Here is a 144,179-nt window from a genome sequence, read left to right as displayed (position 1 = left end):
CTCATTCTCCACGGTTGTGCGGGGAGCAGGGAATGCCTCTGACATGAACTCTGGTGCTCCTCCCCCGCCCCCCGCCATCCCTCCACCCCCGATTTGATCACTTCCCCTTGGCAGCAACAAAATAATTGTGTAGTTGGGAGTCAGCACACAATATGAGACCCTGTGTTAAAGGGCCACAGCAATTAAAATGGTTGAGAACCGCTATTACAGAAACTCTTCCACACACTGCATATGCAAATCCTCTGATATTTTCCTCCAGTTCTATTACTTCTCTTTTAATTTTGGGGGCCCAATTTTAAATAGTTTTGTTTAAGGCATTGCACTTTCCATTTAGGGCACAGTGTTTATATAGTCCAATGTATCCTCTCCTTTCTCTGTGCACCAGGACTCGATTATAGCAGATCAATGTTAAAATTGTTACATGACTTGATATATTTGGGTACTTAAAATACTTTACTGTGGGAAAATGTTATATCTCAACTTGCTTTCCTTTCTTTCACTTTTAAAAAAGAGCATTTCCCAGCGAGCAGGATGTTTTTAAGCTTTGGTAGATCTGATCTGTTTCTCTTTACGGTTAGTGACATTTTTGTTCTAAAAATACTTTGCTTAGATTGCCAAGGTATTTTTTTTTTTTAACTTAAGAAAGTGTTTGGAGGCCGGGCAGTGGTGACACATGCCTTTAATCCCAGCACTCTGGAGGCAGAGGCAGATGGATCCCTGTGAGTTCAAGGCCAGCCTGGTCTACAAAGCGAGTCCAGGACAGCCAAGGCTACACAGAGAAACCCTATCTCAAAAAAACCAAAAAGAAGAAAGAAAGAAAGAAAGAAAGAAAGTGTTTGGGTTTCATAGTTTAGGTTTTATTATAGCTATGATCTACACAGAATGAGTTTTTGTGGGTGTTTTATGAGTCATGGGTCCAGATCAGAATACACTCATGTAAATACCAGCTTTAGTACTTTTTAAACTAAAACAGTTTTCTTTTCTCTTTTTCTGTCTTTCTTTCTTTTCCTTCTTTCCTTTCCTTTTTCCCTCTTTCTTTCTTTCTCTCTTGGCAGAATTTCTATCCAAGCTAGCCTTGAACTCTCTATATAAGAGATGACTCAAATACTTATTTATTTATTTATTTATCTATTTATTTATTTACGACTTTAACCTTTTGATCCTCCTGACTCCAGCTCCCAAGTTCTGGGATTACAGAGGCGTATGTTCCCAAGCCTATGTGTGTCTTGTTGTGGAGGGAACCTGGGGCTTTGTGCATTGTATGAAAGTGTTCTACTAACCGAACTGCGTTCCAGTCCCAGCTTAGCGAATTGTAATAAAATGGTTTATGTTAATGAAAACAGCACATATAACATATATACACATACATTTATTTATCAGAACCATTTGTGTATGCATGTGTGTTCTCTCCTGCTCTCTCCCATCTCCCTGAAGGAGTACTGTGATGCAAGCACTCAGGCAATGTGACTAGCTTTTTATACAGGTATGTTCTGGAACTCAGCTCGTCATCCTTGTGGAGAAAGTACTTTTACACACTTGAGCCATCTCCCTGGCCCAGAATCACTTTTAAGGGTACAAATACAATTAAAAATTGTCACGAGTACCAAACTTTGCAATTGGTAGAATTTTAGATTTTTGGGGGGGGGGGTTGTTTTTGTTTTTGTTTTTTGAGACAAGGTTTCTCTGTGTAGCCTTGGCTATCCTGGACCAGGCTGGCCTCGAACTCACAGTGACCTGCCTGCCTCTGCCTCCCAAGTGCTTGGATTAAAGGCGTGCGCCACCACGCCCGGCTGATGATTTTTCTTCCTTCTACTATATATATTCCCTCCAATGAACTTAATTTCTTCCAGTGAACATAGTTGTGAGAAAAGCTTTATTTTAAAATGTCTTCCTTTCTCTCTGTTTATAACCGAAAGTCCAAGAGGCAGGCTGTATCACAACGAGTCCAATTGCTAGGTGCTTTGACTTGATTTCAGATCTTCTGCAACTTTCTAGAACCTGTGGTAGGATCCCCCAGACCCTGGAGGTGAGATTATAGGTGGGCCTTGGGCTTCTGTTCTGTTCTCGAGTATTCCTGGGATATGCGTTGCATGTGTAGCTATAGGTCATTCAAAGTCCTAGGCAGTAGGAACAGCAAGGAGGAAATCTATCCCAGAGCAGATACTTTACATGAAAGTTGAAGGCATTAAAGGAAACAATATTGTAACTTGATACACCAGTCCTAATTTTTTTTTCTGAATTCCTGAAGCCAAGAGGCCATGAAATGCATTATAAAGACTCTTTGTTTCTTAGAAGCTTAGAATGCCACAGTGCATACATTCTGTGTTTGGTTTGGACTCTGGACAAAGGACATACCATAGAATTCTATGACTAAGGACTGCTGTACTTTCTTCATGGCACTTGGGAGCCCTTGATCTTTTCACAGTGGGCTAAACCATAATCCATTTTCTCAGGGCATTATTCCTCTTTCAGCTGTATCTTTATTTCCTAAGGAGCTAACCCGACTAATCACCTCTAATCCCCACTTACTCTGCCCAGGCCTTTGGTCCTGCCTCTCTTCCTGGACTGAGTGGCCACTGATCTCTAATAGATTTTTTATCAACATAACGTCACAGCCTCCTACCGTTTCCTCTTGAATAGTGCTTGCATCCAGAAAATGGTGTTATTACAAGACCATGTAACCTTGTGGCCAGTCAATCTATAGCTAGAAAGATATGGGGAGAGGTTAGGGGGAAAGTCATGCTAGGTGTGGTGGTTACACATCTGTAACCCTGAGTAGTCTGGAGGCTGAGGCAGGAGGATCACAGAGAGTTCAAGATTAACTTGTACTACATGAGGAAACCATGTCACAGACCAACACATAAATGGAAGATAAAAGAAAACAATAGGATTGCAATCCTGCAGAAAATCTGGCAAACCAGGACACCTTCATTCACAGAAAGATTAATTCTTTTTTCTTTTTGGTTTTTTGAGACAGGGTTTCTCTGTGTAACCCTGGCTGTCCTAGACTCACTTTGTAGACCAGGCTGGCCTCAAACTCACATTGATCCACCTGCCTCTGCCTCCCGAGTGCTGGGATTAAAGGTGTATGCCGCCACGCCCGGCTCAGAAAGGTTAATTCTTAGCGGGCTCTAATCTTGGAAAATAATGTCAAAGATGCACCCTTAAAAACACAAGGTACTCCCAATACTCTGGGAGATAGGGGCAGGCAGATCTCTATGAGTTTGAGACCGGCCTGGTCTACAAAGGGAGTCCAGGACAGCCAAGGCTACACAGAGAAACCTTGTCTTGAAGAACCAAAACAAACAGACAAACAAAAACAAAACAAGGTAGAAGACTACAGTAGCACACAAAGGTGGGGGTCATGCAGGAAGAAATTATGAAAGACTTAGCATATTCTCTTCCAGGGTATTGGATTCTATGAGGGTTGTGCCTCTAGTGGTCTACAGACTATTTTATAGCTTTAAATTCAGACAACCAATAGCAACTCATGCAATTCTAATTCATGATGTGAAGTGTATTCTGTCGAGTTGAGGGTCAATCTGCTTACCTATCCTCAACTAGCCTTACTTCCGTTTTCAATTCTTCCTGGTAATCCTGTTGTCTCCAGATACATGCGTGCATCGCTGAGCTCCCCTTCGAAGACAGCGTAACAACCTATTAGTTCCTTGGGAAAAAGTCAAAGTCTTTTGGCTCACTTTTTATTTGCAGGACAGTCATAATTCTTTAGAAATATCCTCTTGGCAGACACGTACAGAAAGTGGAAAATTAAAAGAGTATGGCAGTAGGGTCTTGCCATCAGAAATGATGATAAATGAAAGGATCCAAGTTTGAACGGATAACTTTATTAGAACTCATGGATGGCTTGGATGCCAAATTTATAGGGAAGAAGAAGCCAGATACTGGTCTTCTGGGAACCTGCTGTCTGCACAAAGTCATTCTCTGGAATTGTTTAGAACCACAATTGTTTCTAAACTCTGACTTTTCTTTCCAAGTGAAAATTTGGATGACTGCTTCTGCCTCAGTAAAAAATAAAAATAAATTGTGCAGCCTAAACACACACACACACACACACACACACACACACACACACACACACACACACACACAATAAAGCATGAAACACACTTGTTTCTATGTGATAGCTCATTGACTTTCCTGAGGCTCAACCCTGGACCATGGCATCAGTTGTTTCCTCTGTTCCTAAATGACAGAGTTCAGACCATCCCTAAGAGAAATTTCAGGTTGAAGTTGACTAAAAGCAAGAGATCCATGCTTCCTGGGGGTCTGCCCTAATGGATTACTTAGCTGCACTTCTCAGTTTCTTCCATCCTCTTGAGGTGACAGACTCACTGGGGCACAAGCTCCTTAGAGACACTTTTAAGTCTCCATACTCTCACTTTTCTTCTCCTTTTCCTCTGATGCCTAGAACAAGTCCATCAAGTGTCCCCCAAGCCTCAGGAACCATGCTGAGCACAGAAAGGAGTAAGTCATAGCACCAAGTAAGCTGGCACTCAGAGATGCAGCCCTAAGCTACTTACTCTGCTGTCTGTCCCCAGTGTCTACTGCTTCCTGTGTTCTGAATAGTGTGGGCATTTACTCAGCTGCTACACAGGGACCTGGACTTTGGACTGATGCTGGGTGTCACTCCTGAAGATTTTTTAAAAATTATTTTTATTTAATACTTTTATTTTATGACACATGTATAAAACAAACTACATACAGCAGGGAGAACCATGCGACAATCATGAGAATAGTGAGTTCTATACATGTTACATTTATAGTGACTTGGCCATCTGCATTCGTCTTGTTTAAAGTAAGTGTTTTTCCTGTCATGTTGGGTCTAAATTTCCCAATACGATTCAATATCTATCCTATGTCAACTCTAATAGCTTAACTTCTTTATCTTGATCTAAAACTATATTGTCCCCTAATCAGCTAAACTTGGTTGTAAAACTATACTATCTTGTCTTCAATGCTCCTCAGAGACTTGAGAAGGAATAAAATTTAAATTCCTGAGTGACCCAGCAGTGTGGGTTAGTAGCTTCCAAAATGTACGAATTGACTAAAGACAGTTTACTGCCTGACCAGTCACCCAATACACTTTATAACGTTGGAGCCTCATCTTCAGCTTTCTGGCCTAATATCTCTGCTGGACTTGTTCGCAGGGCAGGAGTTATTGAGGACTTGCTTACCCTGACTTGGCAGAGTGCAGCCCACTCCTGAAGATATTTAGTCTTTCCTAGCAATTGTGATCATTTGGCTTGTTCGTGTTGCTTACAAACCCAGCCTATTAAAATAGATAACAGGCCTGCAACCCATCTCCTCTAGTCCTGTATCCAATGTTAAGGCTCCCTACCAGCTCACCCAGACCTTCATCAGGAAGTGGTCATTTCCTTTACATCTCTGAAGGGCCATCTCACCAAGAAGGTATCAAATGATGTGACTATCAGTGACATAAATGACCCACTGGGACAAGATATGGCCAAGAGTTCTCAAATAGAACACCAGAGGCTCAGCACAATCTCTCTCTCCCCCTTCTTCTTCCTCCTCCTCTTCTTCTTCTTTTCTGAAATATTCAGAGTGTGTGTGTGTGTGTGTGTGTGTGTGTGTGTGTGTGTGTGTGTGTGTGTGTGTGTTGGTGCATGAGGGTGTGCACATTCCAGAGCACATATGAAGAGGTCAGAAGAAATATGTCTGGCTTTCACATGGTTCCAGAGATGCAAACTCAGGCTGTGAGGCTTGTGTTGCAAGCACTGTGGCAACTCCCTGTCTTCACTCAGATTTTCCATTGCTTATTTAACTAGCTCCAGGCACATTCGGATGTTGCAGTTTTATTTAGGCTTGTCTCTTCTGTCGCCACCATAACTTCTCCTCTGCAAAAATCCCACAACAATCAGAGGAATGTTTTCTTAGCATCTGGGTCTATCTGTGCTTTCTCTCTGCTGTAATGCGCTAGTAATGACTGGATAGTTTGGAGGGAGAGAAAGTTTACTTAGGTCATGGCTTCTTTGGTTCAGAGCTGCAGGGTGGGAAAAGGAAATGGGCAAGTGGGTGTGTGAGAAGCAACAAACACAAGAGGTGGCCTTGGGTCCTACTTTGCCTTCTATTACTGAGATAAATGCCATGGCTAAAAATAACTAAGGATGGGAAAGTGTTTATTTCATTTTATAACTCCCAGTCCATGGCTGAGGAAGTCAGGACAGGAACTCAAAGCAGGAACCTGGAGGCCGGAACTGAAACAGAGACCATGGAGGAACCCTGTGTTCTGGCTCAGCCTGTTTTCTTATATAATCCAGGCCCACTTGTCCAAGGATGGCAACCATTCACAGTGGGCTAGCCCCTCCCACAATCATCCAAGACAAGCCACTACAGTCTTACCAACAGGCCAATTGGATGGAGACATTGTCTCCGCTGAAGTTCCTTCTTCCCAGATGACCCTGACTCATGTCACAGTGACAAAAACTAACCAGAACGCCTTGGTTTCTAATCGCTCATCCTTGCAGCAGATAATCTAGTCCTACAAGAGCTGAGTCCATTCATCCATCAGGGCAGTGGCTCCGCCACACACTCTTCTCTCTTATATTTGCTGCAACATAGATCAAATTCAAGGAAGGACAAAGCATATTCAGGCAAGAGCATGAAAGGAAGATGAAGACGTGACACCTGGAATATTCCCACATGTTCTCTAAAAGGCATGCATATCTGTCTTCCCCATTGGCCTGTCTTTCTCCCTCGTTACTCCCACTGTGTCTGTAACCCCAACTCCCTGGAGTCCAAGAAGTTGACTTATCAGCAAAAGCTTCTACTCCTTTGTCCTTGGGCCCCAGAATAAAGCCTTTCTTTCCTCTAACACCTGTCTCTCAGACACTGGCCTTTCCAAAATAGGATGAGCTTCTAGGCTTTCATTCCAATAACATTTCAGACTGTTTGAGTGTGGCAATTCTAGTGAATGGAGAGTCATGCCTTACTGGGCTTAATTTTTTAATTAATAATGCTGAATGTTTCTTCATAGGCTTGCTGGCATAGGGCTATTTTCATATTTTCCTGTTATTTTGTCAATTAAAAATCAAGCCGGTTTACCAAATTTTAAGTCTTCTTTTTTTTTTTTAATGTAAGTCTCATGTTAGTTATATAAATATCACGTATACAGTACCCCTTCTTTGGTTGCTTATTATTTTACTCATTTTTGAGACAAGGACTCACTGTGTAGCTGAGGCTGTTCTCACACTTTCAACCTTTGTGCCTCAGCTTCTGGAGAGTTGGGCTTGCTGGTGTCTGCCACCATGCCAGCCTTATCTTTTCACATCATTAGTAGTATCTTTTGAAGTGTACCGTATTTTAATTTTGGTGACATTCAAATTATTGATTTTTCTTTTAGGGTTCATGATTTTTATATCCTAAGAAAGCTTTGTGGACACCAAATACTGCAGAGTATTTCTCCTATATTTTCTTCTAGGAGTTTTGTAACAATTTGTGTTTTAGAGTTTGTGGGGATAACTTATCATTCAGTTGTGTCACAAAAAATGATGTCTTTTGATGTATTATGTAGTTACAGTATTATTATTAAATTATTATTATTATTATTATTATTATTATTATTATTATTATTATTACTATTATGGTGTGGATGTGTGTATGAGAGAAGGCATGTGCATACCATACTGTGTGTGTGCATTTAGAACAGCTTTTAGGAGTCCATTTTCTCCTTCCCTCTGTGGGTTCTAAGGATTGAACTCAGGCTGCCTGACCTGTGCAGAAATCGCCGTACCCACTGAGCCAGCTTTCCCAGCCCGGTTGTTGTTCTTATATGGAGACTCAAAGATACTTTTAAAAGTATGTATTAGTACGGAATGCCTCCATAGCATCTTATGACTTAAAAGTTCTTTCTCCTGTACTTTTAATTGCCTATGTTTTCATTGTGAAATGTTCCATGCCTTCCATAAGTTAGAGCCAAGTTCTCTAGAGCTGCACACCTACTGTTAGCATGAACAGGCTCATCTGCTGGATGCATGGGTCATCTTGTTTCACAGCCTGTGTGGACACGTTTCCCTATAGGCTTTGCACACTCTCACCCTGGGACTTCCCTTCACTGTCAGTCCTCGCAATCTCTACTTTTCTCTTGCAGTGTATTCCTTGGTATTTAGATCTCTCATCTTCTACTTTATTTTGATTAAATACTTCTTCTTGCAGCAGACACAGATGAGTTTTCCTAGTGGAGAGAACATGTAAGTTGCATGTCAATAATTCTGGTCCCTATAAGTTAAAATTTCTGATTGCAAATTGATAAATTGGCACTCTGGCTCATATATTAGACCCTGGATATATATAAGTTTGGTTTCTTTTAGGTGATACATTCGATCACGGCACATCTAAAAACTCATCCTTTAGAACTCAAGAAATTGTGAGACATCCATCACTTTGGAAGCTTTCCAGGTGGAAAGATGGCAACACTGGAAACGAACCAAACCTGTATCTTAAACATCAACAGATGATGTTTTGCTCATAAGACCCCAGGTAATCGAAAGAAGGATTGAGACCTGACTCAGAAGGAATCGAGAAGGGAGTAGCGAAGCTTTCCTCTTAACAAGGCTGTTCTATATTTGCTAATGGCTTACTCAACCCGGCATATTTCCTCTTAGGGGGTTAAGATGTAAGGCAGACCGAGAAGCACCCAGATGCTGAAGAATGCAGACAGAGGGGAAAAAAACCAATCTGAAAGCCATGGGCTATAGAAGGCACGTGTAGTCAGAAATCTGAGCAAATTGAAGTAACAGGGTACCTGAGTTGTGTAACATCCTGACCGTGAGCCATGTTTCTGCTCTAAATAATTTCATTTTTAGAGATAATCTGCGTGGGCCCATGGGCCTCAAGTCTTGAAAGAGTAATTAATTAGAATAGGTATTTCACAGGTCTGCTCCCTCATTATCATGCCCATTGCATTAATCAGGTTAGGCCTTCACTGTTACCCACGCAGCTGAGGAGAAGAACAGTTAGAACCTCTGGCCCGCTCTCTTCCACCACGTAACCTTTGTGAAGCACAGATCATGTTGCTCTTTGTGTTCACAAAGGAGGCATGCGTGAGCACTGGTCATGTCACAAAGCCGTCCATCATGGGCTTGGCTTGGGAAGAGCCCCACTCTGTATGTGTATTCCTGGGCATGGAGGGAGGGAGGTGGGAATGTGGTTCAGAAGAACCAGAGAGGCCTTGCTTCACTCCTTTTGTTTGATTCACAGTGTTTGTTTGAGGCCAGTGTCTGTGCCTCAGGGTCTCCCGCCCACTGCTGACTTTAGATGCATACGGCCAGCTGTTAACTCCCTCTAGCCACAGAGAGATGGCTGATCGCTGCTGCATGTCTAAACAAAACCCATTAGCCTTTCCTTCCTACACGAGTGAGATTTCTTTCTCAGGACCTGCGTTGCAGTTTATCCAGCACAAGGCCTCTCCCTCTGGCCCCTCATCCTTCATACTGAGGAAGCGCAATCGCTGGAGTTCATGCGCTGTAGCTGTAATGCGATGTCACTCTGGTTTGTTTGTTTGTTTGTTTGTTCATCTCCAAAGTTCTGTTTTAGCCCAACAAGATGGCATGGTGGGTAAAACTGCTTGATCTGCTTGGTCTGATGTCCCAATTCAATCCTTGGAGTCTACCTCAACATAGAAGGAGAGAACCAGCGCCATAAAGTGATCTTCTCACCTTTAATCACCTCTCTAACCCACATAAGTTTAATTTTTAAATATATTTTTAATGGAAAAATAATTGTATGTAATTATGAAATAAAATGTGATGATGTATGGATACATTATGGGATGGCCAAATCAGGCTATCTGTTCAATCCATCACCACATTTATTCTTTCCTTGTGAAAACATTTAAACATACTTTTAGCTATTTTGAAAATTACTGCATTATTAACTTTAACCACGGTGCTTTTCTCTGACACCAGCATTCATTCTTCCTGCCTAGTCAACTTTGTACCCACTGACCAGTGTGTCCCCTCCTCAGTCCCTCTCTCCACTGGCCTTTGGTAACCAGAATTTTACTCTTTACTCAGTATATGACTGCAACTTTTGGAGATTTCGCACATAAATGAAATCATGTAATATTTATCTTTGTGCTTAGCTCAGTTCAACATAACATCATCCAGGTTTGTCTACGCCAACTCAAGTGATAGAATGTCCTATTTGTTTTGTTCATTTGTTTAAAGATGAGAGTATTCCATTCCATATTGAAACAATGTCTTTTAAAACATGCATTGATCCATCAGTGGGCACTTGGGGTCTTTCTGTACATTTGGTATTCTGAATAATGTTTGCGAATATTCAAGTCTGGAGATTCCTTTGGTTCACTTCCACCCACTCTGGGGCCACACCAAGTGCTGGGACAGCTGAATCATATAGTAATTTTACTTTTAGTGGTTTGAGTGAGGAGCTTTCATATTTCCAAGATGACTGCACTGTTTACATGATCAGCAACAGTGTGTGAATTCCCCCTTTCCACATCCTTTCCCACTTTATCATCTTTAAAAAAAAAAAAAGGAGGGGGAGGGGCTGGAGAGATGGCTCAGCAGTCAAGAGCACTGACTGCTCTTCCAAAGGATCCAGGTTCAATTCCCAGCACCCACACGGCAGCTCACCACTGTCTGTAACTCCAAGATCTGACACCTTCTCATTGACATACATGCAGGCAGAACACCAAAGCACATAAAATAAAAATAAATTATTAAAAAAAATAACCAGAATAACAAGTATACAGTGATAGTCATGGTGCTTTAAATTTGCGTGCCTGTGGTGATTATAGACATTGAGTAGTTTTTCAAATACATCGTTTCAAATACATTTGTCTGTCTTGTCTTAAGGACTGTTGCCTATATTTAAGAGGTTACTTTCTTACTGTTGAGTTCTTTGCCTATTTTAGACATCATCACATTATCTGAAATACTATTTACAAATATCCTCGCCAAACCTGTGGCTTATCATTAATTCTTTCCTTGTCAACAGAAACCTTTCAGTTGACGTAATCCTCTTAGCCTGTAGTATTAGGTTCTTGGGGTCACATCTATGGAGTATCTTCCATAATTCACAGAGATTTTCTCATACATTTTCTTCGAGTAGTCTAAATGTTGGGGGTCTTATAGTTAAGTCTTTTATTTTTTTAGCTGATTCTTGCATGAAGTGTGAGAGAAGGGTCCGTATCATTCTTCTGCATGCGAGTATCCATTTCCCAAGTGCCAACACTGAAACGATTAGCCAGTTTCTACTGTGTTTTCTTGATAGAGCTGTCAAAACCTAATTGCACACACATTTGTGGCTATAAAGTCTTCTCTCAATTGCCCTCAACAATTTCAGTCAGATCTACTCCCTCTCAGAGAGGGAGGTAACTTCATGACTTTCTCCACTTCCATTTCAGGATCCTTCCAAATCCACCCTCCACGCTGATCCACGCATGACTATTTAAATGCAACGTGAAACTGGGTAGCCTTTGGGAAGTGTGAATGCATATGCTCTATAAATGCCCTATAAATGCATATGATCTCTGGGATATTTTACTTAACAATCACAAAGTATCTGAGCACCATACATGTTGAAATGTCACACACACACACACACACACACACACACACACACACACACAGAGACCACTTTTATTTTTGTAAATATTCCAAAGAAAATGGATTTCCACAGAAGGATGTACCCCATGCCTTTAATGATTGTAGTAAGGAGTGCTGAGGATGTCTTACCTTTCTCTGGAAAAATGTAAATATACACTTAGTGGAGAGAATTCCACAATTCCTTCTTCCTCAATATCCAGCTTTGAAGATAAACCCAAGATCAGCCCTGTTTTGTTTATATTCTTATCTGCTCTACGTCTACTTCCATGGGTTTATTTGAAAGCTGACATCAAGCTATAAAACCACCTATGGATCCCTCAGTGTGAGTCCTTAAGTGCTGTCCAGTAGAACCCTGCCGTGGTGGAAGTCTTCTGTCTATCTAGTCTCTGCTATAGCCACTAGCTCTCTGTGGCTCTTGAGTGTTTGACATCCAGCCAGTATCACAAAAGAAGTAAAGTTCTTGAGATTTTCAAGCTATGGCTTAAATCCAAGATTAATTAGCCCTATGCATCCAGAGGCTATTTATTGGGCAGGACAGGTGTTTGACATAAAGACTTTTTAAAAACATAACTGGAATATAGCTCATCTAAACATGCTATATTTGTGGTTTGCTCTTGGAACACTGGCATTAATTCTTCCTGCCTGTATCACTGTACCCACTGGCCAATAGGTTCTCTTTTCAGTGCCTCCCTCCACCGGCCTCTCATAGTCACCATCCTCTGCTTCAGTGGGAACAACTTCTTAAGATCCCACATACAAATAAAATCAAGGCTTATTTATCGCCCAGCCTGGCTTAGTTCCTTAATTTCAAATATTTGATTCTAATGCTCAGAGTTTCCTAAATATAGTGTGCATCTCTTTTAAAAACTATAAATTTGACTCTAACTCCACAGATGCTATAGTCCAGTTGCTAAGTCTCTTAGGTTTTTAAATATAATTTGAGGAGATTACATTAATTTCCATTGTATATCAATGTGCGTAGCTTTTAATCATTCTAAACTATGGATATAATTTTTTATATATCAAGCATTTTTCTGAGTAAAAGCATTATATTACAATATTTGTTGGTATTAAACAGTGTTCACATTGGGAGGGGCATCCTATAGAGCCTAGGCTGGATTTTAACCCGATATGTAGTTATGACTTTGAACCCCTGACCCTCTAGCCTCCAAACACTTAAAACTAAGCTTGACTATCCTTTTTATTTTTTTTTAAACACAAATACTTTTAAAGTACTTTTCTGTCTCAATGAGACTAAGTATCTAAGATTTAACTTCAAACTCTTTCCTTTGTTTCTCCAGGCCAGCAGTTTCAGAATCTTCCTTCAGCATCTACAGCCAGGACGGCTCAACTCTTCTCACCTTGTCGATTCTTTTTTTTTTTTTAATTTATTTAAATATTTATTTATTATGTATACAAATCTCATAGATGGTTGTGAGCCAACATGTGGTTGTTGGGATTTGAACTCATGACCTTTGGAAGAGCAGTCAGTGCTCCTAACCTCTGAGCCATCTCTCCAGCCCCACCTTGTCGATTCTTGTGTCATGCTTTTTACTAAATAGGAGGCAAGATTTTATCGACGTTGTCATCAGCATAGAACACTTGTCTGCTGGGGTCCAGACTCCCTGCAGTTATTTTCTCAAGCACAACCCCTGCCCCTGATGTGGCCCCGTGACTATTGAAAACTGCAGGCATGAGATAAAGCCTAGGAGGAATGTCATCTGGGTCGAAACAAGGCCACAAGGCCAGGGAAGCGCAGAAGGAAGAACTCAGCCCAAAGAGGTCAAAGATTCTGTTTGCTCAAGCTCTGCTTGCAATGCTATCTCTAGCAGTTAGCCAAACAATATACAAACAGCAATGGGAAAATAAAGATTGCCGATTCTTTTTAAAAAATAATTTGTCTTTATTTTATGTGCATTGGTGTTTTCCTGAATGTATGTCTGTGTGAGAGTGTCAGATCTTGGAGCTACAGACAGTTGTGAGCTGCTATGTGGGTGCTGGGAATTGAACCCAGGTTCTCTGGAAGAGCAGCCAGTGCTCTTAGCCACTGGGGCATCTCTCCAGCCCCCAAATTGTTCATTTTTTAAGTTAACCCAAAGTCTTGGGTCTCTGTCTACTACTACTCTCCTTTTCAGGACTCTGAGATGCCCATGGCTGCGCTGGACTCAGCATTTGTCTGCCTACCTATTACGTATTTCTCGGCTTATCTTTTTATGAATTTGGCCAATGTATTATGTCAGGAGTTTCCTCTGTTTTGTGGAGCCCATTTACATGGATAAACAATTACTGACAAGTGTAAATAACTATGAATCGTTATCTTCATAGTATTTTAAGTACACATCATGGCCCCAGCACATCTCTCTCATTACTTGCTGCCTATTAAAATACCTCCCTGTCATTGGAATCTTCCTTTCGGGATGAATTTTGAATGTCTGGGGATACAGATATTCCTGAGGGTATTTAGTGTCATTTGTATCATGGTACTACTGTCTGTCACCCATCAGCAAAGTGGCAAAGAGAAGGAGAGAACATTGTAAGTTCTCATAACCTCCACATCTTAGCAGTCTTGGTGACTTGATCGGTACATTATAGCCTTTGCATGTGTTAATCAATTGGGCAGTTGGTAGGGGAGAAGCCTGGGTGTGGGGGAGGAGGCAGTGTCCAAGTCATCATAGTAGGAATAGGTAGGGTAGTGGGGGTGATGGTGGCGTATAGCAAGGCTCCCTGAAAAGGAAGTAGAGGAATGGCAAGAAATAATATTGAGGGCAAATCAAGCTGACTCCAGAAGCCTTAGGCTGTGGAGCTGGCTCAGTGGTTACCACGCTCGCTGCATAAGCACGAGGACCTGAGCTCGGATCTCTACCACCGGTGTAAACACTGAAGTGTGACCACTAGTACCTGTCACCGCTATGCTTGGGGGTGGAGGGTAAAGACAGGAGGGTCCCTGGAGCCCATCAACCAGCCAGTCAGTCAGTCTAGCTGAAACAGTGATGCCCAGGTTCAGTGAGAAGCCTTGTCTCAAAAACACAAGGCGAAGAAGGGACTGGAGAAGGCATCCTGACGGCCACCTCTCTGGGCTCCTTCTGTACTCTTATAGGCAAGCACATTTGCACACACATGTTCATACATGTGTAGACCACAAACATACATATGCAAAAGTTTTGTTTTACGCTGGTTCCCCAAAACAGAAAGTACGTTTAACAGAAATCACATTGGCAACAAGTTATCTCTTTTGGATTTGTTACAGGAAATTATACAACACTGTATCTTAGCATTTACTGGTTCCTCTTTCCCTCAAATTTGTCCCACACATATTAAAGTAAAATTATTCATAAAACCACATTTACTGCAGATCTAGGACACAGGCAAGCACAAGCTGTGAAATGGAGCAGAGATTAAGAAATGGTATTTCTTCCATATCAGCTGTGGGGTGGAGGCTGACTGAGGCTGGCTCTCTCGCCCCTGCCTTTTCCATCTCTCTTCCATTTTTATCCTCATGGTTTCCAGCAGCTTCTTTCTCTTTTCTCTTCTTCAAAATGGCAGCAACATTTTTGTCTCCACCAACATTTATGCCTGAACCCATTCTTAGCAAAGACATCTTTTTTTTTTTAAGATTTATTTATTATTTATACAGTATTCTGCCCACATGTGTGTCTGCCCACCACAAGAAGGCACCAGATCTCATTACAGGTGGTTATGAGCCACCATGTGGTTGCTGGGAATTGAACTTACGACCTCTGGAAGAGCAGGCGGCGCTCTTAACTACTGAGCCATCTCTCCAGCCCAGCAAAGACATCTTTACTGGAGGCTTCTTTGTATGCCGAGCATCACTCAGGGAGGCGGAGGCAGGTGGATTTCTCTGAGTTTGAGGCCAGCCTGGTCTACAAAGTGGCCAACTTTTTGTAAATGGGATGGGAGAGCAGAACTATGTGAATGGATAAAACTATTGGGCTTCTATTTATGTGGCCAACAAATAATACCTGTCCACAGCACTATCACCACACTGTGTTCCTAGAGAGAGGCAGTTGTGTGTGTGCACGCTGGCCTATGCATACATGTGGAAGTCAGAGACTAACACTCGGGAACTGGTTCTTGCCTTTCCCCCTATAAGGCAGGATAGCCCCTTAGTACTGCCACACTGTGTACTCCAGGCTTGCTGGCCCTGGGGCTTCCGAGTGAGTCTCTTTATTCTGCCTCCCTTATTGCTACATGAGTCCTGGGACTACGGATGTCCACCACCACATCTGATTGCTCACATTAGTTCCCCGGATGGAACTCAGGTAGCTGGGCTTAGATGACAAGCGTGTTGACCCCCTGAGCACTCTCCCCACCCTCCAGCTAGTATTTCTAAAGGAAAGAAGGAATTTCAGTCTCACGAGGCTGAGCTGGAATCTGAGTTTGAGGCTATTCCCAGAGCAGATTAGCTTGTTTACTGCCTCTGAGACCCAGTGCACTCACCTGCATGATAGAAATATGAGTACCAGGCACACTGGGTTATGGGAAGCTGTACACGAGACAGCACCAGGAATAGAGAAAATACGTAACAGAAATTGATTCCTGACCCAGCCCTTCCCTCCACATTTCCTCTCCATGATCATTAGTTTGGGGTTCTCTGTACCATTGAAGTAACAGAGGAATGTTCTGTGACACAGTGAAAAGAGGAGTGACACTTTGGAGCCAGGGAAAATTTTCTGGAGTGAACCGACCCTCAAGTGCATGCATACCTCCCCAGGCCCCATCAAACTGGCCTTCCTGTGGTTCAATTTCAAATACACTTCCCAGAGGAGTTGAACTACCAAAGTTTGCCTGGATTCGAACTGGCGAGGTAGGACTTTCTTGCTTTTCAATGTTTAAATAATACTGAATAGAATTGTCCAAGATAGTGTGCTGCTCAGAAATGGCTATGCTTTCTTGCATTGGTTATTTTAGAGTAATCCATAGGTGTGGGTGTTTTTTAATAAGTCCAAAAGTAAATGCTGAGCAAAGGCCTTTGAGATTTTGAAGCTTTCTTGAAAATAGATTGATTTGTATTGTAACAGGAGACAGAAGCCACACTAGGTACTTATCAGAGAGAATTTAATCAAAGGCAAATAACCAGGTAACTGAGGGATGAAAAACAAAGACAAAGAACACAAAGGTATAATGTGGGTAGGTACTGCCGGAAGCAGCCGTCGTGACAGGGACTGGAGAAGCAGAGGGCGGTGGCTGAAAACCTGGGTCTTAGATAACTAGAGGAGGTTCCTCTACAACAGGGATGTATCAGCTAGGCAGGGAATGTGGCTCAGTGGTGGAGCATGTGCCTAGGATGTGCAGAAACAGGTTTCAGTCTCCAGAACTGGCAAAAGAGAGGGCTGCTGGGATGGGATGTGGCTGGAACCGTTGCCTCTGGGTTGGAATAAGGAGCCCAGTGGGCCAGGGACTGAGGACCAAAGCCTACTGGCTCCTTAGTAGATCTCAGGCTAAAAGTATGATGAAGCTGGTTTTGTAAACACTGGAAAGACTGCAGATTGGAATCAGCTGCCAGCATGGAACAGCATCACCGATCTGGAAGGACCTCACACTGTGCTAACAGAAGCTGTGTCATCACACAGCCTTCTTCCTCTGCCAGCCTGGTGGCACAGCTGGTGTTTGGACAGTACCCAGGGCCAGGATTGCGTAACTGAATAAAGAAGGGCCACAGAGATACAAGAATTGAACAGAAAACCCTTTCAATTAAAATAAACCTCTATGTTCAAAGACAAGGTGGGTTGAATGGTGAATATTTTTCACCCTTTCTTCCCACTAGGAAAAATTTCCACAGTGTAATGAGAAAGGTGGCTCAGTGTTTTCTCCCCACCTTGCCAAGCTGCCAGCGCCTCTAAGATGTCAGTGGCTTCAAGACATATGTATTTCATGTGGCGATAAACTGTCCATTTTTATGCTAGCTGCCTAAGAATAGTTTTTTACTTTGCCTCATTATGCTATTACATACTCCCCATAACTTCATTTAAAATTTTTTTTCCCTAGTGCTGGAGATTGAACCCAAAGCCTTGCAAATACTGAGCAAACACTCTGACGCTGAGCTGAACCTCCAGTCCCAGGAAGAGAATACTTAATCATCACTCAAACTCAAGTAGGAAAAAGCTCATTAATGAATAGTTCTTAGTTGTTTCACCTTTTGCAAAAACTTCCCTCTTGAAATACAAATACCGAAGGACAAAAATAAAGATGTGAGATTCTTACATTTGCATGGACTTTACTGTTATTTAAAGCTCACCAGGAGGTGGCGTCATGAGGAACACCATGGGTGCTATTTAATCTTCTCTGTGGGTCCTTAGGGTGAGCCCCATCTTTATCTTCATAATACATTCAGGAAAGCGAGTATTGGTAAAGATGTTTACCCAAGGTTACACGGCCAAGTAGCAGAGCTAAGCCCAGAAACCAGATCTTCTGAGAAATACATCTGGAGAGGTTGCCTGGCCATTTACATCTTCTCTGCAATCCATTCCACACGCTGCTTGCATGAGTACAAGCTCAAGGCATGGGCCAAGCATGGGCCCAGGTTACTCGAATTATCATTTGATCCTGCATGCCAAGCCAAAGCTAACTTTCAAGATCAGACTTATGTAACTTTCATGGAACCCGAATGCATGTCCTTTCCTGCCTTGTGTTGCTGAGATGTAACCTTAAAATGAACAAATCCCCTTCAACTTGAAATATTATTTTTCTTGTACGCCTTCCATTATTCACACTCTTTGTAAACAATCCTTGCTTTAAACATCCAAAATCCCTGAACTCTACTTCTAGAGAATACCCCTGATAGTCTGAAAATGTCCTCCCTGCTGGAGCTCAGTACCTCTCACCATTGCTGACGGTGCAAGAGAGCTGTAAATGGTGTAGCCCACCAGCTCTGGCCACTTGAAAAGCCAAGGGCGCTCACCTGGGGCTAATCCTGGAGTCTAGAGGGTAAACTTCTCTCTCTCTCATCTACTCCCTCCCCAATGTGTTCAACAGAAACAACATGATATTTTATCCTCTTTAACAACAGCTGACGTTCTTAGTGGAGACAACTCATAGCACAGGCAGCGAGGGGCACACACAAACTCAAGAGCAGTGAGTGCAAGCCCTAATCCGTTATCGATGCTGACATTCGTTTTTGGAGCCACTATGAGGTAACCTTTGATTTGCTCCTTTATGGATGAGAAACCAGAGGCCCTGGTGGTGTCACAGCTAGCTAGCTGCCGCCAGAACCACTTGAGGAAAGATTCTGTTGACTCCTGTTTCAATATCCCACTACCTCCTGGCAAAATGAAATCATGTGCTTCAACCTTTACCTGTTCAGTGTGTATTTAGCCAGAACCTTTTCTGTGCTGGGGTTTTGGAGAACATGGTGAACAGAACAGTGTGGGTACCTGAAGTCGTGGTTAGAGGAATTTAAACTCAGAACGTGGCAGCTCTGGCAAGAGATCGCATCCAAAGACCTTTTAGGTCTGTGTGATCCAGCTGGATTACAGACATGCCGTTAATACCAGGACACAGAGGCAAGCAGATCTGAGCTCAAGGCTAGCCTGGTATAGAGCAAGTTTCAGGTAAAGAAAAGCTTAGGTCCAGGCGTGGTGGTACATGCCCTTAATCCTAGCACTCAGGAGACAAGGACTACAGATCTCGGAGTTCCAGTCAGTGCTGTTCAGGCAGTTCGGTTGAGTCAGTATGTTAGGAGGCAGAACAGTGGAGCTGAGTTCACGGCAGTTCAGTTCGTTCTGGAATTCAGAGGCAGTTTTTACAGCGAGAGTTTTACAGGCAGAGGTTGAAAAGAGAACAAACTAGACAGAGATGAAGACAGAATGAGCCAGAGAATGAGAAGGAGCCAGAAGATTAGACCAGATTGCTTGAGTTAGTTCGAGGCTAAGCAGAGCTATTTAGTGAGAAACTGAAAGAAGCCAGATTGAAATGGTCAGGTTGGAGAGGCGTTTGAGTCAAAACAGCTGATTTGAACCAGGCAGTCAGAGTTCAGAAAGAACTAGAAAGGATAAACTTATTCAGCAGTAAGTCTCAGGGGATGAAAACATCCTAGGCCTAGGTTTGATCGTGCAGAAGTTAGAAGCTTCCAGAACTAGGCATATGTTAGCAGACAAAGACAGCAAGCCGCAGAGACTATTTCCTCAGGAGAATAAAAGACACTTTAACACCCCTGTTCTTCCTTTGGCACATACTTTTGTACCCTCCTTCTTAGTTTCTTCTTTCTGGTCAGCACTGCTTAGTTCTTGAACTCTCTCAGTGAATTTGGCTTCCTGTTTGGCCCCTTTGTGTATAATTTGTCCTCACTGCTGCCATTAGGTTTGGCAAAATACAAAACTCTGTGGTAAATTTTTATGATAGCCTTATACCAAAATGTTATTTATTGCTTATCTGAAACTCAGATTTAACAGGGCATCCTATATTTTATTTAGTAATTCTTTTAAAAAAAGCATTTTATTAATTACTTTTTAAAAAATAGAAGATTGCTTTGTTGCAGTTCAGCACAACATCGAACTCATTATGTAGTCAAAGGGGCTCAATTTTTATGGTGATTCTCCTGCCCTTAGCTTCCTGGGCTGCTGCAAAGGCAAACACTATGAACCTCAACCTTAATTTATCTACTCTTGCTCTGACTCTCTCTCTCTCTCTCTCTTCTCTCTCTCTCTCTCTCTCTCTCTCTCTCTCTCTCTCTCCTCTCTCTCTCTCTGTCTCTCTGTCTCTGTCTCTGTCTCTCTCTCTCTTCTCTCTCTTTCTCTCTCTCTCTCTCTCTCTCTCTCTCTCTCTCTCTCTCTCTCTCTCTCCTCTCTCTCTCTCTGTCTCTCTGTCTCTGTCTCTGTCTCTCTCTCTCTTCTCTCTCTTTCTCTCTCTCTCTCTCTCTCTCTCTCTCTCTCTCTCTCTCTCTCTCTCTCTCTCTCAACATTGGTGCGCTTCATGATCCCCATCTGCTTAGGTCCTTTCAGTTTTAACCTGAAGGATGCTCACATTCTCTGGGGCGGGGGGGGGGGGGGGTCAACCAGAGGTGAAGTGTCTCTGGCTGAGGCTGTAGGTGGACAAGGTCCAGGTCAACTCAGTGAGTGCTGTCTTACATCTCCTTTCATTGGTGGTCCCTGTGCACTTGTTACATCTGTCAAACTGCAGGTTCCCAGGACACAGGGACATGGTCCTGTCCTTTTCAGTCACTCAAAGTGCAGTGCCCAGCATGGCTGCAGCCTGAACTGAGCTTAAGCAGGTCCTTGGGAGAGGTTCTGTGTTGGGGGTGACAGAGACATGCGGCTGCTTTTCATCCTGCTCATGAGAAATCACTTGTGAACTTTCTAGCATTTTGTGTTTGTGTTGGGTGCTTTGATGTGAGTGTATTCATTTTGTGTGTCTTCCCTAATAGAGAGTAGCTACGTCCTTTATGAAGTCTTCCCTGACACTGGCCCTTAACTAAGGTGCCTAAGTGAACAGTCCTCTTTGAAACCCTGTGGCCCCCGCAGGCAAAGTTTCACATGTCCCACCAGACAGAGGTCTAGGGAAGTTATAGGAAAATCAATGGGACCAAGCTTCAAAATTCCCCGATATCAGATATATGCTTCATTAATGGAGGAAATATAACTGTTAGTCCTGCTGACACAGCTGCTTGTTGGCCATGTTCAGTCCTAAACAAGACACTCCCATTCTCTCTGCCACAGACAGAATTCTGCCTAAAAATGGGCAAACTTGGATACAGACAGAGTCGATGGCCAAAATTTGCCAAGACAGGGTAAGCAAGTCCTCAAATAGTTCCTGCCTCACAAATACGTCTGTCAGATATATTGGGCCAGAAGGCTGAAGATGATGGTCCAACATTGTAGAGAGTTTTGGGTGACTGTTCAGGCAGCAAATTGTATGTCATTTTTTCATTTTGGAAGCTGCTAACCTGAACTTCCTGTCTACTCAGGTAATTAATTTTATTCCTTCTCAAGTCTCTGATGGGGTTGAAGACCAGAGAGTTTAGTTTTATAATTAAGCTTAGTTGCTTAGGGGTTAAGATGTTTTTAGGTTTAGATAGAAGTTTTAAGTTGATAAAAATGAGATGATAGATATGGATTTACACCCAGAATTTTAAATTCACCAAGATAAGAAAGATGGGTTTTAGCCAGAACATGGAAACAGCCTAAGTGTCCCTCAGTAGAAGAATGGACTAAGAAACTGTGGTACATTTACACCATGGAATACTACTCAGCTATTAAAAACAAGGAATTCCAAAAATTTGTGGACAAATGGATTGAACTAGAAATTATCATAATGAGTGAGTTCACCCAGAAGCAAAAAGAGACAAACAATATATACTCACTTATATTGAGACACTAGTCCAAGGGATACGTACCATGAAAAACTTTACTTACCAGGAAAGTGGGTCAGAGGAGAGGACATCCTATTGAAACTTTAGGTGAGAGTAACATGGAAGAATGGGGAAATAGTAGGATCCACAGGGTCCTGGAAACCTACAAGAAGAACTTTATGACAGGCGGATCTGGGTCCTGGGGACCTCCTCAAACTAAGGCACCAGCCAAGGAGAATATAGGCAGTAAACTTCTAACCCCTACCCAGACCTAGCCGATGAACAGGATATTCTCCACCACTGAGTGGAGAGTGAGATCTGACTCTCACACGAACTCTGGTGCCCCTTTTCTGACCATGTCCCCTGGATGGGGAGGCCTGGCGGCACTCAGAGGAGGGATAGCAAGTGACCAAGAAGAAACTCGATACTCTAAGAGCATATATAGGGGGAGGAGGTCTCCCTCAATCACAGACATAGGGGAGGGGAGAGGGGGGAAGTGGGAGGGAGGGAGGAATAGGAGGATACAAAGGAAGGGCTAACAATTAAGATATAATATGAATAAATTAATTAAAAAATGAAAAAAGAGAAAGATGGTTTTTTTCCAAGTTTGCCAAATACAAGTAGCCAAAACATTATGAATATAACGTTTATATAATTCCTGATTGTTTCATGGTAGGTAGTTTATTGTATATAGGTGTCATAACATACCTTTATATGTAAAAAAGAAAAATAATAAAAAAATTTAAAAAGCTATAAGATATATGCAGAGGACCTGCTGCAGACCCGTGTGGGGCCCTGTGCTTGCTGCTTCAGTCCCTGTGAGCACACATGGCCTTGCTCAGTTGACTCGGGGCCTCGTTCTCTTGACGCCCTCTGTCCCCTTTCATTTTTACAATCTTTCTGTCTCCTCTTTCATGGGATTTCCTGAACTCCGAAGGGAGGGATTTGCTAGACATAGTCACTTAGAGAAAGCTAGTCTCTCTCTCTCTCTCTCTCTCTCTCTCTCTCTCTCTCTCTCTCTCTCTCTCTCTCTCTCTTTCTCTCTCCCTCCCTCCCTCCCTCCCTCCCTCCCTCCCTCCCTCTCTCTCTGCATAGAGTCTGGATGTTGGTCTCTGCATCTGTTCCCAAGTGCGGCTGAAGGAAGCCTCTCTTATGATGACAGGCTAAGGCCCTGATGTATGACTACAGCAGAATATCACCAGCAATCATTTTTTAATACTTCTTTTTTAGGCCAGTAGTGTTTAAATTTACCCTGGGCCCCTGGCTATCTAGTCTCTGGTTCCTGGTTACCCAAGCAGTATTGTGTATGGGTTCGTTCTTGTGTGGTGTGGGCCTTACGTTAAGTGAGACATTGGCTGCTACTCTCACAAGTTCTGTGCCACCGTTACCCTAGCATATAGTGCAGGCAGGGCTGACTGTAGACCAAGGGTTTGGTGGCTGGACTGGTGTCCATGTTTCCCTTTTGGTAGCCTGCAGAGGACCTTCCTACACCAAAGAGCCTAGTACTTACGGTGAAGGTTCCATGTAGGCACCAGATTTACTTTTCCGTGTTCAGTGAGCTCTGTGGATGTTGTCCTCAGCAATGGGGCCCTGCTGTCAGTTTTTAGTGAGCAACCCTTTGTCCTAGCATCAGCCTGGCTTGTTTGGAGATTTCCATGGGACCTCCTTGGCTAACAAGGCAATTGAATGTACCCCAGTCCCGTCACTGAAAGCCTTGCCTGGCCACAAGAGATGCCTAGTTGAGGCACCCCCATTACTAGGAACCCTGTTTAGGATCTATTCCAGGAAGCTTCTACTGCACTAGGTTTCCACACCATCGTCCAAATGCCCCCCAACTTAACCTCTCCCACTGTCATCTGCACCGTGTCCCAGTCTACTTGTAAACCCTATTCTATTTCCTCTAAGGGAGAATAGTTCTTCCCCACTTGGCCCCTCCTCCTTACCTAACCTCTCTGGGTCTGCAGATTGTAGCTTGGTTATCATTTGCTTACTGGCTAACATCCACTTACAAGTGAATACATACTGCATTTGCCTTTCTGAGTTTGTGTTGCCTCTCTCAGGATGATTTTTTTTTCCTAGTTCAATCCATTTGCCTGCAAATTTCATGATGTCATTTTTTTTTAAACAGTTAAGTAATACTTCATTGCATGAATATATCACATTTTCTTTCTCTATTCTTCTACTGAGAGACATCTAGGTTGTTTCTAGTTTCTGGCTATTTTGAATAAAGCCACAATGAACATGGTTGAGCAAGTGTCCTTTGTGATAGGATGGAGCATCCTTTGAGTATATGCCCAAAAGTGGTATAGCTGGGTCTTGAGTTAGATGGAACCACCATATTGATTTCTATAGTGGTTGTACAAGTTTGCACTACCATCAGCAAGGGAGGAGTCTTCCCCTTGTTCCACATCCTCACCAGCATGAGCTGTCACTTGTGTTATTGATCTTAACCGTTCTGATAGGTAGTAGATGGAATCTCAAAGTAGTTTCGATTTGCATTTCCTTGATGGCTAAGGATTTTAAGTTTTCTAAGAGTAATTTCAGATTCATCTGTTGAGAATCTCTGTTTAGATTCATATCCCGCTTTTAAACTAGATTATTTGTTTTTTTTTTAAATATCAGGTTTCTTGAGTTCTTTAAATATTTTGAATATTAGTTATCTATTGGATAAAGATTGGTAAAGATATTTTCCCATTCTGTAAGCAGCCACTTTATCTGATTGACAGTGTACTTTGCCATATAGAAGCATTTTAGTTTCATGAAGTCCCATTTATTTATTTTTTTACATAAATTTAAATGCACTTTATTTCTGGACAACCTACATGATATTTTTCCTAATAAAAACAATGCCTCCACTCCGAATAAATTATGGTCAAAATAAAAGCTCAAGATGACATGAGTCCCATTTGTCCTGAGTCCTGGTGCTGTTTGGATGGTAAGCAGCAGCCAGTTGCGACAGGTGCGAGGTCCAATTTGTTAACATTTTCCATCTCTAAGCCATCCTTAAAACAATGAATGACGTCACACCATCTCCACAGTAGTCCAGGAGAGCATCCGTACCATCTGGATTCATGTTTTCAACAAGGAAAAACTGGTCCTTACTGAAATTAGCAAGGATGTGCTTAATTCACTCTGCTGCCCCAGTCATAAAAAAGGTTTACTCTTTGTGGTTTCTGTTCCTCAAGTTTGCCTTTGGGTGACTTCATGTAATCTTCGAGTACTTTTTGTTGGCCTTTCTTTTGTGAAGCTGGTTTCTCGTAAGTGATGGTTCATGACAATATCAACCTTGGTGACTGCCGTGCCTTGGGTACCTTCGCCCTCCCCTCCTTCAACGGAAGCTTTTCCATCTAGAGAGTCAACGATGTTACCTGCTGCTCTACTGACCATCTTGCCTTCTGCCTCCAAGATCTTGTAGACATTGGAGAACAGCTCGTCATGGCTGATAAGGTCCCTGTAGATGATGATGGTGGCAGCTGGGGACAGTGGCACTAGCGTGACTGCATGGAGTGAGCGCATTGCAGCTCAGGGGGAGAGGGGAAAAGCGAGGCGCCATTTATTAATTGTTGATCTTAGTGCCTGCACTATTGGTGTTCTTTCTGTTCAAAAAGTTTCCTTCTGTGACAATGCATTCAAGGCTATCCTCCATTTTCTCTTCTCTCAGGTTCAGTCTTATCTGGTTTATTTTGAGGTCTTTGATCCACTTGGATTTGAGTTTTGTGCAGGGTGATAAATATGGCTCTACTTGCAGTCTTCTACATGCAGACATCCAGTTAGACCAGCACCATTGGGTGAAGATGCTATCATCTGTTCACTGTGTATTTCTATCTTCTTTATTAAAAAAAAAAACCCAGCTGTCCATATATGTTTGGATTCGTGTCTGGGTTTTTATTTTTATTCCATTTATCAATATGGGGTGTTTTTTTTTTTTGGTTTTGTTTTTTTGAGACAAGCTTTCCCTGTGTGGCTTTGGTGGTCCTAGACTTGTGTTGTAGACCAGGCTGGCCTCGAACTCACAGTGATCCGCCTGCCTCTGCCTCCCAAGTCTTGGGATTAAAGGAAAGCGCCACCACGTCTGGCCATATGTTTTGTTTTTTTTTTTATGCCAAACATCATATGGTTTGTATTACTATAGCTCTATAGTACATCTTTAAACCAGGGATGGTAATATCTTCAGCAATTCTTTTATTATTCAGGATTGTTTTAGCTATCCTGGTTTGTTGTTGTTTGTTTGTTTGTTTTCCATATGAAACTGAGAATTTCCTTTCAAGGTCTGTGAGGAATTGTGTTGGAATTTTTATGGGGATTGCACTGAGATCACTTTTAATAGAATGGCCATTTAAACTGTTAATCCTACGAATCCATAAACATGGGGGATCTTTCTGTTTTCTGATATATTCTTCATTTTCTTTCTTCAGAGACTTGAAGGTTTTATCATGCACATGTCTTTCACTGACTTGGTTAGAGTTACTCAAGATATTTTGTATTATTTGAGGCTATTGTGAAAGGTGCTGTTTCCCTGATTTCTTTCTCAACCCATTTGTCATTTGTATACAGGAGAGCTACTGACATTTTTTAAAAAAGGTTAATATTGTATCTAGCCACTTTGATGAAAGTATTTATCAGCTGTAGGAGTTCCCTGATAGAATTTTTGAGGTCACTTATGTATACAATCATATCATCTGCGAATAGTGATACTTTGACTTCTTAGTGGAATTGCTTTGAGTTTCTCTTCATTTAATTTGACATTGGCTATAGGCTTGTTGTAAATTGCCTTTATTAAGTTTAGGTATGTTTCTTGTATCCTTAATCTCTCTGGAATTTTTTATCATGAAGTAGTGTTGGATTTTGTCAAAGGCCTTTTCTGTAGCCAATGAGATGATTATATGTTTGGTTTTTCTTTCAGTTTGTTTACATGGTGGATTACATTTACTGATTTTTATATATTGAGTCATCCTTCTTATTTCTCTGGAATGAAGACTATTTGACCTTGGTGGATGATATTTTTTTTAAATATTTTTTATTGAAAAATAAAATCATTCACATTACATCTCAATTGCTGTCCCATCCCATGCTGTCCCCTCCCCTTGAATATGATGCTAGGGTATCAAGTTTCTTCTTGGTAGTCTGCTATCCTTCCTCCAAGTGCCATCAGCCCTCCCCATCAAAGGGACATGGCCAAATAAGGGGCACCAGAGTTTGTGTGGAAGTCAGTCCCCAGTTTCCACTTAACTGTGGAGAATACTCACAGGTCTGGGTAGGGGTTTGATGATGACTGCACATATTGTCCTTGGTTGGTGCCATAGATCGAGCAGAACCCCTGCGTCCAGATCTGCCCATCATAGTGTTCTTCTTGTAGGTTTCTAGGATCCTCTGGATCCATCCATTTCCCTATCTCCTATATTTCTCTTACCTTAGGATGTCCTCACCACTATCCCATTTTCCTGGTAAGTGAAGACTTTCATGAGGCATGCCCCTTGGCCTAGTGTCCAGATATAAGTGAGTATATACTATTTGAGTCTCTCTGCTTCTGGGTTAGCTCACTCATTATGATTATTTCTAGTTCAATCCATTTGTCCACAAATTTCGGGAATTCCTTGTTTTTTATAGCTGAGTAGTATTCCATAGTATAAATGTACCACAGTTTCTTTATCCATTCTTCTACTGAGGGACACTTAGGCTGTTTCCATGTTGTGGCTATTATGAATAAGGGTGCTATGAACATGGTTGAACATATGTCCCTATTGTATGCTGGAGTATCTTCTGGGTATATTCTAAGGAGTGGAATATCTGGGTCTTGAGGAAGCCCTATTCGTAGTTTTCTGAGATAGCACCAGACAGATTTCCAAAGTGGTTGCACTAGACTGCATTCCCACCAGCAATGAAGGAGTGTTCCTCTTTCTCCACATCCTCGCCAGCATGTGGTGTTGCTTGAATTTTTGATCTTGGCCATTCTGATAGGAGTAAGATGGAATCTCAGAGTTGTTTTGATTTGCATTTCTCTGATGACTAAAGATGTTAAGCATTTCTTTAAGTGTTTCTCAGCCATTTGATATTCCTCTGTTGAGAATTCTCTGTTTAGTTCTGAGCCCCATTTCTCAATTGGATTATTTGGTTTGGTGGTGTTTAATTTCCACCAAATTGGTTTGGTGGTTGAGTTCTTTATATACTTTGGATATTAGACCTTTATCAGATGTAGGGCTGGTGAAGATCTTTACCCAGTCTGTAGGCTGTCGCTTTGTGGTGGATGATATTTTTAATGTGTTCTTGGATTCAATTTGCAAGTATTTTATTGAGTACTTTTGCACCTCTGGTCATAAGGGAAATTGGTTTATAATTATTTTTCTTTGTTAAGTCTTTATGTGGCTGGGGTATCAAGTTAACTATGGCCTCATACAATGATTTTGGCAATGTTCCTTATGTTTCTATTTTGTGGAATATTTGAGACGTATTCGTGTTAACTCATCTTTTAAAGTCTGGTAGAATTCTGCACTTAACACATCTGGCTCTGGGATTTTTTTGGTTGAAAGACTTTTAATGACTGCTTCTATTTCATTAGGGATCATAGGTCTATTTAATTATCTGATCTTTATTTAACTTTGGTAAGTGGTATTTATTGAGAAAAATACCAATTTCTTTTAGGTTTTTCCAATTTGGTGGGGTACAGGTTTTTAAAGCTCTATTTATAATTCTTGGGATTTCCTTGGTGTTTGCTGTTATGTCCTCCTTTTCATTTCTGATTTTGCTAATTTGGATATCCTCTCCATCTTTTATTTAGTTTGGATAAGAGTTTTGTCCATCTTGTTGATTTTCTCAAAGAACCAACCCTGTGTTTCATTGATTATTTGTATTATTCACTTTTTTCTTTTTTATTGATTTTAGCCCTGAGCTTGATTATTTCTTGCCATTTACTCCTCTTGGATGTGGTTGCTTCTTTTTATTCTAGAACTTTCAGGTGTGCTGTTAAGTTGCTAGTATGAAAGCTTCTTTTCCCCCTCTTAGCACACACACTTTGTGTTTCATAAGTTTGGGTATGCTGCATATTCATTTTCATTGAATTCTAGACAGTCTTTAATTTCTTTATTGCTGTCTTGATACATTTTTCATTCAGTAGAGAGTTGTTCAGTTTCTATGAGTTTGTAAGCTTTCTGTGGTTTCTGTTACTGTTGATGTCCAGTTTTAATCCATGGTGGTCTGACAGGATGCGAGGAGTTAATTCAATTTTCTTGTATCTGTTGAGACTTGCTTTGTATGCAAGTATGTGGTCAATTTTGAAGAAAGTTCCATGAAGAGTTGAAAAAAAGGTATATTCTTTTGTGTGGGGGTGAAATGTTCTGTAAATAACTGTTAAGTTCACTTGGCTTATAATGTCTGTTAGCTTCAGCATTTCTCTGTTTAGTCTTAGTCTGGGTGACCTGTCTATCAGTCACTATACCTACTATCAGTGTGTCTCATTTGTGATTTAAACTGTAGTAGTGTTACTTTTACAAAGTTTGATGCCCTTTTGTTTGGGGCATAGATGTTAAGAATTAAAATGTCATATTGGTAGATTTTTCCTTTGATAATGACTATGTGGTATCCTTCTTTATCTCTTCTGAATAGATTTAGTTTGAAGTCTACTGTATTCAATATTAAAATTACTACACCAGCTTGCTTCTTAGGTCCATTTTAAAAACATATATCTTTCCTAACCTTTACCCTGAGGCAATGTCTATCCTTGATGTTGAGGTGTGTTTCTTGTATGCAGCAGAAGGATGGATCCTGTTTTTGTATCCATTCTGTTAGTCTGTGTCTTTTTATTAGGGAATCGAGACCGTTGGTATTGAGAGATATCAATGAGCAACGGTTATTGATTCCTGTTAGTCTGTTGTTATTGTTGTTGTGTGGTTCTCTTCTTTTGACTTTGCTCATCTGATATTATTTATTTACTGTGTTTTTTTGTAGGTTGGAGTTTTTCTTCTATCATCTTCTGTAGGGCTGGAGTTGTAGATCGATTTAAGTTTGACTCTACCATGGAATATCTTATTTTCTTTGTCTATGGCTATTGAAAGTTTTGTTAGGTATAGTAATCTGAGTTGGCATCTGTGGTCTCTTAGAGTTTGCAGCACATTTGTTCATGCCCTTCTGGCTTTTATAGTCCCCATTGAAAAGTCAGGTGTAATTCTAATAAGTGTGCCTTTATATGTGACTTGGACTTTTTCTCTTGCAGCTTTCTAAATTTTTTCTTTGTTCTTCATGTTTAGTGTTTTATTCTGTGGCAAGGTGAATTTCTTTTCTAGTCCAATCTATTTGGAGTTCTCTATGTTTCTTGTACCTTTATAGGCATCTCATTTTATAGGTTAGAATTTTCTTCTATGATTTTTTTTGGGGGGAGACATTTTCTGGGCTTTGTGAGCTGGATTTCTTCTCCTCACTTTATACTGATTATTCTTATGTTTAGTCTTTTCATAGTGTTCCAGATTTCATGGATGTTTTGTTCATAAGTTTTTTGGATTTAACATTTTCTTTGCCTGACATACCTATATTTTCTATCATATCTTTAACGTCTGAGATTTTGTCTTCCATTTCTTGAATTCTGTTGATGAAACCTGCTGCTGTGGTTCCTATTGGAATTCCTACATTTTTCATTTCCAGAATTCCCTCAGTTTATGTTTTCTTTATTGATTCCATTTCCACTTTCAGGTTTTGAACAGTGTTGTTTCTTTCAAGTGTTTGTTCTTGTTTTCTTGGATTTATTCATTCCCTCTAATTTTTTGTTTGTGTTTTCCTAAATTTCTTTAAGAGATTTATTCATTTCCTCTTTAAGGGCCTCTACTATATTCATATAGTTGGTTTTAAGTCTTTGTGTGTGTGTGTGCTTTAGTTATGTTAGAATAGTAAGGCCTGCAGTGGTAGGGTAGCTGGGCTCTAGTGGAGACACACTGCTCTGGCTGTTATTGCGTCTTTAGCTGGTATTTTGGCATCTGAGTCTTAGGTGATTATATGTCTAGGTGCTGATGTCTGGATTTGTCTTTGCTAGGTGGGTATTTTGTTCCTTGGCTTCTATTTCCTCTCTGGATTTTCAGAGAGTGTGATGGCTGTGTGTTGTCTGTTTTCCTGGCCTGCTCAGCACGTGTGTTCATGAGAATTCCTGCTGGTGTTAGAGACTAATACTGAGATGAATTGGGGGGGGGGAGGATTGGAGAAGAAGGTGTTCATGATCCTCTGGGAATGGGGTCAGAGAGGAAAGGGAGACACAGCAGCTTTCCTTCTGCAAAGCTGGGAATGAGACTGGGGGTTTGAGGGTTGAATCTTAGGAGCAGTAGGAGAGGGTGAGTCTGCCTTCAGCCTACTTGTTGCCCATTGGAAGAGCAGCCCTTAGGTTAGTAGGGGGTGCTTGCAGGAGCTGGAGTCTTGGACAAAGCAATACGTGGAGGGAGGAAGGTTAGAAGGGGAAGATCTGTGCAACGCACAGGAGATGGGAGTGCAGGTACGGAAGGCAGGCTGCAGCTGGTGGTGTTCAGTTGCAATGCTGGGGAGAGGGCTGAGGGATTAGGCCTTGGGGAGCAGAGAGAGAGGAGAATGTCTGCAGGAAGCTTCCCTGGTTTTCTTGGTTAGCAAGTAACTGCCTGAGCTGCACCCTGTTTTTATCTCAGTTTCCTTCATCATCATCTTCCTCCTCCAAGTTTATTAAAATATTTTACTAAGGGGCCCTGTGGGAAGCACTGAGACAACACTGCAGGGGAAGAGAGTAAGTAGGTGGTGGAAGATGGAAGAGGAAGAGAAGCCCAGTTGTTTGTGCGCCTAGAAGAGAAGTGGAACTGGAAATGGGAAGGCGGCTGCTGGTTTTGCTCCTTGGGAAAAGGTGAATTTAACTGTCGCTCAATAGAGCCGGTAACAAACACAAATGCCCATGCGCCTTTGCCTTCTCCCTTTGAGAAAGCCGACCACTGCGTGAGTGCCATGACTCCCAGAGCTGCATCCTAGCCCTGGGAGAAGAGCAGGACCTGCAGAGTGGAGACCCACAACTTACTCGACATATCCTTGTGGGAAGGATTGTAAGCTTTGTCACAGGTGAAAGCAGTCTTGGTGGGCTTTGCCCTTGGACACACCATGGATACCCCCTGAGATTAACCTTGAGATAGACTGGGTGGAGCCATCTTGGGCCTGGAATTCAGGAAGCAGACTGGGGGACTCCACCTGGACTATTGTGTTTTTAATCGACTCTTGATGGGAGGAGGAGACTGGCCCTTGTACATGAGAGACAGACAGACAGAGAGGGGCAGCAGGTTTAGACTGAGCTCGAGTGCAGGATCAGCGAACAGGCCAGACTAGCGCACAGGCCAGAGGCACCTAGGGACCCGTCCCGTGGAACGGATACCGGAAGGTTCACTCTTGTTTCCCTTTAACTTTTTTTCCCTCTTGTGTAAGCTAGTTGGGTGGTATAATAAAGTTTAATTGTTAAGAAACAGAGCCAACATATCCTCTTGGGTTTACTCCTCCTCCTCGGCCTATTTGCTAATCTCTCTAGTTGGTTGTAGGAGTGGTTCAACCATGAGACCGGACAACTCTATGCTAAATTACAGGGTGTTTTTGTTGCTGTGCTTAACTTTGGCCAGGAATTCCTTTCCTTTGAAATCTTTGAGCTGATCCATCCTACATTTCAAAAGATATTATTGCTGACACAGTGTCTGTGGGTGCCACTATGAAGTACAAGTATGTGATGGAGAGATGGGAAAGAAAGAGAAGTGGGCTGGTTTGAGCATCTTGAAGAGAGGCAGAACTAAAGACACAAGGGTGGTGAAGAACAACCTGATGTGAGTAGCCCGTGCTGCCACCTGAGGCCATGGTGAGGTCCTGGCCTGTGCTGCTGGTGATAGCCATTTCTGAGTACATGCCTGCAGCAGCAGGGGTCTGTGTGGATGTCCCTGTCCCCTGTTCGCAATGGCCATGAGGATGTCCCTAGTCTGGGCTGCTGTCTGGGGCCACGTAGATGCCCAAAGTCTGAGCAGAGCTGGCCCCACATCTTGCCTTGTAAGTCTGGGAGAGCTGGCCCTGATAGTGTGGGTGCCGGAGAGCAGGTCTTGCCCCTTGCTGGCTGCAGCAGAAGTGCTGGCCCTACCCCTCACCTGGGCAAAGTGGGAGGGCTGGCTCTAGTGGTGTGAGTACAGGAAATCCGGTGGCCAGACCAGTTCAGCTACCTCCCAGGCTAAGATCTAGAACTTTGAATTAGCCCATCCCAACATCTACCCCATCTATAAACTGTTGGAGGGCATGAAGGGATTGGTCCTGCAGAACTAAAGCTGCAGGATCTCCATGGCACAGAGCAATTACAAGATATTCAAGAGTAGTCCTGGTGAGGATCCAGTATTGAAGGCACGGCAGAAGCCAGAGGCCTCAAACCACACCAACGAGTCCTTGCAGTGAACATCTGCGAGTGAAGCTGTCTGGACAAAGCGGTGTACTGTGTGACACACTGCAGCTTCCACAGCGGCACTTTTTGTCGTTTTGTTTTGTTTTTCTTGTTTTTCTTTTTTCTTTTTTCTGTTTTTTTTTTAGGGATGAGGGAGGTTGCAAGGGCAGAGGGTGGATATGGAGGGATGGGGAGATGGGTAAGATTGGTATGCATGATATCAAATTCACAAATAATCAATAAAAAATAAAACAATATTTTACTAACCCTTTATTATGTCCACATTGATACTATTTACTGCTTAACCAAGTATGCTATGATTTTATTTCCTTTGTTGATAACGACTTCTTCATAGTGGATTTCTTCTTTTCTATTACTTTTCTTTGTAGTTGTTACAATTCCTCTACATTTTACAAGCTGTAAACACATATTCCAATATTACTGTCTTACTGGTAGTTTGCTGCCTTTCCTGGGGCCCTCATGTATACTTCTGCGGCTGTTGAGTACTGCTACACAGAGAGCATCCTATTGAGTACTGCTACACAGAGCGCATCCTATTGAGTACTGCTACACAGAGAGCGTCCTATTGAGTACTGCTACACAGAGAGCGTCCTATTGAGTACTGCTACACAGAGAGCATCCTATTGAGTACTGCTACACAGAGCGCATCCTATTGAGTACTGCTACACAGAGCGCATCCTATTGAGTACTGCTACACAGAGAGCATCCTATTGAGTACTGCTACACAGAGAGCATCCTATTGAGTACTGTTACACAGAGAGCATCCTATTGAGTACTGCTACACAGAGAGCACCCGGGGAAAGCATGTTGTCTCTGTTGCCAATGCTGCATTATTGGATCATTTGTTTTCTACTTTCTTTTCAGTCTCTTATTTGGTAAAGCAAATTCAGTGTGACCTGCCAAGATAAACATTTGAAAGAACATTTGTTGATGCCACCTCCCAACCATGTGGTTAGGAAGGATAATTGTTCCACAGAACATGCCCCAATGCACTCTACATCTGATACCTCTAGGAAGTTAGATTTTTTTTTAAATGAAGCTTAAAATTTTTATCTTGCACTGTATATGACTCCTCTCTGCCACCCCCAAGCTTTTATTGTCTTTTGCTTACACAAAGTGAAATAACCTTATGATTTTTTGAATATGTCATTTTTCCTGAACAGCATCTTCAGTCTGGAGCACATTTCCTATTTCTGGGAAGCACTCTCATCTTCTTTAATAATTTTCATGTGTTTCCCCCCCCCCAGGGTTTGTGAAATTCCCATTTGATGCATATTGGACTGTCTATACTGATGCTATATTCTCATTTTCTTTTCCAGTTTTTATTTAGATTATCTTAGATTTATCTAATATATATTTTGTATCTCAGGATTCCATCCAGGACACCATAGTACATCTAGAAATCCCATCATCTGAGGTTCTTCTTTGCTTGGCCGTTTCCTGTACTTTCTTGATTGTAGTTCATCTTGACATCAGAGACGGACTGGCAAGTATTTGTAAAAACACTCTGAGATTTTCTCCTCTATCCCCATGATTCTTTGGAGGCAGATCACATAGATATAGAACCATCCCCATCACATTACAGGAAGGTGCATCTTGGGACCACACTCATAGTGTTGATGTGGACATGGGTACTCTGCCTAATGTAGCATTTGTCAGCTTTCTCTTTTTCTCTTTGTGAAGATTTATGCATATACGCCTACATGTATGTATGCAAACCATCTGCATGCAGAGCCAGCAAGGGTCAGGGAAGGTATTAGATCCCTTGGAACTGAAGTTACATTGGCTCTTAAGCTGCCTGGTGAGGCTGCTGGAATCCACATTCAGGTCCTTCGGAAGAGCAATGAGCACTCTTAGGTGCTGAGACATCTTTTCAGCTCCTTTTTTTCCCCCACTATAAAAACATTTGTTCTTTGACAATTCTTGTATTTTTACCTCTCACTTTCTCTTATCTCCTTCCCTCTTTTTTTTTTTTTTTTTAAGTCTCCCATCCAGTTCCTTTGTCCATATTCATACATTTTAGTTTGTTTTTGTAACCCTTCAACTTTAACTAGGAGAGTCTGTGTGGCCACAGGTTTGGAACTTCTGTGGGAGCCTGGTGGGATCGCCATTCAGCACACCGTTGAGGACAATGACTGACCCTTCACTTTATCCTGGAGTTCCTCCTTGGTCCACGATTGGATGCTCGCCGGCCCCATCTTGTGCAGGTCCACATCTGCTGTGAGACCAGGCTTGTAGCGGCCACCACAGCCTGAAGACAGCAGCCCCGCCTCTCCTATTTTACATTCCTTCCGCTCTCCTTTCTGCAATGTCCCTTGAGTTTTAGAGTTGCCAGACATTTCTATTGTAGAATTATTCTTTGTTCCCCCTGTATTATCTATATTGCTGTAATATAGATAGGTTGCTAAGGCAACCTGTGGAGGTTTATTTGGGCTTGCAGTTCCAGGGAGTAAGAGTCATGAGAACAGGGACAGCTTAGCAACAGGCAGAAGGCATGGAGGCTGAAACAGCAATCGAGAGCTCAGATCTTGAGTGACAAACATATAAGTGAGAGGAGGGGCAGAGACAAAGAAAGTGTGTGTGTGTGTGTGTGTATGGTGTGTGTGTGTGTGTGTGTGTGTGTGTGTGTGTATGTGTGTATGTATGGTGTGTGTGTGTGTGTGTGAGACAGAGAGAGGGAGAGTAGGATGGAGGGAGGGAGAGACAGAAATAGAGAAAGTGGGCTAGCACTGGGGTTAAAATGCTTCCTACAGCAAGGCCAAAGCTCCTAGACATCCTCCGAACAGTACCAGCAACCTGGAACCAAATGTTCAAATACATGGGCCTATAGGGGGTACTTTCTCAATCAAACCACAGCACCCCACTTTTCATGTTCTATTTTTTTGAGGGTAAAATATGTACAGAAAATACTTAGGATGCTGTATGGATAACATTTTTCTGCATGAAAGCTGTGTCTGTTTAAACCCATTTATCTGTTTACTCACCTGATGGACCATGGAGGCCGATCCTGTACAACAGCCATGTACGTCTTTTGTTCCCAGAATGTTCTGGTTTTGGCTTCTGGGATCTCTTTTCAATTGGCTCCTGTATTTCTCTGAAACAGCCATACTGTTTTGTTTAGTTTTCTTTCCCCGAGCGTCCTCATATTCTGGCTCTATATGATGCGCTAATCTATCTTGTATACTTCCTGGCACACTCCTAAATCCAGCCATTTCTCCACAGTTCCCTTCATGAAGGAATAGTACCAGACACTGATATCCATGTACTGTGTGTCCTTACTACAACTGATCTGTCATAGTTTCTAGTCCCTTAAAGCAAAGTGGGCAAGGGGATAAAATGCAGGTATACTGATCTGGCTATGTCCACAATTGCATGTATATCTACACTGAGCTAAAAATGAGTACACATTTCCAGATGGGTCACTTTTGCCCCTTCCTATGCTTTGTAAATTTCTACCCCAACACTTAAAAGTACATATGGTAGAATTTTAAATCTGTACCCGGTGGGAAACAATTCATCAACTATAGTAAAATGTGTGATCCTTTTTTTTTTTCTTTTGGTTGTATAGGCTACACTTATTTGTGAACTTTACGTCTCCTCTCCCCTCATACTCTTCAGTGCATTGTCTCACACAGCTGCAATACAGTTCTGTTATCCTATTAACATTTCCTAGTAACAATCCCTCACTAAGATCCCCTAATCTACTGATGATTTTTTTAAAAATATGTTTTTATTGAAATATAATTATTTCACTTCCCTTCCTCTCTCTCCTCCCTCTAACTCCTCCCTGCTACCTCCCTCAAACTCTGCTCATGTTCTCCTAATTCTTATGTCAATAGCTTCTTTTCATTGATAATGATTATTACATTAATACAGAAGTATATATGTATTCACAAATATACATAAATACAACTTGCTGTTTCATTTTTGTTGTTTTTGTGTATTTGGTTTCAGAGCTGATGACTCTGCTTTAGACAATAAAGGGGTTCATCCCTGGGAGAGGCTAACTCTCCCTTTTGCCCTTTAACATTTGCATACATGAAGTTTTGTTACTCATTCTATGGGGCTTTTATAGCTTTTGAAAATGTCATTGTAGCATGTTAGTATAACATAGTTGTTTCACCATCAGTATAACCCTCTCTGTTTGACCCACTTAACATTTCATCGCTCTGAATCATGACAACTGCTCAACCATTTGTTTTTTTCTGAAAATTGAATTGTCAAGTTTGTGGCTGTTTTAAATGGGTTCCTTTTATTTAGGGATGCGCGTTCAGGATTCATTCGTATCATGCCTTTGAATGGCTCTGTAGTTCGTTTCTTCATAACTCTGAAGAATTCCAACATTCCTATTAAGGATGGCTCAGGCACTTCCGTTTTTGGTGATCACGAATAAAATTTCTCTGAACACTTATGCGTGGTGTTTGTGTAAACATGCTTTCAAACAAGTGCGGGCGAATGAGGCACATACGGAGAGCACAGCTGTTGAGCTGTCTGTTGAGAACGCGTCTTTGGTAGAAACTGCCAACTAATCTTCCAACAGCAATGCGTGACTTCCCGTTGCTTCACAGCCTCACCGGCATTCAGTAATGTCAGTGAGCTGGATCAGAGACATTTTAGCAGATTTGTCCTGGCATCTGATTGTCGTTTTAGGTACATCTCTCTAAAGAGAAGTCATGCCAGCCATCTTTTCACGTGACTGCCCCTCCCGTCCACCTATAAACTTCATTAACCAGATCTTTTGAAGTGTCAGATTTGTTCACTATTGAGAGTCATTTGCACATTTTTCACTGTATATATTCATTGTCTACAATACTTTACCTAAGAATATTTTCATACACATGCATGCTGTAGAGTGAGACTATCCAGCCATACTCCTTCTCTCCTCTTGCCTTGCACCTCAGATCCGTCCCTTTTGTTTCCCAAGACAATCTAACTTCTGCTTTATCATATATACACATGATTTCATGGAGCCATAGAAGATCAAGGAAAAAAATATGTCCTACTGGAAACTGGTTTAATTCACTTAATATTATTTCCAGTTGATTCCAACTTTCTGTAAATAATGTAATTTTACTCTTCTCTAGGGATGAAAATATTCCACTGTATATATACCGCCTTTTCTTTACATCCCTTGCTGGTGGCATCTGGTATAGTTCCCTGACTTAGCTATTGTGAATAGTGCTGCAGTCAACACTGATGTTTCTCTGTAATACAGTGACTTAGAGTCTTCCAGATAATTACTTAAGAGTATTACAGCTCAGTCATATGATAATTCTGTTTTTACATCAAGGACCTCCTACTGATTTCCACAGTGGCTAGACTAATTTATATCCTCACCCGCTGACCGTAAGGGTTTCCTTGCCCTTTCTGCTCTTCAACCAAGACTACATCCACAGCACAATTAATGACTCAATCAAGGTCACTCTAACGAGTAAACTGAGTTCACTGTGAACTACTTATGGAGTGGTGGATGGCGATGAACAGCTGTGTTGGCGCCGTTTCTCTTTTAAAATTGTCTCTTGTTTTTTGGGACAGGGCTTCTCGTTGACCTGGAGCTTGCCACTTTGGCTAACCTGGCCAAAAAGCTCCAGGGATCCACTTTTGCCCACTCCTAGTCCTGGGGTAACAAACCTACAGTTAAAGCCTGCTTTTATAAGGGAGCTGGGGTTCTGAATTCTGTTCCTATGCTTGTGTGGCAAACCCTTTACTCGCTGTGCCACCTCTTAATTGTCACAGTGTATTTTACTTACAAATTCTTCAATTGCTGGGGAATATGCTGCTTCAACACACATTATATGGGGTTTTTTTTCCAACATATAATTTGTTTTTGGGGGTTTTGAGATAGGGTTTCTCTGTGTAGCCTTGGCTATCCTAGACTCGCTTTGTAGACCAGGCTGGCCTCGAACTCACACTGAGCCTCCTGCCTCTGGGATTTAAAGACGTGCCCCACTACGCCCAGCCCAACATGTAATTTGAGTAAGGCCTATGTTGAGTCTATCTGGGAAAAAGGATGAGGAAGGGAATTTTGGGCTTGGGCATAGCTACACACAGTGAATTTCAAACTGTTTATCAAACAAAGGTAGATTAAAGTAAACTAACTGCTCTAACTCCTGGGTTTGTGGACAGCAGGAGAGGAGTATGAGGCAGGAGATCAGGAGCCTCTGCAGTGAACAGCTAAGCGAGTTGCATGTGTCTCGGACAGGAAGCTGTGTGACAGGAGCATGCGCAGATCATGCTTCTCGGTCATCTAGTGGCCAAAGAGTTTCCGGTTGACTCAGTTCTAGAAACAGCCACAAATGCAAGTTACTAGGTAGCTAACTAGCGTCTCCACCATTCCTTCCAAGGCTGATTGGAAAACTGGCCCATCTGCAGCAAGCAAGCCCTTCCAGCTGGGGAAGGGCCACCATGGCGCTCTGTGTGAGTGAGTGAGCAGCACAGGCACCGATGAGATGCGACAGAGGCGCTGGGCTGATAGTTATTTTCAGTTCTTCCCGGAATGGGACCCCAATAGCAAAGGTATTAAGACCAACAACAGATGCGCCTGCGCGAAACTAAACAGCTTCTGTATAGAAAAGGACACCATCGTTCCCGTGCAGAGGCAGCCTACAGAATGAGGGAGAATCTTTATTAATTCTGTGCCCGTTTTACTTTTTTATTTTATTATTTACTTTACATCCAGATGAAAGCTTTTCCTCCTTTCTCTCCTCCCAGTCCCTCAAACCTCACCTTCCTTCCTCATCCACCCCTCCTCCCCTTCTCCTCAGAAAGAGGGAGGCCTTCCGTGGATATCAACCCACCTTGGCACACTAAGTTGCAGTGAGACCAAGTGCATCTCCTTCTAGCGAGGCTAGACAGGGCAGCCCAGTTAGGAGAAAGGGATCCAAAGGCAGGCAATGTAGTCAGAGACAGGCCTGCTCCTGCCTTAGGAGTCCCACATGAGGACCCAGCCGCACAACTGTAACCTTATAGACAGAGGGCCTGGTTCCGTCCCATGTTAGCAGTTCAGTCTCTATGGATGAGATTGGGGGGTGATGGAGGGAGAGAGTACTGGGAGAGACAACTGGATTGGAGTGGGGGCACCTTGGGATGAGCTAGAAAGATAGGACAATGGAAACTCCCAGCAATCTCTGAGGGTGACCCTAGCTGAGATTCCTAGAGATCGAGGATGTGGAGTCTGGACTGGCCATCTCCTGTAACCAGGCAAGACGTCCAATGGAGGGACTGGGACACCAACCCAGCCGCAAAACCTTAGACCCACAATTTATTCTGCCTACAAGATGTTCAGGGGTAAAAATGGAGCAGAATTTGAGAGAAGGGCCAACTAATGACTAGCCCAGCTTGAGGCCCATGCCACTGAGAGGGAGCACACCTCTGACACTATGAATGATATTCTGCTATACTTCCAGACAGGAGCCTAGCATAGCGGTCATCTGAGAGGCTCACAAAGCGAATGCTGGAAACTGATGCCGAGCCCCGCAGCCAAACATGTGGAGCTTGGAGAATCCGATGGAAGAGGGGGAGAGGGGATTGAAGGAGCCAGAGATGTCAAGGAAACCACAAAAACAGAACAGAATCAACACACTCATTTAAAATTGGATTGTTGTGGGGGGTTATGTTCAGTTTGTTGTTGTTGTTGTTGTCTTGTTTAGTTTTTTGAGTTGAGGGATATTAACCCTCTGTCACACGTGTGTCTGGTAAAGGCTCCCCCCACTCCCCAGCTCAGCAGGCTGCCTCTGTTCATGTTCCTTCTTAAGTTTCTGTAAAGCTGCACTGGGATGTTGATGGGGACAGTGTTGAACCCGAGTTGTTCTCACGGATGACCAGTTTCCCTTTCTTACAACACTCTGACCAAATTCCTGGCAAGAAGCAGCTTAAGCGAGTAAGGATTTAGCTGGGCTTAAAGTTCAGGGGGTCACGGCCTCCTGGAAGAGTCAAGACTTGGTGGCAGAGCGTGAGGAAGCTGTCTGCCTCTTATCTTGGATCTGCAGTTAGGAAGCGGACAGCAGACAGGAAGTGGGGCCCACACTGTCAAACCTCAAGACCAGGCCCCCAGTGACTCACTCACCCACTAATGGTTCCTTCTAAAATAATGCGCCCAGCACTGGGAACCAACTGTTCAGATAAATGAGCCGATGGCGACATTCACATTCGAGCCACCACTGCAGCCTTCAGGGATCTTTCACGACCAGAAGCTTCCTCTCAGATAAAATCCGACATATAACTTCTACATAGAGACCTTTAACCAGTGACCATGGCTTATCCCACCCTGAATCTAAGGCCACCTTCATACTCTAAAGAAAAAAAATGTGAAAACTGCCATGCTATGGGGGACATGCTGCACTGGTTTATATCCGAGAACGCACATGTGCTAGGACAAAGCGGGATGGATGGGAGTTGCCAGGCAACAGCAAAGAAGGGCTCTTTGTTAAAGTGTTGCTGGACAAGGGCAGAGTGAAACCAAGTGGAAGATGAAGGGTTGTACTTGAGGCGTGGGGTGCAGACTCTGCATCTCCCATGGTGGGAGCTGGCATTGTGGGGTTCATGACATCAAAGGACCCCAATACAGTGCTGTACTGAACTCCAGGACAGTTTGTCCATCCACCTACCTCTACAAAGGCCCGTCCCCTTCAGGCTGCCCCCACTCATGAGCCTATTCTTTTTTCTGGCGCACAGGCTTTGTCGTCTGACTGATTCACTGGTGAGTCCTATGCCACGCCAGCACTAGATCATGCTTTATAGAAAGTTTGCAAATTCATTTCCAAGAACTGATGAAGTAGTTGTTTTCTTCTTCAGGATTGTGATAGCATAACATGCTGAAAGGATCATTTATTTGGGAATTTCTGGGTTTTTGTAGGTACAGAACTATTTACAAGAATCCATGATTTCCTTTTTCTAGCTGTATCCAGGCCCAAAACCCTGGTAACTTCTTCCACCACCACCACCACCACCACCACCACCAGTAAGGGTTTAGGGAATATAGCTCAGTAGTAATGTGCTTGGATTCAATACCCAGTGCTATGGGGAAAAATTTGGAGAGGAATTGTCACAACTATGGATTGAAAATCTTAACTTTTTGTAACTATTACTACCTTAATACACATTTGCAACTTTTCTCATTACCAAATTTTACATCTCAGCAAATCTGGCATAGTGTTGGTGGGGTGAGCTCACTTGGCTCTCGAGACAACCAGTTGCTGCTGTGATTGTTTTAACTTGTTTTTTTTTTTTTTAAAGTTTTAAATTTACAGAAAATTTTATTCTTTTAACCTATAGCTGGTCACCCCATTAATGGCTCAGGAAACCGCAGTGATTTTATGAGAGTCAGCTGCTCAGTTCTGAGTCTTTCATCAGTTTCCCGATCCATAGCTAAATAACTTTGGACAATCTAACTAGCAAGCAGTGTGGCAGTGTTCCAGTGTTTCAAAGACAGCTGACGGAAGAGTGAAAAGAGGGGACACAGGCATTAGATATATCAATTACTGACTTCCCTTTCTTGAGACCAGTCATAAGGGGCAATTTTTGTGTTCTAGAAGGCTGGGAAAGGACAGAGGAGACAAACTGGGGCCTAAGGGGAAGAGTATCAACAAAGCTTGTCAGCTGGGCCTTCAGACTAAGACAGTCCAGATTAGGGGGGAAGAAGATAATCACCGAGGAATGAAGAACAGATAGGGCTGGTGTAAGGCATCCCCGGAAGGCCTTCAGAGATACCAGACCCCAGGACCACACATCCCTTCTGGACAGGATCCAGCTACTCTGAGGTGGCTAGGATACAGACACGCCACACAGAGGCTACCCTGTGCTCCAGTGCCCTTGATCCCTTGCATTCCATTGCCCAGATAACTACTACCTGATTGGTCCTTGAACAAGGCTTGTGAACTTCGCCAATGAGGTTCAGAACCTGTGGTCATGGACAAAACTTTTTGGTTTTGCTCCTAAGGAGAAGAGAAAGATAAAGAAACTATAGAAAACACTTCCGGAGAACTGACAGCTTCCTGCCACTGGTACCCCGTCCTCCTGCCATCTCCTTCTTGCTGCTAATCACGGCCTCATCCACAAGGTGTGCAGGTGCAAAATTCCAATCTAATTTCAGGAAACAGTTATTATCAAAAGAACGCAAAGCTGAAGGCACAGGCCTGGGTGCAGAAGGATTAATAGATAAAGTTCCCAGGAATGTCTAGGGCACCCAGGAGACAGACTTATTCTCACATAGGACAAGAACCAGGGCTACAAGAGACCAGGCAAAGGGGAAGATGAGCTTTGTGAAAAACACTGTGGCTGCTGGCAAGGCTGCCTCTTCTGGCTCTGGATTTAGGTTCTGTTGTCTCAGACACATATGCTCCTCTGTGCCCCGATCTGTATACTGAAAACAGCCCCATCCGTGTAGTTTCCAGCTAAGGTAACAGTGCTCAATCAAACAGCTCCTGACAGGAAAGCTGTGGCACACAGTCCATTTTCTATTGCTGTAATAGAATACCTAGTACTGGGCAATTTACAAAGAAAATAGGTTTATTTTGGCTCATGGTTTGGGATGCTGGGAAGTTCAAGATCAGGCAGGTGTGTGAGGCTGAGTCCTCATGTGTATTCAAAGCAAGGGGAGTTGGAGGTCTGGGGGAGGGCAAAGAGAAGAGGCAAAACATGACAGGTAGCCTTACTTTATAAAGCCTACCTCCCATTGACTAAGCTAGTCCTTGAGAGTGAGAACTCACTCACTGTTCCTGAGTGCCCAGTCTCCTTAAACCCCCTCGTAGGATCCATCTCTCAATATTACATATTGAAGAATAAAGCTTTAGCATGAGTCTTGGTGTAGAATAAGGAGAGTTAACAAAAGTGCTGGTTATAATAGGCTGGGCGAGGTTGAAAGAACCAGGCAGGAGGAGGGCCAAACACAGGGAGCGTGGTGAGTCCACAAAACACAGTTCTAGAAAGAAACTAATAGTACCCGGGGGTTAGTAGAAGCAAATGCTCAGCCAGAAGAGACCTAACAATAGTGGACTGTCACGGTTTGAATATGAACTGTCATATTCAACATGGGTTGAATATGAAGTGACCAAGTGTGTGCTTGAGCACTTGGTTGCTCAGCTGACAGTGCCATGACGGAACCCGTCGGAGGTGGAGCCTACCAAGGGAAGTACGTCACTGTGGGTTGTCTCTTGGGGATATGTTATCCCTGGCTCCTTCCCATCATGTCCCTTGCTTCTTCCTGGTCCAATGTCCATATGAGTTGTGGTTGCCTTACTCTTCCACTAGCACAGATGGACTAGAGTCCATGATGAGAAGGCAGACACGTAGAGCAGCCTTGCAATGGCTGCATGTGCTGATACAAGCTACAGAGCCATGGCTGTCCTCGCCTGTATCAGGAGATCGGAATAGGTATTTGTTGTAATAACCTGAGGTTGCTGGCTACCCCATCTCATGAACCAAAGTGCAAGGACAAGGCTGCTTGATGGGGGCAGTCCTTTAAAGTAGCCCTTGGCTATAAGGCAGTCCTGAGGAGGGTGGAGCATATACCTAGAGGGGTGCAGAGGGCACTCTACCCAAAGGCCAGAAGTCCCTGTCTCTTAGCAGCTTGCCATCTGTCTGAGGCCCAGAGATGTAGCCCTAGGCAGTGCTGGTCAGCATGGTCCCAGATGACATCTTTCCCAAAGAAAATTCCTGACGCTGTCTCAGTCTTCTTGTATCTTTTGTGCCCCGCACTTGCTCACGAAGGTGAAAGGAGCTGATAGCAGCTCTAATAGGGGCTGAGTTGGCACATGCCCAGAGAAAACAATGGCATCTTTAGAGGCTCCTTGCCTCATAGTGTCATGTCAGGGCCTCTCCTTTAAAAAAATTATTGTATTTATTATTGTAATACACATATAATATATAAATATTATATATATTCCCTCTCTCTTTTTACCCTACAGGTCCTTTGTGTATACATTATATTGTATATAGTCCAGTTTAGTGTTTTTTCTGAGTGTGCAAACAAATGGCTCTGTGTTTCCTGTACCTTCTCTTGAGTTCTTTCCTTTGTTGGTTTGTTTTGTCCAATTCTGATGTGTTGGTTTTTGCTTTTTCTTATCATGTTTTATTTTAATTATCCCTTTGAAGCCTGTTTGTTTTCTAATGAGAGACAGAAAGGGAGTGGGTCCACAAAAGGGAGGGTGTGGGGAGGCACTGGGGAGAGTAGGAGCGGAAACCATAATTAGGATATTTTATGTGAGAGAACAATCTATTTTCAATAAAAGAGAAAAATTGTGGTTTTTCCTGTACATTCATTGTCTTTTATTTTGTTCAAGAGTCAAATGATATTTGAGTAAACAGTACATTTTTAAACAAAAATTGTATCTACTCAGGACCTGTGTAAAATCTCCTTAGTTTTATGTAAACTCCAGTAGTAGTATGGTGCATGTTAGTGAAGAAAATTGTTATAACTGTCCATCAGATACCAGAGGAGACTTTCCTTAGATCTTTCAGACCCACACACCAATTCAGTCTATATTCTGAATAGGAACTTGGCCCACATGGATTAGGATGTGAGCCTTCACATGACATGGAAGAGGTGATGTGCTTTGTCCTCAACCTGGCATGACACTTCCTCAGATTTAGGCAGCCCTCAGGAGGTGTCTTCTACCCCAAGAGATAAGCTGCATCAAGGTGGCTCATGAACTAAATCCCACTGGTCAAGACACCTGCTGACCACACAGTTGCCAAAGCAGGAGCTTTCCTCGTCTGTGCTGTCCACTAAAAGCATTACTTCAGAGTACCTTCCTGCAAGGTGCTGAATTAGTGAATGAGCCACAGTAAATAAAGTAGATTTTGGTTTTGCTTGTTTATTTTAAAGACAAGCCAACAAAGTGTGAAGCCATCTTTCCAGATCTGGAGTAAAGTAAAATCTCTTTCTACAGGCCAGTTACTATCCCATAACACCCGTAACTGCTGCCTGGTTCGTTCCACTTTCAATACTAAGCAAGTGAGGAAGCTAACCTGCACACGCTCAGTTCCTGGGCTTTCATCTGTGGGCAGCCCAACAGCCCCGTCAGCACACAGCCGTTCACCCAGAGAGAACGCTTTCTAGCCTTCTCTATCTTTAGATTTTGGCACTGTCATTATTATTGCCCAACTCCCGGGATTTCCAGTGACTTCTATATTTGTTCATATTCTATTGAACTGTTCAACAAGATGCTATTTGCTGTTGCGGCCACTGAAGTTTTGAGAAGTACCTCTCTGGGACAGGCTGGCATCAAGAAACAGCAGCACATCCTCTTTGCAATTTTAATCTCTTTTTCAATGTCTTCGGATCAATTTGGGCTCCCATAACATCTGGGCACTGAGCCACTCTGATCCTTCCATCAGGTCGGTAGGCTCTAGAAGCAACAGCCGGGGCATCAACTTTTCAGCTGTAGCCTCTAGCAGTACCCAACATGGCCTTTAATCCCACTGGGCCTTACGAGTGAACATGCCCAGTCTAGCTCACAGATGAGGAAGAAAACAGAAAACGTACAGCCAGCAGTAAGAACATGCTTAAACCAAAGAACAAACTCCTCCAGGGCAGACTGACCTGGGGAGCTGATGTCTGGGGAACCTGAGGAGAGTGTAAAGCCCACATAAAAAAAAACAAAACAATCCTTTATACAAGAAGACACGGGAGTGCAGGGTGGCTGTGACCAGTGAAGAAGGTCGGGGACACTGAGAGGACCAGAAGTGATTTATGAGGGCAGGTTGGCTGAACACCAGGATGAACACAGTAGCACAGTAGACACCAGTCCTTGAGTACCGACTCTGTCAGTCTGACCTGCTTGAGTTTCATTATATTGTCCTGTGATATCGTTTACTCATGAGACATGTACAAGACACTCATCGTATGCCAAGTTCTTAGAGCGTAGCAGAGAGTGACACAGACAAAATGGCCAGTCGGCAGGGAGCTGAAACTCCAGTGGAGGAAAAGAGAGATAGAAAAAGGACACATAATATACACAAATAGTGAAATAACATCACAGCATGTCAACATGAAAGATCAGAGACAGTAAGAAAACTGGGGAAACAGAGGCATGAAGTAGTTGGCGGCAACTGTACACAAGAAGGCCTCAGATTCGGCAGCTAGAAGGAGATGAAGAGTTACTCATGGATATATCAGGCGGGAGAAGATTCCAGTTTGGGGAGGCAATTGGGCCAAAACCTCAAGGCCAGAAGGTTTGCAGCATACTTTGAGAAACAGCAGGAAGTTTGTTCTGAGCAACCGGGAGATTAGGGTAATGAAGAAAGTACAAAGGGGTAACTGGATCATGTTAGCTAGAGTTTTAAGAGTCAGTGAAAAAAAAAACAAACCCTGGCTTTTAGTGGTAGAACAACATGGAGCCAGCGCAGGCATTTAGGAAGCTCTTTGGCAGTACCCCAACGTGAGCCTGTGAGGGCCGGAGCAGAATCAAGGAGGGTGGGGAGAAACCAGAGTAGTAACGCTGGTGAGCGGTTACTGCACCTTGTCCAGCTAAGAGCAGCAGGAGGAAGTGATGGGAAGTGATGGGATTGTGGATTTATTAATTAGGAAGCTGATTTTGGAAAGCTACTTAATACCATCAAACATTGCTTAAAAGTTGTCAGGACAGAGACCATGTACAACACAAACAAAATCAACTCAAAATGAATCAAAGAACTAAAGATGGTAGCTGACCCTATGCCATTCTTAGGAGGAAGTAGGGGAAATATTCATGTCATTGTATTTGGCAGTGATTTCTTGGCAATTAACACCAAAACATCTAACAAAGGAAAAGTAGATAATAAGGACTTCAAGAGTAAAAGATGTCATCAAGAATATGAAAATGCTGGGCCTGGAAAGATGGCTCAGTGGTTAAGAGTACTGGCTGCTCTTCCATAGGGCCCGAGTTCAATTCCTTGGCAACCACATGGTGGCTCACAACCATCTATCATGAGATCTGATGCCCTTTTCTTGGGGGGGGGTAGGAAGACAGATCACTCATATACATTAAAATAAATAACTAAATATGTATTTTTTTAAATGTGAAACAGCAACCCGAAGAAAGAAGGAAATATTTACAAATTTCATCTGCCAGGCAAATAATTGCCAAAATGTAAAGATAACTCATAATTCAAAACCAACCATGTAAGTGACTCACCTGAGCAACAGGCAAAGAGCTGAATAAGCATCACTTTTTTATTAATATATATTATTAATTTATTCATATTACATTTAAATTGTTATCCTATCCCTTGTATCCTCCCATTTCTCCCTCCCTCCTGCTTTCCCCCTACTCCCCTCCCCTATGACTGTGACTGAGGGGGACCTCCTCCCCCTGTATATGCTCATAGGGTATCAAGTCTCTTCTTGGTAGCCTGCTATCCTTCCTCTGAGTGCCACCAGGCCTCCTGATCCAGGGGACATGGTCAAATACGGAGTTCGTGTGAAAGTCAGTCCTCACTCTCCACTCAACTGTGGAGAATGTCCTGTCCATTGGCTAGATCTGGGTAGGGGTTCGAAGTTTACTGCACATATTGTCCTTGGCTGGTGCCATAGTTTGCACAGGACCCCTGGACCTAGATTTCCCCATCATAATGTTCTACTTGTAGCTTTCTAGGACCCTCAGTATCCTTCTATTCCCCCATTCTCCCATGCTTCTCTCACCTAGAGAATAAGCATCAATTTAAAGAAGATATAGAAATGGGCGATAAAGCACATGAAAAGAACCTTAGTATCACAAGGCATTAAGGAATACAAGTATTATTCAAACACACAAAGATGTCTCTTCCTAGAAGAAATGGAAAAGAACAAATGACAGTAAAGACATTAGGACTCTGGAAACAAAGAAGTTTGCAAAAGAAATGTAGAAATTCTACTGTGATCTGATATTTTTTGCCAGTTTTTAGTGTTTACGTCTCAGGAGTCAGGGCAAAGCCTCCACTGTGACCTCTGGGCACTTGGATTCCCAAGTTAGATTCTCTGGAAAGGACGTTTCCTAATGGAGGTCTCTGGGGACTTTGATTCTGTTTTTGTTTTTCGGAGTCCAAAATGATGCTAAAGTTTTCCTCGGTTAACTAGTAGTGTGTTTGTCCCTTGGAGAGGCAAGGGCTCATGGCAGATGGAAATCTGAGAGGAAACGAGGGCCTCTCAAGGCACAGGACTCACTCCAACTGCTGCTCACGTGCATGTGTAAGGGCAACTCTGGACCAGGCTCGGGGATGGGGAGGCTGCAGGGGTGGGTCCCACGAGAATCTGACTTCCTCGCACCTTATCCACAGCCGCAGTTTTCCATGGTACTTCTGCTGAGGTAGAGAGAGGCCCACACTTGGTCAGCAGATTCTAAAAGTGCGACTTATCCCCCAAGAACCTTGTCCCAGATTTAGTTAAGCAAGTCAGTCCTACAGCCGGTGGCCACTCATGCTTCCGTAGCACAGTGGGGAGGAGAGCATGATGGGAGGAGATGTGAGTGAGATCAATGGACGTGATACATATGCATGGTAACATGGAGCAACGGGGAGGAGAGCATGATGGGAGGAGATGTGAGTGAGATCAATGGACGTGATACATATGCATGGTAACATGGAGCAACAGGGAGGAGAGCATGATGGGAGGAGATGTGAGTGAGATCAATGGACGTGATACATATGCATGGTAACATGGAACAACGGGGAGGAGAGCATGATGGGAAGAGATGTGAGTGAGATCAATGGACATGATACATGTGCATGGTAACATGGAACAACGGGGAGGAGAGCATGATGGGAGGAGATGTGAGTGAGATCAGTGGACGTGATACATATGCATGGTAACATGGAGCAACAGGGAGGAGAGCATGATGGGAGGAGATGTGAGTGAGATCAGTGGACGTGATACATATGCATGGTAACATGGAGCAACAGGGAGGAGAGCATGATGGGAGGAGATGTGAGTGAGATCAATGGACGTGATACATATGCATGGTAACATGGAACAACGGGGAGGAGAGCATGATGGGAGGAGATGTGAGTGAGATCAATGGACGTGATACATATGCATGGTAACATGGAACAACGGGGAGGAGAGCATGATGGGAGGAGATGTGAGTGAGATCAATGGACGTGATACATATGCATGGTAACATGGAGCAACAGGGAGGAGAGCATGATGGGAGGAGATGTGAGTGAGATCAATGGACGTGATACATATGCATGGTAACATGGAACAACGGGGAGGAGAGCATGATGGGAAGAGATGTGAGTGAGATCAGTGGACATGATACATGTGCATGGTAATATAATGGAACCCATTAACTTTACATAGTCAATATACAGTAATTGGGGGGAAAAAAAGAACCTCCTAGAACTGGAAAGCAGCATCAATAAAGGCAACCACTGCAGCAGACAGAAGCACACCAGACTCATTGTTCATAACAGGGTTCTCTGAAATTCTAATTGTCCACCTCTGTAAGAAGCCAGGGGATTGTTTATCTTGAAATGTATTAAGTGGAGCGCAAGAGTCCAGTGTGTGCCTTCAAAATACAAACCGTCCCACTGGATAGCCAACTGGCACAGGAGTGGCAATTTCTCTTGATATAATATGCCAACAAGTAAATGAGAAAGAAATAATGGCACTGGAATGTCAATGTTAATCAATATGGAATGAATTAAATATATAATGTCAAGTCTCTATGACTCTGAACAACAAACACAGTCGGCGGCACAGACTCTGTAAAGCAGTGTTCGTTCTAACGGGATTCTGACTGTTCTCAGGGACCCATTACTAACGTGTAGGAAACACAAAGGCCAGAGACCCACAACTGAGTGAAAAGGTCATGAAGAAAAGCAGCAAAGATGGGTGTGGTGGCACATGCCTGTAATCCCAGCACTCAGGGAGGCAGAGGCAGGCAGATCTCTGTGAGCCTGGTCTACAAAGCGAGTCTAGGACAGCCAAAGCTACACAGAGAAACCCTGACTCAAAAACAACAAAACAAAACAAAAATTAAGAAAGTGATTCATCTGGTTCTAGGCCTTCGTGATTCTGAGACCCTTCAATATAGTTGCTCATGTTGCACTGGCCTCCAACCATAAAATGATTTTGTTGCTACTTTATAATTGTAATTTTGCTACTGTTATGAATCATAAGTAAATGTCTGGTGTGCAAGTATCTGATGCGTGGACAGTGAGAACCGCTGCTCTGTAGGGCAGGACCGTGGCCTTCGTGAGAGGGAGCACAAGCAGAGCCCAGGCAATCTGGCTGAGGTGCACTTGAACAGACAGGTAGAGGTTAAAAGGCAGCTTGCTGGAGCAGGGGTACTGCTCAGAGGTGAAGTGTGTTCTGGGTACGAGCACAGCCCTAGGTTTGATTTCTAATGCTAAAAACACAAGATTTGCTTTGTAAGTAACTGGCCTGTTTTGTTTATCTGCCACAACCTTCTTCAGGCTTTGTATCCACGTCATTTTAATGATAATGAATTTAAAATAATCAGTAAGTGTGAAGAAGGTTATGGCAGATTTCAGTTTGTAATAATATATATATACCCTTGGGAGGTAAGGTCAAGACTCAGCTCTAGGAGAAAAGACTGAAGAGGAGGTAGACAGGGTGGATGGACCATCATGTTCCAGGAGAGATTCCAAGAGGCTAAGGGCAGCCGCAGCCCTTTGCTGGGAAATAAGCAGCCATGATGTCCAGCTCAGGCTCTAGGGACCAGAGAATAGAGGGATTCTGGGAATTGTTGAGATAAACTGACACAGACTGCAGTCTGGCTACAATATGATAAGGCTTCTGATTTCATCAGCAGCCACATCCCTGCTGCGGAAATAGTCTGGCCCATCCTTCCACAAGCTGAACCTAGGATCACTACGTTATCTAGCTGCTCGATTCTTAACGAATTGAAAACCGGTGCTCTAACAAATACGCGAGCATCCATTTCATACGCCCGGGATGGAAGGGCTCTAAATGTCGAGAGAGGATGAAAAGATAACAAACAGATGGTGGCGTGAGCGTATGTGGCCCTGGACTATTTGGTGAGGAAAGAGAAAAAGCCCGTGTGCTACAACGTGGACGAGCCTTGAAAAAAATTGCTCTTGTGGAAAAAGTAGAAATGAGGAGGTTACATTGCTGTTATGACTCTACTTGCCTGAGTTACACAGAGTAGGTAAATGCACAGAGATCGAGGAAGCAGGCTCTCAGGCGATGGCGGGGCTGTGCGCGAGGCGTGTGCTTAATGGGTTGCAGTTTCCTTTTAGGGTGATGTTTTAAGATGATGGCGCAGTAATTGCACAATAACATGAATATTCTTAATATTACTGAACACTTGGAAACAGCAAAAAGGGAGAATTTCACATCTACTATAATTAGTAAAACATTTTTTTATGAATTTTGTTTAAAAACTTAAAAATTAATCATATTCTTTCACTCATCTACTGTCTACCACGGACCTCTCTGTTCTATGACCCCTGCATATCAAAGACCAACAGTCTAACCTACAAGGTGCTCAGTCCAGTCCAGGGGATGCACACGTGGGGTGCACATGAATCCCAGAGCATGAAGCAAAAAGAAGTAAAATTTGTCTCATTTTTTTCAAAGTCACTTTCATTCTTTTTTTTTTTTTTTTTTTTTTTTTAGGTTTTATTTTAGCAGACTGGCAAAACAAGATATTAGCAAACTTAGGATCATCTTCATTTTCCAGAGTTGTATCTGAATTACTGGGACCTACACAGTACAAGCACATGAGAGATGGATACAATTGAGTGACAATTGTCAACAACCTTCAGAAACAACCAGAAGCCCAACTGGTTACTGGACCAAAAACACCACTGCTGAGACAAAAGTGAGAAGAGCATCCCTTCAGAGGCTGACCAAGTGGCTGATCATTTTGCATATGCTAATTTAATTTATATACCCTTCTTTTAAGGTGGTTCTCTACCCCCATTTTGTAGAATGAGGAAGCCAGAAGACACAGAAGTTACAGGATTGTATGAGGTCACCCAAGCTAATAAAGACAATATAGAAGTTGGCCCTTCTAGAGGTCAGCTCCTGGATCTGTGAGTTTTAACAAGTGTGTCACATTCTCTTTGGATGCTGAATCTTGAGTTCTTCTCTTTCTTTCTTTCCTTCTTTCTTTCTTTTTCTTTTTCTTTTTCTTTTTTTTGAGACAGTGTCTCACTATGTACACCTTAGCTGGCCTGGAACTCACTATGTAGATCAGGCTGGCCTTGAACTTGTCCTGCCCTGCTTACGGGGCCACCACACCTGGCTTGATTATTTTTTTTATAACAATAGAAAACAAATTAAAATATTCTCCTAAAGTTGCTGTTAGTTTCCAGACAGAAAAGGGTGACGTGTGAGGTAAAAGGTTCTGCCTCTCCCAAGGTACATGGTCTCCAGGCTGAGAAGGGTGGAACACAGACCCAAGATCCATGCCAGAAGATTTCTGGCTCAACCGGAGGGGCAGGAGAAAAGATTTCTCAGCAATAATTGTTGCTGCTCTTTTAGCTGGGCTGCCAGCACCAGACCAGGTGGCAGCAGTGAGCTTGGGACTCTGAAACCCAAGGCAGGCAGCAACAAGTGTCTGACCTGAACTGGGCGAGTTGGTGGCTGCTCCAGCAATAGCCGGTAATGGAAGCGGCTCAGAGTTCTGAAACCGAGAGACAGTAGTGGGAGCTGGGTTCAGTTCAGGCGGACAGAATGGCTAGCCACTTGCCCCCGCAGTTGGATGGGAATAGCACAAAAAAGATGGCAGAAGCACTCAGCGGTGACTCGCTGGTGATGGTGGAGGGTCACAGCAAGCAAGCAGCAATTGGCTGCCTGACCAGCAGTCAAGCATGAGGGTTCAGCAGCGAATTCTTTGGGAGCTCTTCTTTCCCAGAATAAATGACAGTCTCAGATGGTCCTTGATAAAATAGATGATGCTGGCCCATTTATTTCACATGAAACAGGGACTAATAAACCCTGGGCGGTGGGAGGGGTTTTGAGGATGAAATGTGTGTCATTGGCTGGGACTAGGATCCCGGGGATGCTGTATTCGCATGGGGAAAAGTAACAGGAGACAAGCTCATGTAACTGACCACCTGTAACCTTGAGGGACCAACTGTAACCTTGGGGCTGTGTCAGGTTCTCCTGAGTCAGGCATGGAAAGTAAGGAGAGAGCTTTGTTTCACGTTTTCTGTTCTCAGAATGAGATTTAAATAAATGTCAAGTTTAAGATTTCTGGGGTTTGCACATGCTCTAATCTTGCTAGTCCAGTGCCAATTCCCCTGGTGGAACGGTCCACGGGCCCCACATAGGTGTTTTGCACTTTCTCTGTATAAATTCCATCTACATTAGTACCCTGGCACCCAAGCCTGAGGGACTTGACTGAGAGCTGAGGACACTTCCCTTAGAACGTGCAAGATCCAGTGCTGGGGACATTGTTGTGGCAACAGTGTGGAGCAAAGCCTTGGTGACTTCATCTGACATTGGTAAGTACTTCCAGCTTTCCTTTAAAGCCTCAGGCCTAAGTCACCTCTGCTCTTTCCTCTTTGGTCTGTGACAAAAACGGTACTGCTGAGTTTGAGCAGAAACAGCCCTGGGGGTACTAGAAGCTTGGGCCCTAGCTTAAATCATAAGAATACCGCAGTAACCGTGGTCAATGTGTCTACTGTTTTCCTATTTTTCACCAACGAGTCAAATATTCTTCAAGAACCAAAACCAGGGCCAGTGAGATGGTTCAGTTGTAACAACATCATCTAGTGTTTTATATTTGGCTGTTAATTATTTTTACCCCCTGAGGTCGGCTTGCTGTCTCTTATGATAAAACTGTCATGTATCCCAAAATGACATTTGTAATCCTTGTTTCCAAACTTATCCCTGATTGGCTGGATACACACACCTGGGCGGGGCAGAAATGAGGTAGGTGTGGCCAAAGTTAGAGGGCTTTGAGGGAGAAGGCTCACGGGAGAGATGGAGAGAGGGGCCAAGGAAAAAGAAGAGCGGTGGTCATGAGATAGGTAAAGAACCACGCAGGCCGGAAGGGGTGAGCGCTGAGAGTAGCCTGGAGGGGAGGGCCTCAGATAGGAATGACTAAAGCAGAAGGCATGGAATGCGGGGCTGAGACATAGCAAGGCAGATTAGGGGGCCAACATCTGCCCGGCCCCAGGTGAAATAAGGCTTATTTAAGTACAACAGGTGTCTATGTCTTTGATTTGATATATATATAGCGGTTTAATACTAACCACCATAATAATGATGGGTTTTTAGTAATAAAAATTAATAGGCATACATTTCCTGCAACACTCAGTGGGTAAAATCACTCACTCAGCAAACCCGACGTCCTGCGTTTGGGCCCTACATCCTCGCATGGAAGTGGGGAACTGCCTCCCAAGGGGTCCTCTGACCACACAGATGCTATGGAATGTGTGCGCACGCACATTACTCTCTCTGTGTGTTTATTATCTGAATGAAAACCTTTATGAACTCTGTAGAGAATCCTAAAGAACCAAAGATTTCTTCCTTTAAATCCTTCCTTATTCCTTTGTATATACCACAAAAGTACACAGAGTGGCCTCATCTGCCTCAGGGCTCAAGATCCCTTAAATCTGAGGAGGACTACACCTTTACGTAGACTCGTCAAGAAAAGAGAGTTGGGGCCTGTGATGTGGTCAGCGGGTAGAATAGTTTGTGGTACATACAGAGCCCTGGCTGTGATCTAGAACTGGATGGGGAGATGTTGGGACAAGGAAGGCATCCAGTACACACTAGACGAATTAGCGCGTGAACTGGGAGGGACTATTGAGAAATATAGATCTACATTTGTAGTACGTATAAAGGCATGTAGAAGGGAGAGTCTGAATACCAAAGATGGCAGAGCGTGGGACTGCATCGCAGAGGACTCCGAGATGTGCAGGCGAAGGGGCAGACATTAAGGCAGCTCAAGAATGCTATTGCTTTTTTAGAATTGTTGGGCTCTAGGGAATCTGGAGTGACGCAGTAGGGCTGGGCTACTCTGAGGTCAGAGGTGAAATCTATAAGCTATTTTCCCCTCCATATAAAGCAGCTGCTCTGAAAAGGCCCAGCAATCAATTTCTTTGATTTTCTTTTTCTTTTTTAACTTTCTACACTGCTTGTCACGTTGCTGTAGGGGACACTATGTGGACGTCGCAGGACAGCGTTTGGGAGTCTGTCCTCTCCTTCCACCTTGTGGCCCCAGGATATTGAACTCATGCCCTCAGCTCTGCTGGCAAACGCTTTTGACTGCTGAACTTTCTTTCTTCTGTTTAGACCGGGTCTCGTGCATCTCAAGCTGCTCCTGAAGTAGTTACGCAGCTGAGGATGACCTTGAGCATCTCCTCCTCCTAAGGTCTGCGACTGCAGGTGTGTGCCACTTGGTCCAGTTCATCCTTCTGCAAATCAAACCTAGGGCTTTGCACACACTACGAGCTACTCTACACACTGAGTACGCACCACGCCACATATTTAAGGGACCATGAGCCCAGAAGCAGATGAGGCCACTCTATGTACTTTTGTAGTATATACAAAGGAATAAGGAAGGACTTGAAGAAATCCTCAGTTCTTTAGGATTCTCTACAGAGTTTATAAAGGGTTTCATTCAGATGATAAATACACACAGCAAATGACATGTTGAACAACTGATACAGTTACCTTAGTTCTGGGTATCACATAAATATCATTTTATTGTAGTTAGGTTTAGCAGATTGTACGCAGGTCTTCTCTTTCACCAATTGCGTGGAACGGCCTATCATAATAAAGGCTAATACTGCCCCACAGGGAACTGTTGCCAGTTTCCGCTCCCAGGTGACCCTTGCATTGTTTTCATTTTGTTCCAGGCCAGTGAGAACATTATGTTTCTTTTGGACTAAACCAGTCCAAAAGAGGTAGTTGTTGAAAACAGTTGGTACCTTCTGAACCCAATCCTGCTGTCCGCTGCTGAAAAGCCAATACCAGATGATGAACAGTTCGGGGGAAGGAAATCAAGTTTTGAAATTTGTATTTTATTTTAAATTATGTTTCTGTGTCTTTGTGCGGGTATGTGAACGTGAGTGCAGGTGCCTGTGGAGGTCAGAGGGGTCAGATTTCCTCTGGATCTGAAGTTTACGGGTGGTTTTGAACTACCTGATGAGGGTTCTGGGAACTGAGCTAGAGTCCTCTGGAAGAGCCGTACTTGCTCTTAACTGCTGAGCTATCTCTCCAGCTCAGAAATTAAATTTTATTCAAAGACTGGCCCTAAATAAACTGACCCTAGGGAACCCAAGAATGTAAAGGAGGAAAATGCCTTGGGGGGCAAGGGACATGCGATTACAGGCTGAGTCACACAAATCCAGGCTTGTAGGCATCTCTGTCATTTGGGACTCTGTGTGTGTGTGTCTGTGTGTGTGTGTGTGTGTGTGTGTGTGTGTGTGTGTGTGTGTACTTTTGGGTCTGGAGTTCAGTCGATTGTGAGCTGCCTGATCGGTTCTGGGGTCCAAATCCCAGACATCTGCAAAACCAGCAAGTACTCTGAACGCTGGCTGTCTGTCTCTCTAACTCCTTCTAGAACATCTTTGTGCTGATAATTGGTTTTCATTTCTGGAATTTTTTAAAAAAGCAAATACATTATTTCCTTGGAAGTCAAATATCATTGTACATTTAATTAAATAACATGATTAGCAAGTCCTTGGCCACATGCTAATGTCTGAAGATGCTGTATATGCTAGGTTCTATACATCTAAAGAAAAGTCACCAGCAGATAAGCTGTATGACTTATGTCTCTTTTGGACACAAACATCCAACCCACTTAAGATACAGGTCAGGGTTGGACAGTGCATAGTACACCTTTTGTCCAGGGAAAATTGTTAACTCTTTTGGTAGCCACAGATGGTAATACCACCATTAGCAAAACTAGAGGAGGATGAATAATACATTGCTCAGCTCTGTTAATCTACATTAGTAATATTGGAAATCAATGAAAAAACAAATAAAGCTAGAGAATTTCCCCCAGTTTCAGTATAAACAATGATAAACAATGAGCAACTGTAGGACGGCAGCAACAGTACACTGCAGAACTCTGGTTAACAGCAGCCACCGCCAAAAAAAATTATGTTTCCAGCAGAATTGTTCCCTCCACTGTTGGCTAAAGCCGTATCACTCACCTCCGTGGAGGAGGCTACACTGACCTTTATACAGACCACAGATCAGGCTGGCCTCAAACTCACAGAGCTCTACCTGCCTCTGCCTCCTGAGTACCTAGATTAAAAGTGTACACTGGCACACCCAGACAATCTGAAGTTATTACACAACACCTCGACTACTATAATGAGGGCCCCTTACCGAACACCAGTGTTCCAAAAAATTAAGGCCCAGAGTGATAAGAGGAGTGGAAGCCATTTTATACAATCAAGTTAAACCTTGAAGCTGAGAAGAGCATCTGGAGCATCTGTGTACCATTGGAGAAAACTGTTAAAAGAGCACAGTGGGCAAGCCCAGGGATTGTTCCCCAGAGTGCTTCTTACCTCTCTTTTAGCAAGCAATTTAGGACCTGATTTCCATAACTACGGTCGACCAAACAGGCCAATCAAAATTCTTCAATGGAACAAGGGCCCCAGACTTTAGCACAACTGACGTCATGGTGGAAGTGCCATTCGGGATGTGAAACTCAGCACCTGCCAAAAAAAATGAAAACAAAGACCTGATCCATCCAAGTCCATAGTTCTGGGAAAGTCTCTAACTGTACTAACTTTGCTTTTCGGCTCTGTAGTTCTGCTTCTGGCTAACTGTTCCTGTTAACACAAACATGTTTTTTACGGATAAAAGCTCACTCTGAAAAAAGGCTCAGGATTACATTGGGATCCTAAACACCCAGTGTAATCCACGGCCTGCAAATAAAGTCTTTCTATTGGCTTAAAGCCATATCTAACTAGTCTTCTCTGGTGAACACCCCACAACACCTGGAGTTTTGAAACTGAGAGCAAGATACTGAGTTGTTTCTTAGCTGGGAGACTGTCAAGAAGAGCTGCTAAGAGAAAGTACTCTTCAAAACAGAAAGGCATTTGACACAGCATCTCACCTCTTTCAGAAAAACATCCATTTGCAAGGGGTTTTAGTCTCAGGGCTTAATACCTCAGCAAAGGGGATTAGATAAGGTCCCAAAGAATCTACACATTCTGGGTAGCTGCCATAGGCAATAAACGGGTATTTCCATGGTTGAATTTTTAGTGCTTATTCTGATGAACTTGTTGTGTTTTTCAAGACATCAAAGTCGTGGTATCAAGAGTGGTGGGATTTTTTTTAAAAAGGCACCACTGGGGCTGGTGAGATGGTTCAACAGGGGAGGGCTCTTGGTGGCAAGCCTGACACCTGAGGTCAATCTGTTGGACCTACAAGATGGAAGGGGCGATGGCTCAGTGGCTGAGAGTACATATTGCTCTTGCAGAGGATCCAAGTTTGGTTCTCAGCATCCAAATCTGGCAGGTCACAACCACATGTAATTGTAGTTGACGGAGGGGAGGTCAGCTGCCTTGCCTCAGGTGCTTGCTGCACTTACATGCACGTGACCACACTCATGCATGTAACTAGAAACACTAAAAACTAAATCTTTTTTAAAACTTTCTACAAAACCAACAGAAGTGTTAATGCTCTTTGATCTCATCAGTGGTGTGAATCTGACAAACTGTGACTCATGATTCACATAAGCCAAGAGTAAAGTCTACAAGGTATTCAGCTTTGAGAAACTGGCTTCAATGATTCAGAGTGAGTAGCAAGGGCGAGTGAGTAATTGCCAGGCCATATTGAGACACTCTATGAAAATCAGTTCAGTTGCTTCCTGGAACACTCTTGTGGGGGTGGGTAGTCACTGTCATGCCCACCCTCCAGATGGAAGAGCAACTCAACCAGTCACCTGCCAACAAGTCACAAAGGACGTACCTTTTCTCCAGTAAATTGCCCGTCTCTGCCAGTTTATCTTGAATTACATTTGAATTTTGAATTCTGGGGAGTATACTGTATTTCTTTTTTGAAATTCCCCAGTGTTGGTAGAAATCGAGAAACTTCAATGGAGTAACTACAACATAAACAAAGCTGAGGGCTTGAACTGATACCTGAGGTTGACTGTCTCCTAATGTCCCTTGGCCCTTTCAGTTTGGCTATTCTATCGCTGTCAATGTTTGCTTTCTGGGCTGCCCCTCCTTCCTTAGACTTGGAAGAACACCCTCCAGACCACCAGTTCTTTACCAAGTGCAACTGGAAACCCTCACATGTTTGGTCAGATAATTGGTTACAAGGACTCGAAGCCCATCAGTAGTGAAAGAGTGCTGAAGAAGCCCACCAGTAGGGGAAGCATGATGTTGGAGTCTTACTTTCCTATGCACAAAATTTAACTCAAAATAGACCAGATGTATAAACTCTAAAATAATAAAATCTTTGTATTAAAACAGTAGGCGAAACACAATGAAATGGAATTTGGCAATAGTTTCTTGACTATGGCACCACACACAAGTAACACACACATACACACACAAATATAAACGAAAACAGACAAATCAGACTGCTAAACTTTAAAAATTTTGTGCATAACATAGGTACTATCAACAGAATGAGAAGAAATACTGTAACTCACAGATGTGGTAGAAGATTAATTAACACATAGTGTGACTGTCATTCTTGGTTGGCAATGTTGTTGGATCTGGGATCAATGGAGAGACATGTTTCTTAGTAGGTCTGTATTAGTTGTTTTTGTTTGTTTGTTTTGTTTTGTGGTTTTTTTCACTGTGAGATATATATATATATATATGTATATATATATAGGAGAAAACAGCTTAAAGGGGGAAGAGGTCATTTCACACTCTTTCGCCCACTCCACTTGGTCCTGTTGTTCTTGCCGGCAATGAGACAGTCCTCACGTCAGACAGAAAGCAGCAAGAGAGAGAATGTCTGCCAGACAGGGATTCTTCTGTGCTCCTAGGCTACTGGATGGAGCCAACCACACTCAGGTTGGCTCAGACCACCCTCTCTGGAAATCCCCTCAAGAACCCCCCAAAGTGCTTCACTAACTCCTCAGGCACATCTCCATCCAATCAAACCCCTGACATCACAATACTGGTGAATATACCGGATGTTTGGAGCTCTGTGCTACTTTTTAGTCCTCAAAAAAGATTACAAAGAGCAATTTAAAATGGAAGCGTTTTGTCTCAGTTTCAGCTCAACAGTGGATGCGTCTATCGTTTTGGGCCTGAGGTGAGGAGGGATATGGCTGTGGAGCATGATGCTCGCCTCATGACAACCAGGAAAGAGAGACAGAAGGAGACAGAGAGGGGCCAGGGAAAAGATGATACACTCTGGTGACCTGCTTACTCTAACCAAGCCCTAATTTCTAAATCTTCATCATTTTCCAAAGTAGTACAAACTGGCTGGGGACTTATGAACCCGAAAGGCGCCTCTAATCCTCTCATTGAAAGAGCTCAATTCAAAGGCTCTTGGATTCTCCACCTAAAAGAACTAGGAGCTTGGGAAGAAGATGGAAGCTGGCTGATGAATGGGTATAGAGTCACAGTTCAGACTCTGCAGCTCTGCAGTGTGCTTGCACACCAGGACACCTGTAGACAGCAGGAATGCTCTCTCTGCCCTGAAGAGACAGAAGAAAGAATTTTAAAAGGCTTTGTAGTTGTTGTTGTTTTGGTTTGGTTTTTGCTATAAAGAGGTAATAGGCTTGGAGAGATGGTTCAGTGGTTTAAGAGCACTGGTTGCTCTTCCAGAGGGCCCAGCTTTGCTGTATAGCACTCACATGGAGGCTCACTACTAGTCACAACTCTCGTTCCATGGATCCAACGTCCTCTTGTGGCCTCCCTAGGCACTTCCTCATGGCATGCATGTAGTACATACATACGTGCAAATGACACACCCATACACATAAATAAATGTTTTAGAATAGAAATAATAGATGTTTGAGCAAGATAGATTTTAGCATTGCACAGTATGTAATGTTTAAACATTACATTTTTTCCATAAATATGTATAATTTTAAAATTATAGTTAAAATTGTATTACTTAGCTTTTTGTTGCTGTTGTAAATTATTCCCAATGCGAACAACTTAGAAGAAAGATTTATTTTGGTATATGGTTTCAGGGGTTGCATGGTGGGAGGCGCATGGTGGAGCAGAGGCGCTCACCTCATGTCAGCCAGAAGGCAGCAGCAGAATGCCTGCACATTCTGCCTTCCTGTTTCTCCAAAGACCCCTTTAGTCCTTTCCAGGGCCTCAACCTGTTCATGGTATTGTTTTTTTCTTTGGGAAAGTTGTTCCCTCTCTTACTCAATCCTTCCTGGAAACATCTTCACAGACACACCCAGATCTGCCCTTTACTAATCTCTTGGGCATATCTTAATTCACCCAAGTTGAAAGTCAAGAAGATCCAGCACAAAAATCAATTACAATTTCAAAAAGAATGGAAAACTCTTAGCAGGAGTATCGCTTGACCGAAGTTACGTGAGGGCAGTTTAAGATGCAGCGTTCTGCGTGAGACTCCAGTCAGGGTTCGACGATACTTCAGAACTGAAGTGCTGACAGTGTCATTTACACATCTGGTACAACCATGACTCAGGGTCAAGAAAGGCCTGTGGGAACAAGGACCATGGTGGAGTTTGACTACAGCATTACTGGATCCCAGGAAAAACTTTTTGGCAAACTCCAGGGAGTCTTTGCTTATTGATCGAGAAAGATTTCATTTGCATTTATCACTTTGAGATCAATGAACAGACGAAGAGTCAAGGAATCAAGGCTGTAGCTCTGGCCCTGTCTTTAATAATTACATTCATAGATGTATTTTTATATATTCATTTTTGCTAGTAAGGTCTTTGAAGCAAAAGTTTTGACTATACTTTATTTCAAAATATAGAATTTAAAAAAATGAAGTGAAAAAGGTACCTTTTTAGGTAGAAACCATTCAAGATAGATATACCTTTACGAGTATGCATGGGCATGAACCCACACAAAATTACATATTAATTGGTTTCTATCTTAGCCAGGCATAGAGCTCCGTATCTGGAGTCCTAGAACTTGAAAAGTTACACCATGAGGATCATGAATTCAAGACCATCTTAGGCTACAAATGGAATTTGAGTTGAAGTCAGCCTAAGCTACTTTGAGAATCCATATTTTTAAAAAATCTTAATAATTAGCCAATTTTTGATAGATCCCTTCTATTCTGGCTTACAGATATATTATAATTATTTTATCCAGTTATCTACTAATAGACTTCTGGCCCTTTTCAAGTCTTTATTCATTATCAGCAATGTGTGTATATGATTGTGTAAATTTTTTACATCTTTATACAATTTCTTCCTTTGGATTCTTTTATTCAGGGGGAATTGCTGGGTCAAAGAAAATGCCAAATATAAAGAATAAAAATTTGTACATTTCTTCAAAATAAAGAAATTTACTTATTCTTAATTTTAGTGTATAAGTGTTTTGCCTGAATGTACGTGTGTGTACAATGTGCATGCTTGGTGCCTGCAAAAGCCAGAGAAGGCATGGGATTCCCCTGGAATGTGAGTTACAAATAGTTGTGAGCCAGCACGTAGGTGCTGGAAATTGAAGCTGGGTCCTCTGAAAAGGCAGCTAACACTTTTAGCTGCTGAGCCATTTCTCCAGCTCTAATCTTGAAAAAAAAACTTAGGACTTCTGCAAGAACAGCGAGTGCTCTTAACTGTTGAACTCCACCCCCTGAATTGCTGTATTTTTAAGGCATTTAATGTCAATTTCTGTGTGTAGCAGTCATTTAAATACACTACATGTTTTAAAAGACAAATCAAAAAATACAGTACTAAATTTTCCTCCTTGAGAATACTCCTTGAGAGCATCTTCAAAATGTCCATTCAGGAGTCTACAAGACAGCACAGCAGGCAAAGGCACTTGCTATCAAGCCTGACAGGCTGACTTGGCCCCAGGATCTACACTGTTGACGCAGAGGACCAACTCCTACAAGCTGTCCTCTGACCTCTACATGTAAGGCAATTCACACACAGACACACAGACATACACACACACACACACACACACACACACACACACACACCACAGATATACACATACACACACACCATAAATACATACATACATACCACACACATTCACACACACACACACACACACACACATACACACCACACATACACCACTCACATACCACATACACTACAATGTACCATACACACACACAGACACACCCCACAAATATACACATACATACCACACACATTCACACACACACATACACACACACACACACATACCACTCACATACCACATATACCACAACACACCATTACATACACATACACACACACACCACTCACATACCACATACAACACACCACACACACAACACATACAACACACACATACATACACACACCACACACATACACACACACCACAGACACACATATACACACCACACACATACACACACCACAGACACACATATACACACCACACACATACACACACACCACAGACACACATATACACACCACATACATACATACTATACACATTCACACACACACACACACACACACACACACACACACACCCCAAACAAAATAAGATTTAAAAAATTTTAAAGTAAAATAAAATATCTGAGTCCTGAAAGATTTTAAGACTGAGTCTTAAATGAGGTATAGTGTTTTTAAACATAAATGTTTAGGGTCAGAGAGATGGCCTAGTGGTTTAAAATACTCGCTGCTCTAGCAGAAGCCTGGTTTAGTTCACCAGCAAGCACGTGGCATCTTATGACATCTGTAACTTCAGTTTCAGGGAATCTAACACAGTGGCTTCTGCCAGCATCAGGCTCACAAGTGGTGCAGATACATGCAAGCAAAACCTCATACACATAAAATTTAAAAAATATATACATAGAATAAAAAACAAATCTTAAAAGTAAGTCAAAATATGGGGCTGCCATGGTAGTGTACGCCTTTAATCCTATCACTGAGGAGTCAGAGGCAGGCAAACCTCTGAGAGTGAAGGGCCACCCTGGTCTACATAGTGAGTTCCAGGACAGCTAGGGCTACACAGACTCTGCCTCAAAGAAAAAAAGAGGTAAAATAAAATTATGCACATTAGTGTAAAATGAATCAGTATACATAAGTTCTATTTTAATGTATTTTTTAAAAGCATGTTGAAATGTATTAGAATCAATCTGTACAAAAAAAATTAAAATATAACCTGAAACTGTTCAAGTTCAGAAAGTCTAGTCAAATCCTTTTTTCTGGCCAGGAGTATGATGTTATCAGAGGGCTCTGGGTTTAATGTGTTTTTAAGACGAAGTCTTTAGTAGCTAGCTGGCCTTGAAGTCTATGTAGCTGAGGCTGGTCTCGAACTTCTGATGTTCCTGCTTCCACTTCCTGGGTAAGAACTGAGATTGCAGGCATGCATAACCATACTTGATGCATTATATCATTTTTAAGAAAGTTTTAAATTATTATTATTTTCCTATTTCACATACCAAGAAAAGGAAGAAATATCTCCTTTCTGGGAGTGACAGATTTTCTGTAATCTTTAGAGAAATTATTTTCAAGGCTTACTTATGATGTCATTACTTCTGAAACAGGAGGTTTTAAAAGTTCTGTTTTGGTAAGAATACAGCTGGCTACAGAGGATGGATGAGAATGACACTGTAGAGGTTCAGAGAAGCACTGCCACTATTTGGTGAGGAGGAAGGAAGCTAGTAAACAACAAACAAACAAACAAACAAACAAACAAAAACAAAGGTCTGAGTGAGAAGGGAGGGCTGTAAAGAAGACTCAGGAAAGAATTTCCTTCAAGTATGAGGAGCCACGCTTGCTCTTGGCTGAGAGGACAGTTCTCAAAGCCTGGGGAGGAACCGTGAGGTCACTCTGCTAGGAGCCCCAGCAGCTCCCAGTGGGAAGGAAGTGCTTCCAGACCTCCAGGGTTGTAAGGCTGCGGGTCGTGACACTTTACACAACACACAGAAGGATCCAAACCTACAGCATTTATACTCAGTCCTGAGGGGAGAGACTAATTATACAGCTACAATGTGTTTATTATGAGTTCTGAGGCTCCATCAAAGGGGCATCACACCCATTCCCACTTTCTATGCTGGGCAATGAAGAACAGTTAAGTAATGCACAGAGTCATGAAGTTTGAAGATGGCTGAGGTGAGCATCTGAGTCATCCTTTGATCATCATATCCTTATTTCTCTGGATAAGGGCTAGACTGATTAGGGGCTGATCTTAAGAGGGATGAGAAGGTTACATCATAAAAAGGCAAACGTTGAGACATTGGGTTTGGTGCCGTAAAACCCACATTATTGATTCATTTTTTTAAGCCAAAACATCTGGCTTCCAATTGCCACTTGGCTGCTTACCAGCCCCACAGCTTCGGGTTAGTTCATTTTCTTGCTCTCACTCTTCTCATCTGTGACAGAGGGTTAATGACAGCACTGACTTTAGATAATACCACTAGGACCAAGCATGGAAGGTTCAAACGTGCAGAGACATCAACTCTTCTTGAAGTCAAGGCAGGGCTGTTTTCTTGAATTGTGCAAAGACTCCCAGAGGAAAATAATTTCCTGCTCAAAACTCACATCACCTTCTGAATCCACCCTCAGTGAGCACAAGCCCTAACTCATTTAAGGACAGACAGAAACAAATTCCCTTTAAATCAGTGGAGTGATTTGAACACTGTGGGAGGAACTGATCTCATCACGTTGAAAAGGGGACCTAAGGAGGGCGTGGTGGTAACCTCCTGAAATTCCAGCCCATGAGAGGGCATGGGGTCTCAAAACAAAAACACTGGAACTAGGAACTTTAAGTCATAATATTTATCACTGTTCACTTTCTCCTGGTGTCAAAGGAACTGGTGTTAGGCCCAGAGAAAGCTAGGCAATATTAATTAAAAATACCAGTAAGCGATTATGCACTCATTCAGTCGCTTATAAAACTGCTATCTCCAGAACCTCGGTGCCCTAAAGCAAAGCCCTGCTTGTTCTGCTTTCCCTGAGATACTGCCATTGATAATCATGGTTGACTCAAGTGCGCGCTGCAGGGCTAACACTTAGTAAACAGTTGGTATGTATTTTCTCATTGACTCATAGCAACCCAGTTAGGTGGGAAAAGCCAGTGTAGGTAAGAAGTTTCAAATACCTCGCCCCAGTTTAGAAAGATGATGAAGGTCAGAACCAGAGGGAATACAAAAAAAAAAAAAATCCCCCACACCTAGTTGTTCGATATTGGTTCTCTATGTGACAAGAGTCAACCAGCTAGAATGTGAAAGCTCAAAGGATCCTATCACAAAGCCTGCAATCTAGTTTCCCAAGCTGCGGCACATACAGCCTACCTGGGGTAAAGGTAACCATTCACAGTGGTAATAATTCCCCAGGCCTGGCAGCAATGGCCTCTAGTCACAGTTCTTGAAAAGTGAAGGCAAAAGGATCTGGAATTCAGGGTCAGCCTCAGTGGTGTCAAGAGGTCAACGTCCACTTGAGTAATATGGGACTCTGTCTCAGTCCTCCCTCCAAATTATAATATGCATGATTTCATAGTAATATGTAGTGGCAAATATGTAGCTAACACATCAAAAATATGACATCAGAGTAACAATGTGTTGTAAATGAATATTAATGTAAGTATAGAGGTGCTATCACTGAAGAACACAAGAATAGCAAAAAAAAAATCATAAATGTGGTTTTTAAATCTCTAAGCCTCAAGAAATGCTAAGCTCTTCCATCTTCTCTTTATAATAGCTGGACGTGGTCAGTTCATTTCCTAAGCATTATTCACTTTCCCTTTGTCTAAAACAAGAGATCCTCAAACTTATACTAGTAAAGGCAGATCTCGCTACCTGTGAGGAAAGGTTAAAAGAATAAAAGAGTTACCACCCCCCTTTTCTACAATGACAGAAATTGATTGAAATCAATCTCCAGAAGGATCCTGCCAGCTGGCCCCTTCTGTATTAATTCCGGAGTGATGTGACAAGCCCAGGGTCTGAGTCATGGCTGCTATGGGCTCTCCTCAGTTTCCAAGCCACAGGTGACCATTCTGAAGAACAATATATATTTATATATGATTTCCCAGTCAAAATGTACTGATTGCAAAAGCAGATTTAAAACACTTTTCATGTGAACTAGGTAAGGAAGAAATGACATATTGCTCATGAGTAAGGGAATTAGCTTCTTCTATGTTTGAAAATAATTAACTTGTATAAACCCCAACATTCTCCATGGACACATTCCAAGATGGTCATGAATCCTCAAATTTGTGAGAAGAGAAATAGTCAAGCAGACTCTTGGATTTCCCCCAAATTTCAGCTCCCACAGGAAGCCTTGTGTTTCTAAGGCATAACCTCACGTCACAGACGGGAAGTCTCGTGTTTCTAAGGCATATCCTCACGTCACAGACGGGAAGTCTCGTGTTTCTAAGGCATATCCTCATGTCACAGACGGGAAGTCTCGTGTTTCTAAGGCGTATCCTCACGTCACAGACTGGAACTCTCCTTCACCACTGTCCATTTTTCTCTTGCAAGAATGTGTATCCAGGAGGGCTGGCAAGATGACCCAGCAGTTAAGAGGACTGACTGTTCTTCCAAAAGATCCAGGTTTGGTTCCCAGCACCCACATGGCAGCTCATAGCTACCTATAACTCTAGTCCTAAATAACCTGATGCCGTCTTCTGGCTTCTGTTGGCACCAGGCACATATATGTAGACAAAACACTCATACATGTAAAACTAAGGCTTATAAAAAATTAGAATTTGTATCCAGGAGCATAGAGATGGCTTGACAGTTAATAGCCCTGGGTGTTATTCCAGAGGACAACAGATCAATTCCCAGCACATACATGGCAGCCACTACTGTCTGTAACTCTATTCTCAGAGGATCTGACATGCTCACATGGCCTCTGTGGGCACAACACATAAATGATGTACAGACACACATGCAAGAAAAACACCCATACACATAAAATAATTAAATTAATAAAATGCGTGTCCACCTCACATGCTCCTGTGACTTGGGTTAGCAAAGGCAAGACAAAATGCAGATGCCAACTGTTATCTGGTCGCCTCTGGTCGCCTCTGGTCGCCTCAACTTCACAACACCTCTCATTCAAACATGTGAAACAATGTGATTGCTTGTAACTGAATTATAAATTCATAAAGTCCAGGGGTCTACTATAGCCCAAATCTATATTTTTTTAAATGCCTGGAAGAGAAGAGAAAAAGGAGAAAGAGGAGGAAGAAGCAAAGGAGGAGGAAGAAGAAGAAAAGAAAGAAGAGGGGGAGGAAGAAGAAAGGAAGGAAGGAAGAAAAGAAGGAAGGAGAAAGAAGGTGACAACAACTACTTACTTGAACGTCCTCGTGCTCCTGTGCTCCAGTGGCAGCCCACGTGACAGAACTCTGCAGGGTCCTAGAAGTGCTCCAGGTAGAAGGTAGATAAGTTACAGACAAGGGCTGTCCAGTGTTGTGGGAAAAGCCTGTGACCTGTTATTAAAAAAAAAACTTAGCTGTAAGTGTAGGGAAATCAAAGGATACTGGGAATGAACACGGTATTATTGGTAAATGTTCTCTTCTGTCCAAGTGACCTTTCCATGAGGCAGTACTTTCTCAACTAAAGTTAAACCTATGTCCAACCACATAAGTATCTGTTTTAAACATGTAGCTTATAGATCTTTAAAAGTTTTATCTTAATCTAATCAATATCCATGATCAATATCAAGGCTAAGCAGTATAAGAGAACTTTATTTAAGGACTCTAGGAAGTGTGATTTGGTAGACAGATTGGGTTAAAACCAAAAGATTGTTCTGAATAGGGTAGGAACCTATAGTAATGGGTGCAGATAAGTGCTAACATGCATGGGCCCATAAATAACTGTTCACTGACAGTCTCCAGGAACAGATGCAATATCAGTTAGGCAGCTTGTAGTTATAGCTGTAGGCAGTTCTGAGAATCAAGATGGTAGAGGGTTAATCTTTCTGCCTAACTTGGTTCTGGGTTAGTCTAAATGAAGCCTATCAGATAATCTGAGGTTCTATTTTGGAATGCTCTCTCTGACCAAAGCAATTCCATGATTTCCCAAAATGAGGAGCCCACCTGTACCTTCTGGCATCTATGCCTCATCTCCTAAAGCAATAATCTCCCAAGATATACCCTGCAAATGCCAGTGGGCTGTCCCAGTCAGATTTTAAAAGAGAGATATGTGTCTGGGTTGTGACACAGATTTGAGAATCACTGATTGATAAGACAAGACAGTTGTAGATGTGAATACGGAAGAGTCCTGGGGAAGGACATTACATAAGGAGAAAAGATGGTTTGGAACGGAGGCTCACCAATGCCCTTTTAAACATGGCAGTTACAAGAGTAACAGCCTGGGTCCTGCCCACCCCAATAAACCAGGTTCAGCTACTATTGTAAGAATTTCTTGGGGAGATCCAAGATGGCAGTGCCTACCACAGACCTTGTTTGATCAGCAGGGCAGCAGTGACTATTTAGCAACCTAAGGCCCAAACTGAGAACCACAAAATACCAGTACAGGTGACCCACAGGTGAGAGGTGTCCAAATTGTGTGAAGCATGGTTGGGTCCAGCCTCTGGCCATCCGGTAGAACCACAGAAAAGTCTCGGGTCCCCACAGAGATAGGCACTGAGTCTCTGAAGCCTAGCACCACACGTCTGATTGGCAGGCAGCTTCTGAAATCCTGAGGAGCAGAGTGAGTCTTGGCTCACAAAAACACTAGCATCTGTGGATTCTAGCACCAAGCAGACACCACAGTCAGGAACACAAGTGGATCAGAAAAGACACAGAAAATTCCAGGGTCCAAGCAGGTACTGGGCACATGCTCCAATCAGAGACAATTACCGTGGAAGAGGTCAGCATAATAAAACAAGTAACAATCATCAGGACCATTTGATGCCACCAGAAACCAGCAGCCCCACCACCACAACAAGCCCTGGAGATACTATCACAGCTGACACACAAGAGAAGGATTTCAAATCTCAGGTTATGAAAATGATAGAGGCCTTAAAAGAGGAAAATAAATCTCTCAAACTAGAACAGGAATACACAAAGAAAGAGAAGAAGGAATTGAACAAATTGCTTAAACAAACTACAATCAAACAGGAGAAGGAAATAAATAAAAGGTTTCAATACCTAAAAAAGGAGAAAGAAGCATAGAAAACACAGTCTGAGATAATCCTGGAAATGGAAAACCTGGAGAAGAGGACAGGATCTACAGACACAGGCATTACCAACAGAATTCAAGAGATGGGGGAAAGAACATCAGGGATAGAAGATATGACTGAAAAGATGGATACAGAAGTCAAAGGAAATGTTAAATGTAAAAAGCTACTGACACTGACTATCCAAGAAATCTGGGACACAATGAAAAAACCAAACCTAAGAATCATAGAGATAGAAGAAAAAGAAGACTCCCAACTGCAAGGCCCAGAAAATATTTTCAACAAAATTATGGAAGAAAACTTCCCTAACCTAAAGAAAAAACTGCCCATAAATATACAAGAAGCCTACAGAATTCCAAATAGATTGGACCAGAAAAAAAAATCTTCCCACTACATAATAATCAAAACACTAACCGTACAAAACAAAGAATATTAAAAGCTGAAAGAGAAAAAGGTCAGGTCACATATAAAGGCAAACCTATCAGAATTATACTTGACTTCTCAATGGAGACTATGAAAGCCAGAAGGTCCTGGACAGATGTCATGTAGACACTAAGAGACCACAGATGACAACCCAGACTACTACACCCAACAAAACTTTCAATCACCATAAATGGAGAAAACAAGGCATTCCATGACAAAACCAAGTTCAAACAATATCTAACCACAAATCCAGCTCTATAGAAGATACTAGAAAGAAAATTTCAAGCCAAGAAGAGTAATTTTACGCAGGAAAACAAAGGAAATATATAACCCCACATTCACAAAAACAAAAGAAAGGAAGCTCACAGAGAGACGGGGGGGGGGGGAGGGAGAGAGAGAGGGAGGGAGGGAGGGAGGGAGGGAGAGAGAGAGAGAGAGAGAGAGAGAGAGAGAGAGAGAGAGAGAGAGATGCACTCTACCACTACCAACATCAGAATAATAGGAATCAATAACCACTGGTCATTAATATCTCTCAACATCAGTGGCCTCAACTCCCCAATGAAGAGACACAGGCTAACAGAATGGATGTGAAAACAGGACCCAGCAATCTTCTGCATATAATAAACACACCTGGGGCCTGGAGAGATGGCTCAGAGGTTAAGAGCACTGACTGTTCTTCCAAAGGTCCTGAGTTCAATTCCCAGCAACCACAGGGTAGCTGAAAACCATCTATAATGAGATCGTGTGCCCTCTTCTGGCATGCAGGCAAACATGAGGGCAGAATACTGTATAAATAATAAATAAATAACATTTAAAAAAAAAGAAAGAAACACACCTTAGCAATAAAGTTAAACATTACCTTAGAATAAAGGGCTGGAAAAAGGTATTCCAAGCAAATGGGCCCAAGAAGCAAGCTGGAGTAGCCATTCTAGTATACAATAAAATAGATTTTCAACCAAAACTAATCAAAAGAGATGGGGAAGGACACTTCATACTCATCAATTGAAAAATGCACCAAGATGATGTCTCAATTCTGAACCTCTATGCCCCAAATAAGGAGCACCCACATTCATAAAAGAAACATTACTAAAGCTTAAATCACACATTGAACCCCACACATTAATAGTGGGAGATTTCAACACCGCACTCTCAATAATAGATAGATTATTGTGATGGAAACTAAATGGAGAAACAACAAAACTAATAGACATCATGAATCAAATAGACCTAACTGATATATACAGAACTTTTCAACCAAACATGAAAGAATTCACCTTCTTCTCAGTGCCTCATGGAACCTTCTCCAAAAATCAACCATATACTTGGTCACAAAGTAAACCTGAACAGACACAAAAAGATCAAAATAATCCCTGGATTATTAATCCATGGATTAAAGCTGGTACTCAATTAAACAACAGAAACAACAGAAAGCCTACAAACTCTTGGAAACTGAAAAACTACCTACTCAATGAAATCTGGGCAAGGAATGAAATTTAAAAAATTTAAAACTTCCTAGAATTCAATAAAACTGAAGGTATAACATACCCAAACTTATGGGACACAATGAAAACAGTGCTAAAAGGAGAGTCCATGGCACTAAGTGTCTTTATAAAGAAATTGGAGAGACTCCATACTAGCCACATAACAACACACATGAAAGCTCTAAAACAAAAAGAAGCAGACTCACCAAAGAGTAGTAGACAGATGGAAATCATCAAACTCAGGCCTGAAATCAATAACTTAGAAACAAAGGGAACAATTCAAAGAATCAACAAAACCAAGAGCTGGTTCTTTGAGAAAATCAACAAGATAGACAAACCCTTAGCCAAACTAACTAAAAGGCAAAGGGAGAGTATTCAAATTAACAAAATCTGAAATGAAAAGGAAGATATAACAACAAACATTGAGAAAATCCAAAGAATCATTAGGTCATACTTCAAAAGCCTATATACCACAAAATTAGAAAACCTAAACAAAATAAACAATTTTCTTGACAGATACCAACTACCAAAATTGAATCAAGATCAGGTAGACAAATTAAATAGTCTATATCTCCTAAGGAAATTGAGGCAGTCACCAAAAGTCTCCCAACCAAGAAAAAAAAAAGTCCAAGGCCTGATGGATTGATTCAGCATAGAATTCTACCAGACCTTCAAAAAAGTGCTGATACCAATTCTCTTTCCACAAAGAGACTATTCCACAAAGTAACATTACAAAACTCATTTTATGAGGCCACAGTTACCTTGATACCTAAACCATAGAAAGAGACTACAAAGAAAAAGAACTTCAGACCAATTTCTCTTATGAATATTGATGCAAAAATACTCAATAAAATACTAGCAAACTGAATCCAAAAACACCTCAAAAATATCATTCACCATGACTAAGTAAGGTCCCATCAATGTAGTTCATCATATAAGCAAACTGAAAGAAAAAAAATCCACATGGTCATCTTTTTAGATGATCCAAAAAAGCACTTGACAACATCCAACACCCATTCATGTTTAAAATCTTGGAGAGAGCAGGGATACAAGGCACACACCTCAACATAATAAAGGAAATATACAGCAAGACTATAGCCAACATCAAACTAAACAGAAAGAAACTTTAATCAATTCCACTGAAATCATGGAGAAGACAAGGCTGTCCGCCCTCTCCATATCTCTTCAATATAGTACTTGAAGGTCTATCTAAATCAATAAGACAACTAAAAGAGATCAAGGGGATACAAAGAGGAAAGGAAGAAGTCAAACTATCAGTATTCATGGATGACATGATCGTATACATAAGTGACTGAAAATTCTACCAAGGAAAGCCTGCAGCTGATAAACATCTTCAGCAAAGTGACTGGATACAAAATCAACTTAAAAAAAAAAAACAGTAGCTTTGCTGTATACAAATGACAAATGGGCTGAGAAAGAAATTAGGGAAACTACATCCTTCACAATAGCCACAAATAATATAAAGTATGTTGATGTAAGTCTAGACAAGCAAGTGAAAGACTTAAATGAAAAAAAAAACTTCAAGTCTCTAAAGAAAGAAATTGAAGAAGATGTCAGAAGATGCAAAGATCTCCCATGTTCGTGGATAGGAAGAATCAACATAGAAAATATGGCCATCTTACCAAAAGCGATTTACAGGCTCAATGCAATTCCCATTAAAATATCAAGACAATTCTTTATAGACTTTTAAAGATTAATTCTCAACTTCATAAGGACAAACAAAAAGCCCAGAATAGATAAAACAATCTTGTACAATAAAAGATCTTCCAGAGAAATCTCCATCCAGATGGATCTCAAGCTGTACTACAGAGCAACAGTAATAAAAACAGCATGGTACTGACATGGAAATAGGCTATTTGATCAATGGAATCAAATAGAAGACCCAGAAATAAACCCACACACCTATAGGCATTTAATTTTTGACAAAGAAGCCAAGTCCATACAATGGAAAAAGATAGCATCTTCAACAAATGGTGCTAGTCTAACTGGACAGCTACATGTAGAAAAATGTAAATAAACCCATATTTATCACTGTGCACAAAACTAACGTCCAAGTGGATTAAAGACCTTAACTTAAAACTGGACACTCTAAATCTGTTAGAAGAAAAATTGGGGAAGAGCCTTGACCTCATTGTCACTGGAGACAACTTCATGAACAGAACACCAATAGCTCAGGATCTAAGATCAACAATTTATAAGTGGAACTTCATGAAATTAAAAAGCTTCTGTAAGGCAAAGGACACAGTCAACAGAACGAAATGACAGCCTACAGATTGGGAGAAGATTCTTCACCAAGCCTACATCAGACAAAGGTCTAATTCCAGAATATACAGAGAACTCAAGAAATTAAACATCACCAACCCAAATATCCCAGTTAAAAAATGGAGTACAGAGTTAAACAGAGAATTCTCAACAGAGGAATATGGAATGACTGAGAAACACTGAAAGAAATGCTCAACATCCCTAATCATCCCCAGGGAAATGCAAATCAAAACGACTCTGAGATTCCATCTTATACCTACCAAAATGGCTAAGATTAAAAATTCAAGTGACAGCACATGCTGGCAAGGATGCAGAGAAAGGGGAACACTCCTCCATTGCTGATAGGAGTGCGAACTTGTACAACCACTTTGGAAATCAAACTGGCACTATCTCAGGAAATTGGGAGTAATTTTACTTCCAGAACTAGCCATACTACTCCTGGGCATATATTCTGAAGATGCTCCACCATATAACAAGGACATTTGCTCAACTATGTTCATAGCAGTTTTATTCGTAATAGCCAGAATCTGGAAACAGCCTGGATGTGCCTCAGCCAAAGAATGGATAAAGAAACTATGATACATTTAGACAACGGAATACTATTCAGCTATCAAAAACAAGGAAATCTTGAAATTTGCAGGCAGATGGATGGAACTAGAGACAATCATCCTGAATGAGATAACCCAGACCCAGAAAGACACAGATGGTGTATACTCATTCATAAGAAGATACTAGCCACTTAATACAGGGTGACCATATATAATAGAGAGACTGATGCGCCAACTAAGGACCATGTATGATGTGGACCTAGACCCTCTGCTCAGATGTAGTAGATAGGCAGCACAATCTCCTTGTGGTTCCTACAATATGGAGAGTAGGGACTACTTCTGATATGGACTCTAGCCACCCAATGTTGTTCACTTCCCGTCTGGCAGGATGGCCCTGCCAGGCCACAGAGGAAGAGGACACAGGTAATACAGATGAGATTTGATAGGCTGAGTTCAGATGTTAGGGGAGGAGGGCTCCCCCTTCTGAGGACTAGGGAAGGGAGGGTTAGGGAAGTGATGAGGAAGGAGGCTATAATCGGGATGTAAAGAGTTCAAACTGTAGAACAAGCAGGTACTTTATATTCCTAGTCCTACTACATGGGAATAGCTCTGAGACTGGCTAAGACATGAATATCTATGCATAGCAAATGCTTCCTCTTGGTTAAAGAATCCCTGTGATTTAGAATTAGATGCCATTCTTCATATGGCATCAATGAAGATCTACAGATATCTTTCTTCTGCTCATACAAAGAGCAGAAAACCAGCCTCAATTGTTCTGTGCAACCTGCAAACCTTATATGTTTATAATTTTAGGATTGTATAATGCTTGTGAGAAATTATATGTTTTCAGAACAAAAGAACTGGACACTGATGCTGGATCAGACCTGACAGGATTCATTCCTCTCAGCATGCTGGATGCTGACATCTTGCATCCTTCATGTTCCTCCCCCAAGTGCTTCAGTTGCTGTTACTCATCAGAACAGGACAGCTCCCAGGACATATTCGAAGAAAGCTTCCAATCCTAATTGGTCCAGCATTTCAGACTGTCCCACACAGGGCTCCTATTAAGCCTGGAACTTCTCAACATTTAGAAACTGGACCACAAATGATATTTCTGACTTGTTTAACCATTTCCCCAAATTTTCTTTGGGCCCTGACAAAGGTATTATTTGCCCCAAATCAGCCAGAAGAAACCATAAGAGAATGATGCCCCATTTCCCTTAAGGGCAGGGTTGGGTAGGTTCTTGTTTGCTCTCTTGGGCTACAGATGCTTATTTTCATTGGAAGTTGGTTTTATAAGTTATTATTGGTCTTATTCAGAGAAAAATGATGTTGGACTCAGGGATGTCTCTCTTTTCCATTATCTTTCTTTCATAGGTATGGAGATAGGGGTTAAAAAAAATAAGGGGGATATAGGAATACATAGGGATGATAGGACAAAAAGTAAATTATTGAATCTATTCAACTTAAGGTCTTAATTGTTACTCACAAATAAGGTTATTTTTAACTCATTGGTATAGAATTTTGTATATTGATGCAAAGTAAGTTTAATTTTGGTACATTGGTATAAAATTCAAATTTAAGATTATTCTTCACACACATTATATATATTTAAACTCCAATATGAGCTATTATACCCACACACCTCAAGTAGAATATATTTACTTCCAATATCTTGAAAGTGCTATTACAGGCTGTTTAGGATAATTTAGTAATACAAGCTAATTGTTAGTTGATCAAATCATGGTCAGGTCAATTACTATTTTTATCATAAGGATATATATCCTAGGTTAAACAGATAGATATGATTGTATAAATATATAAGGTAAAATAGTTAGATAAGGTCTTCAAAAGTCTCAGAGACCTACACAATATGGAATTTAAAGATGCTTTTATTATTTTAAAGATTCTTCAACAAGACAGGTTAACTCCTGGCAACACCCAGCCTACCTCAAAGAAGATGAACAGCATCAAAGAACCTCCTTATGGAGATAGCTTCAAATGCAGCAAACAAGCCCCTGGGCAAAATGTACTTGTTTCTGCCACAGACAGAATTCTGCCTAAAAATAGGCAAGCCTAGATGCAGGCAGAGTTCATGGCCAAAGTCTGCCAAGACAGGGTAAGCAAGTCCTCAATAGTTCCCGCCTCACAGATATGTCTGTCAGATATACTGGGACAGAAGGATGAAGATGATGCTCCAACATTATAGAGAGTTTCAGGTGACTGTTCAGGCAGCAAATTGACTCTGTCATTTTTTTTTTCATTTTGAAAGCTGCTCACCTGCACCTCTGGTTTAGTCAGGTAATTAATTTTATTCATTCTCAAGTCTCTGATGGGGCTGAAGACAAGATACTTTAGTCTTACAACTAAGCTTGGCTGTTTAGTGGTTCAGATGTTTTTATGTCTAGATAGATGTTTTAAGTTGATAGAGATAAGATATGACAGATAGTGATTTACATTCAGAATTTTTAGATGCACCAGGATAGGAAAAATGTTTTCTTTAAGATTGCCAAATACAAATAGCCAAAACACTATGAATGTAACATTTATATAATTCCTGATTGTTTTGTGGTTCTTCTTGCTATAGGTAGTTTATTGTATTCATGTGTAATAATATAAATGTATATGTAAAAAAAAGAAAAAAAATAAAATAGTTTCTCATAGTGAGGAGAAAGTCAGCAACATCTGCCTCCCTTCCTTATAAAGTCCCAAACAAATTGAGGCACAGTTCCACAACAGTTTACTCTGGGGAACCAATGAGGGTATCAGGATTACTTAAAGAGCAATGGGCAAGAAGTTAGGAAGGTGGGTGTCCTTGAAGCAGCCACAGTAGAAGGTCTGCACCACACATGAGTGATAATCCCTCCCAAAGATGGAGCCGTATTCTTTCCCAGCCTATGTACTTCTAGCCTGTTCCTGGGACCATTTACAATTAGAGAAGAATTGCATACAACTGGATAGAGAGGCACGGCTGGATATTTGGGTGGGAGTCCCATGACCTCCACTGCCTCTCCTTCTATGGGGACTATGAGGAGTCAACAAACCCATAAGCCTAGAAGCCCACCTATGACGACCTTCTGCAATTGACACAGCTGAAACTGTAATGGATCATTGATGATGGCAGTTTGCTCAGAGCATAGTCCTGTACATATCGCATGACTGTCAACTAATGTACTGTGAGGTTACCAACAGTCAACAAGGCCAGCTGTGGTGACCTCTTATGATCAGGCACAGTTGTACTGGTGACAATGGTGGCAGTTTGGCTTGAAGATCAGTTCTGCATCAGAGAAACCCATCCTTAAGGAGACAGTGATGCAAACAACTAAAAAAGCAGAGAGAGGATAACTGTTCTACATAGTCACATTGGGAAGAGAGACAAAGAGATCCAACGACCCAGGCTCCCATTCTCAAGGCAGCCACGTTAAGTAACTCTTCAAACCCCCCACCCACACCCCACCCACACCCCCGCCAGCCTTTGGCTTTGTACTATACTTGCTTAATTGGTTTATTGAAGAAGGGGTGGCTCAGCCTGGTTTATTGAGTCCACGAGGTCTTTGGCTCTGACTTTTAATAAACCTGACAACAAATTTGGTGACCGTGAAGAGACAAAGGTCATTTTTAGATGTCTGCCATGGGCAGCACGCTGACCTCAGAGGGAGAAGAGGGCTCACCTAGACAAGAGTTCACACTGTCATTTAGGAGAAATACTTTGGGAACTCAAAGGAATAGTCTTTGTTACAACTGGTCGAAATACATAAGAAGAACTCACTATTCCATGAATGTAACATTAGCAAGTGAGATGAGCAGAGCTGCTTTCATTTGGACGCAGAGTCCTCCTTGGATCTGTGAAGATAAAGTGCCATAAACTATTCAACTGACTTTTCAGATGACTTTAAAAACAGATTTTTTTTTCCCTGTTTACATGCCTGTGTGTGAGTATATGTGCATAGGAGTGGATGTATGTGCTGAGCCTGAGGTGTGGAGTCTTCCTTAACCTGCTGCTCTACCTGAATCTTTCTGACAGTCTCTCAATCCGTCCTAGAGATGACTCTGACTACCTTGCTGGCCATCTCGCCCCAGGGATTCGCTTTTGGAGGCTAGAACTACAAGCCAGCCTTCACATCCACCTGGCATTTATGTGCGTCCACAGATCTGAACTACGGTCCCCTTGCTTGTTTGTCAATCGATTTACCTGCTAAGCCTGGAACTGAAAACAAAGTGCAAGAAGGGAATGAGTAAAAAGAAAGAAAAAGGCAGGAAATAGAAGGCAGGCAGGCAGGCAGGAAGCAAAAACATACACTCAGTCATTTGAACTAACTTTCAAACTAATGTTTTTACTACAAGTGTCAAATACAAAAGTGTGTAAGTTAAAGCAAACAGGAAGATGGTTTTCCTGGTTCCTCTATTTGTTTCTATCACCACATCCCTTATGTCTAAAGTGTTCTTCTGAAACAAAGACATTTCAGGGTCTGTGAGTAGACTTTCCAACTTTTCTCCCATTTCCTGTGTCCACACCAGGCAGCACAGATCCCATCTCGACTCAAATATGAATGTCAGCATTAGCCAGAGATATCACCTTGGATCAACTGTTTAACCTTGCTGACCCTTGACTCTGCTTCTTTGCAGTAAGAATATTATTGGGGGTTTGATGCAAATTAAATGAAGTATGTATAAAGCCCCAAACAGATAGATAAGCAAAAACTAAGTCAGCCATGAAGGTATTTAGTGTGGAGATAAGGTCAGCCAGAAGACAAAATAAGCCAGAAAACATTCCTTGAGAGAAAGAAAGAAGGTGTAGACAGAACAAGAAAACCCCATCACTTTCTATTAGGGATGCTGTGTGAGTTCAGAAGGTCACTCAGGATGTTGATGTTTGCAGTCTGTAACTCACACTGTGTCAATGGATGCGCTGTTTGAGCTCATTGCAAGGCTAGTTATGGCAATGACCTTGTCCCTCCACTTCAGACCAAAGCATGTTTGTCTAGAGTGTCCTCCCACAGCCCTTGTCAGGGATGGGCTGGCCACACAACCCTGTTTAAGGAGAACAAGAGAACAATAAAACAGCCCAGGGTAAGAATACCTTGGCTTAAAAACAAACAAAAGGACAAAATCCTTTGAGTTAAAACACCTTGTTACCTTGACTAGGCAGATGATTTCAAGACATTTTCTCAAAACCAATGCTCAGCTATAGCTTATGCCACAACGACAGAAAACTGCTTGAGTTACTAGTGACTAATTGAAAGTTTTATGCAGGAAAAGACTTTCTTCCCAGGACTCTCTTTATCCATCAGAGGCTCTGGCTAACTGTTTTGTTACAAAGGCACCCCAAATCTGTTGCTTACTGTTTTCTTGTTTTACTGCTTCCTGCTATACCATTGATTCAAAACAGCCACCATGAAAACATGACACAGGAGATGGCAAGAAATCTTCACCAGATTCAAGAGCTCAAAGTTCATAACAACTCTGTTCACATTCAAATGAGACTTGACCTCCTCTTACGGGATCCTCTCCAAAGTTCCACGTGAAATCAACTATCTGGTCCAACATGTATGCAGAAACTTGGTGTGTTAGCTGTCCCCGCCCCCTTTTAGCTGCTATGATAAATTACCTGACAAAGGCACCTTGCAGGAGGAGAGGCTCATCTGGGCTCACAATATAAGGGGTTCAGTCCACTCTGACAGTGTGGACTGTAGAGAGCTGGGACTTCTCACGTCCCCGTGGCAGAACAGGAGCTGAGAATGACACCTGGAGCAGGGCTGGGACATAAGCCTCAAGGCCAACTTGTAGTCACTCACTCCCACTAGTGTCCATTCCTGAGTCCTCAGAGGTCCACAGCTCCCCAAAACAGCACCGCCATTGTTGGTTAGCCAGTGTTCGAACACAGGAGCCAGTGGGGGCATTTCACATTCAAACCGTAATGAAGACAGCTTCAAGGGAAAAGCGGTTCCTAGGCAATGTGTCTAAGATGACTCGCCAAGCTCCAGGCCACCAGCCAAGGGGGAAAAGATGGCCCTGCACTCACCAAGGAAGACTGGATCCATTTATCCTAAAGCAGGAGCTCTCAACCTGTAGAGGACACTGTGATCTACTATTCTGCATCAGATATTCACATTACAATTCATACTTAGTCACAAAATTACAGTTATAAAGTAGCAATGAAATAATTGTGGGGTTCACCACAACATAAGGAGGTGTATTAAAGGGCTGCAGCGTTCGCAAGGTTGAGAACCACTGTCCTAGAGGAATATGAAATGACTCCAGTGGAGCAAGAGAAAAGAGACCCAAACAGCTGAGAGGACCTTCAGGGCCAGCTAGTTTTGCCGTTCTTGTTTTTGTTTGTTCGTTCATCCATTCGCTTCTGCCTGGGAACAACTTTCATATCTTTGAGTGACATAATTTCTGCATTGGTTTGAAAAACTTCCTCTCTCAGTGAAGAGGCTGCCTCCCAAGGCTGAGCTGTTTAGTTCTCTTCCCTAGGACTTTGAATCTTTCAAAATCTAAAGATGAAAGACTGGTTATAACGACTTCCTTTGACCAGCGGCACTTTGCAGTTTCAATGCCGCCCCTTCCTGGTTCCCAGTCCTGCTGCCTCTGAAACCGATTTCCACAGATTTCCTGTATTAGTGTGAGTCATCTGGTGTCCTGCCAATAAGTCCCCTTTCTCCTGAAGTCAGGAGAGAACTCCAAGCCACTTATCCTTGGAACACTGAATTGCCACACAGTTTAGACAAAAAGGTGTTTGTAAAACCAAGTGGATGACAGGAGTCTATGCTATGGCCCTACTTCCTGGTTGGGGGGGGGGGGGCAGGGTGCCGAAGGATCTGCCTACTGATGTCCTAGGCTTCCTTGCAGTTGTAGATAGATATTCGTCAAGGGTTAGTATTGGAGAAAGACTAGAAGAATGAAAGAAGAGAGAGGTTGTGGGTAGAATTGGGGGTGGAGAGGACCATGGGGTCCCGGGGGTTTTACAGCTTCAGAGGATTCAGACTTTGAGCTTCCGGGAAGATAGTAACCCCACTGTTTAATGGCAGCAGCGGCTACAGAAAGGCAGCGCTGTGTAGAAACCCGGCTCCTTTATCTGTTTACACTGTTATCTTGAGCAAAGAAAATTAGCCGAGCCTCAGTGTCCCTCATAGGGATATAATGTAGATGAAATGACATAAAGTTGTGTACATAATAACACATGAAAAGTGTATGGCGTTCAGTAAGCACTTTAGGCATTTCAGTTTCCTGTATTGCCCGCACTTGGCACTTGCCAGAGCATGATTTGAATTTATGAACATAGATCCCTAAGATTTCATCTCAGTAAATCTTATCCTAAGAACTAAGATGCAATAAAAAAAAATGACAACAACATCAAAAGCTAGGTCACAACAGAGATGGATTCTATGAGAAAGACAAATATAAAGGAAATCAAGTAGTGCATTTGGCAGGGAATGTCCAGTGAAATTTCTAGAAAGCCTAGTTCTCAGAAGAGAAATGTTATGCCAAAACAAAATCCTCCCTTTGGGAAAACCTAATTCAAATGTAAGTGAGGAGTCCTCCTTAGAAAAATTATGGCCCTGTGTAAGCAGGGAAAAATACATACATTTTTGGAAGAAAGAAGTTGGCCGTAGCTCTTATTATAGATATTTTTATAACTGAGCTATTTTATCCATTTCTACAGAAATTTCATATTTCTTAATATATTTTATGAGTTGTAGCCGATGTTAGGAGAGAAAACATATCCTATCACAGGATCTCCTGCAAGCTTTCAGAGCACAGACACCAGAGAGAAGCATTTGGAGGCAAAAGGGAATAAACAGAAATGACTGAAAGACCTGGATAATGCCTTTGCACAAAAGGATGCTGCTCTTAGGTACCAGCTCACACAGTACCAGTTAGGGGCGATGCTTTCAGGACCCTCGCCTCTGGCCATCTACGTTTAGATGAGAAAACAAGGATCTGTTCCTAAGTTACATGTGACTCTGCAAGGTCACCTGCACTTGGCAGGTTGATCTTGAAAAGCACTATCTCTTGGCTGCTGTGGGCTGGCTTCTTGCCTCTAAGAGGAGTATGAGCCTGCTGTGCCTCTGGTTAGTGAGGACGCCTCCATGCCCCCAACACATACGAGAATACACCAACCTCTGACTGCATCCACTTATTTTCAATGTAGTCATCAATACAAAGGTACTTGATCTCACATCTTTTCTTCAATATATTTCACCATAACTTGAGTTGTCTTAACTACAAATGATCAAAAAGGCCCCACTTTCGACAAATGTGCATAAAACTAAGAATGTCTGCTATTCTCTTTGGCTTAGCAAAGGATAGGGTTTGGCCTGGAAAGTCAAAATCTCTCTCCTCCCAATCTCAGATAGGATCTTGCTATGTAGCTCAAACTGTCCTTGCAGTGACAATCCTGTTGCCTCCGCCATTGGAATGGCAGTTGTAAACATTCGTGTATATCTTGTTTGTTTGGTTGGTTTGGTTTTTATGGATATATGCTTTTATTTTTCTCCCCTGTATACTTAGGAATGCAGTTCCTGTTATCTATGGGAAGCATTTTAAATCTTTTGATGGACTTCCAGACTGATTTCCACAGTGGCCGCATCATTTATATTTCCATCAGCAGCCAAAATGGTGGATCTTTGTAAACTGTTGGTGGGAGTATAAATCAGTATATCCATTATCGAAAACAGAATGGGGGGGAGTTCCTCAAAGAAGTTTGAAATGGAGCCAGTGTGGTTCTCCTCTTCCCTGGGGTGCTATTGGCCACCAGCCCACCAAGGTAAGAAATGGGTCATATGGAAGGCCATAAGCGAGACGGAGAACGAACACTGTGGGACCCACCTCAGGAGATAGTTCAACTTTAATCAGGGAGAACAAAGGCCCTTGGGGAGTGGGTGGGTGGGTGGGTAGCTTCCAGGATAGGCGTTCATAAGTGGTTGGAGCCAGGTGCTTTAAGGATGCTTGTTTTGCATTTGGCAGCACGCTCCTATCACATGAACGGGGGCACAGTACCTAATTATCCTATAGGTGCTGGGAGGGGAGAGCTAGCAGGGAGCTGTGTCAAGAGCCATATATCAAATGTGGTTAGGGGCATCTATGTCTAAAGACACTCTCCAGATGGAGTCAGGCAGAGAGCCGGAGGCCCTGCTGGGGAGAGGGAGTCCTGCACTTAATGCCGAACTCAGAGCAGCTATCCAGACTGGGAGAACTGCAACCTCAAGGAGCAGGGTTATTCCAACACTAGTCATGGTGGCACACGCCTGTAACCCCAGCACTCGGGAGGCAGAGGCAGCAGGATTATGGCAAGTTCAAGATTAGCACATTCTAGGCCAGTGAGGGTTACACAATGAGAGTCTGTATGAAAACAAAAGTTTTAGTAGAAGCTGGAGACCTGAGGTGGGGACCACATCTTACTCTGGGTTAGACCAGAGGCAAGTGGGAAGTTCCACATCTGCAGCATCAGTGGAACCTGGGGGACCGAAGGTGGAACCGTATCTGACCTGGAGGGAAGGCTCACGTTCTGCAACTTCTTCAGTGGAGTCTTTGGGCTCAGGGTGGGGACCATATCTGACTCTGGGTAAGGCCCACATGTACACGCTGAGTTCCACAACCAGCAAAAGCTGCAGATACATGAAGGAGGCATGGATTGACACAGGACAAGACCTGACCCTCAGAGGAAGGCGTGGGATGGAGCCCCTGACCCTAAATAGCAGGACCGCAGAGGCAAATGTTACCTCAACCCTACTACAACTCAGTTCTCTCCTGAATATCACAGATGCCACCACTGAGAAATGAGGCTTGTATTTAAAAAGTAAAAGTAAAAAATTCAAAAGAAATAAACCTCAATGAGCAAACTAACTCCAGATGTTCAGGAAAGAAAAGAAAAGAAAAAAAATAATAGGAAAACCAAGAGAACATGTCTTCCTCAGAGATTTCTAATCCCACAGAAATGGCTCCTATGAAAATGACTTAGAAAAACTCCCAGGAAAAGAATGTAAGCGATTGTAACTGTGTTGAAGAAACTTAAAGAAGACATGAATGCACTTGAAGAGAACAAAACCTGAAGGAATGAAATAAAGAAGTCAACACAAGACATGAAAATTGAATTCAGTAAAGAAATAGAACAGCTGAAGAAACACAAAACTGAAATGACGCTGGGAATAAAACAAACAAACAAACTCAGTGAGCCAAAAGAAAAGCTCAGTGAATAGCCTGAGCAAGAGAATCGAACATGTGGAAAATGGAATATCCAGGCTGGAAGACAATAAAGGAATTAGATCATACAATAAGAACATCAGTGTATATCTACCTCTAGCTCTTATATATATATATATATATATATATATATATATATATATATATATATATATATATATATATATATATATCCGTGTGTGTGTGTGTGTGTGTGTGTGTGTGTGTGAGAGAGAGAGAGAGAGAGAGAGAGAGAGAGAGAGAGAGAGAGAGAGAGAGAGAGAGATAGCATAGGAAAAATAGGAAAATGCTGAGACAGCAAAAAATACCAAATCTTCAAATTCTGGGTATAGAAGAAGGAGAACAATAGCACAGGAAAGCAGAGGCATAGGAAATTTTTTCAATAAAATCATAGAAGAATATGTCTCCAAAGCTAGAGAAAGAGCTGTACAGCCAGGTACAAGAAAGGCTGAGAACACCAAGTAGACAGGACCAGAAAATAAACCCTCAATGATGTAGTACATTTAAAATACTAAAAACACAGACCAAAAAGAGAAAAACATTAGAGCTGTGAAATAACAGGATCCAGTCACCTTCAAAGGTAGTCCTGTCAGAAAAATACCTGGTTATTCAACCGAAAAAGGAAAGGGGCTGGGGAGAGGACGTTGTAAGCCAGAGAGCCTGGGAAGGTGGATTCCATGATCTGAAAGAGTGCACCTGCCAGCCCAGACACAGCTGCCACACCCAGAAAAAACTATCTGTTAAAACTGCAATAAAAACAGAACTTGCCATGGCGAAAACTGACTAAAGGGATTTATGATCACTGACGCAGCTCTACAGAGGACACAGGAAGAAATGTACCTCAGTTCAAGGAGAAGGATGAACACACTGAAGATTCCAGAGGAATGAGTAAACAGTACCAACTTGGCAACGACAAGTAAAACACAAAACAATAGACAAGGAGAAATAATCAAAATTGGCAGAAATAATCAACATAATCCTATTTCAAAATTAATGAAATAGAAACAAAAAAAAATACAAAGAGTGAATGAAACAAAGAAACAGCTCTTGGAAAAGATAAAGAAGATTGACAGCTCTCGGCCAGAGTAACCAAAATCCGGACAGAGAAGACCCAAGTTAATAAAATAATAGTTGAAACTGGAAACATCACAGCACACACCAATAAAATCCAGAAAATCATGATGGCATACCTTAAAAAACTGTACTTGACTAACAGGAAACCTTAAGAAAAGGTGAATTTATAGATGTTTATGACATTATTAAAATTAAACCAGGATGAAATAAATCTCTAATCAGCAATGAGATAGAAGCAGTAATAAAAGTATCTTAACTTAAAACATGCCAGAGTAGCCAGGTTCACCACAGAATTCTACCAGGAATTCAAACAACTACAAACACTACTGAAATTGCTCTATGTGCCAGCTATAATAAGCTGTCAGGTACCAGGGTAGCTGGTCCCCAGTTGGTGGCACTTTGAGGAAACTTAAGATGCGTAGTGCTGTTTGGAGGAAGTGTGCTGTTGGAGGTGGATTTTGAGAGTTTAAAGACTAAACCACTTCTAGGCACTCCACACTTCCTATTTGTGGTTCAAGGCGTGAGTCGTCAGATCCCTGCTCCAGCTGCGACACCTCTCAACGTGACGGACTCTGAACCCTTCTGGAACTGTAAGCCTAAATCAGCTCTTTCTTCTGTAAATTGCCTTGGTCACTTTTTTTTTAATCACATCAATATAAGAGTAATTAATACATTCCATAAAATAAAAAAGCAAAGAAAAACTTGTAAATTTCTTTATAAGGTGAGTATTATATTAAAACCATGTGAAAATATCACAGAAAACAAGAAAACTATAAACGAATCTACCTGACAAACAGTTAAATCCTCAATAAAATGCTCACAAATTGAAGTCAACATCACTTTTAAAAAAGATCACTTATTATGACTGAATTGGCTTTATTCCAGCAAGCCAAGATTGGCTCAACATATATAAATCAATAAAGGTAATTCATCACATCAATGGAATAAAAGACAGAAATTGCATGGTCATCGTAATACACACATACACATAGAGACCCTTGGACAAAAGTGAATATTTCTTCATGATAAAAATCATAAAGAGGATAAGGATGAAGAAAGTATGCATCAATATAATAAAACCTGTATATGACAAACCTGTAGCCAATATCATGCTAAGGGGAGAAAAACTCAAAGCATTCCCAGTAAGACCAGGAACAGGACAAGAGTGTCCACTCTTCTGAGTTTTATTCAGTATTGTGCATGAAGTCTTAGAGCAATAAGAAAATAGGAGAAGTTAAATATCTCCATTTTCCTGATTACATTATTCTATGCATAAGAGACCCTAAAGACTCCATCCAAACCCTTTAGATCTGGTAAAGACCTTTCAGCAAAGTGGTAAGACACAAAATCAACACACACAAAAATCAGTAGCCTCCCTATGTATCAATGACAAATAGACTGTAGGGAAACAATGCCTACACACACACACACACACACACACACACACACACACACACACACACAGGAAATAAGGCTTATTAAGGAGTAAAAGGCCTCTACAATGAAAAAGTTAAGACACTGAAGAAAGAAAGGAAGACACGAGTAGATGAAAAGATAGCACATGTTCATGGACTGGGAGAATTAATATTCTAAAAATGTCCACTCTACCAAAAGAAATCTATAGAGTCACAGAAGTCCCACTCAAAATTCTTCATAGATATAGGAAAAAATTTAAATTATGCAGAGACACAAAAGAACAAGAATAGTCAAAGCAACCATGAACCAACGGAACGCTACAGGAGGAATGGCCATACCTAATTTCAAACTATACCTCAAAGACATGGTAATAAAAACAGACCAATAATGGCACAAAAATAGAATAAGAAAACTGTGGCCCATACATTCACTGGCATACCACATGGCTGTAAAGAAAAGTTAAGTCAAGCCAGGCATGGTGGTGCATGCCTTTAATCCCAGAGGCAGAGGCAGACTGGTTGCTGTGAGTTCGAGGCCAGCCTGGTCTACAGCAAGTCCAGGACAGCCAAGACAACATAGAGAAAACCTGTCTCGAAAAACCAAAAAAAGAAAAAAGAGCAAAAGAAAAAAGGAAAGAAAAATTAAGTCATGAAATATGCAGATAAATAAGTGGATATTGAAAGAAAATATGCTAAATAAGGTAAGGCATACCCGGAGAGATAAATTCTGCGTGTCCCCCCTCATATGAGGATCCTAGGTTCAAATCTTTTGTTTTGTGTGTTTAAGTTGGAGCACAAGTGGAAGGCAGAGAACTAGAAAGGGGTCTTTTGGTATGGGGGGACACACATGTGAAGGAGGGGGAATAGTAGGTTATAGGTAAAACAAAAGTACATATGTGGAATGCTAAAAGCAGAAAGGCTTTGCAGGGAGGGGTCTAGGGGTGCGGAGGAAACCAGGCAGTGGAAGAGAGGCTAACCCAAAGGATCGGCTATGTGAAAACTCATAGAAGCCTGCTATCTCACAACCCAATCAAAAAACAATAATCAGAGCCAGCCAAAATTACAGGATAACCACATACCCAGGCTCATATGGACAGCAATAACTAGTCTTAGTGGAGTGGTGTGTGTGTGTGTGTGTGTGTGTGTGTGTGTGTGTGTGTGTGTGTGTGTGTGTAGAGTAGAGTAGAGATGGGGGATAAAATGGCAATATTTAATGGCCATTTTAATAAAATATGCATGAAACTCTCAAGAATAAAGTTTGTTTTTCCAGAAATCAATAGGGAAAGACAGTGGTCCTATTGTTCATCTGAGACAAACTCATTGCAGAGCAGAAGAATGCTCCTCTGTGTTGAGGGCAGGGATGACACGTACGTTCCATTAGCAGCTGTCCGAGGTTAGGAGCAGTGTGCAATTCCAGGAGCGGAAGGGCCTCATTGAAACAATTATGCTAAAAAAAAAAATGACAAGAAGGCTCAGTGAATTCAGAGCTTGCCAAAAGGCTGCCAGTGTCCACAGTATCTTCAGCATCTCACTCGCACATGGGACCACCTAGCGTGCAATTTGTTTCCTTCTGTCTCCTCTCTTATGCTGCAATGTGAGCACTGCGCTTCGGCTATGATGGATTTGCTTTGGCTACAGAGCTATAAAAGGATAGTCCCTTTGGACACTCAATTCAATTCACTCAGAGCTAACATGCTAAGCAGATGCAGATGATTAACTAACTAACACAGGATGCAAGTAGATATCTTTCTTTTTATGTCCCATTTGTAATGTGATGGCAAGTCAACCTCTGCTGTTCTGAGACTCACACACAGTCTTTTCAATGTAAAGGTTTTCTGAACACAGAGTTTTGTTTTTTTTTGTTTTTTGTTTTTTTTTACTAGTAATGGAATATTTGGTAGCTAGACTGCACTATATTTTCAGGTTCAGAAGTTCTTTGGAAAGGTCTTTGGTGTTCACGACCTAGTGAGCTACAGTACCATGACAGATGCAGTGACAAGGCAAAATGGTTTAAGGGATATTGTTCTGGTGAGAGGGCAAAGGAGTAAAGAATGACGATTGGTATTTAAGGCATGATCCAGTATTGCCAATACCGCGCTCCATGGAAGAAAAGATCTGTGATAGAAGAAATGCTACGACACATTCTAGCAACTTGGATACTGTCTTGCTATTGTTTGAACGTCACTTAAAATGATATATTAAAAACATCACATAACCCCACTATTATGTACAATTTTGTTCGTAAATATTACATTTCTCACTTCAGACTCTTGAATAGAGTCACGAGGAGCATTGGAATATTTCTTAGAACAACAGAATCCTAGGATCACAATGTTCTTCCTTAGTGCTATGAAGACATTAGAGTAGACAAAAAAAAAAAAGGGGGGGGGGAAATTCAGAGCATAAGCAATCTGTTTTACATGGCATGTGTTATTTTAAAGGATAATGTAGGCTATGTGCTTAGGCAGTGATAATAAATCTAAATTCCTGGCGAAGAAGAAGAAGAAGGAGGAGGAGGAGGAGGAGGAGGAGGAGGAGGAGGAGGAGGAGAGAAGAAGAAGAAGAAGAAGAAGAAGAAGAAGAAGAAGAAGAAGAAGAATTATTCCCCATGCCCCAACAATCCTGCTAGCAGGCACACAAAGAGGAACTGGTCATTGCAACATAATACCTAACAAATGGGTGGGACTTAAGTGCCAGTCAATGATAAATGAATAAAGAAATGTGGCTTACTAAGCTGAAGAGATGGCTTAGTGGGTACAAACATGTGCTCCTCTTGCAGAGGGCCTGGGTTCAGTTCCCAGCACCCAGGTGGTGGCATGTATCTGTAATTCCAGTTCCAGAGAATCGGATGTCCTCTTCTGACATCCACAGACATCAGGTACACATGTGGTGCCCACAACATGCATACAGGCCAAACACACTAAATAAAATACAACATAACTCTTTTTGAGACAGTTTCTCTGTGTAGCCCTGGCTATTCTGGAACTCGCTCTGTAGGCCAGGCTAGCCTTGAACTCAAGAGATCTGTCTGCCTCTGCCTCCCATGTGCTAGGATTAAAGGTGTGTGACACCACTGCCTCTGATTTTTTAAGTTTTTATTATTTTTTTTTTTGTAATGGGGGCATTGCTGTCAGTTTGTATGGCGCAGCTTATGTCTTGGCAGCAGCCTGGGTTGTTTGGGGATTTCCATGGGACCCCTTGGCCAGCAGCTCAGTTGGATGTAACCCAGTCTCCTTACTGGAAGCTTCGTCTGGTAACAAGAAATGGCCAGTTGGAACTCTGTCTCCCTCATTATGTGGATAATTCACTAGGATCACCTTCATGTATTTTAGGAAGTTTCCACTGCGCTAGGTTTCCATACCAAGTCTCAAATATCCTTCAGTTCTAGCGGCCTCAGATCACATTCCCTTCCTCAACTCCCTTCGCCCCTCCCCCTCCCTTCCTCCATAAAGGAAACTGACCCTATATGCATTCATGTAGAAAAGCATTTAAATGTTAAGAACATCCTGAGTGTGCTCATTTTAAGGCTGTAGCTCAAGAAACAAAGATCTCTGGGTTGTGCCGTGGTTGGGTTCCTATTGCTACAATAAACTCCATGACCAAAATTAACTTGGGGGAGGAAATGGTTTATTTCAGCTTAAAATTGTAGTCTGTCAACTGTAAGGAAGTCAGGGCAGGAACCCAAGGCAGGAAGCTGGAGGCAGGAACTGAAACAGAGACCATGGAGGAGTGCTGCTTTACTGACTCAGACTTTATGACCGCCTTAGCTTATTTTTATAGTTGTCATCGTTGTTGTTGTTGTTTTTGTTGTTTAAAAATACATTTCAGAACCACCCACCCAGGGTTATTCTGAACCCACAGTGGGCTGGACCCTCCAACAGCAATCATTAATCAAGAAATCACCCAGGTCCTTTTCTTCTTCCTCCCGCTTTTCCACAAGGCTCCCTACGCATCACCCAATGTTTGGCAAGGAGCCTCAGCATCTGTTTCGAGGTGTTGCTTCTGTCTGCAAGCATAGTGAATATCATTAATAGTATCAAGGGCTGGTTCTCTGCCATGGGGTGGGTCTTGGGTTGGGCCAGGCATTGGTTGGACCTTCCCTCAATCTCTGCTCTATCTTTATCCCTGCACATCTTGTAGGCAGGGTGATAGGAGCTTCTCCGGAAGACCAACAAAGCCAACTAACCAGGGCCAAGAATGGCTTGCTGAGACCAAAACACAAACCAAAGACCTTGCTTGGACTGAACCAAGGCCTCTTAACAAAGACGCATCTCAGGCTTCGTAAGGGTCCCCTGGTAAGGGGAGCAGGGCAGGAGTCTCTCTGACATGGACTCTCTTGCCAGCTTTTTGATCACCTCCCCCTGGCAGGACTGCCTTGCCAGACCACAGGGGAAGGGGACATACTTAGTTCTGATGTGACTAGATGAGCTGGGGTGCATGGGAACAGGGGTGCTCCCCTTTTCTGAGAATAGGGGAGGCAGAGGGAATAGAGGGAGGGAGGGTTGGACTAGGAGATGAGGTGGGATGTGGCTATGACCAGGATGTAAAAATAAATAATAAATAAATCCACACCCCCGGCCCAGGCACTTTCTCATTGAGGTTTCAAGATGACCCTTCTTAGGTCAAGTTGACAAAAACTAACCAGCACAGCATGGAGCACATGCAGTCAGGGACAGCTTTAGGCATGCTCAGGCTTTGGTTTTGATGAGTCGTTGGCTTTTGTACCCTCTCTGCTCTAGTATAGTGAATCAGGCTAAACACATAGAAGAGAAGGGATCTGCCTAAGAGCAGGGTCTCACTGCATGACCTCAGATGAATTTCCAAAGAGGAAAATCTAGGAATATACGCTCTACAAAGAAAAACTTTACACACAGATTGAAAGTACTCAGATTAAAAAAACAAAAAACAAAAAAACAAAACAAACAAACAAACAAACAAAAACCTCTCTTGCAATCACTAAGACTCAGAAGGCTGGATGTCACACTCATGGAGAGAAATGATGTCACACCCTTGGAGAGACGTGACTGATGACCAGTATCTTTAGGAAGTCCTTAGGCTGTGGCTGAGTGGCTTCTGTGTGCTTCTCTATGGCCTGAGCCTTTTGACTCTGCTCTGGGTCCATAGAGCTGCTCTTGTGGAAAGTCTCGGGCAACGTGACAGGGCTTAGTAAGCTTTCACTGTGTAACGAGGTGGTCACAGGAAGTGCTTATTCCTGTCTCTTGAACAAGGGGTCAGGGGAAATGACACATCTGTGGTTATCTGGCTCAGCCATGGGTGTGAGACACTGGGGGTCTGTAAACACATCCATCTTTCTGAGGGATTCCAGCTGAAGTCACTCAGGGAACAGATCCAATGAAAGATCCTTTCTTTGCTGGCCTCCCTCTTACCCGGTCTCTGTTCTAGACTATAAATCCATTCCTGGAACAATGCTTCCTCGGTGCAGCCTCTACTACCAGCTCATGATTCTCAAAAGAAATGAAACTACAGCAAAACTTTCTTCAAATGAGTGTGGTGGGGACTCCTGGCCTTTAGCCACGTAAGATAATAAGCTTGTGTTCTTTTTAGGCACTGGGTTTGTGATAAGTCAGTATCACAGATAAGACAGCAATAGACAAGCATTGCTTTCCAGTTTTAGGTGGATGAAACTGTGAGTCTTGGGAGACAAATCCTTGAGGTTATTGGATCAAAAAGAAAACATGACTCTTTCAAGTAATCAAGAGCCCCACAAGGAGACCATCAAGGGCGGTGTATCTGGACCCAGGGGGCCTACACAAACTGTTATACCAACCAAGGGCAAAGCATACAGAGAACCTAGATCCCCTGTTCAGATCTAGCCAATAGACAGTGCATTCTCCACGGTTGTGGGGAGAGCAGGGGACTGCCTCTGACATGAACTCTGGTGCCCCTGATTTGACCACTTCACCTTGGAGGGGAGGCCTGGATGGGCACACAGAGAAAGGGGATACAGGCTATCCTCATGAGACCTGATAGGCTGTGGATATATGGTGAGGGAGGTGAACAGGGTGAAAGAGGGAGAGAGGGAGGCTAGGAATGCAAAGATACAAGTGAGGGGATAACACTCAGGATGTAATCAGAATAAATCATAATAAATTTTTAAAATAGCACAGCACTGATAATACTATTTATTGAATTATTGAAAATGAGTAAATTGGAGCTGTAGAGATGGCTCAGCAGTTAAGAATTATTTGCTGCTTTTATAGAGGACCCAGGTTCAGTTCTCAGCACCCACAAGGTGGTTCCCACCCATCTATGCCTCTTCTGACCTCCACAGGCTCCTGCATATACATGCACTCACATGCACACACATGTACATAAAGTGTACTTTTAAGTAAGAAAAAAATGAGAAAATGTGCGTGCTCTATAAAACATTAGTTACACTGTGGTTGGACTCACTGGTGATCCAACAATGGAGCCCGTACAGGAAATAAAGTGAATGTGATTATGAAGCAAAGAAGTTGGAAATGCCTCTGCAGAAAGGCATGGGGTGGGCAAACAACCAAATTGGACAAGAGAGTCAATGTCCTGCTGTGAGGGTAAAGTTGCCCAAAGCCTCTTTGCACTACAGGAGCAGGAGGGAAGGACACACTGGCTGCTCAGAAGCTGTGCCTGCAGCCCGAGTACAGATCCTTTTCTTCAAGACATCCTCAGCCCAGCAAAACTCCAAGGACACACACTTTTGGTGTCATTTCACCTATATCCTCTCTCTTGGCCTGTCATGTACACGTGCAACAACACTCTGGGAAATGAAATGCTGAAGGCTACCTCTCGCAGAACTTTCCTTAGCTGTGGGACGTGGTAGGACGTCCTGATAGCTTGCCAGTTGTTGCGTTTCTTCTGCAGACCTCTAGTGTGTGGAAGCCTCCCTAGATGAGAGGGCTGGAAGCTTTGACTACAGGGACTCTACATACACAGGTTGGCATACGCGAAAGTTTTGGTTCATATTTTATCTTGGGGTCTACCATGGTGGCACACGTCTTTAACCCCAGCAGGGAGGCAAAGGCAGGTGGATCTCTGTGAGTTCCAGGGCAGACACTATCTCAGAAAAAAAAATTATCTTAGAAAATGTTTGTGAGCTGGGCATGATGGGACATGCTTGTAATCCCAGCACTCAAGGGAGCAGAGACAAATGGATCTCTGTGAGTTTGAGGCCAGCCTGGTCTACAAAGCGAGTCCAGGACAGCCAAGGCTACACAGAGAAGCCCTTTCTCAAAAAAGGAAGAAAAAGAAGGAGGGGAAAGAAGAAGGAGGAAGAAGGAGGAAGAGGAGGAAGAAGAGGAGAGGAGGAGAAAAGAAGAAGAAGAAGAAGAAGAAGAAGAAGAAGAAGAAGAAGAAGAAGAAGAAGAAGAAGAAGAAGAAGAAATAGTGGTGGTGCTGGTAATGGTGGTAGTAGTTGGTGGTCCTGGGAAAGGTCTGAGAACTGCTAAGCTTCTTATCACAGCAAAAGGTGAACCAGCAAAGAGGTTGGAAATGATATCAAGCGTTAGCTTGAAGACCTCCCAAGGCGGTCTGATGGTCTGGGTGTTTTTCCCACCCACTAACCCATGATTCGGTAGGTCAAAGCCTGCCTGGTGCCTGTTTAGTGAGGGCACCCCTCCCAGAAGCCATCTCCATTCTTTATGTGACTCTCACTGCTCCTTAGTGAGCAAACCTGACAAGATTTCACTAACTGTTTTCCTAAGAATTATAGCAAGGGCACTAAAATTTTATTTTTAGAATTGAGTCATGGGACATGTAACTTACTCTTCCTACAACTTGGAGAGGGTAGCTCCATCTGTCTCTCCACTTCTCTCAACCCAACCACATCTCCCCCCAGAACTGAAGGGATTGTCACCTGGCATTCCTGTTCCTTTCTTAAGACACACCGCCCTCCACCATGCAGCTCCGGTTCCTCCTGAGTTCATCCGCTCTGGCAAGCTGCCATCTGAGGCTCTGCCTGGCTGTCACTAGGGATCTGCTCCTGGTGCTGCTTTGTGGCTGACAGAAAGAAGCATTGTCTGTCTGAAAGGACCAGGATGTCAGCTCTCCTTTAACTCCAGATCACTCTCTTTGCAATGAAGTTTCTGTGCAAGAAGGAAAACACTGCTTATCCCTAGAAATGTCCTTTTTTTCTTCAAGCTGGCATGTTTGATCTATGTGGGAACCACAGACTTTTGCTGTATTAAAACAAAAAGATTTATTTATTACATATACAGTGTTTTGCCTACACGTATGCCTGCACACCAGAAGAGGGCACCAGATCTCTTCATAGAAGGTTATGAGCCACCGTGTGGTTGCTGGGAACTGAACTCAGGACCTCTGGAAGAGCAGACAGTGCTCTTAACTGCTGAGCCATCTTTCCAGCCTGATTTTTATTGTCTTGATGGTGACTTTACATCATATGAAATAATCACCTTGCTTTAGTTATCCTAAAGGATTTTTTTTCTTCTTTCCTGGTGTGGAGTCTTCAAACCACTAGTGTTTTCTTCCTTTTCTGCTGCTGCTGCTGCTGCTATTATTATTATTATTACTATTATTATTATTATTATTAGTAGTAGTAGTAGTAGTAGTAGCAGCAGCAGCAGCAGCAGCAGTAGCAGTAGCAGTAGCAGTTGCGGTACTAGCTTACTTGCTCTGAGGTCAGAGCAGGGAGCTAGGTGAGCTATGTTGGGGTACACAGAGCTCCAAGAGACTTTATTTGTAGAGAAGCTGCACACACAATAGGAAATGACTTTATTATATAAGAACTTGGAAGGAAAAAAATGTAACATCTTAATGAAGGTTGCAAAATAAGCCAGTGGCAAAAGGGAAATAGAAAAGCCAGAAGATTGTCAGTAAGAACAGCTGGAAGTAAAACTTTGGAGTTCAACTTACAAGTTTGGAGTTCCTGAGCCAAAATTTGAAGGATGAGGGCAGGGAAAGAACAGGAACATGGAGCTGGGAGGAGAGCTGGATCTGAGGTAATTCTGGCATGCGTCTGAAGAAGGAGTGGGGGCAAGAGACATAACACCCATCACTGATAGTTAACATGTGTAATCAAGGCAGAGGAGAAGAGCAGGTGTGGGGGCCTCGTAGTTCCCGCCCTGGAAATTAAGGCACGAAGATCACAAATTAGAGGCCAGCCTGGGCTACATAGCAAGACCTCCTCCCTCACCAACACCACCCCCCACAAAGAACACACACACACAGAAAATCAACACAGAAAGAAAAGGCAGAAGGGGAGGAAGAGATCAGCGAATCGTATCTAGTAACAGATAACAGTAATGTAGACAAGAATGTTTCAAAAAGAAGTGAGAAAAATTGGCCCTGATCCTGCCTCCCGCGGCGCCCTTCTAAGACCATTTGGTTCTTTGCCAGATTCTGGGTAATAAAAAGAGCCTGAGTGAGAGGCTCGCTGCACAGAGGAGAAACTGCAGCTGTTGAAGGAAGAAATCAGGACAAGATCCCCAAGGTAAGACTGAGACCAAACCCTGGGAAATGTTTAGTCAGATTTCACATGGAAAAGTCTTAGGAAGTATGGCCGGCCACCTCCCTCCTTATTTCTGAGGAATAAATGACCAGGATGACTTGTTATCATTGATAATAGACATGAAGTAGATGAAAAAATGTTGCTACTAATTCATAATGGCACTTGTTTCCTTTTTGGATGATTTTTTAAAATTATTAATAAATTCTGATTAGACCGCGCTAGCCTTTAAGTGCCCCACTACCATGAAACTTTACAAAGCAAGATGATAATTGGACTTCCTTCTGTGTACTTAGCAAGTTTGTGCAAGTGGCTCTCAGTCACAGGAAGATGACAGGAAAGGTGTGAATAGAGCATTGTGTGTGTGTGTGGGGGGGGGATTAAGGAGCTGACTATTTAAATCCTCTATTCTCACTTTGTCCGTGACACTCATCACTGAAGAGACTTTCTTCTCGGGGCTGCGTCCCCTTTAGTCTCCTGGCATTTTTTTCCTCCTTACAATCGTCTCTACTTCACCTCTCTGTAAATCAGTGCTTCTCAACCTTCCTGATGCTGTGACCCGTTAATACCGGATCCTCGTGTTTTGGTGACCCCCGGCCATAAAATTATTTTGTTGCTACTTCATAACTGTAATTTTGCTACTGTTATGAATTGTAATATAAATATCTGATATGCATCCCCCGAAGGGGTCTCGACCCACTGAGTGACAGCTACTGCTCTAAAGGCATGTATGGGCTTCAGATTGTTGTAGTAAAGAACACAGCATGACCTGCCCCTATACTGTGGTCACACAGGAGCCAGAGACTGCATGTGGCTGCACTGGCTTTCCATCTGCGTCTGCTTCTTCAAATCACCCTTGCCTGTCATCGTGGTCCAGCGCTGGCCCTAACATCCTGGACAACCGCTTTTTCATGCTAGTCTTTCAAATACTGATGTTCCCAGTTAGAGGCCCTGAACCTTGTCACACAGTGAGAGAGCTTCCTTAAACAGTTAAACATGCCATGCAGCTTGCACTATTGTTCTCCTGGCTCAAATTTCACATTTTCTCCATTCTTCTCTGAGAGGGAGGTTCTGGGATCTCCCATGTAACTGTGAGTAGAATCTTCTGGTTTCCTCGGCAATCAAATTGCTATTTCTTTGGATCAGTGTTAACTTATAGGATATACTTCACATTTACAGAGAAAATTCTTCCACAGTGAACTTTAACTTTTGTGTACTGGTTGAGATGGGGCTGGAAGTAGGTTTTCTTAGAAGGGGAACCAGTGAGGACTGCTACTCCCAGGGTCTGCCAGGGGTTACAGGAAAAGAGCTCTGTGGCCATGTTCTGGGAAAGGGAGTATCAATTGTCAAGCTCTGCTCCATCCAGAAATGAAATCATTGAAAGGAAATGCTACAGAGAGGCAATGCTTCAAGGAGATAACTTTGTCACCGGCAATATTTATACTGGGGAAGTCTGATAATATGGTTTTTGCTTCGCTTTTACAACATGAGTGTGACCTTGCCAAAATCAATGCATCTTTTATGCAACAGTTGGCACTTTTGCAAACACTATTGAGTCCAAGGTTGGGCAACAGAATTTCCCTGTTATGCATCAGGCTGCAGAAGGGACAGGTAGACTCTAAAAGATCAAGTATGAACTCCCCAAACAGTGGAAAGGAACCATAATTCTGTAGAACAATGGAACAATGCAAAGAGATGGCTGGTTCAGAGACTTGGGGATTACGGTGGAGCCCTTTGTCTCAACCTTTCCTCACTACTTCTCTCTGGAGCCGATGTCTGGCTGCGGAAGGAACTTTCTGTTCGTTTTGTGGTGCTGTGACTCAAATGTAAGGCTTTGGACATACTAGATATCAAACACCCACCACTGAATTATCTCTCCAGCTTACAACAGGTACTTCTAAGGGAACAGCTCTTACAGAGCAGGCAGATCTCAGCGTGAGAGGAGACCAAAGGGTGTGTGAAGTTTGGCGCACTTTCTCCTTGCTGCAGACTCCTGGCACATACTGCTTTTGCCACTGATTGGTTACACCCTTGAGGGTTTTGTTGTTGTTGTTGTTGTTGTTGTTGTTGTTTAGGGGAAACGTGATGTAGTGCAATGGGGAAAAAAATCTCACAGTTTCTGTTGGCAGCTTCAAGCCCACTATCCGGCTATCACTTATTAGCTGTGTGAATCTGGACCCCACTCAACATGCACAAGCCAGGCTTTGCCCCCTTCTGGTGTGAAATGTGAAACAAAACAAAACTATCAATGACCACTAAGACCAGACTCAAGAGAAGTCCTGTGACTGTCCCACAGGCCGGAACCGGCCATCACAGAGTACGGTCAGGTCCATCTCTGACCATCTACTGAATGTGAGAGGCTCACCTTGCATTAGCCTGCTCTTGCAAAACCTTTGTGGCACAAATGTTTGTGAAACCAAGTAAGTGAGATTTGGAAAGATTGTACCTACCCCAGATGGCAAAGTTGGTAAATTTCAGGCCGGAGATTAAAATCCAAGGCTGTTTCATTGAGAAAACAACAACAAAAAAGACAAAGAAGTAAGCAAAACTTGAAACCAACTCCATTAGTGTCTTTAAGCCTCTCTGGGAAGGAACACTTTTAATTCAAAATTCCCATCATTTTCACATGTAAAATACTAGTGTGAACAATAAAGTCTCCCACCTATCCGGGCAGGGCTGAGTCCACTGCCACCTGAGGGGAAGGTGCTCAGCTGCCCCTACCTCAACTGTTTCCTTTGCTATTCCTGTTGCTATGACAAGCACACCACACAAACTTGGCTAGGAGCTTTACAGTTTATACCTAACTAATTTTCCCTTTGAACACCTCATAAATCAAAAGATTTTTTTTTAAATTCCTTAGCAGTTTGAGGGCATCTGAGAATGCACTAAAAAATGTCATCGGAGGAATGTTTAGCTCGTTAATTCCCGTGAAGTCCTAATAGAGACTCGGCATTTCACGGAGGAGTTTTACAGAGCTGCATAGCTGTGTGTGGCTATCCGCCTCAGTCTCTTTTAGCTTGCTGTCTTGTTAATTACCGATATTTTAAAAATGATATTCTTTTGTTCATGTGTGTTTGTGTGTGTGTGTGTGTGTGTGTGTGTGTGTGTGTGTGTGTGTGTGTGTGTGTCTGCATAGGCCACAGCATAACTCTGTATAGTCTTTTTTTTCTCCTTCCACCTTCATGTGGGTTCTTGGGATTGAACTCAGGTCCTTGGACTTGATAGTAAGTGCTTTTAACCACCTGATTTCTCTTGACAGCTCCCCTCCCCCACCCCTTCCCTTTTTAAAGAAAGTTTGGAGGTTTCAAGACAAGGAAGGTTTCATGCTGTATCCTAGGCTAGCTTTGAACTCCTCAGGCTGGCCTTGAACTCATGACAATCCTCCAGCCTTTGCCTCTCAAGTATTACAGGCATGAGCCACCACTCATGACTTTCCCCCCCCCCCCAATAAGGGGATGGTAAGTTTTTCACCACTTGTTCTCTCTTGAAGTCTATCACAACCAAACAGGAACTTCCTCAAATCCGCATGTGTTAGTTCAAGATCTCTACTCCCTGCAGTTGTCTGTTCTGTTTTCTTCTGTGCATACACTGTATATGACTTGCCCATGTTCACACCAGTCATGTCCCTATAGTTCCCTGTTCTGTTATCTTCTGTGCATACACTGTATATGACTTGCCCATGTTCACACCAGTCACGTCCCTGTAGTTGTCTGTTCTGTTATCTTCTGTGCATACACTGTATATGACTTGCCCATGTTCACACCAGTCACGTCCCTGTAGTTGTATGTTCTGTTATCTTCTGTGCATACACTGTATATGACTTGCCCATGTTCACACCAGTCACGTTCAAAAATACTTTGTAGCCAGGCATGGCGGTGCACACCTGTCATCGAAGCCCTGGGGAGACAGAGGCAGGCAGATCGCCGTGAGCTCTTCCCCACGGCTACAAAACAAGCTTCAGGCCAGCCAGGGCTCCACGAGAGCCTGCTTGTCTCAAAACAAATGCAAAATCACACTTCATCCGATCTCTGTATATCTTCTTCATATTGGCAAATTGAAGGGCCAATATATAGCGCTAAGATTTCATGAACCCTAATTCTTTCAAATATTTTTTTGAAAGTTTCGGTCACAGAAACTGGTACCAACATTGATTCTGACTTACTGGCAATGCTCAGCTTCCTGGTTTGACTTCCTTAACAAAAATTCCATATTATCTGAATGGATATGTAGATCATTTTTATTAAAGAAGGCATATTTTTCTTCACTGACCTAAGAGTGTATTTCGTAAATATACTCATAACTCCTACATTATGTAGTAGACATTTAATATAATAAACTGTGTGCTCTTTTTGTTTTATTCTTCTTTCATATACTACATCTCAAGTTTTCCCTCCATCCCTTACCCACGGGACCCCCCCATGCCTCCACTCGCCCCCAGACCTACCTCCTCCTCACAGAAGACCAGGCCTCCCAGGGACATCAACCAAACACTGCATTAAAAGCTATAATAAGACCAGGCACATACCATCACATCAAGACTGGACAAGGCAACCCAGTACGGAGAAAAGGGTCCCACAAGTAGGCAAAATAGTCAGGGACATCCCATGCTCCCACTGTTAGGATTCCCACAACAGCACCAAGTTACTGGCCCATAACATATACTCAGAAGACATAGGTGGGACCCCTACAGGCTCCCTGATCTGTGTAAGGTAAACTGGGCCCTCTTAACTGCAAAGCATAGAAACAATTTAACTGCTTTAAGACTGCCACACCTAGGATGGGACAGCAGGCTTGTGATCTGGACATGTGACTATTATCTCCTTCATTGTATCAAGTGGAAGGTGTCTCCTCGTCTCCTCGGTATCAGACCCATGAGACAGGCTCAGACACAGGAAGCTTAAACTGGAGCCATTAGTATCCTGATACGACAGGAGGATGTCTTCTGGCTGTGACTCTGAGAGGCGGCGTACCTAACAGCCTTCTCCCTTCAGTAGCTATCATGTCAAAGCCCGGCTACTAGGTTAGAAAGACTAAGCCTGCTGTGGGTATCATTGAAAGTGACAGAGGCAGGGATCCAGCCGGCGGCCGCAGCGGCATGTGAAGTCTGTCACATCACACAGTGCGGGTGCATCTTCAGACCTCTGAGTAGTATTCCTGTTAATGTGTGGTGCATAAACGTTAGGTTGTGGAACGATACATATTCCAAGGTGTGGACTGATGCTTTGGTTCAGCTAGCTCTGTGACTGGGATCTCTCATTATCTGTGTGTGGAAAGTAACTTGTCTCATCGTCCGCTAATGTTACTCAGCGCCCACCCTGTTCGCTAGTCTTACCTCTGAGAAGATCAGTGTTCGATGGTCTTTTTAACTTAACGTTTTTACTCCAGCCCAACTTCTAGTAACCAAGGCTGAGCCCACTAAGAATCCTCTGAAAAAAAAAAGAAAGAAAGAAAGAAAGAAAAGAGAAAACAGAAAGCTGGGGGTGTGGAGGGAGGTGGAGGCAGCTGAAGATGCCCAAGAAGTGGGACAAGTAGAAGCAAGAAGCAGCCTTACACAAGTCTATGCAGCCTGGCAGCTGAACGGCAGCGTTGGGAGGGACTCTTGCTTTGGCCGTTGACTTTGCCAGCTGGCTTGGGAAGGTATGGCAGTGAATGCATTATGAAACGTGGAACTTTACTGAGCTTTTAACAGCCCGCTCTACAATGCGTTTCTGTGGCCCTCCAATTAGGACATCACAAACACAAGAGAAAGCCCCATAAAAGCTATATTGGGAGTGACTACAGCCTTCCTATAAGGGAAAGCGTCCCTGTATTATGAAGACATATTTAAACTAACTTTGGGATAAAAGTGATATGAAATCATATTTTAATCGGAAAATATGTTATAGTTACTCTCTCTTCTGAATGTTACTGTGGAGCTATGGCTTTATTATTGTTTTAGCTAAGTCATTTTAGCTAACTTTTTTTAAAAGTCAAATTGCCATAAGTGACAAGTTGTTCTTTTTTATTTTTTTATTTTTTGTTCTGTTTAATTTATAAAGTGCTGCTGTTGGGCTTTGTTTGTTTGTTTGTTTATTATTTACTTTTGGTGTTTTTTGAGACAGGGTTTCTCTGTGTAACCCTGACTGTTCCAGAACTTGCTCTGAAAACCAGGCTGGCCTCAAACTCACAGAGATCCACCTGTCTGTGCCTCTAGAGTGCTGGCATCAAAGGTGGTGTGGAATGATTACTAGTATTTAATATTAAATTTTTATTCTAATAAAATCAGTAGTTACTCCTTAACGAGCTTTTTACCCAAATAATCACATAGAGAGACTAGGATCTATTTAATTAGCCTACAGCACAATGCTGCGCAATAATTACTCCATCCTAAACCTCCATGCTAGTACAGTTTCCTCCCACTCAGATTTCCTGCATTACACTTGCTTTTAACTCTTTTCCTAGGCCCAGTTCATTTCTCTTGATGTTTCCCAGTCTTCTCCTCCTGGCTTTAACCTGTCCTTTCTTCTCTTTCTCACCCTGCTCACTCAACAGGATGTCCCACCCTATTCTCTGTTATTGCTCAGCACTGGCTTTATTGGCAACACAGAAAACAAATGGTGACATGTTTGCACAAACTTGAGACAGGAGATACTTGAAATAATCATCACAATGCAATGTCTAGATTGAAACCAGTTAGTGGGGTAGAGAAATCAGCATTTGAATGAACAAAGGTAAACTGTACATAGTCCACAAGAACACGATGCCAACAGGTGTGCTGCACTACCATGTGTGCCTGGTGTGGGCAGAGGCCTGAAGGGAGCTGCCTTGGATCCCTTGGGAACAGAGTCAAAGGTGGGTGTGGCAAACCATGTGGCTGCTGGGAATCAAACCCAGGTTCTCTGCAAGAACAACCAGTACTCTTGACCACTGGGCCACTTCCCTTAATAGCTTAAGGGAAGTGAGAGACCGTCCAGCTTGGGGTGCTTTGGATTTGGGGATTCTGCCTCAAAATAAAGTTCACTGTCTCCTTAAATAGCTTCCCCCATAAAGGAGCAAGCATGTTTGAATCTGAGGCATTTCTCAGATACACAAAACACTAAAAAGAAGTTTTTCTTCTCCCAGATACCACAGATTTATATTTAGAGCCAGTAAAAGTATCCCTGACTTCATTCTTGGTGCACAGGATGCTCCAAGAAGCTTCTAGAATAGGCCCTATACACCTGTAGACTTCATTTAAAGGCAACCTTAGAAAACATGAAGGACTAAGAAGAGGAGTTTCTGAAAGGGTGAGACATGCATTTATAGAAACGAGAAAAGAAGATTCTAGACTTTAACATTTAAGACCCAAAGAAAGATTGCACTAATAGAGGAGAAATGTGGCAACTCCATTTAATTATGTATATTATCTGACATGCATATCTATGTATTAAAGCCAGGCAGGTTAGTTCACACCTGTAAGCTCAGCATGTCTCCTGCCCTTAGTGTTGGTTTTACTTAGTTTGTTTGCTTATTTTAAGTTGTGAGTTACGTTAGCTCCTGGAGGAGATAGGGGTCTGCTTAACAGCTCAGTGCATGAAGGAAATGTTTAATTGAAGCTTTAAAGTTAGGAAACATCTCGTACGTTGAAACTAGTATAAATGTAAATGTAAATTCTGAAGAAAAAAAGAACAGTAAAATGATTCTGTCACTCAGCATTAAAAAAAGAAAAAAGAAAAAAAGAAAAAGGATGCTACTGGGGCCAGTGAGATGACACTGCGGGTGAAAGTTCCTGCCACACAAGCCTGACAACCAGGTTCAATCCCTGCAAACCACGTAAAAAGTGAGAATTTCATTTTAGTGTTTTGTGTATCTGAGAAATGTCTCCGATTCAAACATGCTTGCTCCTTTATGGAGGAAGCAATTTAAGGAGACAGTGAACTTTACTTTGAGGCAGAATCCCCAAATCCAAAGCACCCCAAGCTGGAAGGTCTCTCACTTCCCTTAAGAAATTAACAGCAAGCGAGCTGATGGAATTCAGGGCTCTGCCAAAAAAGTTATTCTAGTTAGGATCAGGAGTTGTGCACGCTGCAGAAAACATCTGAGGCTTTGGAATCTAGGACCTGTTTCCAGGCTCCCACTAATGAGCAACTTCGGGTCCTTAGTTAAGCAATCTATTTTGACTGTACTGCTGCCAGTTGCAATTGTTCTCAAGCGTGGCGGGCTATCTCGTGGTAAACTAGGCAAGAACTAGAAAGAATTTGTCCTGCGTGCATACAATACTTTCCATGAATACGCAGAGTGATATATTCTGACATAACCATTCCTTGTTCTTATATACTGTCTTCCTTTGTGGGTTTACAACATAAACATTCTGGACAGCAAGCCACACCAGTTCTGACGGGAACTAAAGTAAAGCAAGTTGGATTTCCCCTACCTCAGTTTAGTGAGATGACTGACTCAGAAGCCGTGCTATATTTCTCAGCAAAGCCTTCGTAGACACCGAGGTTTCTCCTGCCTGTCCTCCACTGCCTTCTACACCACGTTGTGCCAAGTCTTCTATGACTCAGCCATAAGCATATGACTATACCTGCCTTTTCTGCCTCTTCCAACGGGATGGACACTAATCAGGACTCACTCCATTCCCTTCCAGCTGAAGGAGGGTCTTCCTGGAGAAAGGGGCACTGGCAACACAGTCAGCCATTAAACCCATGCACAAAACAAGAGTTGCACCAAAAACCAAACAGCTACAGTCCAAGAACAGCCACACAAATTACTCAGACACTGGTCTCATCAGATATGGGTGGTTTGTTGAATGCACACCCCAAGACTGATCAAGATCAAGGACGCAACCCAGATTTGGCAGCTGAACTGTGAAAAAGCTAGTCTGCTTCTAAGGCAGGCTTTTTTTTTTTTAAATAACAAAAACCCATATTTGGCCACGTCCCTTAGATGGGGAGGCCTGGTGGCACTCAGAGGAAGGATAGCAGGCTACCAAGAAGATATTTGATACCCTATGAGCATATACAGGGGAAGGAGGTCTCCTTTAGTCACAGTCATAGGGGAAGGGAGTAAGGGGAAAATAGGAGGGAGGGAGGGAGGAAGGGAGGGAAGGATACAAGGGATAAGATAACAATGAGATGTAATATGAATAAATTAATAAAATATATTTAAAAAAAGAAAAAAGAAAAACCACAACCAAGTAACAACCAGGTAACCAGATGTAGAAAGCTAGGGAAGGCAGCATTACATCTTTTTTTTTTTCCTAGCTAGACAAAGCATTTCTAACTGACCTTTAATTTGATTGGTCCTGTAGATGAGGACTTTACGGAATATCAACAACAAAGTATACAAAGTTTAAGTAATGAAACCATAGAGCCATAACATGGTAAGAGGTTATTCTGGCCTTACAAAGTGTCAGCATGTTATAATCATTGGGAGGCAGAGCCTGAGAACTCAAACTTAATTTCACCTTATGATCAAGATGGAGACTAAAGACAAAATGGCTGCAGTTATGCTAAAGGCTAAAACAGGTCTCAACAAAACAAACAAACAAACAAACAAAAGCCTCCATGACAGACTAAGTAATTTTTCTCGCATTTTGTTTTTTTCCTCGCTGTTGAAATACCAGGAGGATGGCAGCGCGACATTCATAACTACTGCCCTGTGAGTTGAAAGGCCTGAGTCCTGGCCCTGGGTCTAGCTGACTCCAGCTCACCGTGTCACATGCCTCACCGGTAAAATAAGGCGTCAGGGGCCATCCCCGCAGTCTCAAGAGTGTTTCACAGATGACAGAAGTACTTCTGTGACTATGTGATGTTCACTTTAAGGTTCTGGGGCTAACGTAAGACATAATCCGTCCCCCAGAAGACTACTCTAAAATGTTGTTTTTGTTCATCCAAATCTTTTCTCTCCGGCATTATAATCTCCTTTTTAATGTTCGTCCATTGCACAAGATGTGGAGTCCTTCCTTCATCCTCACTTCTCTCCTGCTCAAGATCCTTTGTTGTCTTTGGATCTGAGAGTTGATATATTTTAAAAGTTCTGAAATCCAGGTGTGGTGGCACACTCCTGTAATCCCAGCACTCCTTCAGGCAAAGGCATCTGGATCAATGTGAGTTCAAGGAAAGGCTGGTCTACAAAGTGAGTCCAGGACAGCCAGGACTACAAGAAAAGAAACCCTGTCTCAAAAAAAAAATATTATTTTAAAGTTCTGAAAAGTTCTTAGCCCCTCTATCTATCTTCAATATTGCTCCTTTAGATACACACTAGACACCCCTACTATCTTTGCACCTTTCCCGCCTTCTCTTTCACATTTCCCATCTGTTTGTGTCTCTTGTTTCTATCTGAACAAATGCTTTCACACACTTCCTAGGTCATGGGCTTGCTTCACCCGCGTCAAATGTGTTGCTTGGTTGATCCTTTCAGTGTTAGCCTCTATGCTACGTTTTCATTTCAAGATTGCAAATTCATGGTTTCTATGTCTTTTAGAAAACTTGACGAACAGATGAAAAATCAGTTCTTTCACATATCTTTTCGGATTGCTCCAATGAGTGAAGTCTTTGTGGTTTGTCTCTGCTTCTTTTCTCTGTGTTCTTACCACCATTCTCAGAACTCTTATTTGCTTTGTAAAGTTGGGCAATAAACTGTTCATTTTCCATGAAACTTCTCCTGTGGAATAGTCGGTGGCTTTCAGTTAGCTAACATCTTTAAGATCTGTGTTTGCTGTCCCCATTTGCTTTAAGACACTGATGTACTAAACCTACTTTACATTCAACTCTCAAGATCAGGATTTTGGAGGCACCGAGGCACTGTAACGTCAGCATACACACTCACATGGGGTCTGATTGGCAGAAGACAAACGATTCTCAAAGGGATGTGGCTGAGACAGGTTTCCTAGCTGTTTCCCTTGTGTGCTGGGTTTTGCTACTCAGTCTCTCCTCTGCTCTGAATGCAGCCCTCAAGGGCTCTGGTTCTAGCTGTCAATTTTCTGTTAGAATCTCCATCTTAGGCATGCCCTGGCCCTTACTCCTCTGTTACAGTTATTTATCAGTATGGCCTAATAATGTTTATTATTAGGCCTATAATTATTATTATTGCGGTTATTTTCTAACCCTCTAGAAATCAATCAAGACACAGACACCTAGACACCTGTTATATTTTCAAATAGCCTTAGTTAACCCAGGGTAAGGCAGGTATTAATCTCCTAAACTATACCCCATATTGGGGCAAGTATCCCATATGCTGCCCCAATCCAATGCCATCTGTTTCTAATAATTTCTACAGAGCTCCCTCTTTCCATAATTCTAAGCATTTGCTAAATATCATTATCTGGGCCAAATCTTCATCCACACTGGCCAAGTGTTTCTTCCTGCACCTAACCCACCACGCCTTTTTCCTCCTTCCTGCTCTTCTCCTCTGGACTCTCTTTCCCAAGATTCCCTCTGTTTCCCAAAACCCGAGAACCTCAACGTGACTATCCTATTTGCCCTGCCCAGGTTTGATGGCCCTTTATTGGTCAAACAGAAAGTTCCTTAGGCAAAGTTAAATAGCAACCTTGGGGTCCAGAGATAGGAAGCAGTAATTAGCATCAAAGTATGTAAAACCAATCTCCAACACTCCTCAATCTTGGCACTTCCTGTAACTGTCTATCTTTTCTCTGGGGCTTAAAAAAGATGGTTCTTTGCCATTGTTCTGGATACTCTAGCCCAAACGGGCCGCGAACTTGAGATTGTCTCCCAGGGTACTGAGACTACTGATGTGCACCTGCCACATGCAGCCTTTGATTTTTTTTTCTTTCTTTTATATATTTATTTTATTTTCTGTGTATGGAAGCCTTACTTGCATGTACATATGCACCACAGACACTCCTGGTGCCTCCGGAGGCCGGAACAGTGTCGAGTCCCCAGAAACTGGACTTGAGGAAGCTGTGTGCCAGCTGACCCATGTTCTCCCCAAAAGCAGCACGTGCCATCTCCCCAGGCCTGACTATTCCTTTTAGGGCTTTAGTTTCAGCATTCTTGTCAGGAAGGTTTCCATGGCAACTAATTCACCAGTATACTGGAAACAATTTTTACCTAATTGAATTCATAACGACCAAAGATGACTTTAAACTTAGAACCACACATTTATTAATAAATCAGTGTTTTTACCTTTAGTTTATCCACTAGGACTCTACAAAAATGTGACTTATTTTGAGAAAAGGATTTTCTGCCTTGGAATACTTTGAGAGTTTCCTCTTCTAACTACAGGACACAGATCTCTCGTTAGGACACTAGTAAATCTGCTCTCTCCGGAGGCCACACCCCAAGATGCCCTGCGTCTTGAGTATGGCCCTCACTCACAGGGTCAAATAGTCCAGATGACACTGATCTAATGCCACACTTGCAAGCTTCTAGTTTTGTTTACTTAGCAGCAAAACCCTCTGCTACCTAGAAAAAGTGTTAGCTCAGAATGGAAAAGGAAGTGCGCTGGGATGTGAGGGAGGTAAGGGAGACACGGAATGCAGCAAAATAAGTTGCTTCGCCCGTTTCCTTAAAGTTTGCTTCGGCTTTTACCCATTGTACCTGGGGCAAATTACTTCCACATCTGTGCCTCATTTTCTTCATCTGTGTAAGACAGAACATCGTACCATCCTGGTGAAGCTTCTATGATGACCGAGTTACCTATGTAAAGTTCAGTACTTGGAAAACAATAGTTACTCAAGTGTTAATTATATATTATATATGTAACTATGAAAACACTTAGTCCAGTACTTGTCATATGGTGCCTATTCAAGTGTGTGTGTGTAAATATTATATATTTTTAGAGAGAGAGAGAGACAAAAAATGTGTTTCTGACCAGGTGTGGTGATGCATGCTTTTAATCCCAGCACTCAGGAGGCAGAGGCAGGTGGATTGCTGTGAGTTCGAGGCCAGCCTGGTCTACAAAGTGAGTCCAGGACAGCCAAGGGTACGCAGAGAAACCCCGTCTTGAAAAAAACTGTTTCTGGTTGAGCATTAAAAAGAGAGAAAATGAAACAGACAAGCAAAAACTGTATTGCTATTGGCTATTTCATATTTAAAATGATTTATATTTATAAATTTTATTAGTCAAGGTTACAGCAACTACTTTGGAATTCGATCAGTGTCAGTCTTTACATACCTTAGGGCAACTTCAGGAACCCCCTTGCTCATGAATATAAAGAATATGGAAAATAATCTCTGTAATGATTAGAGTGATGCCTGGGGCAGGGGAATAGAAACCACCAAATACCCAAAACAGCAGAATGAGTAACCTGTGTTGAGTGGAAGAATGTAACAGTTACATAATTCCTGATTATTTCATGGTTCTTCTTGCTATAGGTAGCTTAGTGGGTGGGGGAGGGTTATGCGCTCACGTGTGTAATAATATAAATGTATATGTAAAAAATTAAAAAATGTAAATGTAAAAAAAAATTTTATTATATTTATAAAATTTATAAAAGTCATTTATGTGTTTACTTGTTAAGTTTTACTTAAAACCTATTCTAAATGTAGAGGAAAAACTAGTTTTGCTCTTCAGAGTTAAACTAAGGGCAAAGGTCTATGTGTTAAGCACACCCTTCGGGTCATTACACACACTTTCCTGTAGCACTGACAGCTTTCTGAATACGTAAAAACAAAACAAAGCAGACCCCACTGTGAACTCGCCTGCCTCCTCCTGTGTAGAGGAGCTAAGAATGGATGGAAGAGGATCAGATGACATCTTTGGCTGAGCACGGGGCAGGTGCAGATGCAGATACGAACGGGAACTCTAGCAGACAGGAAGCAACGTACACAGTGTGAAATGCAGTCACCTGACTTGAACAATGGGAAATCTGATAGAAACACTGAAAGTGCCCAAAGGTGGAGAGGCTGTGGTGGCGGTGGTGGTGGTGGTGGTGGAGGTTGTGGTGGTGGTTGTGGTGGTGTGGTGGTGTGGTGGTGATGGTAGAAGAGGCTGTGGTGGTGGGGATTCCCAAGCCTAAGCTCTCAGGAATGGGGAGAGAGTCTACCCTTTTTCAAACTCACTACAGACTTAATGCACAGGGCACTGGGAACATCCAAATCCATAAAGTATAGGGTGGGGCTCAAAAGGAAGCTGGGCAATAAAGGAACTCCTTGAACTGATTGATTTGCATCATCGATCTAAGATCGAAGTGCATGGGCCAGCCAGAAAGTCAACTACTAAATACTTTCAAAAAGAATCGTCACCCAAGAGCAAGAAGTCTGAGTTCCATCAGGCTAAGATGTATAAAACCATCACCCCATAGGTCAAAAGTAGTGGAGCGGTGCTAATTTGGCACAGCTCAACCAGGAGTCCCATCTGCCCTGCTCTGTAGATCTCTGGGGTTTTGGTGGCCCCACGTATCTTCAGTGGATGATGACTGCCTTACGTGGAGATTCTGGAAGCACTGTTCCAAACTACATAATATGTACTAAGTACCTGCTATGGATAGTTCCCCTGGAAAATGAAGATGATGCCAACACAGCCCTTACTCCCCCGAGAGTTAGCAGTTCAACAAAAGGGAAAGAGACACAGAATTGAAGTGGTAAGTAATCATGTTGCCAGAGTTGTGAGTACTAGGAAGATAAACAATTGAATTATGCTCCAAGGGTCAAAGTGAAATGCTGTCAGGCATTGCTGGCAAGAACAGGTGAGGACGTCCCCTTAATGGGGAGGCCCGGTGGCTCTCAGGGAAAGGATAGCAGGCTACCAAGAAGAGACTTTATATGTTATGATCATATACAGCGGGAGGACGTCCCCCTCACCCACAGTCATAGGGGAGGGGAATAGGGTGAAAGTGGGAGGGAGGGAGGAATGGGAGGATAGAAGGGATGGGATAACAATTGAGATGTGATATGAATGAATTAATAAATTAATTTAAAAAAAGAACAGGTGAGCAAAGGTGTGCAGGTTGTGAAAGCAGGTAGGCACCAAGGAATGACGAGTGTGCCCTATGATCTGAAGGGTAAAGGGTGTGGAGGGAGGGGACACAGGCTGATGGGGCACGCCCTGACATGTAGGAAAGTGAGTGGTGAACACTATGTGTAGAGAAGTAACAGAAAAGGGCTGGGGTTGCAGAGAAGGCTCCATGGTTAAAAGCACGTACTGCTCATCTAGAAGGCCCAAGTTCAGTTTCCAGCATCTCCGTAGGGCAGTTCACAACTGCCTGTAACTCCAGTTCCAGAAGACCTGATGTCCTCTTCTGGCCTCTTTGGGTACCTACACACGGATGTGTGTGTGTGTGTGTGTGTGTGTGTGTGTGTGTGTGTGTGTGTGTGTGTATACATAAATAAATATATTTAAAGAAATACTAAGTGCCTATCAGTTTCAAAGCTTACAAGAAATCTCTCTGGCAATAACACTATCCCTGTTCTCCTCTCGAGAGAGATCGGGCCTGACTGACTGATTGTCAGGTTTCTCCACGGGACATTTCCTTTCCTGGGAGAGGGAAATTTCAGAGCAGTGGGAGGAAGGAAAGAGAAAGCACCGGCGTGAGTGAGGGGGTTGCTCTCACTGCAGCCCCCCCTTCCTGTGTATCCTTTATTCTGACTTCACTAGAAAAGAAGTGAAACCACTCTACCCAAAAAGCCAGAGGGTTGGGGTAAGAGAGTCGCTCTTCATCGTTACTGTCCTGTGATGGCGTCATACCGCGCTAGAAAACTTAGCCATGATCCCAGCTTCCTCTCCTCTCTATCAGCTAGGACCATGTGATGGTTTTAACTTGACACAACCTACATTCATTTCCCCAAGTTGCTTGTTTTGTTGGAACATTTTATCACAGCTACAGAAATGAAACAAGGGCAGAACATTTGGGGAACACTGTCTTTTTCTATGAACTAGCAATAGGTGATTGAGATCCCATCACGGACTCATGAATCTTCCCCCATGTTAGATCACAAAGGTTGATAAAATGGTGAACTAAAATTTGAGGCCCTGGAATTTAATCTTGCCCTGTAACATGGCCTTGTTCTATCAATGTTCCCTATGCCTTAAGGGAAAGAGCGTGATATCAGATCTGGCTTCACTTACTATTTAAGTAGTGTTGCTTTTGGCAGGCTATCCCTCTGAGCCATGATTTACTCACCTCTAAAAGGGAGATAATCACATCCAAACAACTAGAAGGAAAGCCTCTGGCTGTCACGTGATGGTCAAGGCACTGAGGAAGTTGTCACCATCACTGTCCTCACTCAAGAGTCTGACCCAAGAATGCATACTCTTCTTGCAAAGTACCTGAGTTTGGCTCCCAGAACTCACATCTGACAGATCACAAACACCTGTAAATCTCGTTCCAGGGACTCTGACACCTCCTCTAGGCAATGTGGGCACACACACACACACACACACACACACACACACACACACACACACACACACACTATACATAAAATACACATACAGTACACATACATATTTCTACAATAAATATTTTTTAAAGAATCTGACCTGTTGTAGATTCCCTGCTCATCCTTCTTTTTGAACTTAAGATGTTTCTTGGGTGGCATCCATAGGTCTTATAAAAAGGAGCAGCCAGGACACACAGCTCAGTTGACAGAGTCCTGTGTCCAGTCCACAACATCCATGAACTGCATGTGGTGCCAGCCTGTACTTCCAGCACTGGTGAGCTATCAGAAGTCCAAGACTGGGTCACTAAGATGGTATAGTAGGTCAAGGCACTTGATGCTAAGCCTGATGACCTGAGTTCAATGACTGGTACCCACATAGTGAAAAGGGAATAGTGGCTCCTGTAAGTTGTCTTCTGACCTTCATCCATGTGCCATGGCACATGAGTAATAAATAAATGCAAAATTTAAAAAGTTCTACACACCCCCACACACACAAGTCCTCTACACAGTGACTTTGAGATCAGTCTGGGATACATGGGTCTCTGTCTAGAAGAGGAGGGGGAAAGGGAAGGAAAGGAAGACAGAAAGATGCAGGGGGTGGGAGGTGCAAATCATACCCTTATTGCTTAAAACTCTTCTTTGGCTCCTTCTGTCTTAAACTGAGATGACCTACTTCCTGTGGTTTCTTGAGTCTAGCCAAACCAGCTCCCTGCCCTCTACCGTCTCTAACCCCATCGACTCTGTTCCTGGTAGCCTATGTGTTTCAGCCGTGATCCCCTGTTCTGTAAGCAGATTATGGCTACCTGAATTGAACCCTTACCCTGGAGTGTCCTTTGCCCACACGGCTTTTCTGCCTCCTCCCTCCCACCTCCTCTGTTCTCCTTTCAGATGGACCTTAGCTATTAAGTCGTGAACACACTTCCTCAGGACTGCTCAACTCTAGCTCGCAGTGCTGGGAAGAACGTATTTGCATGAATATTACTCAAGGGCAACCTCCCAATGCAGAGTAAACTTCCGAGGGTAGAACTTTGATTGGTTCACAACTGTAGCCCCAGTATCTAGCCTAGCAACAAGCTGTTTGACTTATTATCAGTACTATCATTAGGCAGGCCTCTGCAAACAGACCCAGGCCTATCAGTGCTATAGCCTCAGGACCTCAGGGAAGTTAGGCTTTCCTCACAATGATTTCCAAAGAACTTAATTGCTTTCCTAAGGGTCAAAGGTTGAATTTCCTCTTTCTCAATAGTATCTAAATTTCCCAAGTTGAGTATGTACGTTTAATTAAAACTTTTCTTAAGAACCTTGCATTTTAACAATATTGGTTATAGGACATCAATCTGGTTCCAAAAGTTTTCAAAGACTCTTACTAAGGAGAGAAAAGTCATCAGCCAAACTAACATTGTGACAATACATCAATAGCTTTGATAAGCAAATGTGCTTAGGTGCCTGCCATCTAAGAGGTGTTTTACTAAAGGACTTAATAGTTGACCAGATGTAGATAATACAACAAAGGGAAAAGGAAGTCTCCGCATGGTGTCCCATGGGCTGGTCCTAATGAAATGCATAGTCCCTGACCTAAAATGGGAATGCAATGTTTGGAGTAGTGTATAGAAAATATTTCTCTTCTTCAGAAAGGCAAACATATCAAAGGTGACAAAAACCATTGCAGCTTCAGGGCCAGGGAAAAGGAAACTCATGGAGATTATTGACAACCATAGACCAACACAAGCTCTTTGGAAGTCAAATGAAAATACCGATTAAATCACAAGGGCATTGTCTCTTGATCCAGAGAGAAATTCCACTGTTATAAAATCTGTTGCCAATGAACTTTCAAAGTTTTCTAAGAATCACATGCATGTGCTCTACCCCTTCAGCTGGAAAACTAACGTTAGGAAGACAGAAGAGCCTAGAAACAGACAATGTGTTAAGCAAGAAAGAATTGGTTAAATAGAAATGTGTATGATTGAAAGCAGAAAACACTCAGGACACAGTGTTCATTCTAGAAAACGGAAAAGGTGGTGCACAAAATATCTGCAGTATGACTCTACTTTCTAATTAAAAATAGATACACTTTTACCATTTCCACATTAAGGAGAGAAAAAAATTAATAGCAGGGACACTTTCTAGACATACATTTTTCTAAGGGCACACATATCAGTTTTACAACCAGAAAAAAATTACCTAGGGGGAAAAAAAAAACAACTTTCAATAGAAGAGACAGTCTGTGCCGTGGTATAGTCTATGTTCTGGAAAAGGCATCACTGAGCACCTTTTAAAAGATGACATTTTAAAATTAGTACCTAAGCACAACTCGGCAAGCACTGCTCTGTTGGGAATCTCCCCGGAGGAAAAAGCTACACACCCACACACTGCAGTCCACCCAGAGAGCGCTGTTTGCATAGCTTCATTCACCAGCTACTGTCACCTAAGTTGCTTAATCTGAGCTACTGTATAAATAGTACCGGAGCGGAGCGTGACTGCTTTAGCTATCAGCAAGTGCTGACTGCAGGAAAGCCCAGCATCCAAGTCGCACTAAGTCCCTGCCTCTACCAAGGTGAGTACCACACCAATATGCGAGGACAACTGCTCTCTGCTGGTGAGGGGGAAAACAGTACTGTCTACAGGCTCTCAAATAACTCTCAGATAGAAAGGTAAAAGACTTGTTAGTGGACAAAGTGGTTTGTTCTTCAGAATGAGAGCTTAAAATGGTTCTGGATTCTGCTTTTAGTTTTGTAATTCTAATAAAGACGCTGGCATTCTGGACGGATGACTCTGTCATAAAGGTTTATTTCTTAGTTTCATTTCTTGTTCAACTATGCAGGCTAATGGTCCTTTCGAGCAGAGTTCTTCCACAAGTGTTTGCTCAAGCTAGTCCATGGGAGTAGGAAGGGAAGAGAAGGGCTATGAGATCAAATAAATCACTGAAAACAGAGAAAAGCAAAGCCAGGCATGACCCCTCAGTGACGGGCTACAGGCGTCTTTACTATGCTACGACGAACTCTAAGCCTCCAAGAAGATAAGCTATTGACTGCAAACAGATTTATTTAAAAGACAGGTTTATGACTAGAAAAAAAAATGTTGTTTCTAGGACACATGTATCCTTGGGTGAAAGAGAAAACACAAACCATCGCTGTTTTTGAAGCAACTCAGGTGTTTCCTGTCCAGCTGAAAAGATAACTTTTATATGGTGACCTAACTCCAGATTCCCACGCACAAGGGTTAAAAATTAACTATCCTGTAAAAGTTACAGCTCTGCTCTAAAGGAAATCATTTCTTCTGAGCCAGCGATGGTGTCCGGTTACGATGATGACTTATATAACAGGTCAGTAGCACGGATTCAAGTTACCCTAAGCGATGCATTCCTAAGCAAAAGCGGTCACATGAAGCTCTGCCGACGGAGGACGAAGGAAGCCCGAAGCCAATACAGTCAACAACTGCGTTAGTTATAATCAGCACATTCAACAAACAGTAGGCACAGAGAAGCGAGGAAACCTCTCTTGTAGGTTTTGCGTTGCTGTCTCACAGCTTCTTAGCTTTGTGCTAAGCGTAAACTCAAATGCTAAGCACTCCAAGATCAAGGCAGCCAAAGATGATGTTGATCTTACACCGCTTCACAACCGCAGTGTTTTACTCAGCCAAGGAGAAGAGTATGTGGGACATTTAACCCGGGGACAGCTTCTTCGGGGAATTCTGCCTTGTGCTAACATCTTCAGAAGTTTATTATTACTATTTCAAAGGAGCTGGGCACTTGCTTTGAGCATAAGAAGGCCTGAATGTTTAAAACAGAGTGCCAAGTTCTGATCCACAGAGACCTCCCCACGGCTGTTAACAGACGCAGTTGGTGAATGTATTAGTGGCCTACGGCGTCCTTTGTTCTTTGCCTCCAGACTTTCACGTAACCCCTTTTGCTCAGGGATGCATCATTTAGGGCAACTTGGAATGCATGCTTGTAACAGGCTCAGAATAAATGATTTCCTTTAATTCAGGGTGGCAATTTTTACAGTGTAGTCAATTTTTAGTCCCTTTGAACAAAGAAAGGAGGGAGACCGCATGGGAAGGAGAGTTAAAAGATAACAGTTGCGTTTCACTGTTTGCACAGAAGGGACAGGTTTCTACCTTCATTCTTCTACATGTGGACAGCCAGTTTCCCCAGTAAAAAAACAAAACAAAAACTTAACTCTATGTTTTTTTTAAAAATATGTTTTTATACCTCTTTCAAGAATTAAATATCTCTATTTGTCTGAGCAATGAGGTAATTATATTGTAATTTTTAAAAGATTTTTAAAAAGGAGAAAAGACAATGTGTTAAGGTTGAAATGATGCAAGGAAGTAACAAAAGATTTAAAACTCAAATATAAAAGAAGTAGATAAAATTAAGTAGAAGAGGAATAAAAAATTCAAAATAATAAATAATAGTATTCATTGAAATTAAAAGGGGAGACAGAAGCACCTCTCCAGGTCTGTGTGGGGAAGACAACGGGTTGGAGCTTGCTCTCACTAAGCAGCTAGCATATGTGAGGCCCATCGTAGGTATCAGGACTGTGTTTACTACCCTCAAAGTCTCTTCCTTTGCGTTTATGGGGTCTTTGCCTTCCACAGTAATTTCTACATCCTATAGGCTGAGCAGGTTCCCAATCACTCCGGAGAGTCTCGGTCTACCGTCCACAAGTGTGGCAAAGTCCACCTAGTTCACCAGCAAGTTTTGTCCTAGACGGAAAAGCAACCAGCTGGCTTGGTTTGTAAGTAACCTGGCAGGCTTGGAGGCCTCAGTCTCGGCAGACTCCCTCAACCTGCAGGTCATAGTCCTCGCCACAAGGGGGCAGGGCCACTGATCACTGTCCCTTCCACAGCCCGGGCTCAGAGTTACCCCTGAGCTGCTCAGCCTCAAAACAATAGCGGCACCCCCTCCCCACAGCTGCCCCACCTGAAGATATCCCCTGATCAAAGCATTCTTTCAAACTACAGGGAGTGATAAGATGGCTTCTTAACGCTAGTCAGCAGTGACAGGGGACTCGCCCTCAGAACAAATTCCTGTCTCGGATTTAAGGCTGATGAGAACTGTGCTGTCAAACCTGGGTTCTCATTAAAGCTCCCTAAACCAGAGCTGACCTAGTGATGGTTGATTCCCCTCCCTCCTGACCCCTTCCCTGCCCCACTCCCCATCCACCCACGCCGGGAGGCTGGCATTCTGCACAACATCCCACTTCTCCACGTTGTCTTTTTGTTTCCTGGTGACTTTAGTGACCCTGTTTTTGCTGCAGTTGTGGTTGTTTCACTTTTGTTTGTCACCTCCCTTCATCCCCAGTGGTCTTCTGCTGTCTTCCTGGAATATAGCTTCTCCTTTTGACCCTGATCTCCTGACTTGTGAGTAAGCAGAGAAAATCAGCAATCTCACTCCTTCCATTTATCCTCGAGAAACTGTTTATTCTTGATCGCCAACACTACTCTTTTTAATATCCGGCTGGTGCCCAATCTGAAAAGCGGAGACCCTCCACAGCCACTCCCATGTGCCTTAGCCACAAACTCATTTAGTTTTCAGTAACTGGCCATTTTCTGGCATAAGGTGTTTCCTGTTCAATATTACTTTCCTGGCCCCCTATCCTTTTAGCGGACAAAATATTTAGAAAATAAGGTATGTGCACACACTGCTGGACATCTGTTTAATAGTGACTCAAATTTAACATTACAGAGGCTTTGCCTTGGCATCTGAGTTATATATTATATGTCTTTTTCTGTACAGTGAAAAGTCATGCAAGATCAGTATTGCTACTTTTTTTTTTTTTGCTATGTACTAACTAAAACAAAACAATCCTGAGGTTTCAATAAAAGCACTGCCATTAATGATAAGTATATCTAGTTTCCTATTTCTCTGTGTTTTTAATTTTTTTTCCCTATGACTAGGTTCTAGTGCAAGTGGACAGTCAGAATACTGAGCTCAAATTTCTTTTTTTCTTTTGTATGGCTATCGATTTCTTGTTGAGTTACTTAAAGTTGTTTCTGGTTATTTCAGGTACAGATAGTTAAACTAATATTATACTTTAATCCTACAGAAACCTGAAAAATGAAGCCTAAGATGAAGTACTCAAACTCCAAAATTTCCACGGCAAAGCTCAACAGCACAACAGGCAAAGCCCCGGCACAGTCTTGCAAATTAAGAAGTAAGAGCTTATGCATTCCTGTTTCCCACGCTGTGTTAAATCTACTCTCAAATATTTCCTATTTCAATGTTAAGGCATGCTACCTTACCAAAAATTCCTAAGACTATAAGATCTGAAAATAAAAAAATTTTTAAAAAAAGAGATGGCTCATAAGGATCTAGTTTAGAAGCCTTGTTTTTTGAACAGAGTTTATGCCAACACTGTTGTTATTTGGTACAACACAGGATAGTGACCGCGCAGAGAATAATCAGAGACTTTTGAGGAATATAAACTTAGGAAAAATAGTCTTTTATATCAACTCCTTCACACTTCTCAGAGCTCCTGCCTTCAAATCCTCAAAACCTCTCCCCTACTCAGCTGACAAACCTCTTGCCTGGTCCACTTTCCCTCCGCATGGTTGTCAGGACCTGTGCGGTGAGGATGCAAGGGAAATAATCACAAATTAACACACCCAGGCCCCAAAGAACGAACCAAATATAATGATCTAATTACGAACTCGACGTTTGGAATCCGATGAAAGAGAAATGGAGTTAAATAACAGGCGCACCTCTGTGGAGGGACGGGACAGGAGAATCTTTGATTCTTAAAATCAGCAAAGGAAGAAGGAATCCTTGCCATCAACAGCACACTTCTTGTATTGGAATGGTAACACCAAGGAGGGTAACCAAGCTCTGGTGGGCTGGGAGGAAATGGGAGTGTGATGGATGGCCTGAAAAGAAAGCAAGGCCCCCTTCTGCCTTCCCTGAGGCTCGGGGCCACCCATACACTTGCTGTTATGTCAAAACGCTCTGTGCAGAAACAGTGACTCGGTGGAAGTGACTTGGTGCTCCGAGTTTCCTCATATTATCGAATGCACCGGCTTTATATATAGAAAGCGAGAGCCTTTCTAGACACTGGGACCAGAGCTCACTTTGAATACTGCCATCTTACAATTCACCTGCTGAGGTCCCTTTTCCACCTTGACCCTGAAAGGCTGCTTATAGTGTCCAAGACACAGATGAACTTTTCTCCGTGAGACTTAAATTTTGCTTTGGCTAAGTGAAATGAGGCTCACTGAATAACTGGCTAGCCTTTTTAGGGAGGTTGACTGAGTCTGCATTTCGCTGGTCCCTCAGACTGCAGTGCCCATTTCTTTGCCCCCGCCGACCAATCAGGCTCTCTGAAGCTCAGACCAACCTGTAAACCCACAAAGCTCCTGCTTTAGCCTAACTCTTGAGTGCTGGGACTAGAGACAGGACCACATCTGGCCAGCGGCCATTTTCCTCCATGGAGATAGAGTCTAATGAGTAGCTTTGATATTAAATGCACTGCACTAATTAATTTTGCTTCTCTATGGACAAATACCTGGCAGAAGCAACCTGAAGGCAGAGAACTCATTTTGCTCCATGGCTTAGGAGGTACAGTCCATCGTGGTATGGAGGGGATGAGGGCTGGACCAGTTTGAACCATGGCAGGCCAGAGTATGCAGCAGCTTCTCATACGGCACCAACCAAGAGGAGGAGACTGAAGGACCAGGCTACAATCTTCTGAGACTGGCCACTGCGATATATATATATCTATATATATATAGACACACACACACACACACACACACACACACACACACACACACACACATCAGCAAGGTCCCAAAAGTTCCACAACTTTTCAAACAGTGTTACCAGGTTAGGACCAAGTGTTTAAGCACAAGAGTCTGTGGGGACATTTAACACACTTCTTAGCACAGCTCAGGAGCCACGTAACCTTGGGCAGTGTCATGACTCTTAAAAGCCTCAGATTATCATTGTAAAACTAAGATAATAATACTCTGCAAGATTATTATGAATGGCTAAATTAAAAGGCAATAAAAGTAGTTAGCATAGTGTTTGGCCTAGTGTTGATACTTGTTTAATGGCAGTTATTTCAGTATCAATAACCCTTACGGTTTGCAGCCATTGCCCAAAAATTATTAAAAGTTTATTCTAGATGAGCAGAAAAACAGCTCAAATCTCACATGGGTGACAACATTCCCCTCGGTTAGGCAATGGCTTATACAATCTGAATGTAGAGCCATGATTCCTCAAGTGGCATTCTGAAACCAAACCAAACATTTCTAAAGACCTAAAGTGTTTCAACAACTCATTTGGCAGCAAAATACAACCCCAGCCGATGTCTGTTAAATCCCAAGGTCCGTGACGGTTAGTTTCAAACGTCAACTTGACTGAACTAAGGACCGCTTGAGACACTAGGGAAGCATATCCTTAGGAACATGCCTATGCCAGCATTTTTCTGAAAAGGACTAACTTAGACACACCCTGAAAATGGGCAGCCCCAACATCCATCCCATGGGCTGGGTCCAGAACCGACTAGAAAGGATCCAGATCAAGACAGGTGGGCAGCACCATACCCTATTCTCCGCTTCCCAGTCAGCTGAGATGTGAGCAGGCGGCCTCCCAAACGCCACACCCTTTTCTCCATAAAGGACCTGCAGCCGGAGCACAGCTAATCCTTTTCTCCTTTAAGTTGCTTTTTGTCACAGGGTTGGTCGCTGTGAGGAGAAAGTAACTAATGCAAGGCTGTATTTCATTTTGTATAACATACTCTACGGCTTGCTACAAAACTAGTAAAGCTACTTTTTTTAATCAAGTAGTGCACTCCAGTCTCTGTTGGAGGTGCTGTATGACCTACATAAATCTGCTTTTCTTCTTCCTGTTGTTAGGATCCCCACAGAAGGCCAAAGAGATTTGCCATGTCTACTACATGAGGCTCCGTTCTGGCCTCACCATAAGAAAGGAGAGCTGTTACTTCGGGAAAGAACCTGCCAGAAGATACCCACTAAAATCGGGTAAGTACCATCCCTGGACAGACTTCCGGGCTTCTGTTTGCTTTCACGTTCCACATCTCTCTATACAACTCTTCTTTCCCTCACACACATTCTCCTTTAGGAAAAGAATAAAGATGACGATGGGTTGACCGTCTTAGAAAGGGCTTTTAATTACATGGGTGAAATGGTGAAGCCAAAACAGATGATACAAGGTTCTATGTATTGTATGTAATCACTGTGGGTGGTATTTTCTAATACAGAGGAAGTAAACTAAATGACTCTCAGTGGCTGCTTTGAGTGTTGTGACTGTGGCAAGCAGGTCTCTCTCCTCTTGGTGCTCTGCTGGAGTGTGGATGGAAAGCTGTTTTACAGCGATGACCCTCGCCATTAAGGAGGAACTGATCTTATCAGACCATTGGGTGACCATGGCTCTGGGGTCAATTATGCCTGTCACCATACTGCCCATCTTTCCAGAATGAAGAGGGCTGGCTCACCCCTGACCCCCGCTGCTGTCTTGCAGGCAGAAAGCACGAAGAGAACTTCTCTGCCTGCTCACGGGATGCTGTGACGAGACCCCTGTTTGAAGCGCGCAGCTTGCAAGCCCTTGCGGCAGCACCCAGTATTCGAGGTGTGACTGGTCACGTGGGCTGTGGGGGTGGGGGTGAGGTGGGAGAGAAGACACAGGGCCTTGGCAAGTGCTACTCTGCGGAGCAGACTCGAGAGTGTGTCTTCACACATATCAGGAACTTTTGTTTCCTGACATCCAAACTGGGTGTGCGCACTGTGCCTGTGCGGTCTCTGGTAGCATTCCATTAGTATTCTGGAATACTCGCTCATGAGTGGAATCATGTCTATATCAGGCCTGAAAAATGTAACTTCATTTGAGATTTTTAAAAATGCATTAGTCCACAAAATTTAAAATATTCACCATGAAAGAAAATAAGAGAACTATTATTTTTTGAATATAATTTTAACATGATATGGCTTAAAGAATAGTTTAAAGTTTTTACCATTTGTACAGAGTTCCTAATAAAATGGTGATAAGCGAGAACTGACGACTCAGGAGGGCAGGTCAGTGGTAGAACACTTGGTTCATGGGACAGGCTCTGCAGCTAATCTCAATCAATGTGGGGGGTGGGGGGGGGTAATTAAAGGTGAGGGCTGGGCAGAGTGGCAATGTGCCTTTGATACCAGCATTTGGGAAGCAGGTGAATTTCTGGGGGTTCAGGTATGCCTGATCTACATAGTGAGTCCCAGGACAGCCAGAGCTGTATAGTGAGACACAAGGGTCTCAAAAACAAACAAACAAATAAATGACCCAAAATTAAGTAATTAATTATCAAGTGAAAACCCCACCATTAAGGAAACTTGATTGAAAAATCAATGTTGCCATTTTAAAATATATTGTTTTTATATAGGATATTATATAAAACAAATTCATTTGTATTTTATATAGAAAGTATTTAGTATGTACTTAATATAATAATATGAAATTCCTGATCAATATTCGAGTTTCTCACAGTTTTTAAATTACTTTGCTTTATATGTTCATACACAATTTATTTTGTATATTATTTTTCTTTGCAAAATTCAGTAACATATAAGGTAAAGTAAATTTTAATGTAGGATCCTCATATAGGTCCAAGTCTCCTTCAGTTTACCCACATATGCTTTAAAAATGTCACCATGTGCTCCCTGTGTATCTCAGCTGTTCGTGCAAAGGCACGAACCAGCTTATGTCTGCACGCCCCGAGAGCAGTGGTTCCCAGCCTTCCTAGGGCTCTGACATTTCAGTACACTTCTTCTTGTCGTAATGACCCCAACCATAAACTTATTTTCTTTGCCACTTCATAACTGCAATTTTGCTGCTGCTATGAGCAGTAATGTAAATATCTGCTATGCAGGCTGTCTGACATATGATCCCTGTGAAAGAACCAGTCAGTCTCCAAAGGGATTGCAACTCACAAGTTGAAAAAAATCTCTGCCCTAGAGTGTTGGAAATCTCTAAGTGATCACGCTTTACAAAGGGGACATTCACCTATGTCTTCCAAACATGACCGATCTTTTCCACTGTCCCCTGGACTGTAAGAAGGGAAGATAGGGAGCTGTCCTCCCCACCACAGCTGTGAAGGAAGTTTAGCACCTTCAATGCCACCCTGGTATCAGAGCTTTTGCCTATGTTACAATGACAAAACAGAGCTCACACTAAAAGCCAAAATTCTTCAAAAGAAATATTTTAAAACTAGCTAAGAGAACGGTTCATAGATTGTTTGTTTTTATTCATGGTGACAGGAATTTCACTTTTTTACAGAATCTTGTGCTTCCCTGAGCACATACAATGACCAATCTGTTAATTTTGTTTTGGAAAATGGATGCTATGTGATCAATGTTGAAGATTCTGCAAAAGACCAAGAACAAGGTAGGGTATTTCTTCACATCTAGAGTTAGTAATGATGACTGGCAAGGCTTAAAAAAAAAAAAAAGCTACCAAAGTTATCAACACTGGATTAACTGGGATATTCATCAGCCGTGGATTTCATCATCTACGCTGATTCCAATCCTTCCTGTGTCAAGAAGGACTCAGTGTAGTCACATTTTCTGGGAATAATGCTGACATTGAGAAATCCCTATTGAGAAATACAGAAACAGGGACCACACAAATTTATTAATGCTGAATACAGGTCTCTCCAACCTTTCTGGTGGCACCAAAGCATCGTCTTTTGGGAAGGAATAGTCCTCTGCCATCAACAATGACACCTGTGTGGGAGAACTGGTCAGAGCACAGTATATTCTGAGATATTTCTATGAACCACCGCAGTTTCGCTATTTCTGATGTAGGAGAAAAGGAGAGGACATTTGCTTTCTGGCCTTGTGTACAGGATGGAGCTGAAATCTTTTGTCGCTCACCCAGTGATGCCCTGTGTACTCTTTCAGACAAGGTGTTGCTGCGTTACTACGAGTCTTCTTCTCCTGCAAGTGAAGCAGGTAATGTGGGGGCGGGGTGTGCGTGCATGCCTGCCTGCCTGCGTGCGTGGGCTTGTATTCTCATTCAGAACAGAGATGAATATAAAATAGCCCATGATTATCAGTAAAGAGAGGCTCAGAGGGCTCTCTTCAACCCCACACTCACTGTAAAATCTTAGCTTCTTAGAGCATGTGTTCCACCTCACCTATTTTTGGGTTAGTGGGCTAAAGACTTAGCTACACTTGTAATAGCACGGCCCATCTGCGCCGCAGCTAGACTGTGCTCACAGGCTGCCCCGACGCAGCACCTCCTACGTCATCATTCTGCCCGTGTCTAATGGCTCAACACTACGCCCAATCAGCAAGCGGGAGGAAGGCGGCGGATGAGCCCGTGCTTTCCCTCCTTCAGAGCACAGCTCTGTTGCACAGTTCAGTTGGTCAGAACTCACAGAGCCTTGAGAAGGCAGGCGGGGGAGTGTTCTATTATCAGTGGCTTCGTAAGCTCGAGGGAAGCCGATCCCCGAGGGAGTGTCCATTGGAACCAATTCAATTAGAACAGAGCAGAACAACAACAGAAAGTGAAAAATGCAAACCCCTCCTCTGAGAGATTTAGAAAGACTCTTGGGCTGGGCTTGGTGGCGCACACCTTTGACCTCAGCACTAAGGAGGCAGCGGCACGCAGATCTCTGGGTTCAAGGCCAGTCTGGTCTAAAGAGTGAGTTCTAAGACAGCCAAGGTTACACAGAACAACCCTGTCTCAAAGAGAGATTGTGAGAGAGAGAGAGAGAGAGAGAGAGAGAGAGAGAGAGAGAGAGAGAGAGAGAGAGACTCTCTACCTACTTAATAATAACTCTTTTAGTTTTACTTGGGTACAAATACTTTAAAATGGATTAATGAGCTATTTTCCTTCACAGCTTGGATTCTTTGGGTTAAGTTAAATTAAGATGAGTTATAAGGCTTAAGCTTTTTATTTATAATTCCTTTTATTCCTTTACTTTTGATTGATAGGCAAAAGTGTATTAATCGTGTACAACAGAAATTTTTGGAGCAACAGATTTTTTAAAAAAGATTTTATCTTTATTTTATGGGTATGAATGCTTTGCCTGAATGTCTGCAAATGTACCACATACATGCAATGCTTGAGAAAGCCAGAAGAGAGCTCTGAACGTCCTGTAACTTGAGTGACAGGAAGCTGTGAGTCCACTATGGGTTCTAGGAGCTAAACCCAAGTCCTCAGCAAGTGCACCAAGTGCTCTTAACCACATAAGTATCTCTCTAGTCCCATGACAGAGTGTGTGGAGCATCTGTTGTCTCCGTCTAAAAGAGAGGTCAGCTGTAGCCAAGTGGCAGATGTGTTGCCTCACATGTTGTCATTTTCATTGTAAGGTTCGGACGATGTGGATAGCAACATGCCGATGGTGAACATGAGTCCCATCAAGGATACAGACATCTGGCTGCATGCCAATGACAAGGACCACTCTGTGGAGGTAACAGACATGACTCTAGAACAGCCACAAATGGATTCCACCTGTTTATGTGTATTTAGATGCTTTGTGCATACTATTGTAGGTGAAATGCAGTCCCTTCTAATGGCTGGCTTGGGAGGAGGGAAGGGAGAGAAATGTGATCTGTGGCCTTGTTACTTCTGGTCTGGTCTCCAGCAGCAACACAGAATCATCTCCCTGGGGAACTTGCTAGAAAGCAGGCCAGGAGCTTCATCTCTTCACTACGCAGTTTGTGAGGCACTTCCGCAGACAGCGACCTCACAACCTTTCCATTTGGCTGTGTTCTTCCACAATTACTTTTTATAAAATAATTTCTGGCTCCGAGTCTGTACAGGGGAGAGTAGCCAATGTGTCCATGCATCTAACAGCATTAACTCGACATCAGATCCAGTCTTACTGAGCAAACAGCAGGTATTCATCAGTCATGACAAAAAATAATGAGCATGTAAAGAACAAATGAGCCAGAGCAAGAAGGAAGGACGGAAGGAAGGAAGGAAGGACGGAAAGAGGACAGCATAATAAAGAAGATGCTTTCCTTAAATATACAAAACTTCAAGGCGATCCCGCCTTGTAAGACATTATCACAAACAGCGGGCTCTGAGCAGCATTCTGCCCAGGAGAATGTCCCAAGTGTGTATAATGTAGGAGCTAGCATAAATAATGCCTCAAAAATAAAAGTGGACTGCCATGGCGTACTAAGTTCTTGCTTAATACTTCACAAGCCCTGTCTCTGTAATCCTTATAGTAAGCTCATGACACAATAATTACCGTGGCCAGCCACTGTGTGGCAAACTTTCTCAGAACTCAGTGGATTGAAGTAATAGTCACGTATAGGTCCTTAGCAATTGAGAGCTCATTCTGAGGACCCAAGTTGGGCCCCCAGTATTTCCTGTCAGGTGACGCACAACTGCCTGTAACACCAGCTCCGAGATAGTCAGATGCCTCCGGCCTACACTAATGTGCACATACCGACACACAGACACTCGCACATACATATAATTTAAAACAAAAGTAAATCCCTAAAGATAACACAAATAATGACGATACTAAGTCTACATTTAAATCAGCTTAACGTAAGTGAATTTAATTAAAATATGTCTGTATTTAAACCGGAAATGAACCGACCTATAGGGAATGCTGAACTGAACCATAGGGAATTTTGGCTAAACTGACAGGGAGGTTTATTGGATAAAGCAACATGTTCTCTGCATTAGAGGCGGTACAGGGCAAAAGAAGGTGAGCATGCAGACGAGCCACGTGTAGGTCTGGTCAGTCTATGCCAAGCTAATTATCTATTTCGACTCTCCGTGAAATCACTTCCACTCCTGCCTGCCGCAAATCCTTCAACCTCCTGCCATTCCCTCCACTGCTTGCCCCGCCCCCACCCCGCCCCCACCCCGCCCCGCCCGACTCAATACACGGACTGGCTAGAAAGACCACATAATAAATGCTTACTCCCCAGTGGCTCCCGAGCCAGGATGGCAGTGTGAGCTCTGGACTTACTTCCCCGTCACACACTGGCCTTTTCTCTTCTTTCCTCAGCTCCAAAGATGCCAAGTCCCGCTGCCAGATCAGGCATTCTTCGTCCTTCACAGAAAGTCCTCCGACTATGTTTCATTCGAATCCAAGAGTCACCGCGGGGCGTTCATAGGAGTGAAAGACAACCAGCTCGCTCTAACAGAAAAAAATGACATGAGTAGTTTTTTTAAGCTCTCTAAAGTTTAATGTAACGAAAAGCTTGTGGGCTCTGGGTCGGATGACATAAATGTTACCACTGAAGAAGGGATAAGAGAAAGAAAGAAAGAAAGGTTGAAGACAATGTGGAATATTAGTTTATTATAAGTGAAAATTATTTTATTTCCTTCTGCACCACTACACAGTCAGTAAAAACATGAACATATGACTTAGGTCACTGAGGAAGAAACTATTTGAAAAAGATTCACCCTTGGCCTTTACTTTTTTCTGCTTTGGGTCCTGAACGAAATCACACAGATTTCAGAGGAATAAGCGCCATAGCTCAAGATTCGCTTTAGTCAGGGAACATTTTTAAAACCTTAAAAAAAAAAAAAAATCCCTGGTTCTAAACAGAAGATTGAAACACTAGGGCAGCTAGTGGGAGGACCAGCTGCTGCATATATTGACTGTTTCTCAGCTAGAACAAAACACCAAACATATCTGTAGATGCCTCAGGCAACCCTCAGTCCAGCTCTGTCTATCAAGAACCTTAGCACTCCAAACGCCTACATACCCAGACAGGTAGGATGAATGTGTGAAAAGGCGGGATAACTGGGAAATTTTTAAAGAAAAAGAAAGCGAGTGTTTTACGAAGTGGAATGATGTTACTGGTCTCGTTTCCTTTTTAAAATCCTAATTTTTTTTTTTTTGAACATAGCAATTTAACTTTAAACAAGCCAAGCTTACGTTAGGAAATGAAACACATTTAGTTCACGCCTGTGACTGAAATCACTGAGTATATTTAACAAACTTAAACACTTCTGTAAGTATTAACCCGGACATATATTAGGATAGCCAAGTAAAATGGGGTCTCGCGGTGTAGTCAGAAGTTCTCTTACTAAAAAGACACTGTATTAACTTCGAATTTTTAATAGCTGGATATCGCCTATGTTTATGGCACACTGTGTCCTCGCCGGTTTCTAAAGATCCGTGACTTCGGGTGTGCGCATCAGCTCATGTGGAATGTCTCTGCTGTTGCCTTTCGTGTGCACAGGCTCTGCTGCTGGCTTCACAGCCGCACTGCCCCCTGTGGACTACACCAGCTTGACTTCCGCCCTTTCCGGTTCTTTTGACCAGAACATCCTTAACATATCTCCTACTCCTTAAGCTTCGCTTCTGTTTTCTCTGACAACCGTACGCCAACACTTGATTCTGCTCTGTTTACATTGCACTGCAGAATTTTATATATGCCTACTGGTCACAAGGCTGTTCGCTAAACTTTTTTCGTGTGTTTTATTGTTACTAAAGTGGTAAAATGTATATTCAACCATCAGGTAATATTTTAAGCTACTACAGGAATAGCTTTGCTTATTTAGACAACAGCAATTTCTGCTACATATTTGTAGGCTTAACACTTATAGTAAATGATAAAGACAATAACATAAAATTGATGGAACTGAAGACCATTTCTGAAAGTGTAAGCTCTTAATTTCCAGTTGATAAAACCTATTGCATATAACGGCTGGTGGCTGTGAACTGCTGTATAAAATTACACAGTTACAGCATGATATAACTGTTTCATTAATTTGCCACAGCTATACTATGAAGACAAAAGTAAAAGCAAAATCTATGTCACCCCCTCTGGAAACCACCATGTTGACTATGTACAATATGCTTAAAATAACAATTAAGCAGCCAAATATGTTCATGATGTTGTTTATAACCTTGAATAAACTATAAACTGTTTTTCAAAATTGCATGTGGCTTTGACTTTATCACATAATGTTCCAAATTTCTGAGTTCTTACATGAAAATGGTATACTCCAGGCCATCGCTGTGGGCAAGTGAAGTGAGCAGCCCACAGGGTATTTGACAACTCAGGGTATTTATAACTAAAATTTCCCATGGAAGGAATTATGTCTACTTTGCCTTCATCTTCCCGGTGCCTCCTCCCCTCCCTCAAATAGGACACTTTTACTCCAACCCAAACATACACCCACATGTTTCTGCATCAAAAAGAAACCTAAAATTCCCAACTCCTTGTTAAGGTATCTTTTACTTATCTTATTTTCTGGTTGTTTTGTTGTTGTTGTTTTGGTTTTGGTTTGGTTTGGTTTTTCAAGACAGAGTTTCTCTGTGTAGCCTTGGCTGCTCTGGACTTGCTTTGTAGACCAGGCTGGCCTCGAATTCACAGCGATCTGCCTGCCTCTGCCTCCCAAGTGCTAGGATTAAAGGCGTGTCAGAGACTCTTGAGCAGGATGAGGACCAGAACTCAGATTCTAAGCACCCACATAAAAGCCAAGAGTGGCTGTAAACCCCAGTGCTAGGAGAAGAGGTAGAGACAGGCTGATGCTGGGGTTTTGCTGGCCTGCCAGCCCAGCCAAACTGGTAACCTCTGGCTTCTGAGACTCTGTCTCAAAACACAGAGTGAGATATAGAAGAAGAGACCTAATGTTGACACACACACACACACTTTCTACATTATTTGATTAAAATATTCAAGTGTGTACTGGCATTTTGTCTCACATGTGCTTTGGTGGCTCATAATAAATATTACTGGAAGTAATCTGTCCATTCATTTATATCAGAAATGATAATTTTATCTGATAACTATCTAAAAGTTTAGTTAGGTAATTTTATTTATATTCCTTAGGTTTCTGTATAGTTGGAGGGTTTTTGTCTTTTAATTTTTATTCAGTTTTCTTGTCGTTGCTTTGTTTTTCGAGACAGGGTTTCTCTATGTAACCTTAACTGCCCTGCACTTGTTTTTGTAGACCAGGCTGGCCTCAACCTCACAGCAATCTGCCTGCCTCTGCCTTCCAAGTGCTGGGATTAAAGGCATGCACCACCACAGCCCGGCCTTTTATTCAAATTTTTTATACAATATATTTTGTAAGTATTCTTCCCTCTCCCAACTCTCAGGTTTTCCCCACCTCCCTACCCACTCACTTCCTGGGGTTTTTGTTTTGTTTTGCTCTCTTTCTCTAAAGAAAAAAAAACCTCATAATAATCAAAAGGGACAAACTTAAAAAAGAAGAAAGATAAGACAAAAAAAACTACACCAAAACAAAAAAACACACACAAAAACATGGTGTGTGCTTTGGGTATGGAACACTCCTGGGCATGGGCTGCACCTGTGCGGTTTTCGTGTGTGCTGTCACAGTCTCTGTGGGATGACACGTGTACCAGCCCTGTTGTGTCTGGAAGGCAGCTTCCTCTTACACTCTTTCTCCTTCCTCTTCGAGTAGATTCCTGACTCTTGAAGGGAGAGGTTTTATACAGAAATCCCATTTGGGGCTGAATGCTGCAGAGTCTCCCAGTCTCTGCAAATTGTCCAATTGTGGATCTCTTTGTTGCAGAGTCTCCCACTCTCTGCAAATTGTCCAATTGTGGATCTCTTTGTTAGTTCCCACCTACTGCAAGAAGAAGCTCCTGTGATGAGGATTAAGTGATGCTCTGCTCTATGGGCATAGCAATATGCTGTTAAGAATCATTTTGTTGCTATGTTCTTTTATCAGAAAAGTAGTAGATTTCCCCCTAGGCCTAAGGTTTTCCTCTAGTCCTAGGTTTTTGGCCATTTCAGCAGTGTCAGGCATGGGTTCCATCTGATGAGGTGTGCTTTAAAGCCAATTTTTAAAAGCGGTTGGTTACCTCATAACATTTATGCCACCTCTGCACCAGTATCCCGTGCAGGCAGGTATATCACTGAGTGAAACGTGAGAATTACTTTTCTCCTCCAGTAAACTGCAAAGTACCTTCGAGAACTGTGAACACTTGTCAGTAGGGGTGAAACTTTCAATTGATCACCAGCTCAATTTCTTCATGTTCACTGACATTTAAAAAAAAAAAATTGTGTCATCAGCAGCAGGGCCTTACCATCAGGTTATGAAAAGAAGCCTTAAGCAACAGCTTGTGATGTTTGGGCAGGGGTAGCCTATGAGATCTCTTTGGCCAACAATTCAGCAAAATCTAACCCATCCTTGGCACTGAAGGTTTAGTCTTGGGGGAGCATTGTCTGCCCTATTATATAGTGACTCCGTTTAAATTGCTTTCATATATGTATATATTCTAGAAAGCTTCCGTGGTAGTAGGTTTCCACATGGCTTTTCAAAAGTTCTTTATTGTTAGTTGTCCATCTCCACAGTCTCTTCTTTGCCTTGTCCTCTCATTCCCTAGATTTTATATCACCTTCCTTGTGAGGCCCTTCCTCCCCACTGGTCCCTTATAGCTACCTAACCTCTGCTGTTATTCATATTGAAACACGCATATAAGAGACCCTGCCCCCAAAAATAAGTTGTGTGACTCTTAAAGAGCAATACTTGACACTGACCTCTGCACGATGCACACACATGCACATACCAGCACATTCTCAAATACGCACATGCACCTACACAGAAAAAAAAAAAAAACAAAGAAAAACCCTCATTGTTCCTAGGCAGTAGTGACCCTCGCCTTTAATCTCAGAACTTGGGAGGCAGAGGCAGGCAGATCTTCCAGTTCAAGGCCGGCCTGGTCTACAGGGTGAGTTCTAGGACACTCAGTGCTACACAGAGAAACTCTGTCTACTTACTAAAAAATAATGAATAAAAATAATTTGTGTTCAAATAAAATGTGCTATTATTATCTTAAAAGTTCTAAGAAATTTAGCCTTGATCTTAGATTGTTGTTGCTAAACTAAGCTGTTTTGTCAACTGTTTGATATGTAAATGTGAAGATAATAAACCAGGAATAACACACACCCTTCACTTTCCCTTTTCATGAGACTATCTAATAGGCTCCCTTTTCCTATGTGTGATGCTTGGGGAAAACAAATTTGACAAGCTTTGAGTATTTGTCAAGGTACACTAGACCAAACCCTTAGTACAAAATTAAATATGTAGCCTGCCTGTGGCTGCAGAATCTGTAATTTGTCACTCAAGTCACCTCCTTCACTTCTGAAGAACTTAGGCAAGAAATTCTTGCCAAGCTACAACCAGTAAAGGTCAACCTTAAGAACCATATTTGTCAGCCAGTGCAGTGGCACACACCTGTAATCCCAGCACTCAGGGAGGCAGAGGCAGGTAGATCTCTGTGAGTTTGAGGCCAGCTTGGTCTACAAGGAGAGTCCAGGACAGCCAGGGCTACACAAAAAAAACCCTGTCTCAAAAACAAAAAAGAAAAAAAAAAGAAAAGAAAAAAGGAAAATCATAATCACTAAATTTTTTTTTTTAACGAAGAAGGTATCACGATTTAAGGAGAATTACCAGAAAAGCCAAGAGTCCTGACCACCCTCACCTCCTCTCGCTTCTCGAAGCTTGACTGTATACCTCCCCTTGACTGTAGCAGGGCACTGGGCTCCCTCTTTGGTACTCTCCAGCACCAAGGCAATCACATTTTTCATGTTATCTTTCATACTCTGCAGACTGTAAGCATTCAGCAGATGCCCTGAATTTATCTGTTTAATAAATAGTGATATACAAACAAAGTACATCTGTCCTCAGTGTGCACAGCAGTTCTTGGAACCAATGTCTTCTGTGCATAAGAATCTAATTTAACCTTCTATTGTAAAACCAAACATCTATTACAATAAAGCCAAGTTGCAATTTAAGATGTTTTCCTGAAGGTCAGACTGCCCTGAAGGCACATGGCCAATTTTCTAACGCCTTGAGGTTTAACTTGTACTCTCTTCCTATCGTCATCTCAACATCGTCATCACCATTACCATCATCACCATCATCACTACCACCACCTTTTCCAAGAACACAAGGAAAGCATTAGTAGTTTGGCTAAATTCATGGGTGGAAATGGTCCAGCTCTAGAATAAAATGTCTCAGAGCCTCCATTAACATTTGGGTCATTATTGCTGTTTTCTTTTTTCTTCTTTTTCATGTGGAGGTCAGAGGTCACCATGAGGTGTCTTTCTCACTTACTCGCCTTATTGTTTGTTTGTTTGTTTTGCAGTGAGGTCTCTTACTGACCCTGGAGCCCACTGATTGGGTATGCTGGCCGACCAATGAGCTCCAGGGTCTGCTTGTCTCCCCATCCCCAAACCTCAGATTTACAAACTTAGACCAACATGTCTGGCTTTTCATGTCACCGCTGAGGATCCAAATTCAGGTCCTCATGCTTGTGTGACATGGACTTTGCCAACAGGCGACTCCTCAGCTCCTGTTTTCTTTCTTTATCTTTAAGGAGTTTCTAAACCCATGCACCCTGACAGAACCCAGAGCGATGAGGGCTGAAGCATTCCTGTGAGCCTCTCAGCAACCATCTCTCTTGAAGAAGAATCCATTTGAAACAACTTCTAAGGCACCTTCCACTTCACAGAAACATGCACATGTGTCAGGCAAGGGGTGACACAGGTGACTTCTTGGTCCATCTCTGACCACCAACCCATGTCTCCTTTGTAAGGGAATCTGTGAGTTTTCCTTTTCTTTCTTTCTTTCTTTTTTTTCCCCAGACTTATGTACATGGATGTTCTGCCGGTGTGCATGTGTGTATACATGCCAGGTGCATGCCTAGTGCCTGTGAAGGCCAGAAAGGGTGTCAGAGTTCCTGAAATGGAGTTGCAGATGGTTGTAAGCCACCATGTGGGTACAGGAAACAAGTCCAGGTCCTCTGCAAGAGCAGCTAGTGCCATCTCTCTCACCCTTCTAGCATTTTCTTCATCATTGTCCTGATCATTCCTCTGAAGCATCAAGGACCCCATAGGCTCTAAATATAGAGCTTGATATAATATTTGTCAGTATTTTCCTTAGAGGAAAGAAAAATGCTCCCTAACAAATTCAAATGGCTCCCAGTTTTCAACATATAACACTATTAATATCCAAATTTACTTTCTTCATGACTTCCTGTCACTGGTGAGGGTCTTTATCTTCTAAGGAAACTGTATGATGACCCTAGCAAAGGAGGTCTAAGTGAGATCAAGATTCCAGGCCCAGGCTCTCTATAAACCATAGAACTCCGCTCTGGCCCATGAGCACAAACAGCATCTCAAACTGTTTCTACCCACAACACTTTGGTTGTGGCTGCTGATGCCAAGGGTGCATACTATAGTCCAATCCTGACACAAAAGCTCGGTTTTACAAAACCATCCCACCTACCTCAGATTTTAGGGACAACCCTGAGTTGGCACTGGTCTGTCTCAACTCCCTCCACCTCACATGCTGAAGCTGGAACCCAGGGTCCTGTGTACGCCAAACAAGGGCTCTGCCAGAAGAGCTCTATTTTCCTCACCCCTTCTATCTGACTAATTTCAGGGGTTCCTGGAACACCCTCTGATAATTTGCTATAGTGACCCACAGGCGTCAGGGAAACCATTCTGCCTGCTGTTGTCATTTTATTATAAAGGATACAACCCAGGAACCATAAGAAGAAAGAGATATACAAGGCAAGGTGTGGGCAGGGGTATGGAGGCTCCCCATCTCTAGGAATGCCTCTCTTCCTGTGCTCACCCAGCCGGAAGCTCTCTGAAGTCCTCCTTTCAGAGGTTTTCAAGCTGATGCCATTACAAAGATATGACTGAGTAAACATTTGGCACCGGTGATTGACCGCACTTAAGCCCTTTTCCTTTTCCTGGGAATAAGATATGCAGTGTGAGGTGGGAGTCTGACTTTCTGGCTAATTGTATGTTCTGTATAAGGCCTGGAGGAGCCAACTATCTTGTTAGCATACAAGACAAACCCTTATCAAGGGTTTAAGGAGCAATGCACAATGACCATGACAGAATCCCAGATGCTTATTTTCTGTTATAGCACCTTCACCTCCTATTTCACAATAACTCTTGGCCTTGGGGTATAAATAAATTTCAGGCATTTATCATTAATATTTATAAATATACATTAAAGCATATTATTATTAGGTCAGTGGCATCCATACTTGCCAAAGAGGTGAACAGCAGTTTTTCATGTGGGTCCCATCCAGGAACCAATCATTAACTACTCTCAATTGATCCCCTCACCTGGCATAAAATGGGAGACAGCCCATTTTAGCCTATATTTATCTTTTATAAATCCAAGATAAGACCATGTATATAAAGGTGGTTGGCTACCTGGATGAAGCACTTTATAAAAATATTATACAAGCTGGGTGTGGTGGGGCCCACATTAAATCTCACCAGGGATATAGACAGACCGATCTCTGTAAGTACGAAGCCAACCTAGTTTAGATAGAAAATCTGGCTAGCCAGGGCCATGCAGCAAAACTAACTGTGTGTGTGTGTGTGTGTGTGTGTGTGTGTGTGTGTGTGTGTGTGGTGTACTTACACATATACCTAATATATGAAGGACAAAATTGCATCTTGGTTTGCAACAATTGTTAAACTTTGGTCAAGATTACATCAGGAAGAATCTCTTTCATTATGCTCATTGACAGCCCTCCTAACTTCACTTGTTCTTTATCCACTTGCCTCACTTTAGTTTTTAAAATAATATTTTTCTTACAGATTTGAAGTCCCCCTTGGCTGTAAACGCCCTTCTGAAACAAGTGTGCTTTGGAATGCTGAGAAGTGGATTCTTGTATTATTCAAGTATTTAAATGCATGATTTCACTTCAGAATACATGAACAGAGATGGGAGATTTGGTTGGCCTTTATCCACAGTTCTGGGGAAGTATGTCCCAAATTCCTGGAACTTCACAAGTGCTACACCAGGTTAACGAGCGACGGACGGGAAGCTCTGATGGGTGTTTGTAAATGTTACTCCCTGACCTAGCCAACGCCATCCACAGCTCAGACCCCAAGATGGGAAAGCCCATCACCAACCGCATGTACAAAAAGGACTTTCATCTTACCTGAAACTCAGCCTCAGAATTTATTATTACTAGGCAGAACAGAAAATACCATATGACTAAAAAGCAAAAAACAAAAAGAAGTGACACAACTTTAGTGAATAAGAGCCACCTGATAACTGACTGCTTCTGGGCAATAAGTGAATAAAGAACAGCCTAAACACTCCATGTGAAGCCATATCAGGAACTGAAACATGAAACAGCGGGAATAAAATCCTTAGCAAGCAAATTAGAACAGCAGAAAGGAGCCTCCAGCCCCCACCCAAAATAATATGCCAAAGATGATGAGGAAATTTGAGATTAGCACTTACGGTCAGGTTCAATATGTGAAGCATATTTCTGTTTCAGACACAGTCATGCCAACACAAGCCCACAGTGCTCTGTGTTCCATCGTTCAGTATTCAATGAGAGTTCCATAATCAGTGATGGTTTGGGCTTGTCCATGAGCCAACCTGGGAGATGAGAAACAGTGGGTTTGCTGTGTGTTGGGAATTGGGATATACGGAAGAGAAACAACTACAAATGGCTCATTACAGGAGAATGTTGTAAAATGGATAAAATGAGGCCACCTGGCTGAATTCTTAATGCTACCAAAAACCAGACAAAAACAAAAATTTCTCATGAAATTGGATAGACCTAGAAAGAAAAGAAAGCCGGGCGTGGTGGCGCACGCCTTTAACCCCAGCACTCAGGAGGAAAAGACAGGCGGATCACTGTGAGTTCGAGGCCAGCCTGGTCTACAAAGTGAGTCTAGGACAGCCAAGACTACACAGAGAAACCTTGTCTCAAAAAAACCAAAAAAAAAAAAAAAAAAAAAAAGAAAGAAAGAAAGAAAGAAAAGAAGAAAGGAAAAGGGAAGAGAGGGGAAGGAGGGCAGGGAGAGGAGGGAGGGGAGGTGGGGAAGGGAGGGAGGGAATGGAGGAGAGGGAAGGGGCATTAAAAAGAAAAGTTTGCAGTAAGTATAATTACACACACATACATACACACACACACACACACACACACACACACACACCCCTCATCAAAACAAACTCTTCTTTATTCCTTCCTCTCTATACTGAGACTTCAGAAAGCAGCAGTAAGAGTACAAAAATTCAAAGAAAGTATAGAAGGGAAGAAAGAAAAACAACTACTTAGGAAATAACAGTGACTCTGAGGAGGACAAGACTGAAAGAAAGAAATCTTTATGAAGAACTTTCTAGAATTAAGGAAAAGAACTAAGGAAAAATCTTCTCTCCTTCCCTCCCTCCCTCCCTCCCTCCCTCCCTCCATCCCTCCCTCCCTCCCTCCCTCCTTCTCTGATTCCTTCCTGGTACCCAGGGTTCAACATAGTGCCTTGAATGTACTAGAGAAATTCCCCACCTCTAAACTATATCTCTACTGCCCCTTGGTTTTGTAAAACCAAGATAGTTCTGGGGAGACTAACAAATGGAGCCATTCTTATTATGACTGTATGTTTGGAAGCCATCAACATATCCCAGAGGAGAGAGGGCCTGGAAGGAGCAGAAGCTTCATCCTGATGCAGAGGAGCCAAAGCAAAGGTCCTGGTAATGCTAAGCAATGGGCGATGAGCAGGACCCCAGTGAAGAGTGGAAAAGGAGAAATGACTCTGGAAGCCATGGCATGGACACATACAGGGAGAACTTCCAGAGAACTCTCAGGAGAGCAGACACTCATTAAGTAACATACAGAGCAAAATAAGAGAACGCAAAGACCAGGTGAGAAATTCACCTGGTAATAAAGTTATCTTCATTACTGACTATCTTTTGCAAGGGCTGGATTGTGCACTATTGACTTTGTAACATGACACCTCTGTTTTAAAAAGGAATGCCTTCAGGGAAGTTTCTGTTTGCAGTAGAGGGCAACTAACATGAGGCTCTCAACTGGCCATCTCACAGAATAAGAAGCCTCTTAGATCAAGCCACATGAAATGCTACCATGGGAAAGGTGGGGTGGGCATGAAATCCCACTAACAGAGGACCTATTGGCATTTTGATAGGTGTTAGGATAAGGAGAGTCAGCCTTCTTAAATGGTGTGATCCATGGCACACTGACCACACTGGCAGGCCCCGTTCCCAGGAGTAGTTGTATAATACAAACTGGACTTGAGGGGAAGAAGAAGAAAGAAGAAGAAAGAAAGAAGAAGAAGAAGAAGAAGAAGAAGAAGAAGAAGAAGAAGAAGAAGAAGAAGAAGAAGAAGAAAAGAACAAGAAGACTTGAAGTTGAGTGGGTGTGGAGGTAAGGATGAGTCTACGAAGAATTGGAGGAAAGGTGCACAAGATCAAAATATATTGTTAGAAATCCTCAAAACATTGAAAAATATAATTCTTTAAAGGGATGAAGTGACTTGGAGATGATTGTAAGATTCCTGGCTTCAGCATCTGGATGTATAAAAACATGGTTTATGCAGATGGGAAAAGAACCAACTCACTGAGAGCTCCAGTTTGGATGAGCTGAGTTAGAAAGACCTGAAATAGCCACGTGCAGATGTCACACAAGTTCCTCCATAAAGAAGTCTGGAGCTCAGAGGTGTCATTCACAGAGAAAATACCTGCACCATTGTTGATTGGCTGCTATCTGGCCCATTTTTCATGGCATACATACATCATCGTTGTACCTTCCAGAGAGCCATCATGAACTTGTGGTTTAAATACAGAACATGAACTTGGCGGTATTGTCGATGCCGCCCCCGACCAGCAGGAAAGACACCAACACCGGGAACTCTTCTTGCTGCAGTTTTATTCAGGATCCTGGACTACCGGAGTGACCCCGGAAAAAGCTCCCACAGAACCTTTATAGTGTGCCTGGTCCTATCAGAGACTGCCACGTTGTCGCTCCTGGTTGGTGCGTTCACATCACGCCACCTCACGCTATGCCTTGTTCAGATCACGCCACCTCACGCTATGCCTTGTTCGAATCACGCCACCTCACGCCATGCCTTCAGGCGCATGCGCAAAAAGGGGCGCACTGCGCATGCACAAAAGGGGCGCATTCCACCGGGGAAGCAGCAGGGGGCGCTGCTATCTGTGGCTCTTCACACGGTATAATGACCATTTAGAAGACATCTCTAAATCGACCTTTGAAAAATAAAACAAGTCACTCAGCTCAGAACCCAGAAGTTCCTCCTAAAATTACTGGGCATCTTCCATGGAATAGGCCAAAAGTGACACAGGCATTATTATAGTCTTGGAACTCTGCAAGGTGGCTTTACATTTTTGTCTAATCTATAAATAAAGGAGCTGAGGCTTCACATTTCAAGCACCTTTTCCAAAACTGCACAGCATCAGGGTTGGGCCTAGTCAGCAACAGCCGATGCCAGAAACCAAACGTATCTGACCCCTCTGATCCTTTCACTCCTTGCTTGGGGCTTATTGTCTTACATAATAAGATCATCTAAGAGGTTAACGATATTTTCTTGTCCTGGAATATGAACAAATCTCCTGTCTCCCAAGAGCTCCTTCCTCGCTTCCTCTTTCCGCCCTTTCTGTTCCTGAGAGATGATGATGAGTTGGGATTCAATTCTTAACACAGATGCTGTTTTTCATGAGAGTCCATCTGGTATTCTCATAACTGGCTTCATGGAGTAAACAGACTCCTTGGACCTGTTGCCTTTACTAAGAGAGCCATTCTCGTCTGCTGAATGGGAGGGGACAAGTCCTACCACAGCTGCTGTTCTCATCAGTGGCTGAAGCTGCCTCAGCTACGAGGAAAAAGGCAGTTCTCTCAGGCATTAGCTCATTACTATTGCAAAAGACACTGGCCGCACCCTCCCTTGGCAGTTCTGGCACATTCTATTAGGGTGTAAGCAGGTTTCAAAATGAAGAGGAAATCAGTGTGCAAGTCAGAGACTATTAAACTTATTTCAAATTGATCATGAAATTGTTCTTAAAAGTATTTTCTTGTAATACTCACTCTAGACTTTCTAAACTCAAAGTTTCAACTCACTAAATCATTCCTCTTTTACAGCCATTCTCCCTACTGTAAGGTTTTGTTTGTTTGTTTATAAACAGGGTCTCACTATGTTGCCCTATGTAGACCAGGTTGGCCAGGAAATCACAGCCTTTGTCTGCCTCCCAAATTCATGGAGTAAATTGGTTTTAATCCCTTATAAATCATTTTGAAAATAGAAGAAGAAAGAGGGAGCATGGCGAACTAACTACATTGCTTGGGTTTAAAAAAATCATTTATTCTGCATTTTCTGGTTAGTCAGAATAGGAGACACTGTTCAGGGACTACACTTGTTGGGCCACCCTTCCTTTTTGCTCATCAACACTGACACATATCTGTCACTATGTATCCAATCAAGTTTCTGTCTTTTGCCACTATAAGCTGCACTGCTCAGAATGTTCTCACGCTTTTCTCACGTATCCAAGCACAGATGTGCAAGGGTTTCTCTAGGTGTATGTGATGGGTTAGATGAAGATTTCATCCATGGCCTCGTGTTTCTGAATACTTGGTCCCTATCTAGGGTTTTGTTTTGGGAGCTTGTAAACCCTTTTAGATGTGGAACTCAGCTGCTGGGAGGGGCATAAAGGCGGGAAATCCCTGTCCACATTTTTATCTTTCTACTGAACATTTTAAAGCTTGGGTATAGAACTTGTGTGCAGATCTTGGATCTGACCATTGGTAAAGTATATGCATTGTGAATGTTGCCTCTGAGTTTGTGCCTTGTATCTTCTTTTGCAGGGTGGTGTGCTAATGTTGTTTTTAATATAACTGTGTTTATTTCTCAGTTTCCCTCTTAAGCCAGATATCACACAAATAATTGAGACTTTTCTATTTGTTTAATAATAAGCTTCACAACACAATAACTGAGCAGTTATTACTCTATTCTCAATCCTCTAAACTAATCTGGTTTCTTCCCAGCATACATCCCAAGGATACTTGCACTTTGTAGCTTTCCTTGTTCCAGCTCTTTCCTGATGTCTCTTGGACCTCTCCCATGGCTGAATCCCTTACTTCCTCCTCTAACTCCTCCTCCCCTGGCTGACAGGAAGTCCAGCCTTCTTTCTTCCCTGCTCAGTGATTGGTTGTAAGATGCTTTATTGGCATATAAAAAGACAATTGGGGAGCAGTGTTTACACAACATTAAAACAGAAGAATTAGAACAAGTATTGTAAACAGATATGGGGGGTACAGAAATCAGCATTTGAATTACACAGTAGCATTATGCCTACATTGGTGGTGGTGGTGCTGGTTTTGAGACAGGGTTTCTCTGTGTAGCCCTGGCTGTCCTGAAACTCACTCTGTAGATGAGGCTGGCCTTGAACTCAGAGATCCATCTGCATCTGCCTCTTGAGTGCTGGGATTAAAAGTGTGTACTAACTCCACCCAATTTATGCATTGTAATTTCATTCTTTGAGTCTGCTAGCTTTTTTCTTTCTTTCTTCTTTCCTTCCTTCCCTTCTTTCTCCTTTCTTCTTCCTTCTCCTCTTTCTCTTTCTTTTTTGTTTGTTTTTCTTTTTAGATGGAGTCTCAAGGATACTATGTAAATCAAGCTAGCCAGAAGCAGTGACCTCCCTGGCTCTATCTCATTTGTGTCACTATACCTAAATGTATTTTATTATTTTTAAAATACTTTTTACTTTTATTCATGCATGTATATGTCTGTCTCCCCCCCCCCCCCGTGTGTGTGTACCACATGTGTGCAGGTGCCCACAGAAGGTAAAAGCCTGGAGCTGAAATTAAAGGAGGTTG

The 144,179-nt window shown here is 42.6% G+C and overlaps 1 protein-coding gene, 1 long non-coding RNA gene and 1 pseudogene across 5 annotated transcripts; 1 reads left to right on the top strand and 2 right to left on the bottom strand.

The window, feature by feature from the left end:
- Positions 1-24,797: 24,797 nt before the first annotated feature.
- Positions 24,798-25,314, bottom strand: LOC311586655 (translationally-controlled tumor protein-like; annotated as a pseudogene). Its single transcript has one exon. The product of its transcript is annotated as a translationally-controlled tumor protein-like (transcript).
- A 13,344-nt stretch (positions 25,315-38,658) lies between these two features.
- On the bottom strand, positions 38,659-90,463 carry LOC311590584. Its single transcript, XR_014776919.1, has 4 exons — positions 90,217-90,463; positions 69,587-69,721; positions 43,170-43,254; positions 38,659-38,939 (listed from the first exon to the last, which is right to left on the bottom strand). It is a non-coding gene; the product is annotated as an uncharacterized lncRNA (long non-coding RNA).
- A 7,706-nt stretch (positions 90,464-98,169) lies between these two features.
- Positions 98,170-131,470, top strand: IL33 (interleukin 33). Of its 3 annotated transcripts, none has more exons than XM_084769694.1 (8): positions 98,170-98,293; positions 120,663-120,770; positions 123,469-123,594; positions 124,094-124,201; positions 125,885-125,992; positions 126,508-126,558; positions 127,924-128,024; positions 129,585-131,470. In XM_084769694.1, the coding sequence occupies exons 2-8, from the start codon at positions 120,674-120,676 to the stop codon at positions 129,765-129,767; spliced, it is 774 nt and encodes a 257-aa protein (XP_084625820.1). In that variant the 5' UTR covers positions 98,170-98,293; positions 120,663-120,673; the 3' UTR covers positions 129,768-131,470. The 3 variants fall into 3 exon arrangements, with proteins under 3 accessions (XP_084625820.1, XP_084625821.1, XP_084625822.1); XM_084769695.1 differs by lacking the exon at positions 98,170-98,293 and adding an exon at positions 117,018-117,166; XM_084769696.1 differs by lacking the exon at positions 98,170-98,293 and adding an exon at positions 119,957-119,976.
- Positions 131,471-144,179: the final 12,709 nt, after the last annotated feature.

The sequence above is a fragment of the Acomys minous genome (assembly GCF_964271855.1).
Source record: "Acomys minous genome assembly, chromosome: 2".
Taxonomy (NCBI): domain Eukaryota; kingdom Metazoa; phylum Chordata; class Mammalia; order Rodentia; family Muridae; genus Acomys; species Acomys minous.
Note: the sequence above shows the minus strand (reverse complement) of the source record. Positions and strands in the feature narration are given on the sequence as shown.

Coding starts and splice junctions, on each gene's coding strand:
- IL33 (XM_084769694.1), top strand. CDS start 120,674: ATGAAGCCTAAGATGAAGTACTCAAACTCCAAAATTTCCACGGCAAAG. Junction 123,595..124,093: donor AAGATACCCACTAAAATCGG/GTAAGTACCATC, acceptor GCTGTCTTGCAG/GCAGAAAGCACGAAGAGAAC. Junction 128,025..129,584: donor ACAAGGACCACTCTGTGGAG/GTAACAGACATG, acceptor TTCTTTCCTCAG/CTCCAAAGATGCCAAGTCCC.